The sequence below is a fragment of the Notamacropus eugenii genome, chromosome 4, assembly GCF_028372415.1.
Source record: "Notamacropus eugenii isolate mMacEug1 chromosome 4, mMacEug1.pri_v2, whole genome shotgun sequence".
NCBI classification, from domain to species: domain Eukaryota; kingdom Metazoa; phylum Chordata; class Mammalia; order Diprotodontia; family Macropodidae; genus Notamacropus; species Notamacropus eugenii.
The window spans coordinates 21,770,559-21,914,737 of record NC_092875.1 but is presented as its reverse complement, the minus strand read 5'-3'; the positions used below and the strand labels follow the sequence as shown (position 1 = coordinate 21,914,737).

Here is a 144,179-nt window from a genome sequence, read left to right as displayed (position 1 = left end):
CTGATAATGAAAAGATATCTGCCTTTCTGAGAATGGAGAGCCAATTTATGGGAGAACACAATGGGAATCATTTGGGATAAGCAGGTGTGGATGGGTTGTGATTTGCATCGTAGGGGGATACCCACACTGTTAAATTCATAGGAACATTGGAGTACTGTGTAAAGGAATTTCTTTGGGGGCATGTTGGTCGAGTATCTGTTGTGTTGAAAGAAAATGTACCAACAGATTTTTGAAATGAAAGGAAAAAATCAGGAAAAAAATACTTACAGCATTGATAACAAGGGTTATCCTGTCTCTTGAGGGCTTTGAGAGAAGGTGACCCACCCCCTTCCGCAGCAGTTCATGTAACTTGTGAAATGTTCTGATTGTGAGAAGGTTGTTTTCCAACATCAGGCCTAAATATGCTTATCACTTCTCCCCATGGCTCCTAGTTCTCCCCTCTGGGGCTGAGCAGAACACATGTAATTCCTTTTTTACTTGATAACTCATTAGATAGTTGAAAATCTCTAGTGAGGGGGTGCTTACTACCTTCAGAGTCAACTTATTCCACTTTGGAATAGTTTTAATTGCCTGGAAGTTCTTCCTGACATCTGACCTAAACATAGTTCTCTGTAACTTTTGAGAGTTGGAAGGAACCCCAGATGCCCTCTAATCCAAACCATACACAAAAGGAATGCCAGTTATAATACACTCATGTGACCACCCGGTCTCTGCTTGAAGACCTCCAAAGATGGGGGCCTATTTAGAATCTATTCAATGGCAGCCCCCAAATCCACTGGGGAGTTTAGAGAGGAAGACCTTTCAGGAATCTTGGGTTCTCCCTCTCCAACCTGGTTTTCCCTCAGCCCCTCCACACCCCATTGCCTGATCTGGGATGACTCCCAGACACACTCACATGTAAAACTCCTCAGCAGGTGAGTGAGAGAAATTGCTCCAGGTGACATTGCTGTAGTCAAAGTAGTTGGTACAGTTTGGGGTGTTCCAGGGATTGTGGCAGTGGGTCCAGGGCAGTGAGCTGCCCATCGAGGAGTAGAAGTAGTAGAGGGCCCAGGCGATGATGGTGTTGTAATAAAAGGCGACATAGAGATCGATGATGCAGACAGCATACTCTATCCCTACCCCAGGGAAGAGACCTCGGAGGAGTTAGTATAGTAGGGGTCTGCCTTCAAGGACCCTCAGGAATAGGGATAGAACAACAAAATTAAGAAGGGACTTATAGCTGAGGAAAAGTAAATCTCAGAGAGGGTACATGATTTGTTCAAGGTCACATAGCTAGTAGATGTTTGAAGCAGGAATAAAACTCAGGTTTTTTTTTTATTCCAATTCCAATGCCTTATGCACTACACCACCTTAGACCAGCCCCTCAGTAAAATTGGGCATTAAAATTTTCTTTGGGTGCCCTTCCATGTTTCCTTTTTAGGTACCTTTTCTTCCTCTTTCCTCCCTCTCTCTCACCTTTGAAGATAGGACAGATGTGCTTCCAGATGGGGATGACTCCCATATGATGGTATTGTCCCAGGGCCAACTCCATGTAGAAGAGGGGAATTCCCCCAAACACAGCCATCAGTGCATAGGGGATGAGGAAGGCTCCTGTTAGAGATGGGGTAAGGACAAGCATTGGGTGTTTGGAGCTGTAGCTTTTTAGCCCCACGCCCCACCAACCCATTGTCCCTTCTTTTAGATCAATCAGGCCTGACTTTCTTGATCAAATCAGCTCTGGCATGAAGATTCTTGACAATCATTGTTGACCAGATCTTTGACAATAAAGCAACATCAATCAAGGCCTTCCAGTGAATGGTCAAATGCTGTAGTCATTGTCCCACAAAAGTAGACTCAGTAATTGTAAAAGTATCTCAGTAAAGGAGCAGGCATTGAGAAAGGCAGCCCCAAATCCCTAGGATCAAGGACCTAGAGCTGAAAGCAACTTCAGAGGACATCTAATCCAATTTTCCTTTTATAGAGATAAGAAGACTGAGACCTGGGGAAGTCACTTGCTCAAGGTCATTTAGGTAGTAAATGTCAGAGGTTACATGACCTAGTAATTTCTCTTTTTTTAAATTTCACTTTTAACATTCATTTTCACAGAATTTTTGGGCTCCAAATTTTCTCCCCCCTTGTCCCCTCCCCCCACCCCAAAACACCAAGCATTCTAATTGCCCCCATCTCTACTCTGCTCTCTTCTCCATCATTCCTCTCTGCCCTTGTCTCCATCCTCTCCTCTGTCCTGTTGGGCCAATTAACTTTCTATACCCCTTTACCTGTATTTCTTATTTCCTAGTGGCAAGAACAGTACTTGACAGTTATTCCTAAAACTTTGAGTTGCAACTTCTTTTCCTCCCTCCCTCCCCTCCCCCTCCCTTTGGAAGGCAAGCAATTCAATATCGGCCAAATCTGTGTAGTTTTGCAAATGACTTTCATAATAGTCGTGTTATATAAGACTAACTATATTTCCCTCCATCCTATCCTGCTTCCAATTACTTCTATTCTCTCTTTTGATCCTGTCCCTCCCTGTGAGTGTCGACCTCAAATTGTACCCTCCTCCCTATGCCCTCCCTTCCATCGTCCCCCCCACCCTGTTTATCCCCTTGTCCCCCACCTTCCTGTATTGTAAGATAGGTTTTCATACCAAAATGAGTGTGCATTTTATTCCTTCCTTTAGTGGAATGTGATGAAAGTAAGCTTCATGTTTTTCTCTCACCTCCCCTCTTTTTCCCCAAACTAAAAAAAAATCTTTTGCTTGCTTCTTTTATGAGAGATAATTTGCCCCATTCCATTTCTCCCTTTCTCCTCCCATATATTTCTTTCTCACTGCTTGATTTCATTTTTTAAGATATGATCCCATCCTATTCAATTCACTCTGCGCACTCTGTCTCTATGAGTGTGTGCGTGTGCGTGTGTGTGTGTAATCCCACCAAGTACCCAGATACTGAATAGTTTCAAGAGTTACTAATATTGTCTTTCCATGTAGGGATGTAAACAGTTCAACTTTTATAAGTCCCTTATGACTTCTCTTTGCTGTTCACCTTTTCATGCTTCTCTTCATTCTTGTGTTTGAAAGTCAAATTTTCTTTTCAGCTCTGGTCTTTTCATCAAGAATGCTTGAAAGTCCTCTATTTCATTGAAAGACCAATTTTTTCCCCTGAAGTATTATACTCAGTTTTGCTGGGTAGGTGATTCTTGGTTTTAGTCCTAATTCCTTTGACTTCTGGAATATCCTATTCCATGCCCTTCGATCCCTTAATGTAGAAGCTGCTAGGTCTTGTATTATCCTGACTGTATTTCCACAGTACTTGAATTGTTTCTTTCTAGCTGCTTGCAATATTTTCTCCTTGACCTGGGAATTCTGGAATTTGGCCACAATATTCCTAGGAGTTTCTCTTTTTGGATCTTTTTCAGGTGGTGATCGGTGGATTCTTTCAATATTTATTTTGCCCTCTGGTTGTAGAATATCAGGGCAGTTTTCCTTGATAATTTCATGAAAAATGATGTCTAGGCTCTTTTTTTGGTCATGGCTTTCAGGTAGTCCCATAATTTTTAAATTGTCTCTCCTGGATCTATTTTCCAGGTCAGTTGTTTTTCCAATGAGATATTTCACATTATCTTCCATTTTTTCATTCTTTTGGTTTTGTTTTGTGATTTCTTGGTTTCTCATAAAGTCATTAGCCTCCATCTGTTCCATTCTAATTTTGAAATAACTATTTTCTTCAGTGAGCTTTTGAATCTCCTTTTCCATTTGGCTAATTCTGCTTTTGAAAGCATTCTTCTCCTCATTGGCTTCTTGAACCTCCTTTGCCAACTGAGTTAGCCTATTTTTCAGGGTGTTATTTTCTTCCACATTTTTTTGGGTCTCCTTTAGTAGGGTGCTGATTTGTTGTTCATACTTTGCTTGCAAGTCTTTTATTACTCTTCCCAGTTTTTCCTCCACCTCTCTATCATGATTTTGAAAATTGTTTGGGCTCTTTAAGACCTTTTCCCAGAACTGATCCCATTGAGTGGGCTGGGATGTAGAAGCACTGACTTCTGTGTCTTCCCCTGATGGTGAGCACTGCTCTTCCTCATCAGAAGGGAGGGGAGGAGAAACCTGATCACCAAGAAAGTAACCCTCAATAGTCTTGGTTTTTTTCCCTTTTCTGGGCATTTTCCCAGCCAGTGACTTGTACTCTGAATATTCTCCTCACACCCACCTCGCCTCTGGATCCTCCCAGCCCACGCTTGGGGTCTGAGAATCAAATGCTGCTTCCCAGCCTCAGTGCCTTGGGCGGGGGCAGGGCTGCTATTCAGTGTGAGATTAAGTTCAGGTGCTCAGGTTGGGGCAGGGCTGCCTTACGGGCTCAGTTCCCTCAGGGGGTTTATGCAGAGACCTTCAACAATGGATCCAGGCTCCTGCCTGCTTGGGGAGCCCCGGTCTGCTCCTGCCTCCGCTGTTGCCTGCCGAGGGGGCCTGAGTATGGGGGCACCCCACTCCCCTCTCGACCCACCAAAGAGACCTTCTCACCGACCCCCGTCACCTGTGGGTGGAGGGACCCACGTGGCCTCTGGAGATCCCGTCCCTGAAGTCGGCTTGGATCTGTTCCTCTCGGTGCTGGGGCCGGTGCAGGGCTGGGCTGGGCTTCGCGTCCACAGCATGACGGACCTTTTGCAAGAGGTTTGCAGGTCCCTCTGGAACAGAAATCTTATCCACTCCACTATTATGTGGCTTCTCCTGCTCCCAAATTTATTGGCGGGTCTTTACTATGGATATTTCATGGGCTGTGGGTTCGGAGCTAGCGTATTTGTGTGTTTCTACTCCGCCATCTTGGCTCCGCCCCCGACCTAGTAATTTCTTACAAACCCAGAGGAAATAAAAGTTTCTATCAGCAACACCTGGGGCATGTTGCATCTTCTTAAGCAATAATTGGTACTAATCTGTGAATTCTCAATGGGGAAACTCCCTAGACTGATGCTTATTGGTACCTCCTCTGAAACCTAGAGAGTTGCCTGGGGGCACTGAGAGGTCAAGGTACCAGCCCAGAGTTACCCTGAAGTATGGATCCCAGGTGGAACTTAAAACCAGGATTTCCTGATTTCAAAGCCAGCTGTCCAAATAGTTCACATTTCTGTTGGCCATTAAGTTTTGCAAAGCACTTTATATATACTAATATGCATAAATATGGTAATATATACAACTGTATTTAAAAATTGATGAACTGTGATTTCATCATTTTCCCAACCCTAAGTTCAGCACTCCTCCCTGATGAGTTGATGCTTTCTTAATCTTCCTTGGCCAGAATTTTTTGAGTGAATTTCCTCCAAATTCTCTAAATAATTAATTACTTAATATGCATTATGTATAACAATTTGATCATAACTCACATTTATATAGTTTGTTAAACTTCATGAAGTGCATTACCCATATTATTTCATCTGATCCTTTACTCTCTTTATTTTTCAGTGTCCTTCCTTGTAAAACAAGGGGTTGAACCTGGTGGAGTCAGTTTCCTCCTCTGTAAAATGAGGAGGCTTAGACTAGATGACCTATGTAATCCTTTCTCACTTCAAATCTGATGTGATCTTCAAAACAACTGTGTGAGGTGGATGCTGTTCTCACGCTAATTTTACAGATGAGGAAACTGAGACTCAGAGATGCAAATAGACTTGCCAAGGGTCACACAGAGAATGTCTGATAGGAGATTTGAATCCTGACTCCCAATCCAATGCTATTCAGTGTTAACTAATTTTTGTACTAGGGTGGTCGTTGTTCCTTATAATTGGTATAACTTGTTGCTTTCTTTGTGATTGTTCTCTCAGCAGTATGGGGGGAGGATGGCTAGTCAGGAGGTCTAGGCTTGTAGCTAGGTAGCTAAATCCAGGATGAGGTTTTAGCGGTTGGGAGAACTCATAGATGACAGAAATAATGATCTGTAGGGAATGTCAAGGTCTCTCTAGGTGAGGTATGTCCTCTACAACATCAACAAATTATCATCTGGGTTTGCTTGAAGACATTCAGGAAAGGGAACTAAATTCTTCCCAAGGCATCTCATTCCAGCTTAGAGTATGAGCTCCTTGAAGTTGGGACTGGTTTTTGCCTCTTTTTGTATTCTCAGTGTTTAGCATGTGCCTGGCACATAGTAGGCACTTAAAAATGTTTATTGTTTGATTAACTTCCCAAGTCACAAAGGTTTTGCCAATATCCAGACTAAATTAACTTTTTTTGCATCTGCCTCCTGTTGTCCTATGGAGCCAAAGAGAGTAAATTGAATCCTTCTTTCACTGGACAAACCTTCAAATATGTGAAGACAGTTCTTACAACCCTTAGCTTTTTCTTCTCCAGGATAAATGTGACCAGTCCATTTGACTTCAGTATTATATAGTTTTCAGTCCTTTCATTGTCTTGGTTGCAAAATGATTGAATTTCAGGATTTGAAGGTCTTTTGGGTGCCAACCACCCACCTGAACTCCTCTGGAGTTCTCCATTATGCACCTGGAAACTCATCTTGTTAGATCACATAAGCTCTGGAACTCACATTCCTCAGGACTCTCTGTCCCTGCGTCCCATCCCTCCCTTTCTCTGATTGGAGAATATCCCTGGCAGCCCTCCTCTGGGCTCCTCCATCATGCCCCTGCTGTGGGTACCTTCTCTCACTCCTGCTTTTCAGTTTCCTTTTGTATGTTGACTTCCCTCCATTAGACTAAGTTCCTTGAGGGAGGACTGTCTTTTCCTCTTTCTTTATATCTTAAACATTTACCATAGAGTCTGGCATATATAGCAAGAGTTTAATAGATGTTTATTGACTGAGTAGCCAATCCAATCTAGCCCAATCCACACTTATTAAGCTCCTTCTGTATGCTAGGCATACGGCTAGGTGCTAAGGGATAAAACACAAAACACAAAACAGCTCCAGTCTTCAAAGAGCTTATGTCCTACTTAGGGGATGGGGAAGGGATACAATATAGGAGCAGATGAGTATACATACGATAGTTTGAGCAGGGAGAGAGCAGTAAAAATTAGGGGGAGTCAGTAAAGGTGTCCTGTAAGAAGTGGTGCGTGAATTAAACTTTGAAGAAAGTTAGTGATTCTAAGAGACAGTATGCCTATGTATGTACTAGACATGAGGAATGGTCCATGCAAAAATGATATGGGAGATGGAATGCCAAGTTTAGTGAACATCAATTAAGCTAGTTTGACTGAAATATCAGGTTCATGAAAAGGAGTCATAAACAGTAAGCCTGAAAAGGTAGACTAGAGCTAAAAAGGGGTATAAATACCAGTTTATATTTTATATTAGAGGCAGGAGGGAGCCACTGACATTTCTAGAGCAAGGCAATGACATGGTCTGATTAGTATTTGTAGACCAACCTATACCCAAACCAGAGACCCCTCCATGGTGTTCCTTATAAGGTAACTTGTATCTTCTTGTTTATTAAAACTTAAAATTCATTTTAAGGAACAGGACCTTTCACTCCACTGTTAGAAACAAGAGTTTGGCAAAATAATACCCCTTAAAGAAGGAACACAGAGATCATAGTTTACAGTGGAAGGGGCCTTAGAGTCATGTAGCCAACTTCCTTATTCCAAATAGAAGAAAACCAGGTGTTAGAGAGAAGTGATTTGCCCAAGACCACACAGGGAAAAACAGGAGAGTTAACAGATTCAGATCTAGGGCTTTGAATTCTAAATTCAGTGCTCATTCCTCTACTCCTTGTTACCTTCTATGATCATGAATTTAGAGCCAGATGGGACCTTTTCAGGTCATGTGAGCCTGAGAAGGAACTCCATTGCCCAAGGTCACACAGCAATTAGGCTCCATTTAAACTCATCCACACCAGTGTAGATCAGGGAATGGTATCTATTTTTTTTTTTACTGGAGTCTAGATTTTGATGGAGGAGGAAAAGAAAGGAAGATGAAATTAAAAAAAAAAATAATGTCTAACATTCAACAACAACACTGGGAGATGAGAATTTACAGGGATTGCCACTTTCACTTTATAGATGAGAGCACTGACTTGCCCATAGTCACTCAGAGGGTAAGTGCTAGAAAAGGGGTTTTCAGGTCTTCCTGACTCCAGGTGTATCATACTAACCTATCTAGGACACTACCCATCTAAGTAACCCACTTCTGAGCCCACATCTAGCAGTCTTTGTAATACATCACACTAGATTGTAACCTCTTGGTGGTTAGCTCAAGAAGACAGCGTCGTCAGAGAGCAAAGTCAATGTCCATGGAAGGAGATAAAAGAAAACCTAAGGTCACACCCCCCTCCACATACTGAGTCAGGTATTACTTTTTACAGCCAGACAAGGTTTCTCTTTGTTCTCTTTCCCAGGACTCTCCCTCTCTAGTCACAAAAGCTCATTGTCAAAAATAAGGAACAGTAGACTCTGTGACTCTCTCACATGGCAACTAAAAACCAGATTCATTCATCTGGGCTTCTTAGACTCAATTTGCTATTACAAGTAAATAGGTTGGAAAAAAATGAGATGTGATATTAATACAGTTAACTATGAAGACATGTTCCTTAGAAGGCAACAAGGAAAGGCATGAATGATGTGAAATGAGCATAATCAGGGCTATAGGTGCATTGACTATGACTGTAGAAAAAAAGGAAAGAAGTAAGGAAGAGAAAGAGAGAGAAGGAAGGAAGAAGAGAAAGGAAGGAAGGAGAGAAGGAAGTGGGGGAGGAAGCAAGAAAGATGGAGGGAAAGAGAAAAAGAGAGAGAAAGAAAGGGAGAAAAAGAGGAAAGAAAAAGAGAAAAGAAGGAAGGAGAGAGAGGAAAGAAGGAAAGGAAAGAGAAAGGAAGGAAGGAAGAAAAAAGGGAAGGAAGGAAAGAAAAAGAGATAGGAAGAAATAAAGAAAGATAAGGGAGAAAGAGAAAGGAAGGAAAGAGAGAGCACAGAAGGAAAGAAGGAAAAGGAAAGGAAGGAAAAAGGGAAGCAAGTGGGAAAGGAAAAAAGAAAAAGAGGAAGAAAGAAATAAAGTAGTGGAGAAAGAAAGGGGAAAGGAAGAGAGAAAAGAAGGAAAGAAGGAGAGAAAACAGATAGACAAGGGGAAGACAAAGGACCTGGAAAAGGAAAAGAACAAGATGTTCTTTTTTGCTCATTTCTTTATCCTTAATTCATTTGGTTCTACCTTGTTAAAGGCTAAGGCTTCCATATAAGATTTGGTTCTTATTTTGTAGTACATTCAATTACTTGTTCCTGTGGATGATTATTATCTGTAATTTTCTTCAAAAGGAAAATACTCTTCCCCCTAAGCTGCATTTGTTATTGAAGAATGCAAATCTTCTGACTCTTGTGGAGTTTAAGGAGAAGAGATGCTAACATTTTCATATTTTCTTAAGAAATAAAATAACAACCAACTGACAGCAAAGATGGCATGGGGTTCTCTTTTCACTGAACATTTGATTCATTTACTCTATTTGAAAAATGGAATTTTCCTAGGTTGAGCTAAGTAAGGGACTTTAGAGATCATACAGTTAAGCTTCATTTTGAAGATAAAGAGTCAGGAGAAGTTGTATAATTTATCTAAAGTCATGGGGTGGGAATGAAGGAACTAGGATTTGAACACAGGATCTCTGACTACAAGTTCAGTGCTCTTTCTGCTCTGTCACACAGCATGAAAAAACCTTTCATAGGAGTAAGGGTGAAAAGTACAGGGGGAGAGAGACTAAAACAATGATTCAGTGTGCACAGTGAATTATCTTGTGCTGGTTTTATCATGGCCAGGAGCCAGGGGGAAAAAAAAGAATTCTCAAAAACAGATATGTGACCAGAAAGGGACTGCCTTCCTTGTTCAAGTGACTGTGCTGTCTGAGATAAAACAGATCCCAGAGAGACATTGTTCTTGGATATTTTATGCTAACTTAGAGCAAAAGTTATATGTGTTCATGTTATGTCTATCTTTCTCCTTTCCATTAAGTAATAAGAATAACCTGAGGGTTTATGAATTTGATCTACAAGTCACAGTACTCTCTAGGTAAAGGACAGAACTCCCCAGGGGAAACCGGCACTGATCCAAATGACAGCACCAAAACGGAAGAAGCATAAGAACTGCCTGCAGCCTCCCTGCAGTTGTAGCAAATGGTACAGAGAGATTACTAACTTTGCTATAAAAGAAGCCAAGGCACGCAATTCCAGCTAGGAAGAGCATTTTTTGTTACCTGTATTTCAAAAAGAAAGAATTGATGAGGAAGTGTGGGTCAGTGAAGAGAGTCCTGGCGTGGGAGTTTGAATTCCAGCTATATTTTTGTGACTTTGGGGAAGTCATCACACCTCTATGAAAAAATTAGCTTTTTCTTCTAAAATAAGGGAATCAGTCAGCCAATCAATAAACATTTATTAGACACCTATTATACATGAGAGTTGGAAGAGATGATCTTTCAGAGTCCTTCCAGTTCTAAATCTATTGATCTTACTTGTGCAACAGTGGGTAAATCACTTCTCTTTCTTTAGACCTATTTCCTCCTCTGTCAAGTGAAAGGTTGGACTAGATAATTTCTAATGTTTCTAAATCTTAGGATGCTCCTTCTGTGACTGAGAAAGTCAGTCTTTTTGGTTCCTCAGGTTCCTCCTTTGTCAAAAATAAATGCTGAATCTATCAACCTCTAAGATCCTAATTTTTAGAGATAGTCTGCTAGATGGTAGAACTTCCAGGTCTCTAGCATTCTTTCCAGCTCTTAACCTCTTATCCAAATATCTTATGAGATACTGAAGTAGTATTATACAATTCTGCAACTTCTAAAGTTCCCTTAAGTTTTGAAGCTATGATTCTACTAGTTTGTGATTAAAAAGAAAACAAACTCAGCATATGTCAATTCTCAGCATTTTGGCATTCAGTTGATAGGTTGTTAGAAACCTCTCTCCTTCACTATTTCCCTTTCCCCTCCCTCCTCTCCTCCCTTTCTTTTTCTCTCGGCTATCTAACTTTTTTCTAAACTTACTTTGTAGTGTCCAGTCAGAGGCATCAGGAATTTTGCTACCATGGACAGCTCTCAAAGAAGAGGCTATACTCTTGTAAGGCTAAAAAGGGCATATTTCAAGTGAAGACCCATACTTTGTTAAAATGACTCTCTGACAAGCATTTGCCAAATATTTAACTTAGGAGAGAAGCTGATAACCACAGCAGGAATTCATTTGTAGCTTGAGGTTCAAATTTTTGTAGAAAACAAACAAAAAACATCTTTAACTTGTTTTGAAGTCAAATCAGATGAAATGACAAATTATCAAATGAAATAGTGTTTGTAAAGCATTTAGCATAGTGCCTGGCACATAGTGTTGTTCCCTTTACCCTTGCTTTGGTTTTTACTCTATTGTACCTTGAAAAATTCACAGATGATCTTATAGTGTTTAGATCTGGGAAGGAGTTCAGGAATAATCTAATCCGATCTCATTTTACAGAAGAGGCAACAGTGGCGCAAAGCTATTAAATGACTTACTCAAAGTCACACAGCTAGATCCAAAGGGATTTTCCCAAAGGTCACATAGCTAATAGACAGAAGAGCTGGAATCTGAATTCAGATTTCTTAACCTCCCACCTCAGTCTACTATACTTGCCACAATACCATTCATCATATTTGTCTGTTTCAAAGGAAGAGAGATGGGTGAGTTTTTAAACTGGAAACCAAAGAAATCCCCAGGAGGTTGATCCCCAGGAGAATGATTCTTTCTGCCTGTGCTAGGAAGAATAACCAAGTTTTTAAACTGTGAAAGGGCAAAGGTAGGGGTGGTGATGGGGGAAAACAACTTCAGCATCTACAAAACTAATACAAACACTCAAGTTCCTTCAGAAGAAATAAAGAAGAAAAAAAGAAAGTCTTTCTCCTTACCGCCCCCATTCTGGTAACAGATATAAGGAAATCTCCAGACATTGCCCAAGTCAACAGCAAATCCAATGACTGAGAGGAGAAAATCCATTTTCTTGTTCCACTTGTCCCTAGAGTCTGTGGGGGGCTCCAATCTGGGACAGAAGCTGCTGTTGCCCATCAGCACATCTCTCTGGGGAAGCCTGTCCACACCAGGTGGGGAGTCTGCCTCTGCCATGCTGACTTGGATTTAAAAGCAGACCACCACCATCCAGGAAACTCATAAGTATCTGACTCTGCAGGAGCTAATCTAAAGAAGTTAAAGATTGGGGAAAGCGTTTTTCCTTGGTTCCTGTAGAGGTTCCAGGAGGGAGAGGGATTCATGGAGTGGACTCTCCTCTACCTCTTCATTTGAGTAATGAGAGATGAGTCCCTGGAAAAGGGGAGGCAGTGCTTGTTAGAAGGCAGGGGGAAGTGGGGGAGGGAGAAGAAGAGGGGAGGAGAGATGTTGAAGCACATTGATGGAGCCATTACTCCAATGCTCTCTTTTCTGTTCTTGCTGAGACATAAAGGCAGAATGGTAGGATCCCATCACCACAGAGCTTGCTTATTTCTGCTTAACTGAGTATTGTCCTGAGTGAATTGGAGATCCTCTTTGGGCCTCAGTCCCATCCTCTGTAAAATAACGGAGTTTGTCTGCGTGGCTTCTGTTTAACTCTGGATGCATGATTCTTGGAGACACAGAGTGCTGTGAAGTTGATTCTTAGGAGTGATGAGAGGTTTTAGGATCTTCGAGTGGTGCTTGTATTTGAGGGGAAGGTGGGACAGGAGGAGGCATGGAGGCAGGGGAGTGCATTGGAAATAGCACTGGCTAACAGCCATTTTGTGAGGATGATCAACTGTGAAGGACTAAGTTACTCTGATCAAGACTGTCATGTGAGACAATTCCAAAATGCTAACCATCTCTAGAGAGAGAACTGATGAACCCTGAATGCAGGTTGAAGCATACTTTTTAAACTTTACTTTTCTCCCTTTTTTGTCCGTGTTTTCTTTTGCAACATGGCTAATATGGAAATAGATTTTGAATGACTTCACATGTATAACTGATATCAAATTGCTAGCCTTCTCAAGGTGGGGGGAGGAGCAGGAAAGAGGGAATGAATTTGGAACTCAAAATTTAAAAAAAATGAATGCTTAATTCTTTACATGTAATTAGAAAATATTTAATGAAATAAGTAAAAATATATCACAAAATAAATAGCACCAGTTCTGGAGCCAGAGGATTTGTGTTCAAATCTGGCTTCTGATGCTTATTCCTTTGTGTGACTTTGGGTGAGTCATTTCACCTCCAAGAGTTTCCCTTTTCCCTTCTGTAATATAAGTGGATTGGATTCAGTGGCCTCAAAGGTCCATTTCAGTTTTAGACTTATAAGATACAGAAGATTTCATTTGAATCAAGGACACAGGATTCTCTCTGTACTAAGACTGACTCTACCCTAAGTGGGGAGAATAGCAGATCCTACTCATCTCTGGTTGGGAGTTTAGAAGCTATAACTTTTAAATCCTATGAAGTCAAGCATAGTCTACTTTCAGTGGGGCCATTTGAAGGTGGGTAATTCTGTGGATCATGAAGGAGATGACCTCTGAGTGACCTGAAAAGGATTAACAGGTATGAGGAGGGCTGTGTTCCTAAGTCCATACTCAGGAAAAGGAGCCTTAAGTTCTTTAGTCCTTGAGAGTTGTGTGGCATCAGGGCTGTCATTTCAATTCCCTGGACTTTACTGTCCTTTCTTGCAAGATGGAGGCAGCCAAAGACAACTACTTTGAAAGGCAGCAAGATATTATAACAGTAACAACCACTACTACCACTATTTCAACAACAACAACTACTACTATGACTGCTGCTACTACTACTTTTCTTCACCTGTTCAGTCATTTCCAACTCTTCTGGACCCCATTTGGAATTTTCTTGGCAAAGATACTGGAGTCCTTTGCCGTTTCCTTCTTGAGCTCATTCTGCTCATACAGGTGAGGAAAATGAGACACAGGGTTAAGTAACTTGACCAGGATCACACAGCTAGGAAGTGTCTGAGGTCAGATTTGAACTTGGGAAGATGAGTCTTTCTGATTTTAAGTCCAATACTCTATCCACCCAGGTGTTCTGGTAACTAGCATTTATCTAACACTTTATAATTTGCAAAGTGTTGTACATATATTATCTCACTGGATCCTCACAACAACCCTGGGAGATAGTTGATATTATTATTATGATGTCACACTTGATTTGGAATCATTTGGATTTGGTTTCAAATACCATCTCAGACACTTAGCGGTCATTGTATCAGAGTTTTCTTGTCTTCAAAAAAGAGGAATTAGTCTCTGAATTTCCTGGCCCTAGACTGATGACTCTTTCCTCGTTTAAAATAAGAAGGCTATTCCTAGGATCATAGGATCTAGAATTGGAAAGAACCTTAGAGGTCATCTAATCCAACCCTTTATTTTTAGAGATAAGGTTGTTGTTCGTCCTTCATTCTCAAGGATGACCATGATATCAGGAAGGTTATGCCATGGTTTGGAAGTGAATTGGATTTAAGTGAGGCAGGGCTGTGCAAGGTCACCAGCCTCACTTTCTCCTCTAGAGTCATGTGGGTCCAGTGGAAAGATATAGATCAGGATGACGGGAGATGGTCCCTCAGAGATAAGGAAACTGAAATACAAAGAGAGGGAGAGTTACTTGTTGAAAGATACTTAGGACAGCTAGGTGGTGCCATGAGTAGAGCATGGTGTCTGGAGGACCTGAGTTCATATCCAGCCTCCGACACTTACTAGGTGTGTAAACCTGGGCAAGTGACTTAATCCTAATTGTGTGTGTTTGCGTGTGTGTGTGTGTGTGTGTGTGTGTGTGTGTGTGTGTGAGAGAGAGAGAGAGAGAGAGAGAGAGAGAGAGAGAGAGAGAGAGAGAGGGAGGGAGGGAGGGAGGGAGGGAGGGAGGGAGAGAGAGAGAGGGAGGGAGGGAGGGAGGGAAGGAAAGAGATTAGAATCTATGTGTCTTCAAATTCTGAGTTCTCTTTCATTAGACCAGAGTCTACCCTAGGCTTCAGCACAGGCTTTGTGTCCAGGAAGGCATATATTCTGGGAGCATTTGTGCTCTACCAATCCAATGGAGAGCTCTCAGGCTATTGGCTCCTGGTCACCTCCCAGACAATAGTAGGGTCCTTTTGAGGAAAAGCTCTGTCTCTGAATACCAGGCCCTTAGAGGGTTGCAGAGGGCAGAACAGGGAGTAGTAGGTAAAAACTATAAAGACAAATTTCAGCTCTAGTGAGGAAAGCCTTCCTAAGGATAACTATTAGAAAAATGAAATAATTGGCTTGGCGAGATCTTGGGTTCCTCCTCAATGCAGGCAAAGATGAAATGAGCCCTTGTCTGGGATATTGTAAGAAGGTTTCTTGTTCAGGTCCAAATTGTACTAGATTGTTCCTGAGGTTTCCTGCTCATGTGAAGTTTTTTTGATTCTGTGAGCTCACGGAAGTAGACTGACTATGAAGGATGCTTCCAGCCTCTTGACAGAGAAGTGGTGGCCTACAGGAGAAGAATAGGATGCACATTTTGCAGGCATAGCCAATATGTTGATTTATTTGGCTTAAATGTACTGATTTATTATTTAGGAGAATTCTACTGGAGGAAGAGCCATTGGAAAATGCCAATGATTTACAAAAAAGAAGAGCAATAATGTCTTTTTCAAAAGAAGGGGAAGTGGGTATGTATTTCACTAGGTACACAAGCCATTCTCCATGTCATGAATGAACTTCTTTCTAATCTTCATTTTTTAGAATCTAACTTTCTTCAAAGCTCAGCTCAAGTACTCTCTTCTACATGAAGCCCTCTCGGATCTCCCCAGCTGTTCCTTCTTTCCTTCCAATGACTCAATTTTAATTTGATATGTTTCCTATCTGCTTATGTGTGTACCTGTTGTCTCCTCGGGTCTGATTCTCCCTGTTCCTTATTTGGGCAGGGGCTGTCTGATTTTTGTCTTTGCATTCCCAGTGCCTAATATAGTGCCTGGTATATAGTAGGCAGTTAATAAATGCTTGTTTGGTGAGCTAGCGATTGGGTGAATGACTTGAGAGGAGTCAGAAGCATGGGTGATCAATGCCGGTATCTCACACAAAGTCACACCATTAAGGACTGAGACTGAAGCAATGGTGTCTTTATAGCTTCTTTGCTTATTCCTGCAGAGACACTGTCAGGGCCACAGGTCTTTGTTCTGTTCCTGAGTCAGGTTTGTCTTTTCCCATTCTCATCTGTAATTAAGAGAAGCTACTGAAAAGGTCAGAATGGGGAAACTTAGCTAGTGAGGGATCTGATTAGAGTTTCCATGGTGACACAGCATTAGCCATTTTCCGTCGTCCCTGTCCCCATGCTGTGAACACCCATGCAGTCGTATCATTTATTGCCAGGCCTAGACCTCCAGCTGTAGCTAGCGAGAGATTTCTGTCAACAGACAAGCTGCTCAACTGGACTGATTTGTTTCCTTTTACTCATTTAGTCAATTAAAAAAACATTCATCAAGCACCTACTATGTGCCACATACTGTGCCTAGTATTGTGGAAATAAGACATAAATGAAATAGTCTATATTTTGAAAGAGCTGTAGCTCTATCTGGGAGATGTATGTGTATGTGTGTGTATATGTATACGTATGTATATATATATATGTGTGTGTGTGTGTGTATATATATATGTGTGTGTGTATGTATATATATATGTGTGTGTGTGTATATACACACACACATACACACATTTATTTATTTATTAGTATATCCATAGGGCAGCTAGGTGGCACAGTGGATAGAGTGCCAGACTTGGAGTCAGAAAGACCTGAGTTCAAGTCTGGCCTTAGACACTTGCTAGTGTTTGACCCTGGGCAAGTCTTGACCCTGTTTGCCTCAGTTTTCTCATCTGTTAAATAAGCTAGAGGAGGAAATGGCAAACCACTCCAGTAATTTTGCTAAGAAAACCTCAAAAGGGATCATGAAGAGTTGGACATGACAGAAACAACTGAACAAAAATCTACAAAATATATACGTAGGCAGCTAGGGGATACAGCAGATAGAGTGCTGAATCTGGAGTCAGGAAGACCTGAGTTCAAATCTAACCTTAGGTAATTTGTTGCCTTCTGACTCTGGGTAAGCCACTTAACCTCTGCCTCCCTCAGTTTCCTTAATTGTAAAACAGGGATAATAATAGCACCTACCTCACAGGGTTGCTGGAAGGATCAAATGAAATACTATTTGTGAGGTGCTCGGCACATATTGGGCACTTAATAAATGTTTGCTTCCTTTCTTTCTACGATATATGCAAAATAAATACAGAATATTAGAGGCTGTCAACAGCTGGGGGTATATCTTGAAATGTCTTTGATAGGAGATAAGAGTTTGAGCTGAGTGCTAAAGGAAAAGAGGGATTCTAGATTTTCTAGAATCTAGGATTCTAGAGGCAGAGGTGAGGAGGGAGTGCATTCCAGGAACAGGGAATTGTGCAAAGTCAGGGAGATGAGAGATGAAATCTTATGTTTGAGGATCAGTAGAAAGTCTGGTTGGATTGAAGAGTGAGCCATGGAAACAAGGCATATTAATGCTGGAGGGGTAGATTGGAATCAGGTGAGAAAGGTCTTTAACCACCAAACAAAGGAATTTTATTTGATCCCAGAGGCAATAGGGAACTAATGGAGTTTTGTGAGTAGGGGGTGACAATTTTCACTTATATCACATTGACAAAAGACTCAAATCTTTTTACTTCAAGTGGGCTTGATGCCAGTTAACAGAACGACTTAAAGAGACCTAGGTAATTTGAGGACTTATTCAGTAGTCTTCTAAAATCTTGTGCCTGTCTGGAGCTGGCTATGGTTCTGCAACCTTCCCCACCCAAGACTGTGGAATAAGAGACCAAGGATGTTAAAGATGGGAAAACGCATTTTTAGAAGGGCCATGGAAAGATAGGCATGCTAACTCCCTATTGGTAAAGGTATTATTGGATGTAACTGTTCTGTATCACAGTGTGAAAATAACCAAGAAAAGTAAATGAAATTCCTCATGTTCTTTGTTCTCACTTGTTGAAGTAATTGACATAAAGGAAAGACTCAGAGATACAATAACATTCTTAGAATCATATAGATACAGAAGGGACATTAGAAACAATTTAGTCTAACTCCCTGATTTTATAATCAGTCATCAAGCCTTTATTAAGCACTTATTATATGGCTTTTCAAGAGGAGGGAACTGAGACCTAGAGACAGGAAATATGAGGCAAAAGGTAAGAGAATAGTTTGAGTGAAGAAAGAACAAGTTGAGAATAGCAGTCATTGAAGTTTTATTACTATTCACAGAATGATGAAGAACGCATGTCCATGGGGAATAGTATGGTTGTGAGTTCCCCACTGCCCACAGTCCCCATGGGTAGCACATGGATGACATCTGGGACATGCAGTGGGATGTACGCTCTGGTCAAAGGCTCAGTCCTACTTAATGTTCATGTTTTTGTAGAGTCTTTAGATAAAAAGCTGACATAATGCTAATAAGAGACTTCTAAGTCACCGGAGTGGTTGGACAGTATAGACCAATGAAATGAAGGTGGAGGGTCAGAAAGTCAGGAGATAAACTTTTAACTGTTGTACCACAAGCAAGTGGATGGGGCCAGTTCCTCATCTCCAGGCTGAGAAGCCTTCATGAATATACATCATGAGCTGTTCTGGGGTCTTGGATCAAACCTGATCAAACTTGTTTTCACTAGCCCAAAGGAAGGGATCCAAGAATATAAGCTGCTTCAGAGAAGAAATTGTTTCATTTTTGACACTGCATCCCCAATATTTAGTTGGCCCAGTGCCTGGCATAGGTAATGAGTCTCAGGAAGGTTGCTGATTGATGTCCCAAAGTCACAAAAGTTGGATGTGAGAAGGGTGGGACTTGTTTTTCAGAGTGCTGACTCCCTAACCAGAGCTTTCTCCGCTGTACCTGTGCTCTTCACACATCATTGGAGACAAAAAGTCTGGGAAACTTGTGGCATGGAACTGGAAAGCATGTGGCAAATAACTAGGGAGCAGCTTAACAAGTTGAAGTCTATATAATGGAATCTGGCTGTACAGTAAGGAAGAAGGAACATAAATTCAGAGAAACATGGGAAGACTTGTATGCACCTATGAAAAGAGAAGAAAACAGCAGATACAATGACTACAAATATTAACATAGAAAATGCGCAAAACTGGTTCCTGACAATGGTCGATATCAGTCCTATATTGTCAAAATTAACTCTCTGACTACAGTGCCTTTCCTTTCCTTTTCATCTTGTATGTAGCTTGTTTTGTATGTGTGTTTGCATTTTGTCCTGCCCCCCATTAGATTATAAGCTCCTTGAGGACAGAACTGTCTTTTGCCTCTTTGTATTCCCAGTGCTTAGCACAGTGCCTGTCATACAGTAGGCACTTAATAAATGTTTATTTGTTGATTCATCATATGTTTCCTCTGTTAACTATTTCCTTTTTATTTTGGATATAGCTTGCTTTGTATGTATTCATTCGCATGTTCTCTCCCAGTGAGGGAGAGAATCTAATGAAGATTACAGGCAGGGACTCTTTTGCCTTTTTTTGTTCTGCGCAGCATACTGCAGGTGCTTAGTAAATGTTCATTGAATTGCAAAGTTAAAGGACATATGCCCCTTTTCAACTAACAATTGATAAACCAATTATTTTGAGGGAAAAGAATGGGAAAAGGCATTTATTAAGCACGTATTATTTGCCTAGCACTGGGCTAAGTACTGGGATACAAATAGGAAAGAAGGAAGCCAGCATTTATTAAACACCTACTGTGTGCCAGTCATTGTGCTAAATGCTTCACAAATATCTCATTTAGTTCTTACAGCAACCTTAGGAGGTAGGTGCTATTATTAGTCCCATTTTATGGTTGAAAAAATTGAGGCAGAGAGAGGTCAAAGGTCCCATGGTTAGACGATATCTAAGACTAAATTGGAACTCAGGTCTTCCTGACTTCTAACACTCTTCTCACTGTGCCACCTAGCTGCCTCAAATACAAATGAGAGACAATCCCTGTCCTCTTGAGACGATAGGATGATGGTAGCCAATGAGGAGAGTTTGGGCTTGGAAAATTATGGAAACTGTTAATGGAGGAATAGATTGGCACATGCTTTCTAGTAACAAGACTGATTTGATTATGGTTTCAGAAAGGGAAGGTTAAGGGAATGGGGGACAGAAGGGATGCACATGGTGGCAATAAGGCTGGTCAGATGAGTGGAGAAAAAAGTGAAAGAGACTAGAGGCAGTCTAGACATAGTGGCCACATGAGGCACTCACCAATCAGGAGAGCAGGAGCCCCAGGATGTTCCAGATCTGAAAGGCTTAAGTCCCACTGGTCCAGTCTTCAAGGCAGCTGGCAAGAACGACTATGGAATAAAGTAATGTTATTTGTGTGAGAGTTCATTTGGGTGTTCCTTGGGAAGTGTCTTTCATGTCAAAACAAGATATATCAATACTTTTTAAAGGAGTTTAAATGGCCCCAGAGGTTCATTTCATTTTCAGATTGGAAAGAAGAGAGGGAAAGGAAATCAAGGACCCCTGAGCCTGCTAATGGCTAATGGCTGTCCGAATGTGGAAATGAAATGAAAGGCCATGGCATGGCCACAGGAACTGGCTAATGTTTGGAACTCGTTGCCATAGCAATCTTTCCATTATCCCATGATTCACTGGTGTAACCGTGTCCTCCCCATCTCCTCCTTGCTCCTTCTGCTGACAAGCACAACTGGGTATGATCCAATGAGAAGAATTAAAGTTGAGAGATCCAGGCCTGATGTCCAGCTCTGGTGCTTAGGGGCTGTGTGATCCTACAGAAGACACTCAAATTCTCTGAGGCTCGGGTTCCCCAGCCATACAATAAGGATAATCATACCTGTAGCACCTACTTCAGAGTGTTGTTGGGAGGAAAGCACTTTGCAAACCTTAATGAGCTGCAGAAAAGGGAGCAGCTGAGGTTGATGTTGCAATCAATCCACTCAGAATGGCTAGATTTCTCCCAAAGGTGAAAAAAATGAACATTGAACATGGAGGTAGAGGTGATTATTGAGTTCAACTCTTCATGACTTTATCTGCGGTTTTCTTGGCAGAGATACTGAGGTGATTTGCCAATTCCTTCTTGAGCTTATTTTCCAGATGAGGAAACTGAGGCAAACAGGGTGAAGTGACTTTCTCAGAGTTAAACAGATATTAAATGTCTAAGATTAGATTTGAGGTCAGGAAGAAGAATCTTCCTGACTCCAAGCTCAGCGTTCTATCTGCTGTAGCCAACCTAGCTGCCCTGAATTCAAACGCAGAGGACCTGAGTTCAAATCTCAGCTCCGCTACTTACTTGCTATGTGGTGTTGGGCAAATCATTCAGCCTCTCTTGGCCTCAATTTCCTCCCCTGTAAAATAAGGGCATTGGACTAGATGGGCATTTAAGACACCTTTTACCTCTAACCCTACAAACATCTGTGTCTGTAATAATAATTGTTGGCATTTGTAGAGAGCTTTACAGTTTACAAACTGGTTTATATATAATAAATATCTGATTTAATCCTGGAAACAAGCCTATGAGGTAGGTAGACCTGTTCGGCTCTGGCAGAATAATAATTAGCATTTCTGTAGGGATTTAAACTTTGCAAAACGGCTTATCCCTCATCTTTACACCCCTGTAAGCACTCACTGGTGCTATTATTTTTCTCTTCTTATAGACAGGAACCTGAGGCTGAGGTATGACGACTTACCCAGCCTCACAGCTGCTGTCAGATGTAGGATTCACACTCAGGACTTCCTGACTCCAAGTTCTTCCTCATGACCACAACACCCTCTACTGTGATGTCAGGAAAAGCTTCCTAAGCAATGAAAGCTATTCCAAAGTGTCCCAAAAGGGCTGCTTGGGGAGGCAGTAGGTTCCCCATCATTAGAGGTCTTTGAGCATAATCCATACACCACTCATTGGGCATGATATGGTAGAAAGTCATTTCAGGTTTAGGATGCTGAGGGAGACCCCTTCTAACTCTCAGACTCTGTGATTCTGTGATACTGGAGGCCACAAGCAAATATCCCCATTTTACAGTCAAAGAAACTGAGATTCAGAGATGTTTGTTATCATGCGTCTAATAAGTGTCAGAGGAAATACTTGAACTCAAGTCTTCCTGATTCCAAGTTTGACTCTGTCCACTATGCCACACTGTCTATCCATGTACAATGCTGATGCCCTATGTCCTATAGTAGAAAGTGCTCTGAATTTGGAGACAGAGAAACCTGGCACTGGTTCTGCCACTTAACATCCTTGTGACCTTGAGGAGCTCACTGCTTCCATCAATTTCAGTGTTCTCTGTAAAATGAGGATAATAATAGCCGATGTTTATACAAAGTTTGAAAGTACTTTACAAATATTATCTCATTTGATCCTCACAACACCCCTGGGAGGTAAGTGCTACTATTATTCCCATTTTATAAGAGGAGGAAACTAAGGCAAGTAGAGATTAAATGACTAGACAAGGGTCATACAGCTAAGAAGGATCTGGGGCGGGATTTGAACTCGTCTTCCTGAATTTAGTCCAGTGCTCTATCTTATCTCCTCTGCATCATTCATACCATTCATACCTCCAATATCATGGGGATCAGTCATCAGGAAAATGTTGTGTACATTGAGAATGTCAGCTAGAAGTAACTATTGTAGCCAGGGGAAGCTATGGATCCTTCTTTCCCTTCCCAGGTGCCCAGACTCCCAGAGATGACCATAGAACCAGTTTGTACTGTTAACTATTAGACCAATTTGGTTCAAGTTCTTGGAATAAGACAGGGTTTGGGAAGACAGTGTGATTGCTGTCTTCAAGGATCTGAAGGGTTGAATTATGGAAGACAGAGAAGGTGTATCATAAGACCACAAATTTAGGGTTGGCCTGACAGGTGAGAGGCCTGCCTCAATTGCTGCAAGGGTCTGCAGAGACCCTCTAGTGCAATACCTTCATTTTAGAGATGAGGGAAGTGAAGCCCAGGTACTTGTCCAAGACTTGTCAAAAGTTCTACATGCATCAGATCTGGGATTTAGGGTCAGACCCTCCCAACTCCAAATCTCCCCTTCTTTCTAGGACACCACACATTTCTGCTTGACCCAAGGAGACAATTCAGGCTGGATCTTGGGGAAAAGACTTTCTAATCATGAGAGCTATCCTAAAGTGGACCAAATCACCTTAGGAGGTAGTGAGTTCTCTGTCACCAGAGGTTTTCAAGCAAAGGCTCCAGAACCTTGAAGAGGGGACATTCTTTCAGGCTGGGATTGGACTGAGAGCTGTTGAGGTCTCTTCCCACTCTGGAATTCTGTGATTCTGTTGTGAAATGGACTTCTAGCAATCCAAGGAGCTAGAACCTAATTCCACCAATGAGCAGGACAGGGGAGGACAGCCAACTCAGCTTTCTTGCAGCAGCCCCTCTCTTCACTAGAATCCCAGGCAGACAGGAAGGCAGTGACTAGACAGTCTCCACAGCCTCTGGAGCAGCGATAAGGCAGAGAAGTCCCATGCTTTGCCAAGAGTAACAGAATTTCTTTTTCCAATTTATGTTGACTTTTAGCAGGCAAACACTGTCTCCAGGAGGCTGGCAGTGGGGATAAAAACTACTTTTATAAAGACTCTCTTGGGGCAGGGAAAATCTAAATGAAGAAGACAGGGAAGGCAGAGGGGCCCTTAGAGTGAATCCCAAGGGGAACTTGTCAGCAGGCACTCAGGGTGGGAAAGGGGCTGCTTCTGTTTGTGAGGAGGCACATGGGGATGATTGCATCCACAGGTCTCTTTACCTGAGGGAGTCTGGGCAAGTGTGTCCTTAGCGGAGGAGCAGAAGAGTACAGAGGAAGGACATTGGAGCATCACTGGTGCCATCCTTGGTTCTCATACTCGTGAACTGTGTGGCCTTGGATAACTAGCTTCACTGTTCTTGTGAATAAAATGAGGGGATGGTACCAGATGCTCTTTAAGGCCCTTTCTAGTCCTATCATTGTATGCTGTATGATGCAAGTCCCCTCCCAGCCCTGCCATTCCCGCCATCCCCTGTTCTAAGGCCCCTTCCATCCCTCCCATCCCCTGTTCTAAGGCCCCTCCTAGCCCTGACATTATGATTCTATGTCATCGCTTCTTTGCTCTGAACCTGTTTTCTTCTCTATAAAATTATGGGCTTGGACTAGGTCACATACATGGTCTCTTTGAGCTCCAAATCTATTATCCTGTGACTTTTACCATCTTAGAAAGATGCTGAAAATCTTGCAGCCTTTAAGGTCTTCTGTTGACTTGGGAAAGCATCAGATACAACAGCACCTCCTTCTGTCCACAGTGGATACTGCAATTTCAATGAGGCAGATTTGGTTCTTCTGGAGGCAACTGAGTGACCTTAGAGGTCATTAAGCAGAATCCTCTTTCCCTTTACAAATGACCAAAATCAGACTTAGAGAAGTTAAGTAACTCCTCAAGGTCCCAAAAGGACTTAGTGGAAGGGGACAGATTAGAACTCAGGTCCTGTGACTCCAAGTTCAAGTTGCTCTATTCCACCAAACCTGTGCTGCCGACTCACAGAAAGACCCAATCAGTGGCTCCAAGCAAATGACAACCTTTCTACGTTGTTTTCCTAGGGAGGCAATTATACAATGTCAACATATGCCATTATAAATATATATTATACACACATGCTTGCACATATATATGCATTAATTAAAGAAAGAAGAAAGTGAGGTTGGTGACCTTGCACAGCCCTCCCTCACTCAAATCAAAGTCAACTGCAAGTCACGTCATCATCTTGATGTCATGGTTCTCTTCGAAAACAAAGGACAAACACAACAGCTAAATGAGCTAGAGAAGGAAATGGCAAACCACTACGGTGTCTCTGCCAAGAAAACCCCAAATGGAATCACCAAGAGTCAGACATGATTGAAACTGAATAACAAAAATAGTCAGCTGACAGTACTTAGTATCTCCAGTGTTTATCACAGTGATATATCACATGGTGAGTGTTTAATAAATGCTTAATGATTAAATTGGTCTCTAAGGAAGAGAGGGATTCTCTGAGGTGGAGGTGAAGAAGGAAGAATTCTGAACATGGGGCACAGTCAGTGCAAAGGCATGGGGATGGGAGATGGGTATTGATTATCTCTGAGAAACAGAGAAAAAGCCAGGTCATCTGAATGGCAAAGTGCACGAAGTTGGAAAGGTAGGTTCAAAGGAGGTTATGATGGGTTTGAAAAACCCCAAAGGGAGTTTGTATGATATTGTAGAGATAATAAGAAATCACTGGAATTAACTGAGCATAGGAGTGACATGGTCAAATCCGCTCTTAAGAAAGATCACTTGTTCACCTGTGAGGGGGATGGACTGAAAGAGGGAGAGGGAGAGTGGAGGCATAGAAAACAACGAGGAGGCTGTTGTAAGAGTCTAGGCAAGAAGGGGTGAGAGTCTGAACTAATGTGGTGTGTGTGTGTGTGTGTGTGTGTGTGAGTGTGAGTGTGAGTGTGTGTCTGAGTGTGTGAGTGTGTGTGTGTGTATCAGAGAGAAGGGGCCAAATTCAAGAGATACTATGGAGATAAAAATGAAGATTTAGTAACTGATTAGATTGGTGGTAGAGGTGGTGGTGGTGGTGGTGGTGGTGAGCATAAGGAGTCAAGGATAACACTAAGTTATGACTGGAAATATGATGGAGCCCATGACAATTATATGGAAATTTGGAAGAGGAGAGGAGTTGGGAAGAGGCAGATAATGAGTTATGTTTTAGACATGTTGAGTTTAATATGCTCTTCACAGGTCAAGATGATTTCCCCCTTCTTTGAACTCCCAGGACTAGGAGAAATAACACCAGTTTATCTGACTCTTAGCATGCACTGATCATGGACTGGTTGGGCCAACCTCTGTTGAATTGCTATGGATCTTAAGAAGCAGCCCTGCAGTATTCTGGGGCTTGATGAAGTTACCATAGTGTCATCTCCGAGTAGGAGCATCTGGAGAACCTTCTCCTTTAGAATAAACTTTCTCTCCACTGGAACTCTGTGCTTTCCCTCTGCCATGAGTCTCCCTTTTATATTTCGTTGCATGCTGATAATTAGAGGGTCATCAAACCAATCTATCCCTAGTTTTAAGCAAGGAACTTGGAAAATCAGTAGCTTCATCATCCATAAGGATATTTTATATTTATAGGCTTATAGGAAGTAGGGACTTTAGGGGCCATCTAGTCCACTCTCCCCCCCCCCATTTTACAGATGAGGAGACTGAGGCCCAGAGAGGTTGAGTTGTTCTAGATCACACAAAAAAATGAATGATTGGACTTTGATTCTAAACTGAATGTACTACTCTGCCTAGTCCTGGTTCTGGTCTTAGAATCATTGGCTTTAATCGGACAAGACCTTAGAGATGACCTTAAAGTGACTTGCTTCATGTCAAAGAGCTAGTAAGTGTCAGAGGTAAGATTTGAACCCAGGTCTTCTTGACTGCAAGTCTAGCACCCCTAGAATGAGAGATCTAGAACTATAAGGGACCTTGGTAGTCATCCAACTCAACCCCCTCATTTTGCAGATGAGGAAACTGAGCCTCAGAGACTTACCTAGGATCACACGGTGTATGTTCAAAGGCAAGATTTGAACCGAGATCTCCCTCACTTAATATCCACTATTGTATCTATTATAATACAATGACTCTCATTTGCTTAATCCTGGTGTCAGAAATGGTTCAGGGTATGAATAATGTTTTCTATGAGGTTGTCAATCAGCCCAGGAGGCTGACACCATTTCCTCACTTGTAAGCATGCTGGCCATAATGTGTAACAACAACAGCCACAACTACAGTTCAAAATGCCAGAACCTCAGGGTTGGAAGAACTGTCAGTGGCCATCAAGTCTAGCCCCAACCTGAACAAGAATCCCTTTTCCCACATCTGAAACAAGACACCCTGTCAGTGGCAGGGGGGAAACTGAGGTTCCACATGTTGTCATCTGCCCAAAGTCACCAAGTTAGCACTTTCTGGCTCCAAGGCTTTCCATTGAACTTCGCTGGATTCAGACAAAGAAACAAAAAAGAATGAGTCAAGAGAAAGAAAAGAAATTGTTTTATCACCTCAGTGTTATTTGGAAATAGTTTAAATTCCTAGGGCCTTGACTAGTGCATGTCTCTTTCTAATTAATCATAGGTTTTAGAGCTAGAAGTGTGAACTGGTCAAGTCTAAATCTCATGTTTGTTAGCTAATTGGTGGCTTGTTCTCAGAATAGTCCTCTGGCATAAGCAAGAACTGTAGCCACATCCCCTCATCACAAAAGAGGAAGGAACCATCTTAAAAGGCAGCTGAACTTGGTCAATTGCAGTGAATAATCTTAGTTGGGAAGAACAAAGGCTGACCTTACATTCCTCCTCTTGATAGAGCAGTGGGGGCTTGTGGGAGCAGAATGCAGCATACGCTATCAGACATAAATGTTTTGTTTCACTTTTTCTTGGGTACAAAGGAAGGTCAGAATTGGGGGAAGGAGAATTAGAGACGTGCACATCAAGGAATGACTGATATAAAAACCATAGTATAAGTCCAATACAAAAAGGTGAATGAGAGATGAATGAGAGATGGCCAAATTTGTCTATGGGCACAGAACAGACTCTGGTCTCCTGTTTTCCAGTGCAGTGTTTCCTCCTCTTGAGCTAAATGATTCACTTTCCCAAGTGACTTCCTGGGCTCTCCATGCTTTTCCCTTTTCTAATTTTTCAGTTTTTTCAACTATAGCATGGGGAGGAAACAGGTTCCCATTTCTATAGTGCTTAAAGTTCACAATACACTCATAAGGTTCCCTCCCCTGTATTATCACCTCGGTCAGCATTTATTAATCACTTACTACTTAATGGAGCTTTCCCTCAAGAAGGCAGAGATTGGAGCGGTTTCTGTCACCAGCCCCCAGATTCCCAAATGGTTTCCCTTCTTCCCAGCTTCCTTTTAGGTGCTATCTTCCCCCAAATGAATATAAGCTCCTTGAGGACAGGGACTGTTATTTGTCCTGCCAGTGCCTGGTATACAGTAAGCACTTAATAAATGCGTGTTATTGTTCCAAAAGGGGAAAATCTCCTTTGTTCCCAACCTTTCTCGTCCTCTGGGGCAGGAGTTCTTAACCTGGGGTCTGTGGATTCCCATGAAGTTTGTGAATAGATTTCAGTAGTTCTATGAAATTGGATGGGGAAAAATACATCTTTATTTTAATAGATTTGATTTCCTTCCTAATCCTGCATATTTTATTTTATGCATTTAGAAACACAATTCTGAGAAGAAGCCCCTAGGCTTCCTCAGGCTGCCAAGGGAATCAGAGATACAAGGTTACTGATTCTTGATCCAGGGATCTAGGGTGATGGCTAGGCCCTTCTCAGGGGCCAAGTCAACAGTGAACCTTTGAATCATATGGAAAAGTGATGGGGATGAAGGCAGACAACCTGAGGACTGAATTTCCTGCCACCCCTGTCTTCTGTGTTACTTTAGACAAACCAGTACCTCTCTCTTGGCCTCAGTACCTCCATCTGTAAGATGAAAAACCTGAACTAGATCATAGATTTAGAACCAGAAGACATGGCACCCAACCCATTCAATTTACAGAGGGAGAACTGGACCAGCAAAATGATGATGATTATAGCTGGTATATAGAGATTTAAAACTTGCAAAGTCCTTTACAAATATCAATCCACTGAGGCATCACAACAACCCTGGGAGGTAGGTGCTATTAGTATTCCCATTTTACAGATGAGGAAACTGAGGCAAACAGAGGTGAAGTGACTGCCCAAGATCACACAGCTAGTAAGTGTCTGAGGTTGGATTCGAATTCAGATCTTCCCGTGGGTTCTGTCTACGGTGTGCATCCCCTGAGGTTGAGAAAGATTACACAACTTGTCCAAGGTCACGCAGCTAATAAATACCAGAGCAGACCTGGGTTCAAACTGCCCATCAGTGTGACCCAGGGAACATCACATCAATTTCTCGGGGGATGGTTTTTCACCCTGAAATGAAGTAAAAGTATGGGATGGGCTCTAAGATCTATTTCAACTCTAAATCTATGAGTCCAGGACTCTTCTGGGCCTCAGTTTCTCCATCTGTAAAATGGGTTGGTCTCCATGGTTGCTAAGGTCCCTCCCACCTCTAAATCTGAGATTTTACTGTGCTTACACTAGATGTTCTCAAAGGACCACTGAAACCTAGAACCCTGCATCAGCTCTCTAGTCCACCCCCTTTTCCAGGACCGGGAGCCCCTTTAAGAAAGGGGCTGGGTAGCGGGGCCCCAGCGGCTGCCCAGGGCCTGACGTCGCGCGGACGCCGACCAGCGGTCATTTTGCACCCTCCCTCCGAGCTCCAGGCTCCGCCCGCGCCGCCGCCACTGCTGCCGGAGGTGCTGCTGCAGAAAGGATCGTGGGAGCTGGAGGAGAGACAGAGACAGAAACAGAGACCGAGACCGAGACGGAGAGACGGAGACGGAGACGGAGACGCCATGGCCACGGCTCCGGCAGGTACGGACTGCAGGCAGGAGAGAAGGGCTCGATCGAGGGAGCGCAGCCTCCCACCCCCCGCGCCCCAGGCCCCCAAAATCCCACCTAACCGAGACCCCTCCCTCCTTTCTCCCTACAGAGGCTGAGACCCGTCAGAGGCTGCTACGCACCGTCAAGAAAGAGGTAGCTACGGAGGGACCCCTGGCGAGGGGCGGGGGGGGGTGGTGGTGGTGTGTATGCTGCCAGACGTGTGGGGATGGGAGGGGGCCGTAGCTGGATGGTGATTTTTTTGGGGTAGGGGGAGAAGATGAGGGCCTAAGAGTGCTGCTACAGCTGCTGAGGCACATCTGGATGCCGGTTTGCTTATTTGGCGGTGGGAGGTAAGGGAAAGAGAGGAGGGGCCGGTGCTCCAGGTAACAGCACCTCGGGGTGCTGCGATCGAGCGTCTGCTTCTCTGTTTGCAGGGGCAAGGGGCTTGAGCTGGGGTTGCCTATCTGGACGAGCACCTGCTTGGGGATGGGGGGGGGCGGTCCCTTACTGTGTGTGGGTAGGGCTACTGTCATCAGACGGGGAATGGAGGGGTATGCGTGCTGGGGCTTGGCTCAGCTCACTGACCCAGGGTGCTTTTGGGTTGTGGGTGCTGGCCTTCTGCAGCTGGAGATTTTAGAGAGGGCTAGGTCCAGATCGCAGGCTTTCCCCAGCCCTCCCCGAACTCTTGGTTCCACCTCTGAGGGCCTTCTACTCCAGCTGCCGGGATTGCTGGGTGAAGAGGATGGTTTCCCAGCTTTTTCTCTTTCTGGACTGGAGAACCACTGAACAGCTAACCAGCTGTTTCTCCAATTTCCCCCCAGGCCATGGGGAAGGAGGTGGGCTGTGGCCTCTGACTGTGTCCTCACCTTCCCCAGCTATATAACTTGGGGGAGATGGGCAATTCATCATCTCCTGGGTTAAGGAGACTGGATTCCCCCCAGAAGAATGTGGGCTTTGGTCCACACCAACTCCCCCCACCAGTGGATGAAACCGATCCATGCTCTTTTTTTTTTTGCCTGGTGAATGCAAATGAAGAGCTTGGCCAGTCTGAGGACCCTCCTGCATAGGATGTCTCTGCATGGGCTCTCAGTCTGAGTGCTAGGTGTGGTCCTAAGGGGAGTTGGGGCGGGGGAGTAGCAGGCCAGGGGTGATAGAAAGCTGGAGACATTGGTACCTCCCCTCCGCCCCACAGCATGGCAATGGAGGCCAGTGCTGCCAGACTGGCGGAGAGATTGAGATCTGGAGAACAGGACCTGTTGCTGGATTTCTTTTCTTCTGCCATCACTCCTCCCTTCTCTTGCTGGAGAGCAGATCGAATGGTGTCTGAAACAGGGAGCCTTATTATCTTGGTAATTAGAAAACTAGCTCTTAGATCTATTGGTTACACAGAGAAAGAATATTGCATCTGGCGTCAGAAAATCTGGGTTCGAACCCTTGCCACCCCTGTAATGTTGGATGAGTCCCTTCTCTCAGCATCTTAGCTTTCTCATTTGTCAAATTGAAGGGAATGGACTGGACCGTCCCTGAAGTCCCTTACAGCTCTAGATTGGACTGATCTGGTGAGGCAAGAGAGTGATTTAAAGTCAAGGGCTTTGGGTTTGAATCCTGGCTTTGTCATTATCGATATGCAAATCAATTAGCATTTACTAAGTGCCCACTTTGTGCCAGGCACTGGTCTAGGCGCTGGGCATCCAAAGACAAAAGTGGAACGGTGACCCTAGATAAGTCACTTAACTTTGTAGTACTCTTGTCAATTCTTTTAGACTGTATTGCAGAGAAGGTCTTTCCATTGGTAAGCATGTCGTCATCCTTACTGGATAGGATGTGTGTGTGTATGTGTGCACATGTGTGTCTGTATACACACATGCATGTGAGCATGCACACACACATATACATGTATATGTACACATATTCATGTGTGCATGTATGTAGATGTGTACCTTATATCCATCACAGATCCAGTCCCCATTTCCTACTACCTTCTAGGGAGCAGACATTACTCTAAACATTGGGGATATGGAGACAAAACCAAACTCTGCCTTTGAGGAGTTTACATCCTAATAACAATAATAAATCATGTAATATAATAAATCAACAGGCATTTCTCAAGAGCCTAATATGTATGAGGCACTGTCCTCATCTGGCACTTTTACTTCATCTAGAAAACAAGAGGATTGGACTAGATGAATGAATGAATGAAAGAATGTAAGAAAAAGTACCTCCCAAATGCTTGCTGTGTTCCAGGCGCTGTGCTAAGTGCTGGAGATGCAAATGCAAGCAAGCAGAACAAAGTCCCTGCCCTGTGAGAGCTTCCAGGCCAATAGGGGAAGACACTTCAAAGGGAGCTTTGGGGAGGGGAGGGCATGTGTTCAGTGGAAGACTGTGGAGACTGCCTGGGAATGGGTTCTACTGGGAATTGATTCCAGGTGAGCCATGAGAAAGCTCAGTTCTTGGAGTACCAGGGGTAGAGTCCGGGATAAAGTGGGAAGGGGAAGAGACTGGGATACTCTCTAAGGTCCCTTCCACCAGTTTCTGTATATGATCCTTGGCACCGGAGAGACAGAAGCAGAAATGAAAACATCTCTGACTCCAAGAGGGCTTACATGTTGACATGAGGGAGATAACATGTACATATAATACATATCATGCATGTAATACTCAGATTATACACTCTATTATATATAACATACATTATACAGTATGTATGTATGTCATAGATTATATGTAATACATGTATATATACATACACATGCACACACACACAAATAAGATAATTTGGGGAGAAAGGGCACTAGAAGCTGGGGGCACCAGAAAAGACTTTCTTGGAGAAGGTGGCATTGGAGCTGAGCTTTGAAGGAAACTGGAATTCTCATAGACAGAGGTGGGAAGGAAGTGCATTTCAGGCATGAGGGACAGCCTGGGCAAAGGTGTGGTGATGAGAGATGGAGCCAGTTTGGACCAAAGATTGCATGAAGAGGGATAATGTAGGATGAGCCTGGAGAGGTAGCTTGGAACCAGAGCAGTGACCCTGGAGGCAAGAGGACCAGAGTTCAAATCTAGCTTTTGTATAATCTGCCTAGCTTTTGACTTACTAGCTGTGTGACCCTGGGCAAGTCACTTAACCTCAACTGCCCCCAAAAACAAAATGCCAAATACCCTCCCTGGGATTCAGTTTCCTCATTAGTCAGTGAAGGAGAATGGAACTTGGTGAACCCTAAGGAGGATGGAATTTAGAATTAGAGTTTTTGAGTTCTGCCACCAACTGTCTGTGTGCCCTTGGGCAAGTCATAGCTTCTCTGGACCTCAGTTTCCTTATTTTTAAAATCGGAGGTTAGACTAGATCACCTCTTTACATCCCTTGCAGGTCTAAATCTATGATCTTTTGTCCCCAAAAGAAAAACTTAACCTAATGCAGAATACAAGTTAGAAAGAGCCAAATGTTGCCTTTGAAAGCTAAAATTATGAGGTAAGAATAAGAGCTAGCATTTAGATAGGGCTATAAGGTTCACAGAATACTTTACAAATATTATCTCATTTTATGCTGACAACATCCCTGGGAGGGAGGTGCTATTATTATCCCCATTTTCCAGATGAGAAAACTGAGGTGAAGTGACTTGCCAGGGGTCAAGTTGCTCTTAAATATTTTAGGTAGGATTTGAACTCATGTTTTCCTGGCTACAAGCCTAGTGTTTTATCTACCACGTTGGCAAGAGCGTAATAATAGCAATAATGTTAGCTAAGATTTATATACTGCTTACTATGTGCCAGGTGCTGTGCAGGCACTTTAAAATGATTTAAATAAATTATTTTAAATAAATAAATTTGTAAATAAATAAATCATTAAAAACAAAATTTTAAATAAATAATATTTAAAATTAAAATTATTATCTCATTAAAATAATTTAAAATTATTATCTCATTTGATTCTCACAATAACCCTGGGAGGGAGGTGCTGCCCCCATTTTATAGTTGGGAAATTGGAAGCAGATAGTGCAGTGACTTGCCCAAGGTCACACAGGCAGTAAGTGTCTGAGGCTGGATTTGAACTCGGGTCTTCCCTACTTTAGGTCCTGTGCTGAGGACCTGAGTTCTGCTGCCTACTACCTGTGACACCTTAAGCAAGGCACTCCCCTTCCCCTTCCAATTCTCAGTCTCCTTATTTTTAAATTGAGGAAATTGAACTGAATGTTCTGGAAGGTGCCTTTGAGCTTAAAATCCTATGACTAAGAATTAACCTTTTCCAAATCCACCAGTGTTTGACACTGGGGGGTATAATTAAGGCAGTGATTGGCTGCTAAGCCTGGATGCTCTTTCCAGCCCTGCCTGTACTGACAGCTTGGATGTGCTCTGTTTGCTTGGTCTCTCTCTGTTTTTTCCTTTGTGCTGAAGGAAGCTTCAAAGGACGGAGGCAGAGTCCAGAGCTCCAAGTCTGAACCCGTGTCTGGATCCAGGAAACAGAGGCTGCAGATGTAGCTGGTTCCAGTTTCTTAGCATCAGCTAGCTTGCTGTAACTTGAAAGCCTCGCCTGTATCCCTGGGATACTGACTCCTGTATTCAGTGCTAAAGGTCTCTGCCCAAAAACAAGGGGCTGTTAGGATCCTTATTTTAAAGCTGGGTGAGGTCTCGGGGAGCAGTTGCTTCAACCTCCTTATTTCTGTTGTTGTTCAGTCATGTCTGACTCAGTGACCCCCTTTGGGGTTTTCTTGGCAAAGACATTGAAGTGGTTTGCATTTCCTTCTTCAGCCCATTTTACAGATGAGGAAACTGAGGCAGACAGGGTGAAGTGACTTGCCCAGGGTCACATAGCTACTAAGTGTCTGAGGCCAGATCTGAACTTAGGAAGATGAGTCTTCCTGATTCCAAACGTGGTGCTCTATCCATTACACCATCTTATTTTACAGAGGAGGAAACTGAGGCACAGAGAGACAAAAGTGAATTGCCCAAGGTCATACAAGTGGTAGATGTCAGAGACAGGATTTGAACCCAGGACCTCTAACTTCACAGTCACCTGCCTCACTATAATCCAATTTATACACAAGTTGAAACATCACCCTACGATGTCATTCCAATGAAGATAAAAATTGCTATTTCCATTGTGTCAAGTCCTAGGCTAAGGGTTCTTAGCCTGGGGTCCACAGGCCTCTTAATTTCAGGGAATCCTTGAACTCAGATAGGGAAAAATTACATTTTCATTTTTATTAGCTTTCAACTGAAAGTTGGCATTTCCTTTAATTATTTTAAAACATGATTCTGAGAAGAGGTCCATAAATTTCACCAGTGACTGCCAAAGCAGTGGCAGGGAGGTGGAGGGGTCCTGTGACACCAAAAAGGTTAAGAACTCTTGGACGAGATGGAATTCAGATCATATTCTTAGAGTTGAAAGAGACCTAAGGGATCATGTAACTCAACTCCCACATTTTTACAGATGAAGATACTGAGGCAAATAGAGGTGAAATGACTTGTTCAGGGGTCACCCAGCTAGTGACTGAGGCAGGATCTGAACCCAGATCTTCCTAACCCCAAAACAATCCTTTCCCCTCTGCATTGTTCCATGCTGCTTTGGATGAGTCCATGTCCAAAGTGGAACGATGTCAGAATTCTTTTCGCTCTAAGCTTCTTAGAGCAGGGTTTGAGGTCTGATATTTTCCCCCCTATTCTTTGGAAGATGCCAAGGAAGGACACTGATCTGGCCCAGATTTTCTGGGGGCAACCCTCTGATCTTTGCTGAGTAGATTATAGCCTTACCAGGCTTTTGCCTGCAGAAATCAGATAATCAAGAGAAAAGTAGAAGCCAAGGCCTGATTTGTTTAGATGAGGTGGGAAGTAGACTCTTTCCTTTCAAAATCACTTCCTCTAGACCTCGGTTTCCTCATTTGAAAATGGGGATAACATGTCTCTCCCTGCCATACATGCATTTAGGGGCAGTGCTTGGTAAACCTTAAAATACTCTAATCAGCTAGTCAACAAGCATTGATTAAGCACCTACTGTGTGCTAGGCACAGTGTTGAGCCCTGGGGATACAAAGAAAATGTGCTTGCTTTCAGGGAGTTTATATTCTAACAGGGAGACAACCTATATCTATAAATAGGCATAATAATAGTAGTAACGGCATTTATAGAGCGCTTTTTAGTTTGCAAAGTGTTTAACCAATCTTATCTCATTTGACCCTCGCAACAATCCTGGGAGGTCATCGTCATCATCGTTACCCCCATTTTACAGATGAGGCAATCAGAAGTTAAAATAACTTGCCCAAGGCCACACAGCTAGTAAGGGTGTGAGGCAGGATTTGAACTCAGGTCTTCCAGACTCCAGGTCCACTTCAGTCTCTAGCTGTATGTATGTATGGCACGTAGAAGATGTACACAAGAGTATATGGAAGGTCACCAATACTGAGTGTCCTTAGTTCCTTCTCATCAGTAACAATAATGTCCCCCATTTGTTTAGTCCTTTATAGCTTAAAAACTGTGAAGAGCTCTTGCTTTTACATCTCCTTCACTTTTAGCCATGCCTCTCTCTCCCCCATCCAGAGATCCACTGCTTGTAATAGAAAGTTGTGGGGGAGAGTTGGAGGAGGATAAATTCAGTAAAACTAACCAATGCATGAGGTAAGTCTGATAGCACGTGCAGTATTCTGCACCCGTAGGCCCCCACTTCTGTAAAGAGGGGAGGAAAGGGCACGCTCATATCTCTTCTTCCAGGATAGGCTTTGGTCATCATGATTATTATTTATAATCTGTGTAGCCCTTTACATATGTTGCCACATCTGAGCCTTACAACAGCCCTGTGAGAGAAGTTGGAGGGTACGATATCTTTATCCTGCTCCACCCCCATCTTATAGATGGAAAGATTGAGGCCTAGGAGATTAGAGGACATGTTCAAGGTCCTGTAACCAGCAAGAGGTGGAACCAGGACTTGAGCCCTTGTCTTCTGACAGGCTTCCTTGTCCTTTCCACCGGTAGTTTCTGGTAAGTCATTGTTACAACATTTTTTAGGAGTTCAGTTACGACTTGAGTTAATTCAATTAGTTGAATGACTTATTAGTTAATTAGTTCAATTACTTTTTGAGAGGATTTGCATTTTAAAAGAAGAGCTATGGGGAGAACCTCCAAAAGGTACATACAGATCATTGAATTCCACCCCTCTAGCACTGGAGGTGAAGAAAAAAATATGGGGGCATGGGGTAGGAAGTAGATAGCTGTGAGAGGTTATTATAGAATAAACACTACCACCTTATGATGACTGGTGAGGGGCCTTAGAACTGGGGATGTCAGAGCTGGGAGGGGCCTTAGAACAGGGGATGTCAGAGCTGGGAGGGGCCTTAGAACACGCAATGTCAGAGCTGGGAGGGGTCTTAGAACAGGGAATGTCAGGGTTGAGAGGGGCCTTAGAACAGGGAATGTCAGAGCTGGGAGGGACCTTAGAACAGGGAATGTCAGAGCTGGGAGGGGTCTTAGAACAGGGAATGTCAGGGTTGAGAGGGGCCTTAGAACAGGGGATGTCATGGTTGGGAGGGACCTTAGAACAGGGAATGTCAGAGCTGGGAGGGACCTTAGAACAGGGAATGTCAGAGCTGGGAGGGGTCTTAGAACAGGGAATGTCAGGGTTGAGAGGGGCCTTAGAACAGGGGATGTCATGGTTGGGAGGGGACTTAGAACTGGGGATATCAGGGTTGAGAGGGACCTTAGAACAGGGGATGCCAGGGCTGGGAGGGACCTTAGAACAGGGAATGCCAGGGTTGAGAGGGGTCTTAGAACAGGGAATGTCAGAGCTGGGAGGGACCTTAGAACAGGGAATGTCAGAGCTGGGAGGGACCTTAGAACAGGGAATGTCAGGGTTGAGAGGGGCCTTAGAACAGGGAATGTCAGAGCTGGGAGGGACCTTAGAACAGGGAATGTCAGGGTTGAGAGGGGTCTTAGAACAGGGAATGTCAGAGCTGGGAGGGACCTTAGAACAGGGAATGTCAGAGCTGGGAGGGACCTTAGAACAGGGAATGTCAGGGTTGAGAGGGGTCTTAGAACTCAGAATGTAAGAGAGGGGAGGGAACTCAGAGAGGACTGGAAGTGACTTTGCCAGAGTCACACAGCCCTGTTTGTGTGCAGACATGGACTTGGTAGCACTCAGACATGCCAGAGGAGGATGCCATTCAGGCCAGTTTTATTCCCATAATCCCACTCCCCTCTGCATGGCCTCCTTGCTTCATTTTGTTTGGGTGATGCTGAGCGAAGGACTATTTTTTGTTGCTGTGGCAACTATCCTTAAGCCTTGGGTCACATGCTGCGGATTTGATAAAAGAACCATCATGTCCCTCTGGTGCTTCTGTTGGCCTTGGAGCTGGGAGGTGGGGGAGGGGCGGGGCCTCCATGAGGTTGAGATGGGGATGGCCTGTGCTGGGCAGACTGGGAGCAGGTGGGAAAATGCAGCTTCAAGGGAGAAGAGGAAATAGTGTAGCTCAGAATCAGAGCTGTAGCTGCCAAGTAATGGGAGCAGCAGCTGTCCGTCGGGTTGTTTTAGCGCACAGTTACTGGGCAGAGCCTTTGAAGGGGAAGGGAGAACAGATGTGTGTGTGTCTGTGTGTATGTGTCTGTGTGTCTGTGTGGTGGGGGTGGGTGGGTACGACAAAGTCTGGCCAAGCTAAGTAGGTCACAGAAAATCTGGTGGCCATCGCTAGAAAAGCCTCACCAGAGGGACATGACGCAGGGACCAAATGTACCTGGACAGGTGTTGTTCTTACCCACATCCCTTACATTTTAACTGCTACAGGTTCTAAAGCCAGAACACTACTAAAGATTCCACCAGGACAGGAGTTCTTAACTTGGGTCAGTGAATGTGAATGGGAAAAAAGATATCTTTATCACAAACTTCCAACTGAAATTTCATATTTTTTTGATTATGAACATAGGCACCATCAGTTTATTCTGAGAACAGATCCATGAATTCCAGCAGCCTGCCAAAGGGGTCCATGGCACACAAAGGAACCCCTCATTAGGACAAGGGCATTTCCATCTGATGGAAGGAGGGCAGAATGTGGAGTTGGGAGCACCAAAAGAGAAACCTTGCTCTATTCTTTACTGCTGCTGGGTCTTTGGGCTGGTAATTTCGCTTCTCCAGACCTGAGTTTCCTTATCTGTAAAGATGTCTAATATAAGCTTCTTGAGGCCAGGGTCTGGTTTGCTTTTGTCTTTGGATTCCTGACTTATGGCACTGTGCCTCATAGAGTTGCTGCTGTCACGTCCAATTGGCAAAGATACTGGAGTGGTTTGTCATTTCCTTTTCCAGCTCATTTTGCAGATGAGGAAACTGAGGCAAACAAGGTGAAATGATTTGCCTAGGATCACACAGCTAGTAAGTGTCTGAGGCCAGATTTGAACTCTGGAAGATGAGTCTTCCTGACTTCAACCCTGGTGCTCTAGAACAGAAATTTAATGGATGCCTGACAGATTAAGTTGGATCAAAATTAGAGGCTGGGTGCTCTCCAAGGTTCTTCCAGGGATGACATTCTCTGAGTCTGTGGTAATGGAAGGTGGATGGGTGCCTTGGGGGAAATTGACCCTTGAGAAGGTCATTGGGGAGCCTGGAGCCTTGGTATCACTTCAGTCTTGGCAGATTAACCGAGCAACAGCTTTCCCAAGATGCTTTCCTTAAGGCATCAGGTTCCCTAAATAGGACTAATAGAGCCTGGTGGATTGCTAAACTGGCTCACACTTTCCTCCCCAGTGGCTCTTAGGTATTCCCAGAAGGAGCATGACCAACTGCTGTTGACTTGGTGGTTTTCACTGAGAATCTCCCTCATCTCCAATCCTGCCCTCCATGCCTGCCCCAGTATGACAGAAACTCTGTAATACATTCTAGCTTATCAGAGTAGATTGCTGAGACATCACAGAATCATAGATTTATGGCTAGGAGGAGGAACCTTAAAAGTAATCAAATCCATTTCTCGAGGAGGAAACTCACCCAGGCAGAAACTCAAGCCTTGAAGGAATGGGAATTTCACTTTTGAAAGAGACAGTGGGGTGTCAAGGAAGATTCAGACATTAGGTGGTACAGTGCTCGGATTTCTAGTGTTATAATCAGGAAGACCTGAATTCGACTCCATCCTGGACACTTACTGTGTGACCCTGGGCAAGTCACCTAACCTCTGCTTGTCAACTTTAAAATGGGGATAATGGTAGCACCCATTGCACAGGATCAAATGAGATAACATATGTAAAATGCTTTGTAAATCGTAAAAGTGCTATTTAAATGCTAGCTACCCTTAACCTGGATTTCTGGGGGTCTGTGAATTTGGATGGAAAAAAATTACAATTTTCCTCAAACTTTGGTTCCACTTTTAATCTTGTGTATTTTATTTTGTACATCTGAAAACATTCTTCTGATAAGGGATTTGTAGGCTTCATCAGGACTACTGATGGGTCCACAACACAATAAAAGGTTAAGGACCCCTAGTCTAAAGCATGTTGGGGATTCATTCATAAGATCATGGATTTAGAGAGCTGGAAAGGTCTTGTCTAATTCAACCTCCAATTTTTAAAAGAGGAGGAAACTGAGGCCCAGAGATATTATCTGATCCACAGTCACATTAAAAATGGTGGCACTGCTGGGATTCCTTCCTAGGTCTTACAACTTCAAACCTATTGTGCCTTACTGCCTTCCATTAGGATAATGGGCTTCCAGACGAAGGTTTCGAGAAGTATGGAAAGAATCAAAAGAGAGATAAAGGTGGGAGAATGAGAGGACCACCTATGTAAAGCTAGAAGAGATTTTTGAGCTCATCTACTCTCACTGTGTCATTTTGCAAATCATAGATCTAGAGCCAGCCATGCCATTGAGCCTTTCCATTTTACAGATGAGGAAACTGAGGTCAGAGTGCAGAAGGAACTTGGTTAAGTTCTCACAGATAGTAAATAACTGAACTAGAATGAGAATCCAGGGCTTTTGAATCTCAATATAGTATACTTTCTATCCTACCACATGGCAAAGAAGGAGATGAAGGTAGGGATGAGAGTAGGGGAGAGATGAGTTGGGTGGGTTGTAGGCATCCCTGCCTGGCTCTTGAAACCTGAAAGTCCAATGGAAGGTCTTGGGTCCAAATTCCACCTGTCACTGCCTGGGATACCTTAGGCAAATCACTTCCACTCACTGGGCTTCAGTTTCCTCATATGCAAAATGAAGGTTTGGATATAACATAAAAAAACCTGCCCACAGCTGGGGCTCAATAAATATTCCATGACTACTTGAAGGCTGGAAGAATCTGGTGAAATATTTCAGATTTTCCAATTTCTATGTCTTTTACTCCAATCAGTTTGTTTGCAACTATGCCTCCTGCCTGCAGACAGAAGCAGCCCTCCTCATGAATTATGCAAAAAGATGAGCATCTTGGCTTTTCATGGTTTGGGGCTCCAGAAATGTGCCTTCCAGGAGATATTGATCATTTTTGGTTTTTGCACTCAGTAGTATTTTTTTTCCAATTACTTGTAAAGGAGGTTTTCAATATTCGTTTTTATAAGATTTTGAATTTCAAATTTTTCTCCCCCCTTCCCTTTCCTCCCCGCTCCCCAAGACAGCAAGCAGTCTGATAAAGATTATAACGTGCAATCATGTTAAATATATTTTCACATTAGTCATGTTTTGAAAAAAAGAATCATAGCCAAAGAAAAAAAAACAAGAGAAAGAAAAAACCAAAAAAGGTGAAAAAAGCGAACTTCAATCAGCATTCAGACTCCATAGCTCTCTGGGTATGGATCAGTAGCTACTGATCTTGGTGATGGCCTGCGGTGGCCCTTGATGTCTCCTGATCAGATGTCCACAAGACAGTCCGGGTGCTTGAAAGAGTGTGGGCTGCCATCTTTAAACTGATGTCTCCCCGATTTAAAAAACCAAAACAAAACTGCAGCGTCCTCCTTGGCTTAAGCTCCCTGTCTGATGGTTTTATTTAGGCTGAGAAGATTTGGAGGCAGCTGGAGGACACAGTGGATAGAGCACTAGACCTGGAGTCAGGAATACCTGAGTTCAAATCCAGCCTCAGACACTGACTTGCTGTGTGACACTGAACAAGTCACTTTACCTTGTTTGCCTCAGTTTCCTCATCTGTACAATGAGCTGGAGTAGGAAATGGCAAACCATTCCAGTATCTCTGCCAAGAAAACCCCAAATGGGATCAGGAAGAGTTGGACACAACTGAAATGACTGAACAACATCACACACACATATATATTTCCTTCCTTCTCCCCAGCCAGCTCCACACTGTCAATAACCCAGTGTGTGATTTTGGGTCAAACACTCTTCCCCTTCTTGACCTTAGTTTGTTCATCTGTGGAATGGAGGTGGTGATGGTGGAGATCAAAGGTCGCTAAGAGTCTGTGGTATTTAATATGTACTAACTCCCTCTGGTCATTACTGATAAGAGATTTTAAGAACCTTGAGAATCTTATAGTCTCTCTACCCTCAGGGCTTCCATTTTAGATTTATTGAATCTTGCTAGAGAATGGAGTTTTTGGAGAACTGGGCTCTTGGCAGGCAAAACAAGGGTGAAATCAGACTCCTTCCAGGGCAATGAGATGAGATGGGTTATTTCCCAGTTTCTCCCGACCACCCTGATTTAAAGAGATGTTTTGTTTCTCTGTCTTTTCACATGCTTACTTTAGGCTGAAAGGAACAATACAGAAATCTAGTTCAACTGCTCCCCCTTGATTTTTCAGAAAGGGAAACTGAGGCCCAGAGAAGGCTTGTAGAATCATGGAGCTGGTGCTGGAAGGGCATCAGAGACCACCTAGTGTTACCCCCTTGTTTTAAAGAAGAGGGATCTGGGGCTTTATTGGGGATAGAATCTTAAGTTTAGAGTGAGAAGTTTATCTCAGAGCTTATCTCATCCCACCAGCTCTTGTCTCAGGGGACAGAACTGAGGCTCAGGGAGGAGATTTGCCCCAGGTCACCAAGGGAGTAAGTAATGAACTTGGGATTCAAATCTAGGTTTTCCTAGAGTTTTGACGAGAGCAACTTTTAAAAGCCCACTATGTGCCGGAGATATAAAAACAGCCTCTGCTCTCAAGGATTTTGCAGTCTGCTAGACAGAGTGAGGAAAGAATACTACTTGTACATAGAGAAGTAAATCCAAAGTATACTTAAAGTCATATGAAGTAATTTCTAGGAGAGAGGGCTAACAATCCAGGTGGAGGATGGTGGTCAAGAAAGGCCTTGTGGAGGAGGTGGCACTTATGAAAGAAGCTGGGGGCTGTATAAGGCTGAGGAGAGAGGGGCATGGGGAGGTGCCTGTGCAAAAGCTTGGAGGAGGGAGATGATGTTGTCCATGGTGAACAGCTGGGGGACCAGTTTGGAGTGAATAGGCAAGGAGAAGATTGATAGGAAATGAGAAAGACTGGACTTTTGCCCCAAATCCATTGTTTTTTACCTTTGTTTTTTCTCCTCTGGTCCAAAGCAGAGAGGAGTACTGCAGCTTCCCTAATATTCAGTCTCTGCGGGGAATTCTGGGCAAAGAGGATGGGTGCTCTGACTTTGCCTTAAGAGTTTGTTGGATTGAGAAAAGGCATATTTCCAGGGACTCATAGCTAAAGGAATGTCTAGGACAAGACTCTATTGTACAAAGTGACAAAGAACCTAGATGTGGGGAAGTGGGTTTGATAAGGGAGGGCATGACTAGATTGTGTTGAGCCCAGAATGTTTCACAGAGGAATTTGGGCACTGATAAGTTGCCTTCCCTCTCTCCAGCACTCCACATTCTCATCTGAGACAACATCTAACGTTCTGTTCCTCATTTGAGAAGGCAATAGGAAGCCATTGTAGATTCTTGAGCCAGGGAGGTGACATACTGAAGTCAATGAGTCTGGGGTTGGTGGATAGGCAAGGACTCTTGGAATATTCTCTTAAAATGGCTTCTGCTTCTAGTTTCTCCTACTTCCTTGATACTGCTGCCAGAAAAATCTTTTTGTTTAATGCATAAATTGGGTTATGTCAGTTCTGTGCTCAAAAATCATCAATGGCTCTTTGTTCCCAATGGCTCCCAAGTAAAATTCCAGTTCTTTTGCCTGGCATTCAAGGCTCCCCAAAGTCTGGCACCAAATGATCTCTCCAACTTTATTTTGTAATTATGTCTCTCCACATATTCTATTCTCTAGCTAAACTGGACAACTCTGCTTCCTAGGCAAGGAGGGAAGGGAAGGGAAGGGAAGGAAAGGGAAGGGAAAAAAGGGAAGGGAAAGGGAAGGAAAGGGATGGGAAGGGAAGGAAAGGAAAGGAAAGGAAAGGAAAGGAAAGGAAGGAGAGAGTGAAGGAGGGAGGAAGAGGACCTCCCTTGCTTTCTCCTTTCTTCTCCCCTTCCTCCCTCCTACCATCTCTCCCTCCTTCCCTCCTTCCTTCCTTCTTTCCTTCTCTCTCTCTCTCCCTTTCTCCCTTCCTCCTTCCTTCTCTCTCTTCCTCCCTCCTTTCTCCCCTTCCTTCCTTCCTTGACCTCTGGTTCAGAATCGAGTACTTTCTCCAGTGCAGCCCCTCACACCACAGAATCCTGGGTGGTTTCTGGCTGTTTCTTTCTTCTGTCCCTGAGGGGGCTGGGAGGTGACCCTCATTCCCAGCACAGCTTCTGTACACACCTGGCTCCTGATTTCTTTCTCTGCCTTGCCGTCCCCAGGGTACTTTCCCTCTGCCTCATCATTTTAAGTGGTATCTCCTCCTATTAGAATTTCCCTGAGGGCAGGCTCTGTCTTTTTTTACTTCTATTTATATCCTCAGCACACTGCCTGGAACATAATATGCACTTCTTGATTTGACATAGATCCTTAATAATGTTTATTGCCAATAGTTTGCACACAGTAGGTATTTAATAAATGTTTATTTAATCAATGAATGGATGACCATACTCTGCTGCCTGAGACTTTAAGACTTGAAAGTGAGCTCCAGAAAAAGGAGGGACAGGATCTTTTAATGAATCTGGGAGGGGAAGCTCCATCCCCTCCCTGACAGCATCCCTAGCTCCCAGCCCCGTCCCTAACCCGTCTCCTCTCCTCAGTCAGCAGCTGATACAAATAGTCTCTAGTCCTAGGGTGGACAAGTCAGAATTCATGCCTGCAAGGTGCCTTGGAAGAAACTGAGAAGTCAAATGTCTTGGGAAGGCTTGGGATTCTTTTATCTTTTCTTCCCTAGGAAAGGCCACTTTCTTCCTCTGCTGTTCTCCATCCCTCCACTTTCCCCCAGTGTGTCTTTTCTTACTCTTTCTGTTGCTTATGGGCCCCTGAGTGCTCCCTTGAACCAACCAGAAGGCATCAGGTCCTACTGAAAGAATTCCACAAACAAATTTATTTGAACAAGTATTTGGCAGTAATTGACTGGTGCTGGGAGAGCAAAGCCACTTGGGAGGGAGGGGTAAAACAGCAGTCTCTACCTTCAAGGAACATAGAGTCTACTGGAGATGGATGGTAACTGTCCCAACGGTATTCCTCAGTTGGAATCTTCCATCTGATACTTCCTATCTGCATGACCGTGAGCAAGTGGATTCCCTTCTCTGGGCCTCAGTTTCCCCATCATGGTGATCATAATAATGACTGTAGTCTCTAGCTCGCAGGGTTGTTGTATGGATCAGTGATGATGATGATGATAATGTAGCATTTTAAAGCTTGCAAAGCTTTTTACAAATGTTTTATTTTATCCTCACAACAACCCTGTGAGTCAGGTCATATTATTCTCTCCATTTAACAGATGAGGAAATTGAGGCAAGCAAAGATAAAGTGTCTTGTCCAAGATCACACAGCTAGAAAATGTCTGAGTCCAGATCTGGACGTGGGTCTTCTTGATTCCAGGTCCAGTGCTCTGTCCACTGAGTGACCTAATGGCTGAGCTAATTTATTAAGAGAAGTGTAAGGTGCTTTGTAAACCTTCATGCATTATATAAATTTAAACTATTTTTATTAGTAAATAACTCATAAAGATGTGGCTCACTTTTTCCCATCTTCTATCTCCCTTTCCCTCTTCCCTGATCCCTCTTCTCCATTTACTTCCAATCTTTTCCCTGAGGTTCTGTTATCAGCTCATACCCCGGAGATATCACTTCTAAGAACCGAATCTATAAGATCCTAGATTGAAGGCTGAAGAGGACCTCAACCTAACCCCTAATTTTACATAAGGGAGTTAGACCAGACTCTCTCATCAGCAGCTCCATTGTTCCCAGTAAAGTTCTTTTGCCTGGCATTCAAGGCTCCCCTCAGTATGGCAACAATATCCTCCCTTTCCCTCTCCTTCACCTTTCTCCCTGAACCTTTCCCCTCACTTGGGGAAACAGCCATGTCCTAGATTTGAATTCGAATCTCCTCTTTGCCATTCATTACCTCTGTGACCTTAGACATATCATATCCCCTCTCTGGGTCTCAATTTCCTCATATGTAAAATGAAGAAGGTTGGATTAGGTGACTATTGAGGACCCTTATAGCCCTAGATCAAGGATCCTGCATATGGAGTTTTTAGGTGAATGTGGTATCTTCAGGGTATGAGCTGGTCCATCTTGGAGAGACAGGACATGAGTACAATAGTCCCATAGCCCAGATTTATGCATCTCACAGGAAAAAGATTGGAAGTCATTTACCATTCTGGGACTAACTGACTTTAAGTAGAAGGGACTGCTTTGAGAGGTAAGCCTTGAAGAAAAGACTTGATGACCTTATTGTCTATCATAAAGGGCATTCTTTCTCAGGTGTGGGTTGGACTCTGAGAGCCCTCGGGGTTTGAGGTTCTGGGATTTATTATGTATGAAGCACGTGGGACATGATAAAGTTTATTACAAACATCGTAATAACAGCCCCAGGAAATCCCAGGGCCCCTTATGGCAAGCGTTTGGATAAAGCTCACTTTAGTCTTTTGAAACATAATGCATTGTGTCTATTTATAGTTTGTTAGTCAACGATTAACTGGATCGCTCTGTGGCTGGTGTTGAGTAGTAAATGGTGTGGTTAGAAGCATTTGCTTGTAATCTGAGTTGAGTGTGACTACCATACCTTTAAGGTTGTGTTTGATGAATTGAGAAGAGAATTGTATTAAGCCTGAGAAGGTTCAAATGTTGATCATTTTTTTCTTGGTGCCATTTTGGGAGGCAGAGATGGGGGCATGTCTCAAACATGTGTTAGTCCATCATGGATATCTCAGTGGTTGGGTTATCCACCATGGAACTCTGCCATCGTGTGAAGCTTCTACCTTGGAATTCTGGGATGAGGAATTCCGGGCGAGAACAGACTCCACTATGAAACTCGAGGGGAATTGGTTTCCACTATGGAGTTTACAGGTGGAAGCTAAGTCACTGAATTACATATAAGGGAAGATTTTACCACAAGAACTCAGTGAAAAGGGACCATGCATCCATACTGGTGTGGGAGGAAGTGTTCCTGCATGCTGGTTGTCCTTTGTTCTTAAAGAGGACCAAAATGTCATCGCTATGTTGGGGTCAAGGTACACTGTGTCCAGCTGTGACTGATCAAATCAAATTGACCTCGGAAGACTCTACCACAGGTTGGGAACAAATTCTCCATGGGTGAGTGGTGGTTCTATGTGTATGTATGGGAGAAGGATGCTTTTATCATGGAGTGTGCGTGTTTGGGCTTGGGATGCCATTGTGGAACTCTTCTTCGTATGAGAGGTCTCCCTTGAAACTCTCAGTGACTAGAGCTTTGGCCATAGAATTCTGGATAACAAAGTGATTTGTCTGTAGAACCGTGTACAAGAAGTGTGTCTGCCATGAGACTTCTCCTGTGTGCAGTAAGGTTCCACCACAGAACCTTGTGTAGGTGTATTTCCTGATCAGGATCCCAGTCCTCAGGGATAGTTTTCTTCAGAGCAGGTGCTTGGAGATAATTTCATGATAATAATTTTTGTTTATTATAATATAATTATATATCACATATATTATATATAACAATATGATATAATTAATATGATTTAATACAATATAATATAACATAATATAATATCCATTTAATCAATACATTTCAATAAAAAATTCATGATTTCAGATAATAAACTAAGGAGTGAGTAGGTAGGAGCCCATATGTGATACTTTTTCCCATTATGGATTCCATGAAAGGTCCAACCTCAGGGCTAAGCCCAGCACAGTTGCTAAGTTGCCGTAGGTTCCTTTTGAATCATTGGGAGAAGAATCTGCCTTGCATGGTGGTGCTGGCTAGAGATGATGCCTTTCTGATGATGGGAGTTACTCTGGTTGAGAAGGGGGACCCATCATGGAACTCTATGTGAATGGGGACTCCGCCATGGAATTCTGAAGAGACAAAACATGGCACATGGATAGAGATCTGGCCTTGGAGCCAGAAAAACCCAGGGTCAGATCTGATCTCTGCCACATCTTGGCTGCATGCCCTGGGGAAATGACTGAACTTTTTGGTGCCATAGACAATCCCTTTATTAAGGTTAGAAGTCACAGAGAAAGCGTGGACTTGCATTGGGAGAGGGTGACCTCTACTTGGGAGCATCCCATATCCATGATATCACAAATCTGGTTAAAAAAACAACTCCCCCTCAAGGACTCTAGGAGGGAGGTGAGGCCAGTCTTATTCCTATTTTATAGATGAGGAAGCAGAGGCTCAGGAAGGTTAATATGCCACCCAGCTGTGGTCCCAGGAATAGCCTTGACCTTGACCCCTAAGTCTTCTAGTGCTCAAGAGAAAATGACCAGAAAACTCCTTCAGGAGAACCTTAAATCACACTGTAAAAATACTCCAAATACATTTCCAAGAGTGGCAGAGAACAGAAGACAATCAGGCCAAAGGAAGTGTATGGAAATAGGTGTTGATTGTACTCCTTGCAGAAGATGGGGCCCTAGAAACTTATCTATCAAGTAGGCACAGACATTACTCACAGTTAATGATCCTCTTTAAACTGTCCAAGGTCCAGGAGGGCCTCTAGTAGAAGGGGAAGCAGAGGAGATTGTTTCCCTGAGGAGAACTGAGACAGGAGAGATGCTGGCCTGGACAAGGTCAGAACTGGCAGGAGACCCAAGCTTGGCTGAGGATACAAAGAAATGTTCTGGGATTCTCCGGTTAAGCTGTGGCAGGCAGGGTGAGCAGTGGCGATGCTGCTGCTGGAAGTCAAGAGTATTGTCATGATGATGTCCATCACTTTTTTTTTTTTTTAAGGAACTCTCCAGAACTGGAGGGGACAGGTCTAGGGTTTAGATGGGATCAGAGAGAACCATTGCAAGTCATGATTTAGCAGAATTGAGTCAGAGGATGCATCTTGGCTTTGCTGATTACCAGCTGACCCTGGGCTGACCATGTCTATGATCTCAGGACTTCCCTGGGCCTCAGTTTTCTCATCTGAAAGATGAAAGAGTCAGACTAGTTTGACCTCTGAAGTCCCTCATCTTTAGCTATATGATCCTGTGAATTGTGCAGTCATGGGTAAGTCATGAGGAATGAAGGGTTTTGAGATTAAATGACCATTGAGGTTCCTTCCAGCTTGAAATATATGATGATGATCATCCACCAGGGGCATCAAAGGAGAAATCGTAGGCAAGCTAATCCAACCAATTCATTTTCCAGGTGAAGAAATTGAGACCTATAGGAGGGTCCAGTGTGGCAGGAGCTGAATCCTCTGACTCGAAATTCACAGCATTTTTCATTGTACCCCTGCCTCTTATCCTGAGGAACTGTGCTGGAGTCAAATTGGTTCTGGGTTCCTTCTCTTCTGGACTTAATTAGCTCATCTTCCCCTCCCAGTGTGTTTACGTCTGTTCACTGGAATGCTCCCCAGATTTCCTTCCCCTCCTCTAGCCTTGCTCTGGCTCCTCTCCCTGTGCACCTCCCAATGATGCTCCCCTTCGTGCCTCACCCATAGCTTAAATAAGAAAGAGGTGAGCTATTTCCATAGAACTTTTGGCTTCCAAACCATCTCTGCTTCTCATCTGCTCTCCCTGTTTAACCTGACAAAGTCTGTGTAGATTGGAGGCATAAGCATTTTAGTTTTAAAACTTGAGTCCTGCTGAGTCCTGCTGTGACTGGCTGAAGGTCCTGATGGTGAATGGTGGGGCTCAGATCCTGGGTCTTGGCTCTGGAAGTATAGTACTATAGTAGAAAGTTCTTACGCTTTGAGTCCTGGCTTCATCTCCCCTGGTCTCAGTATGCTCATCTGTGAAATGGGAATAAGAACACGCATATTCTTGGCCTCTCAGGGTTGTTGTGAGATTTCAGGGAGATAATAAATGGAAAAGATGGTGTCAATGGCAGCTGCTATTATTTATTTTTGACTCTTAGCTGCTAGACCACACTTCCACAAATTTAGCAAGGAATGCGTTTCCATATACTCCTTCCTTCTGGTCCCTCTCAGGATTTCTACCTCCTTCACAGGCTTGTTGTGAGGAAAGTACTTTGTGTTCTGTTCATTTCACTGGGCATGTATTGAGCACTTATTACATGCGAGGCACTATGCTAAATGCTGGGGACACAAAGGCAGACCCTGCCTTTCAACAAAACGTAGACGTTCCCTGTCCTCAGGGAGTTTGCATACTTCTGGAGGCATATATTACAGATAACAGAATCCGAGTCAGAGCTTAAAGGAGCCTCAGAGTTCAGCAAATCTAGTGCTCTCAGTTTTACAGATAAAGAAGCAGGTCCAGAGGGGCTGAGATCCCACAGGTAGCAAACAGGATCAAACCCAGTCCCTCTGACTCCATCCATATCTGCCATTTAAAATTTTGACTTGTTTTCTCTCCCTTCCATCCCCTGCCCCTTTTAGAAAGAGAAATAGAAATAGAGAAAGAAAAATATGCATAATCATAAAAATGAGTTCTCACACTGGCAATGTCCAAAAATATATGTCTTGTTCTATATCTTGACTTTGTTCTTTTTTCATCAGGAGTAAGGGGGAATGCTTCCCCATGAGTCCTCTGGAATCATGGTGGGTCATTTCACTGATCAAAGTTAAGTTTTTAGGATGTTGTTCTTATTGTATAAATTGTTCTGGTTCTGCTCACTTCACCCTGCATCAGTTCACGAAAGTCTTCCTGGATTCTTTGAAACTCTCCCTTTCATCACTTCTTATGGTACTATTTCATTCCATTCAAATACTGTGTTTAGCCATTTCCCCAAATGATGGCCACTCTTTTACTTCTGAGTTGTTGCCATCACAAAAAAAGTGGCTATAAATGTTGATGCACATGTGTCCTTTTTAAATCTTTCTTTCATGTATAGGATTAATAGAGTTATCCTTGGGTCAGAGAGTATGCGACTTTGGGGCATCATTCCAATTGCTTTCTGGAATGTCTGCCCACCAGTTCAAAATTCCAGAAATGCATTTGTAGGCCTGCAAATCCAACATTCCTGTGCTCCAGATATAGAGAAAATAATAATATTCAATTACAAAAATTTTATGCACTCCTGCAAGAGTTCACAGAATATTAAATATGAAAGAATAAGGGTAGTGATTTGTTGTAGGGCTATTTCTATCTGAGCTCCATTGAAAAATATATTTGTGTAGCACTTTAATGTTTGCAAAGCATTCTTTACACATATTGCTTTATCTGATGAGTAAATATAAGATAATTCAAGAAAGCAGAGAGCTTTTTAAAAATCTCTAAACTCTGTGGAATTGTGTTGTTGTTTGTCTATATTAAAAGTGCCCTCTGTCATTTCCCCCATGAATTCTTTTTGTCTATCACCCCCTCCCCAACCCAAACCACCCTGTCTGGCTAATCTGATTCAATCTGGAGAATGCTGTCTCTTTGTGAAGTTGTGAATCATTTTATAATGAGATACCTCTTCTTCCACAGTTGATCTGATTGGAACCTCCCTTGGCATCTGTGTGATATGAAAATGATGCTTCTTGCCCTTCTGACTTTTCAGGATTGTTGTGAGACTCCAGTAAAACATTGTATGGATTTTTAAGGGCATGTAATGTCAAAGGATTTGGGATGATGGTCTTTGCCAAACACAGTCTAGTAAATTTACTGAGGTCAAGAAATATTGAAACTGGAATGAGGGGAGAATGTAAGAGTGGGGCTCCATTAATTGATCCAACTCCACTTAAAGGGCAATTACCTTTGTTATATAAGAACATTTCTTCATTGGTTTAATCAATCTGAATGAGCAGGGCCTGTAAACCTCCTTCAGTCAATCAAAGCCATTGTTTGAGGAACTATATAAAAAGAAGAATCCAAATCAGAATGAGAAGAGGATCAGGAAGCTAGTATCCTATAAATCCCAACTAACATCCTACCAGTCTTCCCAACCCCTTGTGATTCTAGAGCCTTCCCCCTTTTAATTATTTCCAATTTATCCTATATATGGCTTTCTTTGAATATATTTGTTTGTATGTCATCCCCCCCTCATTAAATTATAAACTCCTTGAGAGAAGGGACTATCTTTGGCTTCTTTTTGTATCCCACTTAGCACAGTTGCCTGGAACATAACAGATGTTTAATAAATATTTATCAGTTGATTGATTTTTTTTGAAGGGAAGGAGCAGGGACATCCAGAGCTGAGCCAGAAAGAACCAAAAGACAGAGTTGTGAAAGAGAATGCATATCCTGAGGAGGGCCATTGACCCTACTGGAATCTTGGCCAGGAGACCTTTGAGGATGCCACTATTGTACTCACTTACTCCAGGACTAAGAGAAATCTTGAGAAAAAGTCTGCTTTTTCCACAATTTCACCTTCTGGTATCCATCTCAAACCCTCTTAATATAATTTGTAGTATTATTATTCAAATATTTTCAGAAACCTGAATTTTGCCCTAATCACAAAGTGATACTTACCTAAATGTAATTAAGGCAGAGAGCCCAATCTTTGCCTAAGTGTTAGAAATTTTCCCACCTTGGGGTATGGAGCAATTGTGATGAAATGGATAACTTTTCATTTAAAATAATTTCCTTAAAGCAGCAGAGAAGAGAACCATGTGTTTCTCTTTGGGGCCATTATATTATCCCTAAGCTTAATTGAGCTAGTTACTATAATAGGATTTTGTAAATGGAAGTGGGAAAGAATGAATTCTTTTTTAAAGCAAGTACACAAGTCCTTTCTGCTTTGGGATTTGTATGAAGGCTCATTGATCAATTACTTAAAGACGTCATAAATCTACAGTCCAGTGGATAAACTTTTCTCTCAGGAGTGTATAGTAACCTCTTTTAGAAGTAGTTATTTATTTTGCTTTGACTTGCCTGGCCAGATCAAAAATGGAAGGGCCTTCAGAGTTCATCTTAGTCCACCTCCCTCATTTTACAGAGGAGTAAACTGAGGCTACTTGTCCAATGTTTCCTTGCCAGGAACCTAGAGGAGATTCGAATCAAGGTCCTCTGACTCCAGAGTGTACATCCTTCCTCCTATATCATGCCACTTTTCAAGAAGTTCAGAGCTAAACTAGGGGTTACTCAAAGTAAGAGCTATAGGAACAGCCTGTCTTTAGGGGGAGGAAATGATTTTGAGCGACATTGAGAAAGTTGCCTTATTTTGGATATCTTCTCTGCCCTCCCCACTGGACTTCTGAAAGGGCCTTTAGAATACAGAATATTAATGCTGGAAGAAGCCTTAGACTATGGCATGGCAGAGCTGGGAAGAGCCTTAGAACAGGGGATGTCAGAGCTGGGAGGGGCCTGAAAACAGGGGATGTCAGAGCTGGGAGGGGCCTTAGAACAGAGAATACAAGAATGTTTCTAAGAGGGAACTTGGGATATAGTTTTGAATTCTACCTTAGACACTTACTAGCTGTGTGGCCTTGAAAAATCTCTTTCATTCCCCACTTTCCCCTTCTATACACTTGGGTCCCATGACATTGGCCTCCTGGCAGTTCCATAGACTAGACTCTCTGTCTCTTGGTTCCAGGTATTTTTGATGACTGTCCCCCATGTCTGGAACACTCTCCCACCTCCAATCTGACTCCTGACCTTTCTGGCTTCTTTTAAGTCCCAACTCAGATCCCATCTTTGCCAAGAAGGCTTTCCTAATCCCTCCATGTTCTGATCCCTTTCTTTACTTTATTATTTCCTATTTATCCTGTATAGAGCTTGCTTTGTATATATTTGTTGTCTTTCCCATTAAATTGTAAGGTCCCTGAGGGCAGGGACTGTCTGATCTTTTTGTTTTTTAATTAATTTATTTGTTTTCAGTTTTCAACAATAAGTCTTAAATTTTCTCCACCTCCCTTCTCGAGATGGCATGCAATCTTATACGGGTTCTACACATACATTCTTATCAAACACATTTTCACATTGGTCATGTTGCATAGAAGAATTAAAATGAATGGGAAAAACTATGAGAAAAACCCAAACCAAACCAAACAACACAAGAGAAAATAGTCTGCTTCATTCTGCATTCCAATTTCATAGTTCTTTTCATGTAGATGGCATTTTGCCTCAAGAGTTCTTTGGGAATGTTTTAGGTGCTTGCATTGCTCTAAAGGGATATGTCTATTAGAAACAGTCCTCGCACACTGTGGCTGTTACTGTGTATAATGTTCTCTTGGTTCTGCTCATTTTACTCAGCATCAGTTCATAGAAGTCTTTCCAGGTCTCTCTGAAGTTCATCATTTCTTACAGCACAATAGTATTCCATTACATTCATATACCACTACATGTAGAGCCATTCTGCAATTGATGGGCATCCCCTTGATTTCCAGTTCTTGGCTACCACAAAGAGAGCTACTACAGATATTTTTGTACACGTGGGACCATTTCCCATTTTTATGATTTCTTTGGGATACAGTCCTAGAAGTGGTATTGCTGGGTCAAAGTGTATGCATATTTCTGTAGTCCTTTGAGCATAGTTCCAACTTGCTCTTCAGAATGGTTGGATCAGCTCCCAACTCCACCAACAATGAATTAGAAAACTGGGAAAGAATTTTTGCAACTAGTGTCTGTGATAAAGGCCTCATTTCTAAATATATTGAGAACTGAGTCAAATTCACAAGAATACAAGTCATTCCCCAATTGATACATGGTCAAAGGATATGAACAGGCAGTTTTCAGAGGAAGAAATTAAAGCTATCTATAGACATATGAAAAAGTGCTCTAAATCACTATTGATTAGAGAGATGCAAATCAAAACCACTCTGAGTTACCACATCACACCAATCAGATTGGCTAACATGACAAAACAGGAAGATGATAAAAGTTGGAGAAGATCTGTGACAGTTGTCTTGCCTTTTTTTATACCCTTAGTACTAAGCACAGGCACACAATTGGCACTTAATAAATTGATTGATTGACTGTAAAATGGAGATAATGATATAACTCAGGGGGTTGTCGTAAGGATTATGAATAGGTAAAACACTTTGCAAACCTTAATGGACAATAAGAATATTAATTAGCATCCTCTTCATGTCCAGGTGAGTAAACTGAGTCCCAAAGAGGTTTGCTGCCCTGCCCACTTGGAGCCACATGGCAGAGTGGAGGCTGCTGCCAGGCTGACTGTCTCCCTGCAGTCTCTCCACCCACAGGCTTCCCTGGGTTGCCTTGGCCCTGACAAGAATCCAGCCTTTGTGCTGTTAAAGTATTTGCAGGGGAATAAGGAGGCTTTGAGGAGGAAGGAGTCTTGTTCCCAGCCAATAAAAGTTGTTGCATCTGTGTGACAGGGTGAGGTCTGAGGATGTCCCAGGAATTCCCCAATTGGTGGAGAAGCTTTGGGGCCTTGGGAGCCACTGATGGGGACTGATACTTCAGAGTTGGGGCACAGATATGAATTCAGAAGGTTGTCTGGTCACTTAAGAAGTGACCTCAGAGGCCAGTGACTCTAACCACTCCATTATACAGATGAGGACACAGATCAGGGTCATGCAGGTAGTCAGTAGCAGCAGGATCCACACCCAGGTCAGAGGCCAGTATGGAAAGAGCCCTGGCTCTGCAGACAGAGGACTTAGGTTCCAATTTTGCCTTTGACACCTGCAATCCATGTAACCTTGGGCAGATCGCTTGTAAAAACTGCACTTGCCCAAGGTCACAGAGGTAGTACATGGCCCACCAGAATTTGAACCCAAGACACAAGGGCACAAATTGCCTGGAAACCAAGGCAACAAAGATTTACTAAGTGATTACTCCTATGTGCCAGGCATTGTGGGGCAGTTGGGATGACACCTCCCCCTCCAAAAATACCCCAACAAAATCAGGAGTGACTGTCCTCAAGGAGCTCCTAGTCTACTGGGGAGACCAGCAAACAAGCTGCACTAGGGAGACGCGACTGAGAGAAGGCACATGGCTTAAAGGGGAGCTGCTGAGAGGTCTGTAGGGGCTGTGGGGTCCAGAGTCCCAGAGAAAGTACAAGATGTGTTTAAGGTCACCCAGCTGGGCTAGTGAGAGACCGTCAGGTCAGTGGGGTATGGACAGGAGCCACCTCTCAGGGCGTTGTGTAGAGCAAATGAACTGTTATTTGTAAAGCACTTAGCGCAGTACAGAGCACATAGTAGGTGCTGTGTAAATACTATCATTATCATCATCCTCATAGTCGTAAGTGTTCTTGTCTTTGCCCTCATTGTTGTTTTCCAGGAAGAACTGTTGGAATCTTGCCTTAGACACTTTAATAGCTGTATGACCCTGGTCAAGTCACTTAACTACTCTCAGACTCAACTGATATTTGTCTGAGACTGGATTCGAACTCAGGTCTTCCTGACTCTAGACTCAATGCTCTGTCCATTGTATCACCTAATCTCCTATTAGGATTTAACCAAGATGACTGCCCCTCTCTGACACTTAGTTTCCTCAACTTTAAAATGAGGGAGGAGAGGTGGTGTGGCTTTATACGTGCCTCAGGCTAGATGACCACGTTATCAATGTTTACCTCAGTTTCCTCACCTATAAAATGGGGATAATATTAGCACCTAACTTTCAGGGTTGTTATGAGGATTGACTAATTTTAAAGTACTTAGTCCAGTTCCTGGCACATAGAGGGTTCTTAAATTCTTTCTTTCCTTTCTTTCTGTCTTTTTTTTTCTTCCTTCCTTCCTTTCTTTTTTCCCTCCTTCCCTCCCTTCCTTCCTACCCTCCCTCCTTTTCTCATTTCCTCCCTTCCTTCCTCCCTCCCTCCCTCCCTCCCTTTATCCCTCCCTCTCTCCCTTCCATGCTGTCTGTGTGACTCTGGTCTGTTCACTTACTCTCTCTGTGCCTCTGGCATCTTTCTTATAACTACACACTGGAGAGGAACAGGAAAGCTATTTTCTAATATTTGAAGGGCAGTCCTGTGGAGGAGGGATTATAATTCTCTTCTTTGGACCTGGGTCCAGAGACTAGAGCTTAGGGCAGAATCTACAAAGTTGTGAATCTGGACTTGTATCAGGAGAAAAGCTTTCAACCACACTGGAATGATTTGCTGGATTTAGAGTCACAGGACCTGGATTTAAATCCTAGCTCTACCATTTCCTACCTGTGTGACCTTGGGTAAGTCATTTAACCTTGATGATTTTTCAGTTTCCTCATCTGTTAAAGGAGGCCAGTGTGCTTAGCTTCCAAGGTCCCTTCCTGCTATGAATATGAGGCATTCCTCTTTATTGGAGGTCTGCCAGCAGAGATGGGTTGGATACTTGTCAAGCCTGTTGTAGAGGAGGAAAGTCTTGGTTGGACCAGATGGCTGCTCGGGTTCCTTCCACCTCCAAGTTCTGTGAGTCACTTTACCTCTCTCAAATGAGTCATCTCCAGAAGATGACTTCTTGAGGCTCCTTCTGAGGATGTTTCTCACTTTGTGTGAATGGTGAGTACAGGGAGCGATGAGTGTGGGCGTGTGTGTGTGTGTGTGTGTGTGTGTGTGTGTGTGTGTGTGTGTGTGAGAGAGAGAGAGAGAGAGAGAGAGAGAGAGAGAGAGAGGGAGGGAGGGAGAGGGAGAGATGGCTTGAGGGAGACAGGTAAGACTTTGAAGGAATTGGGGAAGGGATTTGCACCTCTAGGCATTCTGGGACAAGGTACCCAGGAGGGATGGTGTGGTTGGCACTTGGTGGCTAGAGAACCATCTTTGTCTGGCTTCCAGGGTGGGTGACTATCAAGAAGGCTATTTATTCAGTGGTGTTGAGTAGTGTGGAGGCTGGACATAGTCATCAACTCCGTGGCTGCCTCCCCTGCTTGGTGGCATGACAGGTCTCTGCTGGAGGGGGATCCAGAGAGGAAGCTGACTGCTGTGGCTTGCCCTTGGCAAAGAGACAAAGTGGGAACTTTCTTTAGCCCTTCCTCATTCTCTCCTTCTTTGCAGGACCCTTCATTCTCTCCCCTACCTCAACCTCAGAGGCCAAGGCTTGTGTTCTCTCAGCTGGCTGTCATAGAAAACCGAGAATTTAGAGCTAGAAGGAAGGGGAACCTCAGAGAGCACCCAAAGGGTTCTTAACCAGAGATCAATGAATTTATTTTAAAAATTTTTAATAACAATTTTTCTTTTTCTTTTAATTTTCAGTCTTAAGTTCTTTCCTTCCCTCTACCCTTCTTCACTCATTAAGAAGGTGAGAAATATAGTTCCCATTATACATATGAAGTCATGTAAAACCATATTAGCCATGGATAGCTATATTTCATTTTTTTGTTTTCTTTATGATCCTGTGTATTTTATTTTATGCATTTAACAACATTATTCTGAGAAGCCTTCACCAGACTACCAAAGGGGTCCATGACACAAAGAAGGTGAAGAACCAAATCTAATCTACCCCATCATTTTACAGATTATAGGATCGGAGGTCTAAAGCTGGAAGGGACCTCAGAGCTCATCTACTCTGATCCCTCCATTTTACAGAAGAGGAAACTGAAGGACCATAGTTCTAGGGCTAGAAGGGACCCCAGAGAATATCTGCTGTCCTTCATATCACAAATGAGGAAACTGAGGCCCATGGAGGAAAAACAGCTTGTTCAAGGTCACTTAAGTAGTAAGGAGCAGAGCTGAGATTTGAATCTGGATTTTTTTTCTCCAAATAAGTGGATTTATGACCCTCCCACTATGCCAAGTTTTCATCTCAACTAAGGGATAAACTGCACAGAGTACTTGCATTTCATGAGGAAAGCCTAGAAGACCAAGGTCTTCAAATCCCAGACAGTTGAGTCCATCATGGTAGAATTTTGGGCACTGTGATAGATTGGGGTAGAGGAGATGGTTTTTGGACAGAGGCCATGCTTGGTGCCTCTTAAATTCTATTATAATTCAGCTTGAAGCTGGGGCCACTAAAGTGTTCAGTAGAGGGTAGAAAAGAAGAAAAACTTCCCAAGTTGATTGGGAGGGTGACTCTTGTGTCCAACCCTCTCATCTCCTTATCCTTTCCCTTAGGGAGGTGAATTACCAGGAACTTTGTGCCCTTCTGAAACAGTCTGCCACACCCCACAATTTGTCATTGATAAACTCCACTCTGTGTTGACAAGGGAGGAAGGCATGCCTGGAATGCCATCCCTACCCATCTCTACTCTGGTTTCTCTAGGTTTCTTCAAGGGTCAGCAAAGGGTGAATACTTACATTTGACAGAGTCTTTTCTGATCTCCTCTCCCCTTTCCTACCAACTGTTAATGTTACCTCATTTTTACCTTGCGTATGCATTCAATTTATCTGCGTACATGTCTTCACCTCCCAATAAATAATCTGGAAGATCTGAAAGAATTGGACCTGTGTCTAGCTTCCTCGTCCTGCCCTAGGGATCATTTCCTTTTCTTCCCTGCCATCTATTCTCTATTGAGGAAGGACAGAATCATCTTTCAGACACATCCAAGGCATCGACCTATGCAGAACTGAGTTTTCTTTCCAAGCCTGAAGTTTTTCTGGTGCACATCTTCTCTGAGGTTTGATGCCAAAGGACTTCCCTTCAGCTCCTTCTGGGGGGAGGAAGTCAATTTTGTAAGCATATCCTGAAGTGGCTTACAGTTTCGCAGTAAGTAAAAGATAGAGCCAGTCAGTCAACAAGCCAAAAGCATTAAGTGCCTACTAAGTGCCAGGCTATTTACTACTTACAGTGATGCTGGGCAAGTTATTTAATCCTGTTTGCCTCAGTTTCCTCATCTCTAAAATGAGCTGGGGAAGGAAATGGCAAACTACTCCAATAACTACTCCAATACCTTTGCTAAGAACACCCCAAATGGGGTCACAAAGATTCGGACAGGAGTGGAAAAAAACGAGTGAATAACAAGAACGTGCCAGGCTACACTATATTAATTAAGTGTTGGAGTTACAAAGAAAGGTATGACAGTTCTTGCCCTCAGAGAGGTCACTGTAATGGGGACCAATGAGATACAGATGGGCTAGATCAGAGTTAATCAATAGGGAAAAGGCACTAGCATTGAATAACATGACGTAGAAGATAGGATGCCAGACTTAGAGTCAAGAGATCTGGATTTGAATCCTACCTAAGAAACTTTTTAGCTGTGTGACCTAAGCCCGGCTTCATGGCTATTAGCCTGGTAGAACCTTAGTTTCTTCATCAGCAAAATGGGAATAACATTGTTTGCACTTCCTACCATTATAATAGGGTTGTTTTGAGAAAAGGATTGCAAAGACCTTAAGGTCTTAAGTAAATATTGTTGAAAGCAAGACTTGACTGAACAGAAAAATAATAGCACAAATAGCTAGGATTTATAAAGTGTTTTAAGGCTTGTAAAAGACTTTACATCTCATCTGATTCTCACAATACCCTTGGGAGGTAGGTGGTATTATCATCCCCATTTTGCAGATAGGGAAACTGAGGCAGATAGGTAAGTGTCTGAGGCCAGATTTGAACTCGTCTTCCTGACTCCAGCTCTCTAAGTTCTATCTGCTGCACCACCCAGTTATATTTCCTGAATACATGAGAATGTGGATCCAGTGACTTCAAACCAGCAAACTGAACTGTTCTCACCCAGCATCTCTAAAATCTAAAGACTGAGAAGGGAAGTGGATAGCTAATCAAGACACCCAACAAGTCTCAGCGAAAATCCCATCTCTTCTGAGAAGGCCCTTAATGCTAACCCGAAATGTGCTCTTATCTCCATTTCATTCTATTTTTGGTACATCGTTGTTTGCATGTGGTCTCCCTCATTAAGTTCTTGAGGGACTGCTTCTTGCCTTTCTTTGTACCTCTAGGGATTAGCACAATTCCTGGCACAGTAGGCACTTAATAAACCTTTGTTGATAGAGTAGGCATTTAATAACTAACAAACACCCGTTGGATCATAAATACAGAGTTGGAAGGAACAGAAGTCCATCTAGCCCAACCACTGCATTGTACAGAGGAGGAAACTGAGGTCCAGGGTGATTATGTGACTTAACCAAGGTCACATGATATTAAGTGATAGAGCAGGAAATCAAACTCAGGTTCAGTGACTCCCAACTTAATGCTCTATCCACTGCAGCACAGAGAATGGGTGCTAGTCACTGGTGATACCAAAAAGAAAACCAAAGAAAGAGCTCTACCGACCAGGGGATTGAGTAAATCTTCACAAAGAAACGGCTGAAATCTGAAGTGAGAATAGTATTCTGAAGCGAGAAAGTATTTCAGGAATGAAGCAAATGCATGGAGTCGGGAGATGACATGTTGAGTTCAGAGACTGACTAGTTAGGCAGTTTATCTGGGGCTTAAAGAGTATGAGAGCAGTTGTATGAAATAAAGCTGGGAAGGCTGATGGGAAGTAGGTCGGGGAGGTCTTTAAATGCCATCCCCTGGGCTCCCTAGGGGAAGACATTGACATGGGAAGACTTGGTCCTAAGGAAGGCTATATTAGCAGCTATGTTGAAGGGTGATTTGGAAATAGGACAAAATGGGAGTTGAGATATCATGATCTGACCAAGTTATTATGGGACCAAGCTTGGCCCTGAAAGAGTTGATCAAATGGACCCTTTGCAGAGGGGGAGTTATTTATGGGTATGGAATACTGCATCCACTCTCAGACAGTTATTATGGTGATTGGTTTTGCTGAATTGATTTATTTTCTGATATAAGGAAGGGCTTTTTGAATGGGAGAGGAGGGAAGAAAATATTTTTTAATGTAATGATATTAAGATCAAATATATCAATTAAAAATATAAAAGGGAGACTGTTACCATAGTCCAGGCAAGAAGTGATGAGGAACGAGGGTGATGGCAGCGTGGAAAGAGAGAAGAGAGGGGTTCTATAGTTCCCACTGACGTAATACTTTGAGGCTTGCAACATGCTTCACGTATGTTATCTTATTACAATTTTGTGAGGTTAATCATACCAACAATAACATTTATATAATGTCTACTATGGGCCAGGCAGTGTGCTCAACCATTTTACTATTATTATCTCACTTAATCATCACAACCCTGGGAGGTCGGTGCTGTTATTATCCCCATTACAGATGACAAAACTGAGGCAGACAGGTTAAATGAGGCAAACAGAGGTGAAGTGGCTTAAGGTCATACAGCTAGGATGTATCTGAGGTTGGATTTGAACTCAGATCTTTCTGACTCCAGACCCAGCACTCTATCCACTGTCACCAGTTGCCTCATTATTATCCCCATTTTGCAGATGGAGAAAAAAAATTAAGTTATTCTTCTTGAGGAAGTATCTGGGTCAGAATATGAATGTATCTTTTTTTCTCTTTAAAGAAATTTATTCAGTATTTTATTTTTCCCCAGTTACTTTAAGTTTTAAAAACGAGTGTTAGAAATTGTTTTTACATGGAAATAACGTATACAAGCAATGGGGTAGAAATCTATCTTGCCCAAGAAAATAGAAGGGAAGGGGATAAGAGAAGGGGGAGTGATGGAAGGGAGGGCAGATTGGGGGAAGGGGTAATCAACATATGCCATCTTGGGATGGGGGGAGGGGAGAGATGGGGTAAAAATTTGGAGCTCAAAATCTTGTCAAAATGAATGTTGAAGACTAAAAATAAATTAATTAATTAAGGAAGGTAACACTGGCCCAAGTCAGAAATGAACCAGGTCAAAGCTTCTGTCCTAATCATTTATGGAATTAGACTTATGAGAAGCCCTCACATTTCAAGATTGGGAGACCAAGTTTTTTTTTTTTTTTAATTTTCAAAAAAATCTGATGGACAATTCTCAGCAGCACTGTCTCATGAAGCAGTAAGCAGTGGTGGAGGGTAAAACCAGTTAGAGAGAAAAGCAGCAAAATAACAGTTAAAAAAAAACCACTTTGAGTTCTAAATTCTCTCCCTCCCCCTCATTGAGAAGTCAAGCAAATTCATATGGGTTATATATGTGGAGTTATGCAAACACATTTTCATATTAGTCATGTTGTGAAAGAAAATATAGACTCCCCCCCCCAAAAAAAAAACTTTAAGAAAAGTAAAGTTAAAAAGAGTATGCTTCAATCTGTATTATCACCATCAGTCCCTTCTCTGGGAATGGATAGCATTTTTCGTCAATTAGTCCTTCAGAGTTGTCTTGTATCATTGTATTGCTGAGAATAGCTAAGTCATTCACAGCTGATCATCTTCCAGTATTACTACTGCTTTGTACACAGTACATTTCACTTTGCATCAGCTCATGTAAGTCTTTCCAGGTTTTTCTGAGAGGATCCTGGTCATCATTTCTTATAGCACAATAGTATTCCATCATAATCACATACCACAATTTGTTCAGCCATTCTCCAGTTGATGGGCATCTCCTCAATTTCCAATTCTCTGCCATGGTAATAGAACCGCTATAAATATTTTTGTGCAGATAGGTCCTTTTCCTTTTTGTTTTTCATCTCTTTTGGGATATAGACCTAGTAGTGGTATTGCTAGGTCCGAGGGTATATGTGGTTTTACAGCCCTTTGGGCATAGTTCTAAATTGTTCTGCAGAATGATTGAATCAGTTCAAAAGACCAACAGTGCATTAATGTCTTATTTTCCCCACAACCCCTCCATCATTTGTCACTTTCCTTTTCTGTCCTATTAACCAATCTAAAACGTATGAGGAAGTGCCTCAGAATTGCTTTAATTCACATTTCTCTTATCAATAATGAATTAGAGCATTTTTTCCCCATACAGCTACAGATAACTTTAATTACTTCATCTGAAAACTGTTCATATCTTTTGATCATTTATCATTTGGGGAATGACTCTTTTACAGATTTGACTTTCTGACTTAAAATCTTTTTACCATGAAAGGCCCCTAGAGAAAAATGATGAAGAAGCATTGAGATTGTTTTATGACATTTCTGCCGGTTGAATTTCTCCCTTACATGTGCGTATTCTGTTTCTTTCATTTTTCAAGGAAGCTCCTATTATAGGAAAAATTTCACAGGCTCATATAACTGAGGGACCTTAAAGATCCTTTGATCCTATCCCTTCATTTTACAGTGGAGGGAACTGAGACTCAGAAAGGGAAGGTTACTTACCCAGGTCACATAGCTAGTAAGTGGCGCAGACAGGATTTGAGCCCAAATCCCCTGCCTCCTGATCCAGGACCTGTTCAGGCAGCATGCACAGAGGTAATCTCATATCCTTACTAACCCACCCACATCCCAGTGTTTTGAAGAGGCCTCTCTGCTGCATCAGACTCACCTGTTCCCTATATTAATCATCCTGTTTTAATTTCCTCTCCTGACATGGGGGTGGCCAGCCTTTCATTAACTTCAGGAGAGCTATGCTCGAAGACTGGGAGAGAAGAGAGTGGCCTGGTTTGCTCTCCACCTTCCACCTACCCCACTCCTCCACATGGTGAGGATGCAAGTAAATACTGTTGGGCAGAAGATATACTGAGTCAAGTCAGTTCAATTTATTGAATATTCACTGAGTAATAGTGATGATCATAATAATAATAGCTGACATTTATGTAACACTCTAAGATTTACAGCCAGTGTTTTGTTTTAAGTCATTGCATTTGACTCTCATAGCAACCAGAGAGGGGAATTCTAGGGGTGTTATTATTCCCACTTTACATCTAACACTACTAAAACCCTTAGAGAGACAGAGACAGAGAGATAAAGACAGAGACAGAAAGGAGACAAAGACACAAAACAGAGAGACATAAAAGAGAGACAGAGACAAAGACTGAGCAGAGAGAGAGAGATAAAGACAAAGACAGAGATACAGACAGAACAGAGAGACAAAGATAGAGAAGAGAGACAGAGACAGGACACAGACAGAGCAGAGGGAAAGCCAGGAAAGTCAGCAGATGGAAATGAGGGAGAGAGTTCTAAGCATGGAGGACAGCCAGAGAAAATGGCCAGAGCCAAGTAATAGAGTTTTGTTTGTAGAACAGTCAGGAGACCAGTGTCACTGGGTTGAGGAATCTGTGTCAGGGGGAGTAATATGTAAGAAAACTGGAAAGGTAGGAGAGATCTAGATTATGAGGGGGGCTTTGAATGATAGAGGGTTTTGTACTTGTTCCTGAAATCAATAGGGAACTATTGGAGTTTATTGAGTAGGGGAGTGTGACAAGACCAGATCTGAGCTTTAGGAAAATCATTTTGGTGACTGAATGAAAGGTGGACTGGAGTGGGGAGAGACCAGAGGCTGTTCTGGTTCCCTTGCACCTCTTGCCTTGGCTTGGATGAGCATCTTTCTTTCTTCTCCGTAGTCCCCTTACCCTCTCTGACCAGCAGCAGCACAGATCTTAAGGTGTTGGCCTCCCAGGAAGGTCATTCTGACAATAATGGAGATGGGGGCAAGGTTTGGTGAGAGTCGATCAGCTGGCTCTCTGTCTCTGTCTTTCTCTGCTCTGACTGTCTCTCTGACTTTCTCCTCTCCAGCTCTGTTGTTCTATCTTTGTCTCTTATTTTCTTATCCTCCATCTCCCCATCCCCCCATCCCCTCCACCCCTGTCAGCTGGATGCTTTGTTGAACTAGAAGGAGGTGATTCATTTATCCCTATGGGGAGGGAGGCGAGAGAGGGAAAGAAGGGGAAGCAGTTTGAAGCAGGTAGAGAGAACCTTCTCTGGAGAGCTTCCCTGTGAGAAGATTAGGGCTGAGTCTGGGAGGAAGCAGTGGTAACCCCTGGCTGATGGCCCTAGAGTCTTGAAAGAACAGACACGTTAGTGTTCCAGGCAGCAACCTGTCTCCTGAACTGGAGAGATGAGGTTCTCTCAGGAAGCCACTACAGAAGAGTGGGGGAGGTGGCTGGTTCCCTGGGAAAGTCATTAATCACGAAGCTCTTCTTGATCTCCCTAATTCTAAGGACAATCACAGCTTGGGGGAAAGAAATGGAAAGATAGCAAAGATGAGTGAGCCAAAGGAGACCAGGGCTCCAAAGATCTGCCTCAAGACAGTTCTAAAAACATGTATTAAGGGACTGGGTTTCAGTCCTGCCTCTGACACTTAGGATCAGAGTTCCCACCATCTAACCCACTCCTTTTGGTTTATGACACACAGAAAAGCAAAATTACTTGCTCAGAGTGCTAGAACCATAGATATAGATCTGGGAAGGATCTCAGAGGCTATGTAGTCCAACTCTCTTATTTTACAGAGAGAGAAACTGAGAACCAAAGAGCTGAAGTGACTTGACCAAAGCCATTGGACTATAGATTTTGACCTGAAAGAGACCCCAGAGACAAGTCAGTTCAACCTCATTTTACATAGGAGACTCAATGAGGTTAAGTGACTTGCCCAAGGTCACAGAGACAGAAAATATCAGAGTCAGAATTTGAACCAAGATTTTTTGATTCTAGAACCAGTGCCCAACTCAGTGCATAACTCATTTTTGGTATGATTCTTGGAATCACAGAATCAGAGCTAGAGTTAGAAGGAACCTTAGAGGACTTGTATTCTACAGGAAAGTACAACATGTTTGCCAGTAAGTATAATTAATGAAGCAAAGTGGCAAAGGAGAGATTGGACAGAGTGTCTTAGGACTGTCAGAAGAGGGAGAGAATATTAACAGTGGGGGAGGAGAGGGGGAGATGTGTGGAAAGGTAATAAGAAGTCAGATTTCCATAGGCCTGCAAGGTTTGCCTGGTATCTTCCTTGTAGTGATGCAGTGGGGTGGGACAAGGATTGTTTCTACCATTTTACTCATGAGGAAACGCAGAAGGTTCTGAGAGGCTTCCCAGGATCACACAGTAGAAATGATGGGATTAGGACCCCAGACTCCAACTCCAAGTTCAGATCTGTATCCACCATATCATGTTGCCTACTGAGATGAGCTTTGCAGCAAGATAAAGAATTTGTGGAGTGAAGATGAAGAGGTCTTATATTTCAGGCATGGGGTACAGCTTGTGCAAATGCATGGAGGTGGGAGATGACTGGCACATAGAGGCAATAGTTGACCCCTGTCAGCCATGATAAATACCTAGGTTTTATTTGTGGAGCAACTCCAGTATGGTACCATGTGGTACCAACTGACTGGAGTAAGGGGACCTGGACTTAAATATTACCACTGATACTTCTTAGATGTCCTTAAGTAAGTGACTTAACTTCCTAGACCTTAGTTTCCATGTCTTTAAGAATGACTAGATGACCTTTGAGGTCCCCTCCTAACTCTAAAATAGATAGTTTTTAAAATCCCTACTCTGTTCAACTTGGCCATTTGGCTCCCTGGGAATTCAAGGTGTTTAACCTGGATAACAGAAGACTCCAAGAGGATGTGGTAGCCATCTTTAAGATTTTGGTGGGCTGTCCCATTCAAGAGGGTTTAGCCTTGTTCTGCTTGGTTCTTGAATGCAGAACTGGGATCTGCAGAGGGAAGAAGCAGGTTTAGACTTGATGTTGGGAAAGACTTTTTAACAATCCAAAGCTGTCTACAAGTGGAATGTACTGCCTCTGTGGGTGGTTAATTTGACTTGGTGGGAGGTGTGCAAGTAAATCATGAATGATCATTTGCCTGAGTTGGAATACTGCCTTAGACACTCCCTATTTGCATGATCCTGAGCAAGCCATATGACCTCTCTGTGCCTCAGTTTCCTCATCTGTGAAATGAGGAAGTTGAAGTCAGCAGCTTCAAGCTTTAAATCTCTGAACCAATGATGGTGTTTCCTATTCAGGAATAATGGATTAGATGACTGTTGATGTCCCTGCCAACTCTGAGCTGGTCCTATCTTACCTATTTAATGTCAACTCCCTCTGCTCTCCGATATTGGCCAATTGGTCCAGTCAGACTCATTCCATCTCTTTCCCCTTGATCCTCATTATCATCTTGTTTCTGATCATGTAGTTTCTTATCCTTTCACCACCTGGCTCTTCTTCCCTCCATTTATCACTTTATGATGCTCTTACTTTCATGGACCCATAAGCCAGAGATATGGGAGCAGGAACCTTCTCAGTCTGCTCCTTAGCAACACAAGGTAACTTTGGTCTGATTGGGGCCTTGATCATGGGGACAACTCTGAGTCTCTGAGCCATCAAGGAGTAGGAGAAACCCTGTCACTAGGTTTGTGATGCCCAGCCATTCTTTGCTTCTTTTGATTAGCCTTAGCTGCAAGCCATGGGCTGGATAAAAATGTATATTTTGGGAGCTTGTTACCTGGTATGGTTTGGCTGCGGAGACTCTTCTCTCCATCATCATCAAGAATCACAGAGCTAAAGCTGGAAGGGACCTTGGAGGCCATTGAGTTGGAGCTTTCTTACAGAAAAGGAAACTGAGGTCCCTGAGGGCACATGCTTTACCCAGGATCACAAAAGTGGCAGGTAGAGATTCGAACTCAAGTCCTCTTAATCCAGTTCCAATGTACTTTCTACCAATCCTGACTGCCACCTCCCATCACCTCCTCTTCCTTGATGACATTTATATAATGCATTAGGTTTACAAAGTACACAATATACATTATGTCATTTGAGGCCCAGAAGGGCCCTGAGATGTAGTGGTGCAGCAGGTGCTCTTGTCTCGTTTTTATAGATGAGGAAACTGAGGCTTAGCTAATAAGCGTCAGAGGTGGAATGCTAACTCAGGTCTCTCCTGTCCCAGAATCAAAGAATGTCAGGGTTGGAAGAGACCTCAGGGGCTCATATAGTCTAAACTGGAACTAAAGTAAAATCCCCTCTACAACATACATCACAAGGGGTCATTCAGGCTTTGTTTAGAACCATTCACCAAGGGGGAAAAGTACTATCTTTCTGGGCCACCCAAATCCAGGCACCATACTTCCTCTTCCCCTCTTCTGGGTTTGTCCCCCTGTGAATCAACTGGGACTTCTGGCCTTAGCCACCCTTCCGACTGGGCCAGGGAGCAGGTAAGTGCTGATCGGACAGCTCCCACAGCAAGCAACCCAGTTCCTCCTTCCTTCTCCTTCCTGCCTGGGAAATTTCCTGATTTCTCTGGCCATTGCAGCCCTCAGCTGACATGGAGACTTCTTAGGGATCAGGCTCAGCATTTTTCTGTGGAGCAGTGCTAGGGCAAATGATGAAACAGGTCATGTTTTTTATCTGTACTATCTTCCCTTTTCTTGGTCTTTCACTAACTGCTGGGAGGGAGGCAAAATCTGTTGTCTCAATGCCTTTATCCTGTCCTCTCTCAAACACTCAAGATACTTGAAATGTATCTTCTCTTGAGCCCTGTCTCCTGGAAGGGACCTTAGGACAGAGAATGCCAGAGCTCAGAGGGGCTTAAAACACAGAGTGCCAGAGCTCAAAGGGGCTTGGAACACAGAATGTTGGAGCTCAGAGAAACTTAGAACAGAGAATGTCAGCTGGGCTGAGGTGGAGCTTATAACCTAGATGATCATGCCGGATAGGCCTTAACATAATGTCAAAGCTTGAAATAAGCTTGGGACAGAGAATGCTAAATCTGGCAGGGACCTTAGACAGAGGATTTTGGAGCCTGAAGGAACCTTAACGATTATTCAGTTGATTTTTATGTTTATGACCTTAGGGAAATCATATCACCTCTCTGGGTTTTAGTTTTCTAATGTCAGATGAGACACTTGGACTAATATCAAGGAATCCTAGAAGGCTCTCGAGTCCAGCTCTGTCCTTTGATACTAGGCGACTGAAATCTAAAGTAACATGGTTCTTTCAGGCAGCTCTGTGGTACAGTGGAAAGCTTTCTGGACCTGGAGTCAGGAATCCTTGAGTTCAATGTGCCCTCGGACAATGACTGCTATGTGACCCTAGGCAGTCCCCTAATTGCTATCTGCCTCAGTTTCCTTATCTATAAAATGTGGATAATAACAACACTTCCCTGCTAGAGCTTTGAGTATCAAATGACATATTTGTAAGGCATTTTGCAAACCTTAAAGTGATTATATAAATGTTAACTATTCTGTGGGGTCACCCAGTGAGTTGAGTTTAGGCATCAGAACCCGTATGACATGGTGTTGTTAACCATTGCCAGGCAAGGCTGATCCCAAATTCAATAACTTCTGGGGAGAATCAGGGTCTGGCTGATTGAGGGTCTTTACCATGGGACAGGATAAAGAGACAGTCCTGTATGTGCCTACAAGTGCTCTTTAAAAGAAGGTAATTCTGCTCTCCCACAATTGACCTGGAGAGCAGTTGAATTAGGGTTCTCCTCACCCTGCTCTTGGGCTTTGTAGAAACCTTACTCTCCTGTGAATTTTTATCCCAAGTTTGATTTCTGCCCAGAAACCTGTTTCCTCTCTCTCTTCCTCCCTCCTCTTTCCCCCTCCTGACTCCCTTCTGTCTGCCATCTAACCCCTCAGTGACTCCCATTGAATTACATTCGAAACAAAGGGAGGGACTGAAGCTGTGGGGGGTGGCAGTGGAACTTTGCCATGGAGACAGACTTGCACTGGTAGAGCTTCCCAAAAGAGGCTTGTGAGTCATTCCTGTCTGGGTTCAAGTCAGAGAAATACTTTTCAGAAGCAGGTGTCCTTGAACCTGATGAGGCCTTGGCACTTTACTGGCCTGACAGAGGGATGGGGTCAGGCCAGGCATGCAAGGACATGGGTTCATTTTTTTTGGTAATGATCCTAATGTTTTGGTTGTCCTTATGAAAGTTGTTTGACCCCTCTGTGCCTCAGTTCTACATAAGAGGTTAGCAAAATCCATCTAACCTGGGCAGGCTATTTATTATAAGGAATACAGTACAATTTTAATAATACAATATCTCAGGCAGTCTCAGTAGCCTCTTCACTGTCTTAGGAGAAGAGGAATGGGAAAGTTTGTCGTTTTACAGATGGTTCAGGGGTGGTGAGGGGGTGGAGGTTCAGAGTGAATCATTCAAGGTTATACAGCAAGTCAGCAGATGAACAATGAGCAGAACATGAGTCCAGAAATTCATCATATGTTCTGGCCATGACAATCTAGAATCTAGAATTCTTTGAGCAAAGAATAATAGGGAGTTTAGAACACAGACTATCAGAACTGGGAGGAAGCCTAGAACATGAAATGGCAGAGATGGATGGAACCTTAGAAGACAGAATATCAAAGCTGGGTGAGAATTTCACATTCATTTAGCTCAAACCCATCTTTTTGCAGGTGGAGAAACTGAGTCCCAGAGCTGAGAATTAACTTTTTCAGATTCACTTTGTATGTCACTGAGGGACAGAGTTGGGACTCCCCCCAGGTCTCCTGATTCCTCATAAATCTCTCCTTTGGAGAAATACTAGGATGCGTCTCCTTGAAGGTCACCATTTTCCTTTGTGGGAACAACAGATGGAGTCCATTTCCCAGTGTGGAGGAGGTGGCCAGATGGCCTGTGGAGTGACCTACTTCAGATCTCCTCCTGAGGGGGGAGGGCAGATGGCTGCCTCTCTGGGTGGGGGGGGGGGTCAAGGGCTTGAGGGGGGCTGATTTGGTCAAGTCTTGAGTGCCACTGCTCATCTGAGGGCAGGAGGGAGACAGGAAGTAGTTAGCAGCTTGTATGTAGACTGAGTCTAGCCTGTGGTGGAGCTGATTTGATGTTGGCCTCTAAGCCTACCTAACAGTATTGTGGGATCAGCATGGACCTCCTCCACCCTCCCCTCCCCACACACTGGGTTTTAGGTAGAAGGGAAGAGAACTTATCATTGGCGACTGGACAGTGAATGAAGGGGGCGTTTATCAGCTGATTGGCTCCAAAGTTGGTGTTAAAAAATTCTTGGCTCCAACACTATGTTCTAATTTCCTTACCGGTTCTAATATCCATTGTTCTGAGGCCCCTCCCAGCTCCGACATCCCCTCTTCTAAGGCCCCACCCCCAGCCCTGAGCCTGGCATTCTTTGCTCTAAAGTCTTGCTCCTCTAGACCCTTCTGTGGAAGCCCAAGCCTACCCCCATCCTCTCCCCAGGGACCTGCTGTCTGACATGACTCCTTCTGTTTCTCTCCTCTCAGGGCTCCCTACTCCCTCTCCCCCCTTACACTCTCCAGCTTCATTCAGGAAGGAACATCTAGGGCCTCTGACAAACCACTTCCTGCTAGATTCCTGGTTAATTGGATTACCCGTAAACACCCGGCTCCTCTCACACGCTCTCGGGAAGGAGAGGAGAGGGTGCCTGGGAAAGGGCAAGGCTAGTGAGGTCCTGGGCCTCTGGGAGCTTGGCCCGAAGGGCAGCTTGGGCTGGCTGGGTGCCCGGGCTAGAGTCAGCTGGCTTCCCTGGGGCCACTCCCATGTGTGCACATCTCCAGCTGTCCAGAGGTAGCCACCTGCTCTTACCAGCGAAGTTGGTGGCCCTTCTGACACTCTAGCTCAACCTCCTGAAAGGAATACCTCAGAAATATTGACTGATGGGCTATAAATTTACAGAGAGGCTCAGGCAGGGCATCTTGTCCATAGTGGAGGCTGAAGAAATGCCCGTTGGTCTGGTTTAAATTGCTTTTCAAAGGATCTTAGGAGCCTGGATCTGCATCTGGAAGGAACCTGAGAAGTGCTCTAGTTCAGCCCAGATGTGGAAACTAAAGCCCAGAGAAGATTCACTTCATCACTGTCTGCCTCAGTTTCCTCACCTATAAAATGGAGACATTAGTAGCACCTGACCCCAGGATCGTTGTGAAGGTTAAATGAGATCATATTTGCTATTCTTCTTATCTTGTGGACAGTAGCTTAGGCCACGTTGTATAGATGGTGCCTCTTTGAGCATAGGTGGAGCCATAGTGCACAGAGCCGTGAGCCTGAGGTCAGGAAGACTCATCTTCCTGAGTTCAAATGTGGCCTCAGACATGTACTAGCTGTGTGACCCTGGGCAAATCACTTATCCCTGTTTACTTCAGTTTACTTCTCCATAAAATAAGCTGAAGAAGGAAATGGCAAACCACTCCAGTATCTTTGCCAAAAAAATTCCAAATGGGGTCATGGAGAGTCAGACGTGACTGAAATGACCAAATGACAGCAACACTGAGAACAGGGAGGGAGTTCTGGGGTTCCCTGGCTCTAGTTTGGAAAGGAGCCTATATGGTGTAGGGAGAACTGTGTTGTTGGAAATGGAGCAGCCCCATTGGGAGTCTCAGTGGCAAACAAAATACTGTTGGCTGAAAATCACATGCTTTTGTGTCTTTCCATCCCTGCCACTACTCACCCTAAATACTACCTCCCTTCCCTTTCTCTCTCTCTGTCTGTTTCTCTCTCTGTCTCTCTCTCTGTCTGTCTCTCTCTGTCTCTGTCTCTCTCTCCTTTCTCTGTATATGATTCTGTCTCTCTGTATATGTCTTTATCTCTGTCTCCACCTCTCTCTCATCTACTGTGTGGTAAACTGTCAAGAACACTAGTCTTAAAATCAGAAGATCTGACTCCAAGTGCCAGATTTGACAGGGTCACACAGGTATTAAGTGTCTAAGGACAGATTTGAACTCATCTTTCTGTCTCCAGACTCAAGGGGCTATCCATTGTGGTACTTTGCTTCCATAATAATCCATGTCCCATACCCTATGCATGAGTGCTCCCTATGACTTTGTCCTGGGACCTGTCCTCTCTGTATCCTTTTCATTGGGCTTGGAATCAGTAAGAACTGAGCTCAAATTCAACCTCAGACACTTACCTGTGTGACCCTGGACAAGTTATGTCATTGCTGTTTGCTTCAGTTTACTAATCTATAAAAGGAGGATAATAATAGCACCTACATTCCAGGGTTGTTGTGAGGATCAAATGAGATAATTAGCCAGTAGCAATGGTAGTAGAAGTAGAAGCAGCAGCAGCAGCAGCAGCAACAGTAATAGTAGTAGAAGTAGTAGTAGTAGAAGAAGTAGAAGCAGCAGCAGTAATAGTAGTAGAAGTAGTATCAGCAGTAGAAGTAGTAGTAGTAGAAGAAGTAGAAACAGCAGCAGTAATAGTGGTAGAAGTAGAATCAGCAGTAGCAATAGTAGTAGTAGTAGTAGAAGCAGCAAGAGAAGTAGTAGAAGTACTGTAGCTTCTGCAACATCAGCAGCAGTAATAGTAGTAGAAGCAGTAGTAGTAGTAGAACAAAGAGGAGGAGAAGAAGAAAGAGGAGGAAGAGAAGAAGAGGAAGAGGAAAAGAAGAAGAAGAAAAAGAAGAGGAAGAGGAAAAGATTATGAAGAAGAAGGGGAAGAAGATGAAGAAGAAAAAGAGGAGGAGGAGGACAAAAAGGAGAAAGAGAAGAAGGAGGTGGAGAAGGAGAAAAGAAGATGAAGAGGAAGAAAAGGAAGATGAAGAGGAAGAAGATGAAGATGAAAAAGAACATGATGAACAAGAGGAAGAAGATGAAGAAGAGGAAGAGGAGAAGAAGAGGAAGAAGATGATGAAGAAGAGTAAGAAGATGAAGAAGAAGAGGAGGAGGAGGAGGAGGAGAAGAAAACAAAGAAGATGAAAAAGTAGAAGAGATAGTAGTGGTGGTGGTGCTGGTGGTAGTAGTAGTAGTAGTAGTAGTAGTAGCAATAGTAGTAGTAGTAGCAACAGTAGTAGTAGTAGTAGCAGTAGCAATCGTAGTAGTAGTAGTAACAATCTCATCAGGTCTCATGGATGCTGTCATAGACTCTATACAGATAACTCCCAGATCTGAATGTCCAGCCCCAGTCTCTCCCTGATTTCTTCTCTTGCAACACCAGCTGCCTGTTGGAAACTCCAAGTGCATATCCCATAGATGCCTCAAACTCAGCATGTCCAAAACACAACTCATCATCTTTCCCTCAACCCCCCCCCCCCCAAACTTCCCTTAATCTGACAAGGGCAGTTCCATTCTTCCAGTCATTCACAACCTTGAAATCAACCTCATGACTCCCTTTGCCCTTGTCCATCATGCATAAACAGTTGACTTGCTTTCATAGTATGTCACATCTGTCCCCTTCTCTTGCCTCAGACAGCTACCCTCACCCCTTGGTCAGACCTGATCACCTGTCACCTGGTCCATTGCAATCCCCTCTTTATTTTTTTTATCTGCATCCATTCTCTCTCCCTATCCAGTCTATGTTCCACATGGCCACCAAAATGATATTCCTAGAACCCAGGTTGGATTGTCATTTTTCTGCTCAGTAAACTCTAACACCTCTTTCTTGCCACTAGAATAAAGTGCACATCTCTCATTTGGCTTTGAGGCCCCTAAGTAGAACAGTGGATAGAGTGCTGGACCTAGAGACAAGAAGACCCGAGTTCAAATTTGACCTCAGACACTTAGTAGCTGTGTGACCTTGTTTGCCTCTGTTTCCTCAACTGTAAAATGAAGATAATAATAGCACCTACCTCACAGAGTTGTGAGGATCAAATGAGATAATGTTTGTAAAGTGCTTAGCCAGATGCCTGGCATATAGTAGGTACTAAATAAATGCTATTATTATTGTTATTATTCTGAAGCCTTTATAATCTTGCTCCAGCTGATCCCTCCAGGCTTATTTCCCATTATTTCCTTTACACATAATAGAAGTCCCAGCTAAATTGACCTACTTGCAATTCTTTATACATGCCATGACATCTCCCATCTCCAAGCCTTTGCATCAACAATACCCCACACCTGAAGTGTTCTCCCTCTCCACCTCTGCCTCTTAGAATCCTTCGCTTCTTTCAAAGCTCAGCTCAGATGTCATCTACTACATGAAACATATTGTGATACCCCAGTTGCTAATGCTTCCCCCACTGGAAATTACTTTTTATCTATTTTGAATTTCATTTCAGGATACATGTTTCCTCCCACCCCAACCTCAATAGAATATAAGCTTCCTGAGGGCAGGATCTGTTTTGTTTTTATCTTTCTATCTGCATTGCCTAGCATAGAGCCTGAAATATCACAGAAACTTAGTAGATGCTTGTCAAATGAATAAGTGAATCGTTGAATGAATGAATCTTAGTTCATATGAAATGACCTCCCTGAGCCTCATTTTCTTAGCTGTAAAACAAAATGAAGTTAGTAAATTTTTACTGCCTACTTCTCAAAGAGTTGCTATGAAAAAAATGCATGGTTAGCTTTAAAGAGTTATAGAAATGTAGTGGTTATTACTGTTATTCTGGGGAAGGGATGTGGAAAACATTTTCTGAATCCTTTAGGTTTCTGATCAGTTCTATAACTGGGTATGGTACAATAAGTGTGTGTGTGTGTGTGTGTGTGTGTGTGTGTGTGTGTGTGTTTACAGGCTCACTGGCCATTCCTAGATGACTGAAGCTTGGGAGAACATTTTTTATGTGAGGTCTTGGGATTTGAGATCCAAGTTAAGACCCAATGTTCTGTCCCCCAGGCTCCTATGGAAACATAGCATCATGAGATCTATGATACATTTCACAGCCCATCCCATCCATGTATCTACATTTTGTATGACTCACTCTATCCCACCAAAAATGAAAAGGGAGGAGGTGGGCTCTTACTCACCAGAGCTCTGAGCCCACAGATCCTCCTCACTGAAAGGAGGATGGGGGTGGGGGGTGGGGTAGAGGGGAAAACCTGCCTTCTGCAGCCCTGAGATGATCCAGAAGCAGGTACAGGAGGAGGGGAGTTTTACTTGGGTAGCTACTGGCACAAGTGCCCAGGTTGTAGTTGGGTTATAATCACGTCAAGGGGCAAATGCCCATGAAGAAGAGGAAAGGTTGGAAGTTTAACTGATGTAACCTTGGACAAGTCAAATTAGAGACTTGGGGAAGGAACAGAATGTTGTGTTGTGTGGTGTTGTGTTGTGTTGTATTGAAGTCCAGCCCCCAAATGCTTATCATAGAGACAGAGGGATGAATTCCATCTTCCAACCCATCCAGATGGTTGGTCATGGTCCCACCATTAGTCCAAGTCCCTAAGACTCTGGTCTTTCCTTCTCAGAATCCCATGGTGAAGGGGTCTTGGAAAACAATGGTATGGTGCAGACAGTCCTTGAAGCCAGGAGGCCAGGGCTGAAATCCCACCTGACACTCCTGTGTGACTCTGAATACAGGATCTTAGAGTTAAAAGAAGACATAGAGGTCAATGTAGCCAATCTCCTCTTTTCAGATAAGAAAACTGAGGCCCAGAGAAGTAAACGGACTTGCCCAATAACACATAGTAAAGTCTTAAGTCTAGGGGGGGAAGAGAGCATTTGGCTCTAACCTCCCCATTTTACAGATGAGGAAACTGAGGCCAAGAGAAGTAAAGGGGCTTGCCCAGCAACACATAGTGGAGTCTCAGTTCTAGGGGGGAAAGGGACATCAGAGGGCATTTAGCTCCAACCTCTCCATTTTACAGATGAGGAAACTGAGGCCCAGAGAGGAGAAGGAAGTGCCCAGTCATACCGAATGTCTGAGGTAGAATTTGGACCCAGGTCTTCTAAGTTTATCCCCTGCTCCCCATCATATCTCCCCATCTGAACTTCAGCTTTTTCATCTTTAAAATGGGGAGAATATGACTCTCCTCTCTTGCCTCACAATGGTGGCTGTGAGGAGACTGTTCTGCAAGTCTTCAAGAGCTGGAAAAATGGCAGTTGTTTGAATTCTCATTCATTTTAGTCTTCAGGGTCAACATGACCCTGATCACTACCTTGTCCAAATCTTGTATTTCGATTGTATGTTCTGGAAAGCCTGGCTCAGGTGCTTCCTAACGAGTGATCATAGGTCAGAAGCTTGGAAGGGACCTCAGAGGCCATGGAAACCAATCCTGTCATTTTTCAGATAAGGATACTGAGGCCTGGAGAGATAAAGTGAACCCGCCAAACAAACACATGGTCTTTAACCTGAGATCTCACTGATACTAAGGGACAGCAGGAGGATTTGAACCCTGGTCTTTTGACTCTAAATCTCTCCTCCCACGACTGGATTCATAGAGTATTGGACTTGGAACCAGGAATCTTACCTCTGGCATTTATTAGCTGTATTACCCTGGACAAGTCTTTTACCTCTGTCTGCCTCAATTTCCTCATTTGTAGAATGAAGTTAATAACTGTCATCCCTACCTCATAGATTTGCTGTGAGGATCAAATGGGATAATGGATTTAACTTTAAATCCCAGATAATTGTCAGTGGTGAGACTTTCCTGGGAGTCCAGGGTAACCCATAGGGGACCATCCTATTCCCTTTCCTGGCCCACTTTCCACAAGACTATTGGGAGAAGTGAAGCATTTTTATTCTCAGCAGAATGTTAGAAGCTTAATTCTGATTTTCAGGAAGGACATCTCCCTGTGGATGAGTTTTTTGACTTCCTACTCAGTATTCCTTTGAAGGAGTCAGGTGGTACAGTGATCAGAGCACTGGGCTTGGAGTCAGGAAGACCTGAGTTCAAATCCAGACTCAGACCCTTATTGGCTGTGTGATTCTAGACAAGTGACCCTGTCTACCTTAGTTTCCTCAACTGTAAAATGGGATCATAATAGTATCTCCCTCTCAGGACTATTCTGAGGGTGAAATGAGATATTTGTAAAGCACTTAGCATGCTACCTGACACACAGTAGGCAATTAATAAATTCTTGTTTTTCCCTCTTTTTCCTTTGTCCTACAGGTAAAACAGATCATGGAAGAGGCTGTTACCCGGAAGTTTGTTCATGAAGACAGCAGCCATATCATCTCATTCTGTGGTGAGTCTAGTGTCTGCCCTTTAGCAAAAAAGGGGGGGGCTTCCTGTTTGGGGTTCATCTTGGCCACTGGAAAATGCTTTATCTCTAGTCACTCAAGGCCTTGAGATAACAACTTTGAATTTGGAGTTGGATGAATCTTAGCTCTTGCACTGTGGCTGCATGTCTGAGCCTTGGTTTCCTTCTTTGTTAAAATGGAATGAAATTACTTAACCATAGGGATATTGTGAGAAAAATAAACTTCCATGTGCTGTTTCACATGTTTACCAGTGGTTTAGATGAAAGCAGAGATGGCATATGCTATCAAGTGTAGCCAAGATGGCAATGCCACCAAGTGGTAGCCAAAGTGGCATGTGCCACCAAATGTAGCCAATTTGCAGGTGACACAAAGCTAAAAGGGGTGGTTAACATGATGAATAACAATCAAGGTTCAGAAAAATCTCGACAGACCAGAACATTGGCATAGGTTGAAGAAGATGAAATAGGACAGAAATCAATGCAAAGTCTTACACTTAGGTTCAAAAAATCAATTTGACAAAAAATCAAGAGAGTAAGACTATCGTGGTACAAGGATCCACTGTGCGTGACTTAGCTATTCTGATAATACAAATGAGTCAAGACAATTCCCAACTCATGATGGAAAATGCTATCCACTTCCAGAGAAAGGACTGATGGAGTCTGAATGTAGATTGATGCAGACTATTTTTCACTTAAAAAATTTTTTTTGATCTGCGTTTTCGTTCACAGCATGACTAAAATGGAAATATATTTTGCACTACTGCCCATGTAGAACCTTTATCAAAAGGGGTGAAGGAAAGGAGAGAGGAGAGAATTTAGAATCCAAATTTAAAACAAAAACCAAATGTTAAAAATTGTTTTTACATGCAATTAGGAAAAATAGTATTAAAAAAACTTTAACAAGTGCAGGATGGGAGAGGAATGGTAAGAAAATACATCTAAAAAAAGAACTTGGTCTTTTAATGGAAATGTTGCAAAAGAGGCAGCTAGTAGCACAGTGACTACAGCATTGGACCTGGAATCAAGAAAACCTGAATTCAAATCTGGCCACAGGTGCTTGCTACCTGTGTGACCTTGGGCAAGTCAGTTCACTTCAGTTTCCTCATCTGTAAAATGGAAATAATAGCAGTGCTTACCTCCCAGGGTTCATGTAAGGATTAAATGAAATAATATTAGAAAAGTGCTTTGCAAACCTTCAAATGCTATAGAAATGCTAGGTGGTAGTAGTAGTAGTAGTAATAGCAGTAGCAGTAGTAGTAGTAGTAGTAGTAGTAATAGCAGTAGTAGCAGTAGTAGTAGTAGTAGTAGTAGTAGTAGTAGTAGTAGTAGTAGTAGTAGTAGTGGTAGTAGTAGTATGGACTGGGAAGTCACTTCCAATTCTGAGAGTCTATGATTCTACAAGACCAATGTGATTTGCTGTCACTTAAGAACCAGAGGTGTTGTGAAGCCCCCTTTGTCCATTAGAATACTGGGACAGGACTGGCTTGCTCCCCCTCATCCCACAAATCTCACCTAGTACAGGTTCTCAGTGAGGCACTGTTTAGAATGAGACACCAGGGTCTCACCCTATCCTTATTAAATGTCACCAGTGAATTAGGAATTTGTGTTAGAACACACACTGAGGTGGCCATGTTATTTGCATTATTAGTACAAGAGAGGGGACTGGGGGCGTCCTGCAGGGGTGCTGAGAGATTCTCGGTTGAGCGGTTTGGGAGGGGACAGGGAAACCAGAGGAGGTCTTGAGAATGTGCTCTCTGCTCTTCCTTTCTAGAGGAATAGAGCTGGTGAAACTGGTGCCCCTCAAGTTCAAAATCAGCAGAGCAAATGATGGGACAGTGTTAGCCCTGGGATGGGAGTGAGAAGAGTGCTGCAGGTGTGCTCTCTTCCTCTCTCCCTCCCTCCCTCCCTCTCTCTCTCTGTCTCTGTCTCTCTGTCTCTGTTTCTCTCTCTCTCTCTCTCTCTCTCTCTCTCTCTCTCTCTCTCTCTCTCTCTCTCTCTCTCTCGGTGTCTCTCTCTCTGTCTCTGTCTCTCTCTCTCTCTTCTCTCTCCTATCCTTTCTCCCTCCTCTTTTTCTTCTCTCTCTCTCTCCTCTCTCCTCTCTTCTCTTTCTCCTCTCTTCTGTCTCTCCTCTCTTTCTTTTCCATCTCTTTCCTTTTCTTTCCCCTTTTCTTTCTCTCCATTTCTCTTCTCTCTCCATCTTGCCTCTTTTTCTCTATCTCCATCTCCTCTCTTTCTCTCCCTCCTCATCTCTCTTTTTTTCTTCCTCTCTCCCTCATAGATAGAGATATGTATATATACTCTAATATAAAACATGTACATATTATATATCACATATGGTGACAATCTGAAAGCCCCAGTGTCTGATTTTGTAAGAACTCAGCCACTACTCTATCTGTGTGGTCTCACCCCGAGAAAAGCAGAAAGGCAGAAGGGAATCTGTCATGGGCTGCTGTCCCTGGGGCCTGGCTATTACTCCCCAGGCCCTCCTCTGTCACTGGCAGCCTTTTACAGGTCAGTGCCAAGCAGTGGCTTATAATGTTTGGTTAGAGGAATAACACAGGCGCTCTCTGCCCTTGAATTCCCATCAGTGACCAGCCAGAGGCACAGGGGCACCAGACAATTTATTAATAGAAAGAGCCAAGTGGATGGGCTGTTTCCAGTTAACCTGGACATTGGTCAGTCCTGTACCTTTGTGGCATTTGGGTTTTATAGGGCAGCGGGGTGGGTGTTGGGGGCAGTGAGAGGAAGGAAGGATTTTCTCAGTTACTAAGAAGGGGAGGAGGGGATGCTGGGAGTAAGTTCCCCCCTCATCCCCCCCTTCAGGTCCCAGAGGGGTTGGAGGCTTTCCCTGTCATCTGGATTTAGTAGATCTATTAGTGATGTCTCCCAACCTTTGTGCAGGCTTTCACTTCTGTCAGAAATATTTTTTCTCCTCTTTTCTACCTCTTTGAATCCCTGGATTCCTTCAGCTTAGGTGATGCCTTTCCTGACCTCCTCACCCCACTCTGAGAAATTACCTGGGCTTGTCTTGGAATCGATTTTATATGCACTGCTCTTAGGACACATTGTTCCTCCTCAGTGGAGTGTAAGCTCCTTGAGGAGGGGCTATTTTTATTTTTGGCTTTTTATTGTCATCACCTAGCACGGTGCCTTTCGCCTAGTAGGTACCTAAAACATATTTGGTGACTTAGAACTAGAAATGACACAGAATGTGAGAATTGACAGGGACCTTAGAACAGGGCATGTCGGCTGGGAGGGGCCTTAGAACAAGAAATGTCAGAGCTGGAAAGGGTATTAGAACAGGGGATGTCAGGTCTGGGAGGGGCCTCAGAACAGGACTGTCAGGGCTAGAAGAGGCCTTAGAACAGGGGGGCCCATAGTATGTTGGTGGATTGGAGAGGGGGCTAGTGTAGGATCATATGATTAGAGCTGAAGGAGCCTTCAGAAGCATCTTCATCTGAAGAGATAAAGTTGGCTGAGGCATTGAGGAGTTCAGTGACCTACCCAAGGTCACAGAGGTAATCCCAGGCCTGAAAAAAGTCTCAAAGTCCCTGATGTCCAACCTCCTGTTTTCCAGACGAGGAAGCAGAGGCCTGCAGAGGTGACTGGTTGTCCTTTAGGCCACAAGGAGGAGAATGATTGTCTCAGGCCATCTGGTCCCATACTAACCTCCCTCCAGATTCCCTCTATCACCTGGCAGTCGTCCCATGAAGCTTTGCTATTCTGTTCTGCTTCCCTGTCTCTAATATCCATTTGTTACATGACTTTGGACTCTGTCTCTTAGACCTCAATTTTCCCATCTGTCAAATGGAGGTGATAATCCCTGCCCCAACTATCCTGGCTAAGTTGATTGTGAAGGTTGGAGGAGCCGAGCCTCAGCCCATCCTCTGCAAAGTGAGTTTTGTGCATATGCTTGAGGGAGCCTGGTTTGTGTCCCTGTGCATAGGACCCTGGGCATGCAGTGGGCTTCAGAGTGGAAGCTGGCACTGCTCCTGTCGACTCTTTGCCAAGGCATCAGAAAATAGTGTGGCCTGTATGTTAATAATTCACTCTCTCATAATCCCCAGCCTGGCAGGGAATGTTAACCCATTCATCCACCTGCTCCAGCAGGCCTGCGGGGCACCATGTGCCAGGCAGAATAGCACAGGAAAGGTAGACAACCTTGAGTGGCAGCATTGAATAACAAACAATGAGAGAACATTGGATTGTGGCTATTGTGGCGATGGGCTTTGGCCACTGTTCTGGATTAGGGGGATTTGAATTTCAGAGCATATAAGGGCATTTTTGGATCCCAATTCTGGAGAGATCTAGTCCAATCTTCTCATTTTACAGATGAGGAAACTGAGGTCCAAAGGAGGGGAAATGACTTCCCTAGGGTCACTCTGCAGCTAGATGGCAGGATTGGTATTCAAACCTAGGTTCTCTGACTCCCAATTGAGGGCTTTTCCCTGAATACCTATGAGCTCTCTTCCTTATCAGAATGAACATGACTGAATAACCCAAGGATAGCTTAGAATCTGCCTCTGTGAAGAAATATTCTATAAAGTGGCCTGTCCTATGGTGGAAGAGGAGAGAAGGGGAAGAGGGTTTTTTGGGTGACAGAAGCCACCAGAATGACCGAGATCCTTAAAGCAAAATTAGGCATAATTTGTGAATGGGACACGAAGTCTTGAATTCTTAACATGGAACGAGTTTCTTTGAGAGGTGGGAAGTTTGTCCTCAATAGAAATGTTTAAGCTTTTACCAACAGACATATACCAAGAGTTGTTTGACAGCACTGTTGTTTGTCCTTTGTTGTTGAAGAGGTTGATGACATCAGCGAGGTGATACCATGATATGCAAGTGTGAGGGAGGGCTGGGCAATCACCAGCCTCACTTTCACCTCTGGAACCTTCTGGGTCCAGTGGCCAGATACACATCAGGATGGCTGGAGATAGCCCCAGATACAGTGGAAGGCATTGACTTTTTAAAGCTAAGGTCTTTAGCAGGTCTCACTTTGACCGAGGTGAAGCTCATTTGATGATTAAGGCTAGGTAAGAAATGAGGCAAAGAGCAGGAGTTGTTTGGACAGTGCAAAGCCCAAGTGAAATGTAAAATACCTTACTAGCATGCTGCATGCTGCTTTATCTTTTGATGAAGCTTAATTATCCACCTCCCAGCAGACTGGAACTTCAATTATGGGTAACATTAATAAAACATGTTTTAACTTTGAAAAAAAAGTGTTTAAGCCAAGGCTGGATGAGCTATATCCAAGCCAGACTCTTTCCTGTGGGCTGGACTAGATAGCTTTTGAGGAACTGGCTTTCTGTTAATGTCCTATCACCCACTGACCATCTCTCTTTCAATGCTGGATCTCTGATCCTCTGACCCATTTTATAGGTGAGGAAACTGAGACCCCAAATGGGGAACCGTCTTTCTCAGGGTCACTTTTATCAACTCACAGAATTTGAGAGCTAGAAAGGACCCCAGCAGCCATCTAGTCAAACTCATAACATGATGGACAAGTGATCTGCAGCCTCAGCCAGTGACACCTCCAGGGGACCCAACTCCCTTTGGGATACTTGTCATTGGGAGGAAAATTTTCCTGATTTCCATCTTCACTCTATCTCTTTGAAACTTCCTTTCACCCACTGCTCCTGGTTGTGCTCCCTGAATCCAAACAGAACAAGCCCATTCCCTCCTCCACATGACAGCCCTCAGATATCTGAAGACAGCTCCCCTCTATCCTAAATCTTCTCTTTTCCAGGTTAAATATCTTCAAGGGATGTTCATATGCTCATATAACTTGGACTAAAGACCCTTAACCTTTCTGAGCCTCGGTATCCTTCTCTGTAAAGTGAGAGGATTGGGCTAAGGGGCTTCTAAGGTCCCTTCTGGCTCTGAATCTGTCCCCCTGACTGTCTCCTCCACAGCCGCTGTGGAGGCCTGTGTGCTACATGGCCTAAAGCGACGGGCGGCTGGCTTCCTTCGGAGTAATAAGATTGCGGCGCTGTTCATGAAGGTGGGGAAGAGCTTTGCTCCCGCAGAGGAGCTGTCCCGGAAGGTCCAGGACCTGGAGCAGCTGATCGAGAACGCGTGAGTGAGAGAGGGCAGGCTTGGTGCTGCCATGGGTCATGATCGGTACTCTCCCATCCCAACCATTTCCCAAGGTCAAAGTCAAATGGAAATGAACACGGGCACCTTCCCAAGGAAGCTGGCTTTTCTCCCTCTCCTATGCTTTTCACGTTACTGGGGCAAGTCGGGGGCAGGAAGGACAACAGTGTAGATGGCTTTTTCATTCATTTAACAGACATTATTAATAACAGACATCATTAATTAATCATCCACTGGTTCCATGCAGTGGAAGTTAGAAAAGTCATGTAAGGCAGGATCCTTGACACAGTCAATGTAAGAATTTGTTTTGCTTGACTGTACTCATTTATTTCAGGCTTGGTTTTGGCTTTTCATCCTGTCTTCCCTCCCCTACTTCTTGGTGACAGGGGAAGGGGAAAGAGAGAAAATTAATACTTATTGATTAAAGGTCAAATAAAATAAAAAAATTAAATGACAAAGTCCCTGTGTTTATAGAGCTCAGATTCTAACATAACAATCCTCCTCCACGTTACTCTTATTAGAATCTGATGTCATTCACACCTTAGTCTGAAAGAGTTCCTGTTTTCTCTTTCCCAGGGATACTTGCATTTAAAGCTTGTTGCTCTCTGTTTTCATTTAGGGAGGGTTCTCTTTCTCTGCTAGGAAGGGATTTCAGTCTTCACTTTGCCTTTTTTGTATCTGGGTGTTCTTCCCAAGTCCCCCAAACCTTTTTATGACCTGGTCACTTTCTTGAGAGGCAACATGGAAAAAGGAAGGCAATAAGCATTTATATAGCACCTACTGTGTGCCAAAAACTGTGCTAAGGGCTTTGCAACCCTGCAAGGTAAATGCTGTTAGTGCCTCCATTTTGCAGGGTTAAAGGACTTTCCCAGAGTCACACAGTGTCTAAGGCCAGATTTGAACTCAGGTCTTCCTGACTCCAGGCTCAACACTCTCTGCGTTGCACAGAATGCCTTATGACACAGAAGATAGGGCAACAGACTTTGAGTCAAGAAGACCTGTGTTCAGATGCTGCCACAGATACTTATTAGATGTGTGATCCAGGCCAATTAACCTACATCTGTAAAATGTAGAGTTGGGCATGATGGATTTCTAAGGTCCCTTCCAATTTTAAATTTATGATGTTCGGATGGCCTTGAGTTGGCAGGAAGCCTGGGAGTGTAGGGAGGGCTGTCTCAATATAGGCCGGGGCCCTCGTTTGGGGAAATTTCCCAGATCAGCCCTGACACCTTTCTGCTCCTGTCACCAAAGGCGGAACCAGCTCCAGGGTCTCCAGGAGAACGTTCGGAAGCTTCCCAAGCTGCCAAACCTGTCCCCCCAGGCCCTCAAGCACCTGTGGATTCGAACGGCTCTGTTTGAAAAGGTCTTGGATAAAATTGTGCATTATCTGGTGGAGAACAGCAGGTAAGCCTGGGGAATGGACTGGGAGAGGGAAGGGGTAGAGGTCCATTTCTCATGATGGCTATTCCCCAAACAGGGCCCCACGTTGTACTCAACAAATGTTCATAATCAACATTATGAGTTACCTACAATATATACCAAGTACAAAGCTAGGCATTGGGAGCACAGACCCTGCCCTCAAGAAGCTTATACAAGGATACAGAAGAGAATGAAGGATGATAGGAAGTGATAGACACCAGGGAGAGTTCCTGATCAAGTGTTTTAGGGAAATTCAGAACCGGGAATCATAGGAGGGTTCCTAGATGAGGCAGCCTTGTATGGTCAGTGAAGAGATCACTGACTTTGGAATTGGAGGCCTTGGTTCAAAAGTCCACCTTTGTCTTTGGTATCTTTGACTTTAGGCAAGTTAGTTCTATCTTTGTAGAATGAAGACCGATGGTCCCCAAGGTCCCTTTCAGCTCCAAAAGTGTGATCTTTCCATCCCAAAGATTCTGATAGGTAGAGGTGAGAAAGGAGTATGTGCTAAGCATGAGGGACAGTCACCGGGAAGGTACCGAGGTGGGATGACGTTTGACTGGGGCAGAGAATGGGTGGCATGAAATACACTTGAAAGGGGACCTTGCAGTCAGATTGTAAGAAAGCCTTGAATGCCATATCAAAGATTCCTTCCCCTCTGATATTCTTCTAAAGTTTAGCTCATCCCCTCAAAATAATAGGAAGTCAATTCAATGACTTATTGAATACTGACATTCCAGTTATTACTTCTACAGTTTCTGCTTCCCCATGCAGGGCACAGGTAGGGAATAAGCTATTTGGATTCTTCAGAGCTGTATTTCAGGATTTGTAAGCTATTTGAGGGTAAAGACTGTTAAAATTGTGAGGCTTAGATGAGATGATATATCTAAGAAAAAAATGATTATTTTTGCAAACTGTAAAGTGCCTTGAAATGTGTGCTTCCATGACAATGGTATTGCTTTGGGATGAGTGGATTTGTTCCTTCTGCTGTGAGCCATTTAAACTCATACCTCCTTTACCTTCCTGCTAGTAAGTACTACGAGAAGGAAGCACTCTTGATGGACCCCGTTGATGGCCCCATTCTGGCTTCTTTGCTAGGTGAGTCCCCCCTCTCTCCCTACCCCCTTAGAATCTCCAGCTTGCTTCAAAGCCCAGCTGAGGAATTAGCCTACTACTTAAAGCTTTTCCTGAAGTCTCTCTCCTTACCCCCACCCCATTTATTAGTAAGTATTTTATTTTGTATTTATGTACCTGCTAAATATTGTATTCTTCAGTAGAAGGTAAGCCTTTGGGGACAGAGACTTTATTTGGGTCTCTGGCTCTTATGAGGCGCATAGTAAATGCTTATTAAGCCCCAGCTCTGTGCCAGTACTCTGTGCTAAGCGCTGGGGATATAGAGACAAAACTGAAATGATGCCTGCCCTCAGGGAGTGTCAGTTCTCTCAAATCTCAGGATCCTGTGCTGGGCAGAAAGGATGGGAGAGCTGGGCCCTGGCCTGGTCTTTGGGCTCTCACGTTTCCCTGTACCCCTAGTTGGCCCCTGTGCACTGGAATACACTAAGATGAAGACAGCGGACCACTTCTGGACGGACCCCTCTGCTGATGAGCTGGTTCAACGGCATCGGATCCATAGCTCCCACCTCCGCCAGGACTCTCCCACCAAACGCCCAGCACTTTGTGTGAGTGGAACTTGGGGATCAGGCTAGGGACAATGGGAGGAGGAAAGATAAGGTCAAGGGAGATGGGGCTTGGGCCTCAGAACATCGCCTGAGACCATTTGTATGCCATCCCTCTCTACCCCACCCCCCTAGATCCAGAAGCGCCATTCAAGTGGCAGCATGGATGACCGGCCCTCTCTCTCTGCCCGGGACTACGTGGAGTCCTTGCATCAGAACTCCCGGGCCACTCTACTCTATGGCAAGAACAATGTTCTGGTCCAGCCGGTGAGTCCCGGCTGAGCTCTGAGCCTGGTGGGGACGCATTTGTCTGGTCTTCCCAATTAAAGAGGAGAGCCACCCCACTTTGACCTCCTGTAGATCTGGCCTCTGCTCGCCTGCTCTTGTTTCTGTAGTAGGCCCTGGAATCTGGGTACCACTTGGGGTTCCATGAAACAGAATCTATGGAATATAAAAAACTTACATTTTATTTATCTTAAAAATGTTTTTAAACTTTAAATAATTTATTTCATTAAATATTTCCCAATTTCTTTTTCCTTTGATTTGTTGTTCAGTCATGTCTGACTCTCTGCGACCCTATGTAGGATTTTCTTGGCAGAGATACTGGAGTGGTTTGCCATTTCCTTCTCCAGCTCATTTTATAGATGCAGAAACTGAGGGAAACAGGGCTACGTGACTTGCCCAGGGTCACACAGCTAGTAAGTGTCTGACACCATATCTGAACTCCGGAAGGTGAGTCTTCCTGCCTCCAGGCCTTTTCCTTGGTGCTCTGTGAGGCCACCTAACTGCCCTCCTCAGTAAAATTATCTATCTTCTAGGCCCTATGTATCTTATGTGTATTGAGATGCATTGTCTCCCTAATTAGAATGGGAGCTCTCCGAGAGCAGGGACCATTTTTCCTTCCTTCCTTCCTTCCTTCCTTCCTTCCTTCCTTCCTTCCTTCCTTCCTTCCTTCCTTCCTTCCTTCCTTCTTTCCTCTCTCTCCCCCTCCCTCCCCTCTTTCTTTCTTTCTTTCTTTCTTTCTTTCTTTCTTTCTTTCTTTCTTTCTTTCTCTCTTTCTTTCCTTTTTTCCTTCTTCTTCTTCCTTCCTTCCTTCTCTTCTTTCTTTCTTTCTTTCTTTCTTTCTTTCTTTCTTTCTTTCTTTCTTTCTTTCTTTCTTTCTTTCTTTCTTTCTTTCTTTCTTTCTTTCTTTCTTTCTTTCTTTCTTTTCTTTGTAACCCCATTGGCATTGCTTCTTGAACCAGATATTTCTATGTCCTTTTCAACCTGGCACTCTGTAATCTCAGGCCATCTGACCCCAAATCCAGTGTCTCTTCCATTATTCTACACTGTCAGCACCACTTGTGTCCTCCCTGTCCCTGCCTCCTCCCAGCTATTGTCCGACATCCTCCTCATCTGTATCCACTGAAAGGCTTCCTGGGGCTCAGCTCCTTAGCTGAGCTTGGCAGGGATCTGCCCAAGGAGATCGTGTGATTATGTCTAGCTCCAGGGAGCAGTGGGGTCTTAGAATGTGCCTCCTGATGAACCAGATTCACATCTTGTTGCCTGGCCTTTGTTGTCAAGAGCTACTATAACCATGGAAACCCTGAGGGCTGCTTCTCACTAAAATTGGCGATGATGGAGAGGGCTATAGTCAGGACCATCAGTTCTGGTTTCTGCTGGTACAGCCAGGCAGGGGATGAGAGAGACCACAATGGTGAAGGGGAAGGGGCAATGAATTTGGAAACCAATCCTCCCTCTGGCATCATGTCCAGTCTGCACAATCTCAGACAAGTCACTCACCTCCGTGGGTTTCAGTGGTCTTTGCCAGTTCTATATCTGTACTCCTGTGAGCTTAGCTGTGTGACTTTGGACAAATCACTTAACCCTTTTTGGCTTGTTTCCTCATTTGTAGAAGGAGGGTGTTGGAGTAGACTGTATGTAAGGCCCTTTCCAACTCAATGATCCTATGATCATAATGGGATCTTATGGAGACTGGAGGCTTCTTCTTTTCCCGTTACAAATCAAAACATTCACAGAAGGATTTTTTTCTGGTATCAAAGAATTGGAAACAAAGTAGATGTCCATCATTTGGGAATGGCTAAACCAAATTCACATGAATATAGGGAAATACTACTCCTCAAGGCTTCTTAAAGCAAGGGAACTGTCTACAGCTATTATTATTCATCAGAATCTGAATTTTCATAAGTATAGAAAATTCTGAGTGGAAATTCATTCTACTGATTAGGATTAGTGACTCATTTATGGTAAATAGTCAGAGAGAGCCACCTGAGGCACGGCGGCATGATTTGTTCAGGGCTACTCAGCCAGTATGTGTCAGAATTAAATCCATGTCTTTTTGGCTCCAAGGCTGGATCTCTCCCTTATTCCTATCTCTCCCTTATCCTTTAAGAATGCAATATGAGATGGATTATACATGTGAAGTCATGCAAAGCATATTTCCATATTTGCCATGTTATGAAACACACCAAAAAACCCAAGAAAAATCAAGAAAGTTTTAAAAATTCTCTTCAATCTGTACTCAGAGCTCATCAGTTCTCTTTCTGGATGTAGAGAGCATTTTTTATCATGAGTCCTTTGGAATTGTCTTGGATCATTGTATACTACATAACATCTTTCTTGAGCCTTCTCAAACCTCTCAGTTACTTTGTATTTACTTGGTCTATATTTTGTATTTGACATAGTGGATAGAGAACCAGCCTCTTAAGTCAGAAAGATCTGAGTTCAAGTCTCCTCTTTGACCCATGCTGGCTATGTTAACCTGGGCAAATCTCTTAACCTCTCTCTCCCAGGCAACTCTCTAAGACAAAGAGGTGCTGTTCTGCATTGGTAGAGAATTTCCTCACTGGGAGTTCCCAACATTAGTGAAATCACAGGTTTAAAAATAACCGATTTTAGTATATTACATGTTTCTACTAATAGAAGTAAGCTCCTTGAGGATAAGATCTACTTTATTCTTTGTCTTTGTATCTCTAGCACCTCAGACAGTTCCTCATATATAAGTTACTTTAAAAATGTGTGTTGATTGATTAATTAGTATTGATCCAGGCAACATGGTGATTTAATGAATAGATTCAGGAATTCCTGAATTGGAATCCTGTCTCAGACACTATCTGTGTGACCCCTGAGCAAATTACTTAACTTTTCTCAGCCTCAGTTTCCCCATCTGAAAAATGGGGACAATAATGGCATCTGCTTCACTGGGTTGTTGCTAGCATCCAATGAAGTAGCTTATGTAAAGGTCTTTGAAAACTCTGAAATAAATGCTATCATCATCTTCATCACCATCATCATCATTTTCTGCCAATATATTCCTTGCTCAGTATTCCTTTCTTCCCACCTCTCCTAGAGGGATGACATGGAGGCTGTTCCTGGGTACCTGTCTCTGCACCAAACTGCTGATGTCATGACCCTAAAGTGGACCCCCAACCAGCTGATGAATGGCTCTGTGGGAGACCTGGACTATGAGAAAAGGTAACTGATCCAATGTGGTCATTCTCTTGGTCTTCCTGAGAACTAATGGGGTGAGGAGAGGGGGGACTTTGGCCTTGATGATAGATAGAGGGGATAGACCTAGCTGCTAAAGCAGTTAGGTGGCTCAGTGGGTAGAACTCTAGACTGGAATCAGGAAGACCTGAATTCTAAACCTATCTTAGCCACTTGTTAGCTGTATGACCCTAGACAAATTACTTAACCAGTCTCAGGCTCAGTTTCCTCTTCTGTAAAATGCACAGGCCTATAGTCTCTTCTCATTATAAATATATGAGCCTATTTTAGTCTACCTAGCACCTAGAAATTTCCTCTTCATTTGGGTCTTTGATTCTGGAAAAGGTACCAAACTTTGTAGCTCTCTAACTGACGAGGAAATTGAGACTGCCCTCAGAGAGGGTATAACAAGGGCCTCATTATACTGAGATGGTAGATTGATCCTTGCCCTCTAGAAACCCATGTCTGAGAACTGGACTCATGTGAGCCTGCCTGCTGCACACCTCCAATGAACTGACCTAGATCTTCACCATTAGGGCCTATGACTTCTAGGAGTATGTCTTGGCTTCTGTTGGGTAGGGCTGCTGGGGCCTAGACATGAGAAAGGCTGGACTTTTTGTCCCTGCTTTGCCACTAACTGACAGGACTTCACCTGGTCCAATCCCGTTGCTTTATACAAATGAGGAGGGATGGTCTGCATGTAGGATTTCATTGATCCAGTGAAGAAATGTCCTCTTCCAATGCAGATTAGTGATCTTGGGCAAGTCATTTGATCTGTCTGCCTCAGTTTCCTCCTCTGTAAAATGGTTATAATAATAGCACTTACCTTCCAGGGTTGTTGCAAGCATCAAGTGTCATCATAATTGTAAAGTGCTTAGCATAATGCCCAGCACAAAGTTGTTATTTACGAGTAGCACTATTGTATTCGCTGAAACTTACGAGTCACTAGAAACTTGCCTAGAGTTTCAAGTGACTTTCCCAGAGTCACACAGACAGTATGTGTCAGAGGGAGGATTTGAGCCCTTGTCTTCCTGACTCAGCTCTCTATCCATAATTCCATGCTGCCTTGCATTTTAAAGCTTGCCAAGCAGTTTACATGCATTATCTCATTTGATTTTTACACAAGCTCTGGGAGGTCTCCTCCATTAAAATATAATCTCCTTGAAGCCAGATAGCAGTTTCACTTTTTCTTTGTATTCTAATCCCTTAGCACAGAAACCCCATAACAAATGCTTGTTGATTTATGGATGGGTATTATTATCCCCATTTTACAGAAGAGCAAACTGAGACTCAGAGACATGAAATGACTGGTCCATGGCTGCTATGATCTTGGAGATCATAAATGACCAGTATTTACACAGTACATTAAGTTTTGCAAAGTGCTTTGCAAATATTATTCTATCTTCACAACAACTTTGGAAGGTATAATTATCCTAAAATTATCATTTTACAGATGAAGAAACTGAGGCATACAGAGGTTAAGTGATTTGCCCAGGGTCACATGGTTAGGAAGTATCTGAGGCCAGATGTGAACTCACATCTTTCTGGCTTCAGGTTTGGCTTTCAATCAGTTGTACCATCTGTCTGCCTCAGTAGGTGTCCAACTTAGAGAAGGAAGCAGACTCACAATAATTGTGTTCTTTTGATTGTCATTCTTTTGGGGCATCCACAATGTGTACCAGAAGAAAGATGGAAAGGGTCAGAGTCACCTTTAAAGTCCATTCATCCATTTGTCCCCACCTCTTATGGATCAGTGGACAGAACTGGATTCAGGAACACCTCAGTTCAAATCGCATCTCAGTCACTTAATAGCTGTGTGTCCCTGGGCAAGTCACTTAACCACTCTATTATGCAGCTTACTTAATGAGGCGGTTGGCTTCAAGGGACTTCTATGGCCACTCCACAGCTCTAAATCTATGATCTTCCCCCAGATCATTCATAAGAGGATAGAAGATCTTCCACTTGGACTGATGGGGATGTGGAGTGGGGAAGTTTGATCTGGGATCTAACCTACTTTTCTCTTTTCCTTGCTCTGTTGCTTAACTCCCTTCTTTGGCCCTAATGCAGGTGGACTGGTGGGGAAGCATTGATTCAATTCAGCACCTACCCTCCACTGCTCCCCTGCTCCCCTTTCTTCTGTTCCAACTCTCCTAGAGAAGTGATTTTATGTGAAGTGTCTCCCATGTGCCTGGCGCTGTCCTAGGTGCTAGACTGGGCACTATCTGCACTACTTTGCTTGATCATAGGAGAGGTTCCTAGGCTCCTAGATCTAGGGCTGAAAGGGACTTCAGAGAATGAGTAAAGAAACTAATCTTTTCATTTCACAAGTAAAGAAATAGAACTAGAGAGGTGACTCTCTCAAGGTAGTGTCAGAGGGAGGATTTGAACCCAAGTCCTCTGACTTCAGAGCTCTCCACCATACTACACTGCCCTTTGGGTGTCCATTCTCCCATTGACTCCCTCTCAAACACTTTTCAGCTCTATTTCTCATATTCCTCAGTGCCTGGATAGGAGAAGATGAGGGTGAGTTTCCACTGGCAAGTACATATCCTTGTCCTCCAGTTATCACCAGCTCTGGCTTCAGGACAGAACCCTAGTTATCACTTTCCATTTGCCAACCTTGATCCTAGAAATGGCCTGGAGAATGTTCTTCAGCAAGACTTCCCTTGCCCACAGATTTCATCAGGAAAATTACTGACTTACAGAATCTCGGAGCTTGAAGGCATCTCAGTGGCCATCTAGCCCAAGCCACACCCTAACAGGACTCCTCTCTAAAATACCCCTGATATGTGGTCTTCTTGCCTTTGCTTATAGATCTCCATGAGAGAAATCATCACTTTCTGAGGCAGCCCAGTCCACTTTAAGAGAACTCAAATTATTAGGCAGGTTTTTTTCTACCTTTAACCTAAATCTGTTTCTTGGAAGTTTCTAATCATTGCTTCTCCTTAGGGTGGTAAATTTGAAGCAGGAGGGGACTTTAGAGGTCATCTAGTCCAACACTCTTGTTTTATGGATGAAGAAACTGAGGCCCAGAGAGGTTAAGTGATTTTCCCAATGTCACACAACTAGTAAGTGGCAGAGACTGAGTTTAAAACCAGCTTCTCTGTCCCTAAATCAAGTCCAACATAAGGTAGCTTATCCCCATTATTGTCTGCTATCTCCCTCTGCTGGTGATCTGGGGACAAGCAGTTCTCTAACCAGCGAGAGCATATCCTCCAAGTTAGCTGGGCAAGTCCCCAAGATGCCTGCAGGGCAGCCTCCACCAGAGGTTACCTGCCTCTTCCCTGCCCTGGAGATGTTCTGTTCCCCTGGAAGAGTCTTCCCTGTGCCTTCTTGCCCTATTCTTTCCCTCCCGGAAACCACAGGGCATGAAGAGCTCATGAAAGGCAGCTCCCCCCGAGTAGATTTTTGGGAGCTCTATTTTGAGAAGGTAAGCTAGAAAGTGGCCAAAGGAGGGTGTCTGGCCAGGATCAGGAAGCCAGTCAACATTCCCTTGGAGGAGAAACCATCGTCATCAATCATGCCATTTTAAAAGGCAAACCAGGGTCCAGGAATTCCTTGGGCTACACCAAAACCACCAAACTCCAGCATCTCCAGTCAGAACAGACTCCAGCAGACCTCTGGCCCAACCCCTATCTTTAGACTTGAAGGAACCTCAGAGGCAGTCCAGTATGGCCGTCTCAAGTGCTTAGCACATAGGAAATGTTTATTGACTGTGTAAAGAAACTGAGGCCAGTGATTCAAGAGCAGTGACCCCGAATCAGGGAATAGCCACAAGATCAGAGATTTAGAGCTGGGAGGGACCTCAAGGGCCATCTGGTCCAACTCCCTTATTTTATAGCAGAAGAAACAGAAGGCCAGGGAGGAAAAATGACTAGTTTGTCTATCTACCTACCTACTTACCTACCTGCCTACCTATATCTGTCTATCTATCTATTAAAAGAACATGATAGAGGGCATAGAGCCTTGAACTCAGACAGGAAGAAATACATTCAAATTCTACCTCTTACAAATACTTGGGTAAATAACCTTATGATTGAACCCTTGTTTTCTTATCTGTAAAATGGAGAATCACAGGATTATACTCTTAGAAGGAACATTAAAGGTTGTCTAGTCTAACCTACACATTTTATAAATAAGGAAGCTGAGACCTAGAAAAGTGAAATGACCTCCTTAAGGTCACACAGCTAATAAGACTATAGTTCCTCAATCACAGAACTGTTGTGAGGATCGAATAACACATGAACATCTCTGAGAAAATTAAAGCTCTCTATAAATCTCATAGATTAAATTTTGTTAATTATCATTATCCAAGTCTTCTTATATCATGATTCCCATTATTGTGCAGTGAGCTGGAGCTGCAGACAGAGCTCTGGAGCTTGAGTCATGAAGAACTAAGTTCAAATCCAGCCTCAGAATTTGCTAACGGTGTAACCCTGGGTAAGGCAGGTCACCGTTGTCTGCCTCAGTTTCCTCATCTGTAAAATGGAGATCATAATAGCACCTCCTTCCCAGGGTTCTTGTGAGAACCATGTGAGAATATTTGTACAGTATTTTACAAACCTTAAAGCGCTATAGAAATTCTAGCTGTCACCGTCATCACTATCGTTATCATCATTCCTAGCGATGGTGGTGGAAAAATCAAAAGAATGCTGTCTCTCGAATCAAACCGGAGTTCCAATTCTGCCTCCACTACGTAGTGCCTGCATGACTTTGGATGAGCTATTTAACCTTTCTTGGTTCAGGGTCCTCATCTGTAAAATGAAGAGATTTGACCAAGATTCCCTCTGACCTATCTTCCAGCTCTACATCTATGATACCACAACCTTAGGATTATAACTCCAGTTTTGCCTCTCAGTATAAGAGACTGTGGGGCAGCTAGGTGGCGCGGTGGATAGAGTAGAGCCCTGGAGTCAAGAAGACCTGACTTCAAATCCAGCCTTAGACACTTGACACTTATTAGTGGTGTGATCCTGGGCAAGTCACTTAACTCCATTGCCGAGAGAGAGAGAGAGAGAGAGAGAGAGAGAGAGAGAGAGAGAGAGAGAGAGAGAGAGAGAGAGAGAGAGAGAGAGAGATTGCCCTTGCCATCAAGTGGCTTATAATCCAATCAGAAAGATAAGACACGTAATCATATCAATAACAATAGTACTAGCTGACCATCATATAACAGAATATTATCTCACTGGATCCTCACAATGACCCTAGGAGGTAGGTACATATCCCATCTAGTTGCAGAGAAGATGTGTATGCATACATGTGGTCACTGTGGTGCCACCTATTTTTTGGCTGCCAGGAGAAGTCTTGGAATCAAGGTGGGTGCCATTCAGAGAAAGCCTGTGCTCCAAGGTGGCCAAGGAAGCCTTTCAGGAACCCGTCACCCATCATCAATGTGGACAGTCAGTGACAGGTCATGAAAGGATGGGAGAAATGGTGAATTCCTTGCAAGCAAGAGGCTGAGTCCTTGGGAAGACTTTGGAAGCCTTGTCTCCCAGGGTCAGGCCGGATAAGTGGCTGTCTTAATAAATCTGGAGAGGAAGTTTGCCTCCAAATGGCTTTCAAAAAAAGAAAACCTGGGGTTGCTGGGCTTCTCTTAGGAAGAGGCTGTTGGTTTTTATTTTGTATGTAGCTTATCTAAGGGGGAGAGAAGGGAAGTAAGGGTCAGGAACACATGAGCAAGGGAGGATGCATTGATGGATGATGGATACATATATGTGTATATAGAGATATAGAGACACATATGTGCATGTTTATATATATATAAAGAGATACATATGTGTATATGTATATACAGGCATATATGCATGTGTATATAGAAAAACACATATATTCATGTATATATAAAGACGTATGTATATATGTACATGTTTATACATATAAAGATTCATATATATATATATGTACACATATATACATGGGGAGGAGAGAGATAGATACATACAGAGTACTTATTGGGGATGCAAATACAAGGAAGACAGTCTCTATCCTTGAAGGCCTTACAGTTTAGTGGGGAAAGACCCTGGGCAAGTCACTTCACCCTGTTTGCCTCAGTTTCCCCACCTGTAAAATGAGCTGGAAAAGGAAACGGCAAACCACTCCAGTATCTCTGCCAAGAAAACCCCAAATGGCATCATAGAGAGTCAGACATGACTGAAATGATTAAATAATGAGACACACCGCAAGGGATGATGCAAGGGGGAGGAGATATTAGTGCACATAGAACACTATGGTGAGGAGGTAACCAGGACAGGGCCCGGAGCCCTGATTTTTGGCAAAATAAGCCTCCCCTATCAGAGGTCTGAGGTCCCAGGGGCAGGCTCCAAGGTTCTAGTGGGACAGAGATTAGGATGATGGATGATGGCTTGAGAACAGATGCTTCTCCCCAAGGATGGCTTCCTCAAGTTCCTGCCTGTTTGTGGGGAGGGAGGGGCCTTGGGGAAATCCATGATGGGTTGACCCCTCTGACCTAGGCCCTCCCTGTCTTTCAGTGTGTACTGGGACTATGCCATGACCATCCGCCTGGAGGAGATTGTTTATCTACACTGCCATCAGCAGGGTAAGGACTGCCTGGAGAGGGTGGCACTGGGGGCTGGGGGTCAGATCTCTCAGGCTGTGTCTATTTTCTGTCCAGGGACCCCCAGGCTACCTAGCTAAGTACAGGGGCCAGGCTCTTTCCTAGGATGATAAAATCTTAGATCTGAGCTTGAAGGTTCCCCAAGACCCATTATTTTGTAGAGGAAGAAATTGAGGCCCAAAGAAGTTAAACGATTTGTTCAAGATCTCCCCGGTAGTAAGTAGCAAAGCTAAAATTTTAACCCAGACCCTCCATATCACTGTGCCACACTGCCTCAGCACATCCTAATAATAATAACAGCTAGTGCTTAGATTGGACTTTGAAATTTACTAAGTACTTTATGTATATGATCCCAGTGGATCCTCCCAACCTGGAGGGAGGTACTATGATTAACTCCATTTTACAGATGAGAAAACTGAAGGTGAGAGCTGAAGAGACTCATCCAGGGTGACAGAGCTAATCAGTGTCTGAGGAAGAATTTGAACTCAGGTTCAACCAACACAGTCCCGTCTCTTCAGAGTCACACAGCTCTGAGTGATGGATGCCTATGAACGGATCTTCACTTGAGTGTATTCATTTAGTCAGCATTTATTAAACACTTTCTGGATGTGATTATGTCATCTTTCCTGTTTGTGACCCTGGGGAGTCACCTGAATTCCTTGGGTCTCAGTTTCCTCATCTGTAAAATGAAGGTCTTGGTCTTCATGGCCTCTGAGGTCCTTACCAGCTCCAGATCTGTGATCCGGTAAATCTCCAAGCCTCCTCCCTGTAACACTCCCTCTCCCAAATCACATGATTCTGGAACCATTGCTTCAAGCTTTGGTCTTGGTCCACTGGGTGTTTTCCGGGACTGCCAAGCTAGGCCTTCCCTTAGTCCATGATCCCAGGTGAGATGAGACATTGAAACTCACAACCAAGATTTAAGTGATACCATAAGCAATTATTAAGCACCTACTGGATGCCAGGCCCTGTGCTGGGTTCTGGTGATGCTAAGACAGGGATGATACAGTTCCTGCTCTCAAAAAGCTGACATTTTATTGAGGTAGACAATATAGGAATGTATTTTTTTAAACCCATAAACTAAACACAAGAGACTGAATAGGCTGGAAATGTAAAAAGACAAGAATAAATCCATGGGTAATGGGTTCATCAGTGGCCCCATTAAAGAAACACAGAACGGTTGGGGACATCTCTGACTTTTTAAGATTGATATCCAGGAGAAGCTAAGCTCTTTGCATGAATGAATTCTTTGTGTTGTATACACTCTAAAAATATCTCACTTGATCCTCAGAACAACCCTGAGGATGGGGCATCATTTTATTCCCATTTTACAGTTGAAAAGTGATTTGCCCAGGGTCACACAACTAATAAGTGTCTGAGACCAGATTTGAACTTGGGTCTTCCTGACTCTAGGCCACCAGCACTCCATCCATTGTGCTCCTAGCTGCTCAATCTCAGGAAGACCTGAGTTCAAATCCTGCCTCAGATACTTACTAGATGTATGACCCTGGGCAAGTCACTCTACCTCGAGGCCTTCATTTCTTCGTTGTCCAAATGAGAAGGTTAACTTGAAGGCCTCTAAAAGTCTGTGATCCTCAATCCATTCTAGATATCTGCTGATTTGTTGTTGTGTTTGTCCTTGGTTCTTGAAGAGGACATGACATCAAGATGATGACATGACTTGCAGTTGACTTGGATTTGAGTGAGAGAGGGCTGTGCAAGGTCACCAGTCTCACTTTCTCTTCCTGAGCCATCTGGATCCAGTGGCCAGATATTCATCAGGAGGACTAGAGATGGCCCAGGATGCAATGGGAGACCTTGGCCTTTTAGGCTAGGGTCTTCTTAGATTCTCACTTTGAGTGAGATATACCCATTCAATGAATAGGCTTCTTTAAGTAGTTAGTTACTCAAGGAATGGCCCCTTTAATTAAAAAAAAAAATCAAACTGGGAAGGGAAGACCCTCAGGGTTCCTGGGTAATAGAGAAGCAGTTACTATTTAGTATTTGCTCCTTTCTACCTCGATATGCACATGCTGTATCACCTCTTGAATGTAAGCTACCTAAGAGTCAGGATGCTTTGACTTTCTCTCTTGGTGTTCCTGCTTCCTGGCAGAGTACTGTGTACTTAATTAATGTTTGTTGACTGACACATTGATTGGGTGAGGGAGCCAAGCTTGGGATTTGATATGAAGAAGGCTCTTCGGATAGACTGGCCCAGGAGGCATTGGTTCTTATAAGGGCAGGGTTGGGGGGAGAGGTAGGGGAAGCCTCCTCATGACCAGCCCAGTGGATGATTTCTGCCCCATGTCTTGTCTGGCTTTGTGTCGTCAATAGTAGACAGTGGTGGGACGGTGGTGTTAGTGAGCCAGGATGGGATTCAGAGGCCTCCGTTCCGGTTTCCCAAGGGAGGTCATCTGCTACAGTTTCTCTCATGCCTGGAGAATGGGCTGCTGCCCCATGGCCAACTGGACCCGCCACTCTGGTCCCAGAGAGGAAAGGTAATATGCTGCTAGCATCTGGGGAGGAGCTTTGGCCCTAGTCACCACAGCAGGGAAGGGAGAGAGGAGGGGAGGAGATTGGGAGTCCAGGGTGTTCCCTCCCTCCCCAGAAAGTCCCTGGGTGTGTTGAGGCCCTTGGGGCATGTCAGTCTGGCCCATGGGCGTGCCCCGGAGTGGTGTGGACAAGGAATAAGGAGTCAGGGGTTCAGTATATCAGGTTGGGAATCTCTTTTAGGGCAAAGTGTTTCCAAAGCTCCGAAAGAGAAGCCCTCAAGGTTCCTCAGAGTCTACATCTGACAAGGAAGACGATGAAGCTACAGATTATGTCTTTAGGATCATCTACCCTGGCATGCAGTCAGAGTTTGGTAAGTCTGTTTGTGTCCCCCTGGGCTCCACCCACTTATGGGATGGCATCGGGGCACCTGCCTAGGAGATGATCTTCAGAGGCACCCAGTGCTCTGGAGGGAGGAAAAATGAGCTGGAAGTCCTGGCTTTTAGTCCTGGCTCAGCCACCAGCTCGGCAACCTTGGCACATCAGTGATCCTCTCTGGTTTTCATCCCCATAAGATCCCAGGGTCAAAAAGTCACATTTAGCACTTCAAGGGACCCTCGAGGCCACCTGGTTTAACTTCATGTTACAGAGTAAGAAACTCAGTCCCAGAGAGATGAAATACCTTACAAGATCAGACAGTTATGGAAATGCAAACCCAGGTCCCATGATTCCAAGAAAGAGGTGACTTCTCATGTAAAATACAGCTATCATCCAAGTACATTGTGGTATACCACTGAGATGAAAATTCCGTCTGTGATCGATGTTATCTTTAAATATTTCATTGCTTAAGCCCTAGCCTGTTAGAACAATGGACTGTTCTTGCTAATGGCTCAGATTTCTTTCGAATTTTGTTATTTCCAAAGTGCCAACGCTTAAGGAATCTCATGAGCCAAGGACGTTTTTATGGTCTCTCAGTGGCACAAAAATCTCCGAGTTGTATGTCCTGTAACTAAAGTTCCCTTCAGATGCCTCGTTGTGGTATGACTGACCCAGACACCATTGCTCTCCAAGGGGACATGAGGGAAGCACCATTTCTTCCATGTCCTACAAAGCTCAGAGTCTTCTGGGATGAGCTCAGTGATGGACTGGTGCATGTGCCTGACATCTGGGCAATCACTGCGGTCATAATCTCCTACTCCCTTGGCAGTGGCCATCTCCCTGCTACTGTTGAGCCAGGGGGAGGATCTAAAGGGATCAAGGAGATGAATGATCAATATTTCCCTATGAATGAGGCTCTCTATGGGCAGCTAGATGGCTCGGTGGATAGAGCACTAGACTTGGAATTAGGAAGGCTCATCTTCCTGAGTTCAAATCTGGCTTCAGATACTTACTATCAGTGTGACCCTGGGTAAGTTACTTTACCCTGTTTGCCTCAGTTTCCTCATCTGTAAAATGAGCTGGAGAAGGAAATGGCTGACATACCTCTGCCAAGAAAACCCCAAATGGGGTCATGAAGAGTTGAACACTACTAAAATAATTGTACAACAAGGCTGTCTATAGAGAAAAAACCAGTTTTACCTGCTTGTCTTAAAGTTCTCAGGTTCAATAGCTTTCTCTCTGTTAACTTCAATTCTAAACTTATTCATCTTGAGTTTAGAAAACAGAATATCCTAAATAATAATTCTAGTTCCTCATGGTAAATAGCTGAAGCTAGGTTGGAAGTATGGGGTAGAGGAAATAATGCTGAATTTGGAGGGAGAGGAAAGACCTGGGTTCAGATCCTGGCTTGACCTTGGTCAAGTCACTTTCCTCTCCTGTAAAATAAGGGGCTTGGACTTTGACTCTAGACCTAGGTTCCCATCATAATTCATTTAATTAAGTTACCATTGTGGACAGACCAAGTTTGTCATGGTAACCTCTCCCTTGCCTGTTGGAGTGGTGTCAGACATATAATATTAGGTGAGTAATGTGGTGTACAATAGAAGAAGCCCTGGATTTGGACTTGGATGAACTGGGTTTGAATCCAAACTCTACCACCAGTCAGACTTTGAATAAGTCCCTCCCCTCTCTGGACCTCAGTTTCGTCATCTACAAAGTGAACGTGTCGATCTAGATTACCTCTAAGGGACTAAATTTCTGATCTTATGAAACCGTCACCCACTATGATACAGACAGACAGAGGATCATTGATTGAGTGCCAGAAGGAAGGGACCTTAGAGGCTGTCCTGTCCAGCTTCCCCCAGCTGATCAAGGTAGAGAAGAGTTAAATTTTAGTAGAATCTAGACTTGGGACTGTTTTGTTGCCTTTCCTTCCCCAGAGTCTTCACCTCACCCATTTGTTTCTTTTTCCTTTTAAAATCATGACTCAAGTTCTCCCAGAGTGCTCACCTCCGTCTCCTCCTGCCTCTTGGAGATCAGCATGGATGGTGTTCCCGGTGGGCCGGACCATGGTTGTGATGGCCGTGGGGCAGTTGTCCACTCATGCTGGAGGGGCTGCTATTCCTACCCTGCCGGACACAGACTCATTCCCCACCAGTAATGTCCTGGTCTCCCCCTTGGCTACCATCTTGATGCTTATCAACCTCAGCTATGTTGTCATTTGAATTCCATTCCTGAGCAAGATGAATTATGGGATGGTGATGTCATGTAGCCAGCTAGCCCTTATCAGGGTCATAGGGTCATAGATTTAGAACCAAATTTCCTTTAAGTCTCAACTAAAATCTCACCTCCTACTGGAATCCTTCCCCAACCCCTCTTAATTCCAGTGCCTTCCTTCTATTAATTATTTCCTATTTACCCTATATAGAATTTGCTTTCTATACCATTTTTATAGAGGAGGAAATCAAGGCCTAGAAAGTCAACTGACTTACCCACGGATACTTGCATGGTAGAATGGAGGGTACACCTAACTGTGGACCAGAACCACCAGGGTTCTAGTCCCTACTTTACCATTCACTCACTGTGTGAGTTTAGTCAAGTCCCTTCCTCTCCCTGGGCCTATTTCCTTGTCTGGAAAATGAAAGAGTTGAATTGGATGAACATCCATGACCCTCCCAGTTCTAATATCCTGTGATCTCTGATTGTTTAGACTTTTTATGGTTCCTATGATCTGGACTTATCTGACCCTACAAACAATGGGGTAGAATCCTACGCAAGGACTGATTTTACTTTTGGAATCTTTGGGTCAGGTGTCCTTTTTTAAATCTTTTTCATCTGGGACCCTACAGAAGACTCCATGATCAGAGATTGTGGTGTGCATGCCAAGAGTATCCATTCAAATGAGATCAAAGTGTAGTAAGTGGTACAAAATGCTTGCTTCCCCTTTCCCCTTCCATGTCAATGGAGCACCTCTGTGAGATGCAAAGACCATTTCCCCCTTCTGTTTCCTGCTCTAGTGTCTAAAGAACTCAGTGTCATACAGTCTCCAAGATGGAAAGAGCTCATTGGCCATTGAGTCCAACCTGAACAAAAATCCCCTCTGGCATAGTCCAGGAGTGATCATCCAGATGTTGCTTCATGACATTCAGTGTTGAAGAGCTCTAGTACTTAAGAAGTTTGTCAGTCAGTCAGTAAACATTTGTTAAGCACCTACTATGTTCTAGACACTGTGCCTAGAACTGGGAATAAGAAGAAAGCTAAAAGACAGTCCCTATTCTCAAGGAACTCTGGGAAGGGAAGATGCAGATGACTATGGAGAGATAAGCTATAGATAAGATAAATGAGAGGTAATTAACAGAGGGAAGACACTAGCAGCAAAGAAGAATGCAACAGTCTTCTTGATGAAGGCGAGACTTGAAGGAAGAAGCCTGGAGGTGGAGATTAAGAGAAAGAGAGCATTCCAGGCATGGGGGAAAGTTGGGGAAAATGCCTGGAGTTAGGGCAGCTAAGTGATACAGTAGACCAAGTGGAGTCAGGAGGACCTGAGTTCAAATCTGGCCTCAGGTACTTACTGCCTGTGTGACTCTGGGCAAGTCACTTACTATTAATTACCTCTAGAAAAGGGGAAGAAAAAAAGAAAATGTGTGGAGCTGAGAGACACAGGGGCTTGTTCAAGGAACAGCAAAGAGACCAGTATCACTGGGTTGAAGAGTACAGTATTGTGATGAATGATGTAAAGTAGAAGAGACTGGAAAGGTAGGGAGGGCCCAGGTTGTGAAGGGCTTTGAACCCCAGAGGATTTTATATTTTGTCCTGAAGTCGATAGAGAACCACTGGGTTTTATTAAGTATTGAGGGGTAGGGAGTGACATGGTCAGAACTTTGCTTTAGGAAGATCACTTTGGTAGCTTGCTACAACTGTAACCAATCATTCAATAGGCATTTATTAATGCCTCCTGTGCCAGGTACTAAGGGCACAAGTCTGAAGAATAAAACAATCCCCAATCTTGGTGAGCTTACATTCTAATGGGGGATGATAAGAACACCATAAAGCTCCACCCGATGGGGCCAAGCAGAATCAGTCCATTCCCTCTTCTAGAAGATAGCTCCAAAAATACTTGAAGCCCAGCCTATCCCCTCCCACCCCCAAATCTCCTCTTGCCTGGGCTAAGCCTCCATAGTTCCATGATGACAAAGACCCAAGGCCCTTCTTTGCCTTGTTGCTTTCCTCTGGATGTGCTAGGATTCTTTTTCTCAAAGTCCTTCATAGGTGATGGCATCCAGAAGAGAACACAACAGTCCCTTGACTGGTCTCAGGGTTGGACACCTCCTTCCCTCCCATCATAGGTAGCATGACCACTGGGATGGACAAATGACAACATGGCGCTCTTGCTTGATGCTCTGTCCCTTTTCCTCCTCTTTCTCTTTTCCTGTTGGCTTGGTCTTGGTTTCTTGGTTCTCTGGTTTTTGTCTCTCACCCTTTCCCCAACTATCTCTGTGGTAGCCATTGCCACTGACCCCTCTGGGGCTACACTTTCAGCTGGTCTTCCAGGGAATACTTCCCCTCCTCTGAATCTCTTGGGTACCTTTCATCAGATCACGCGTGCTCCAGGGTCCTGGGCTCATTCTTATTTATGGGCGCCCTGATGCTTTAACTCAAGATTCTGGTTCCTCCTTACCTCTGCTACTGGGGAGCTGCTGGCTTTGGATCAAAGACTCTGTTCCTGCCTTAATGTCTTCCTTTCCTCAGTGCCCCCAGACCTGATTGATGCCTCTGTGAGTAGCCTGCCTTCCATGTGGCAACCCAGCCCTCGAAAGTCATCCTGCTCATCCTGCTCCCAGAGAGGCTCCACAGAGAGCGGAGCATCCAATGGATGTAATCATGAGAGGTATGGAGTGTCATAAGGTGGGATGGGTGGAGGATGGGGGTTGGGGACTGGGGTGGGGGAGATAGACTGCAATGAGCTAGGATTGATTGGCGCCTTCTATGTACCTCTGGCTGGATTAGGCAGAATGAGCTCTAGAAGGCAGGCTGTCTGCCCCTAACAATTACAGTGACAAAAACAGTGGTAATAATGACAGTTAGCTTTAATCCATATTTATACTTAATATTTAATATAGTGCTTTGATGTTTTCAGAGTGTTTTACATGTGCTATCTCATTTGCTGCTCACAGCAACCCTGGAAGGTAGGTGATATTCTTATCCCTATTTTACAGATAAGGAAACTGAGTCTGAGAGACATTAAGTGACTTGCCCAGGGTCATATAGCTCAGAAAGGTCTAAGGCAGGATTTGAACTCTGGACTCCAAGTCCAGATCTCTGAACACTGTATCTCCTCACCCCCTTCTAAACCATAAGTTCCATGAGGGCAAGAAATACTTAGATACTTCCTAACTATGTAACGCTGGGTAAGTCACTTTATCTCTGTCCACCTCAGTTCCCATATCTATAAAATGGGGATAATAATGTCACTTATCTTCCAGGGTGAGAAGTTGTGAGCAGCGAGTGAGATTGTATTCGTAAAGTGTTTCCAAGCCTCAACGCACTAGATAATGCCAGTTATTGATTGGCGTTTTTGCTGATAATAAATTGTTTACAGCCCCTGGTGAGGAGCACAGGTCTTCACACATAGCAGGTGCTTAATAAATGTTGAATGCTATCACTAAAATATCTTAGAACATACCAGGGCTGGGCGATGTCATCTTTCCTTCTGAACAGGTGGGCTCTGCCGATGACTTTCTAGATGTGTCCAGAATGAGACACATTCCACCCAGAAGGTTGATTAAGTCACAGTTTCTAGGAGGCTCAAGACATTACCAAGCTCACATCCCATGGAACTTCTGGGAATTCCCAGGAACTACCCAACTGTAGCCGTTCTGCCCACTAGACTGACATCGTAGTGGTCCATCTAACTATTTAGGGGACCTCTCCAAGACAGATTCCTCCAAGAGGAATCTACAAGGCCAAAATGCAAGGTCTTACAGCTGATCTCAAGAAATGGACCACACAGGTGTAGGGTAGAGATGGTAGGTTTGGACAGTAGTTTGTCCAAAAGATCCCTGGTGCATTTAGAGACTTCACATTCAATATGACTCACTGGTATATCATTCAATCGATAAACATTTATTAAGTACCTAATGTATGCCAGGCACAACGCTAAGTGGTGGAGGTACAAAAAGAGTAAGAAGACGGCCCCTGCCCTCAAGCACCTTACAACATAATGGGAAAGACAAAATGTAATCAAATGTAAGGAAAGAAAACTATGTACAGGGTATATAGGAAGTAGTTAATGGAGGGGAGGCACCAGAATTAAGAGGGGTTGGGGGAGACTTCCTGTAGAAGGCGGGATTTTAGTTGAGATTTAAAGGAAACCTGGGAAGTCAGTGGGTGGAACTAAGGATGGAGAGCATTGCAGGCCTGGTAGGACAGACAGAGAGAATGCCCAGAGTCAGGAGGTGGCGAGACAGCTGCCAAGAAAGCTCTGCCGATCTTGGGCTGCACTGAGCAGCACGTCTTATAGGGATGGGGACAGAAGAGTCCTACTGCGTGCTCTGCCCTGGTCAGACCAAAGGTATAGTGTTCAGCTCTGGGCTCCTCAGGTCAGGAAGGACATCAAGAGGCTGGAGAGCTTCCTGCGAGGACAGTCAGGATGGTGAAGGACTTGAATCCAGTCTATAGAAGCTGGAGGAAGTGGGGGTGACTAGCCTGGAGCAGAGAAGGCTCAGGTCAGATGTGACTGCTCTGTTTAAAGTACTTGAAAGGCTGTGCTTTTGAAGAGCAAATAGTTTTGTTTAGTCTGCCCCTTTTCTTTCTTTCTGGGCACAGTGAGTGAAATGAAGGGAGGGAAGGAAGGGAGAGAGGGAGGGAGGAAGGGAGGGAGAGAAGGAAGGAAAGGAAAGACAAGGAAGGAAGGAAAAGAGGAAGGAAAAAAGAGAGGGAGGAAAGGAAGGGAAGGAGGGAAGGAAGAAAGGAAAGAAAGAAGGAAGAAAGGGAGGGAAGAAAGAAAGGAAAGAAGGGAAGGAAGAAAAGGAAGAAGGAAGGGGAAAGGGAAGGGAGGGAGGAAAGAAAGGAAAGAGAAGGAATGGAGGGGGGAAGAAAGAAAGAAAGGGGCAAGAATTTATTATGCATTTGTTCCTTCTTAGAAATATCAAAGAAGCAAATTTAAGTTTGTTATAAGGAAAAATTTCCTAGAATTGAAGGTCCCTCCTCCCTGGAGGCCTTGGAGCAAAGGCTGGTGGTGACCCATGCATTGGGGACACTGTAGAAATTATTTTGGGTTTCTCTGAAGTCACCTCCAGCTCTGAGACCCTGTGATTCTGGGAGCCCAGCCTTGCCATCAGCTAATGCCATGTCCCAGTCTACCCTGACAGAGACACATGGGTGGAGTAGAAGAGCTCACCCAGTTCCTTCTGTCTCTGACTCAGTCAGGAGGTAGAGACAAGTCTGGGAGCTCCAGACCAGCATCCTCACAAGATGGCTACTGGGATGCTGGGACACAAAAGCCTATCTTGGAGGGGTCCCCTAAGTAGTTAGGATGGACCGCTAGGATGTCAGTCTAGTGGGCAGAATGGCTACAGTTGGGTAGTTCCTGGGAATTCCCAGAATCCCACACTGTCAGAGATGGAAGGGACCTTGTTGACTAACCCAGAGCAGACCTCTGAACCACATCTCAGACCAATCTGAAATAATTTTATAATTTCATATTTATAGATTATAGTGCACATTATAACATACTAGATGCAATATAGTGATATATATCAATGTATTATATGGCATAATGTGATATTAATATATCATTATATTATATATCATATAATTTCCTAATTTTATAGATTCTCAGACTCCAATCCCATTGTTCTTTTCCACTGTCTGCTTCTCTGCTTAAAGACCATCCACAAGGGGTCTGAGGACTATTATCCATCCTGGGACCAAGTTAGAGTAGAGTGTCGGTCAGTGTGCCCATCACATTCCTTCCCTAGCCACAAAAGAACTATTTGGTCCTTTGGGAAGTCCTGGTTGGATGTTGCCTCCTCCCTGAATATCCTGAGCCTTCAGCCTCTGGGAAGGTGGGAGAGGGGGTGCTCTGCAGTCACACCCCAGATGTCCAACCCTCTGTGCCTGCCCTAATCTCAACTCTTTTGTCTTCCTTCTCTTTCAGGGCTCCTCTGAAACTCCTCTGTGACAACATGAAGCACCAGATCCTCTCCAGAGCCTTCTATGGCTGTACGTCCCCTTCTCAGACCCAGCCTGGGGCCCAGGGGAGGGGGAGGGGGTCTTGGCAGATGGGCATTCAATGCCCACTCGGCACCAACAGCTGGTAATAGATGCTGTGGGATGTGGCAAATGCAAGGTGACATGGTGTAGTGGCTAGACTTCTGGGATTAGAGTCAGGAAGACCTGGGTTCATATCCTAGCTCTGACACTTATTAGCTGTGTGACCCTGGACAAGGCCCTCTATGGGCCTTCATATCCTCATCTGTAAAGTGAGGGGACTAGATGAGATGGCCTGTGAGATCCTTTCCAGCTGTAATAGCAACAATAGTAACAATTCCAGCTGTAACAGCAACAATGACAATTTCAGCTGTAATGGCAGCAACAGTAACAATACCAGCTGTAACAGTAACAATGACAATTTCAGCTGTAATGGCAGCAACAGTAACAATTCCAGCTGTCATGGTAACAACAATCACAGTAACATTAACAGAATACTTTAAGGTTTGCAAAGCACTTTATGTGTTATATCATTTGATCTATGAAGCGAGGCCCATGGTCCTGATGGCCCATAATGTCCCTTCTAGCTCTAGGACTATAATTCTATGAATCTTGGTTATTTTTTTCCTTTTTGAGCCTCAGTTTCTTCATCTGTAAAATGGGGGAGTTAGACCAGAGAGCCTGGGAGATTCCTTCTAGCTCCCAATCTAGTATCCCAGGAGACACAATCCTCTACCTGGAGGTATTGACAGCCTAGTCATAGACTTGGGGATTTTGACACTCATGGCCCTCTGCTGATCTTTCCCTTGTATGGAGGTAAGCCTGGGTTTTGAAGTCTGGACCAGTGCAAGGACCTAGCAAGCTTCAGAGGTGTCAGGAAAGGGCTGCAATAAACCTCGAGGTAATAATGTAAGAAATAATATGAGAAAACAGATTTCAGTAGGTAAGTACTGACAGGAAGCTGGGAGTCAGGAGGACTGGGTCCCGATGTGAGTTCAGCCATTATGACCCTATCTAAGACCTGTGCTGGGATGGACTCGTCCAATAGCAAATATGTAGCTGTCATCATCATTATTTATGTGGAATTCTAATGACTTGAAAGTTTAAATAGCCTAGTTTGGGGAAGTTGGGGTCTTTTGTTTCACTCTGTTTTTATGAGAAATAAATGATAATGATGTTGAGGATGATTATTAACATTTTTATAACACTGGCTATGTGTCAACACTGTGCTAAGCACTTAACAATTGTTATTTTGTTAGATCCTTACAGCAACCCTGGGATGTAGATACTATTATTATCCCCATTTTACAGTGAAGGAGACTGAGGCAAACAGGTTAAGTGACTTGCCCAGAGTCATACAGACATATTAAGTGTCAGAAGCAGGATTTGAACTCAGGTCTTCCTGACTTCAGGTCCAGCACACTCTGTCTAGTCAAACCCTTTTCCCCATTTTTCAGAGTAAGAAACTGAGGCCCAGAGAGCTGAAGAGTAACAAAATCACAAAGGTTTGGAGCTGGGGAAGGCCCTTAGAGATCATCTGGTCCAGCCTCCTTCCCACTTTCATGTGAGGAAACTGAGGTCCATAACAGTTAAGGGTCTTGCAAGGCTATTTTATTCACATGAATGCTCAGACGTCTTTGCCCACGTCTGGAAGAGTAGAAATTCCAGCAAGATGGTGGTCTGAGGAAGGTGGGAAAGGAAGCTGGGGACATGGTTCATACCAAGTCATGGGATGATGCACTTTCAGCTCCCAGGGTGGTTCGTCAAGGGCCCTCCTTCCATCTGGCAGCCATGGGCAGAGATCAATGGCCCCATCCGGCCTCCCTGCATCAGAGATTTGGCATTGTGTCAGCCTGGTGCAAGCATGTAAACACACACACACACACACACACACACACACACACACACACACACACACACATACTTACCCAGCTCATCTCAGAATGAAGAGATGTTTTTCAGAAGCTATGTCGGCCAAATAATTTATCATCCTGGGATCAGTAGGAGGAGGGGAAGATCCACTCAGAGCTTAGCTAGATGGGCAGAACCCTTGCCACGTGGGGGACTGCACATGGGAAACAGCCTTGCCTCTGGGCCAGAGGACCTGGGTTCAAATCTCTTCTCTGGGGCTTGTTCCCTGTGTGACCTTAGACAAGTCTCATATACATACTCACCCACTTGACATATACAAATATACACCAGGGCCCAGCAACCCCTGTGGCTTTGAAAGTCTCCAGCGGTGACAGGTCCTTGAATGACAGTCAAGTCTTCTGTCACTGGGCTCCTACTCAGCTTGTGCTCTTGCCCTCCCCCTACATGAACACAGACACATACACACACACACACATACATGCACACACATAAGCCTATCAGTACAGAGCACAGAGAGTTCATTAATAAGATAGAGCCAGGCCTCTGCACTCAGAGCAAATGCCAGCCACATACATTCACAAACCTGAGTTGGGAACAGCCCTCACTGTGTTGCTGGGGTGCTGACTATTTTTTTCAGCATCTGTTCCATTCTTTACCCACCCCCCAGGGCTTGCCTATTGTAGGCATTTGTCCACTGTGAGGACCCACCTGTCAGCCTTGGTCAACCACCTGATCGTGTCCCCTGACCTGCCCTGTGATGCCGGTCCTGGTCTGACCATGGGCATCTGGGAGCAGTACCTGAAGGACAGCACGGTATGGCCAGACACCTGTCTGATTCTCCTGTTCTCTTTTTTCTGACTTGGTTATATCTCAGATCAGCCACTGGACCCCAGGGCCATGACTTGACCACACTGTAACCTAGAGCTGCAAAGACTGGTGAGCCCAGGCTGAGGAAGACTTCAGGGGGGCAGTAAAAGGCCAGAGGCCCCAGTGGTGACTCTCTCCTCCTCTGCTTGGCCTGATTGAGAGCCACACTGTGTTTAGGGACTTTGAACCATAGAGTCATAGAGTTAGAACTGGCAGGGACCTTAGAGGCCAGTGAGTACAACTTTTGCATTTTGCAGTGAAGGAAACTGAGGCACAGAGAGGATAAATGACTTGCTCAAGGTTATATCACTAGTGACAGTTGTTCTAAGATGGGGATTCTATCTTTGCCCTCCTTTATTTGATTTACAGAACTAGACTATAGATTTGGGGGAGGGGATGGGGAGCACATTCCTCAGGGTGAGACCTTAGAGACATTGTAAACAGATTGCTTAACTGAAAAGAATGAGCTTTGGGTTTAAATTTTTTAAAATTTCTTTTATTTTTCATTTAACAAGTATTTATTTTTTAATTTGTGAGACATTTTTAAAAATTTGAGAGACATAGTTTTCTAGGTAATTAGTCATTTTATTAACGATGCTAGCATTTTATTAATAAAAGAATCAGTGACACTCTAAAATGCCAAAGACCCCTCGTGGTGGATGGGCTCACAGCTTGGAAGAGCAGGTGTTCCTGAGAGAGGTAATCAACTCCAATTGGTTAACAAATTAATGAGAAAATGAATATTTTAATGAGAGGTGGACTTATTCCAATGAGGGTCTTGAAGTATGTGACTTGGTTTACCCAAGTCTTAGTCTAAGAGACTTATCAATTTCCATATCACCAGTCTGACAAAAGGAAGACTCCACATTTTCCTAGACACAATGCTGGAATCCATCCATTAGCCCAAACTTAGAATTTCTTTACTGTCTTTGATTAGATCTTAGCCATCCTGGCTGGGTAAGTCTCTGCCCAAGATTTCCCACACTGGTTGATTTCTGGACAAGGAAGCAGAAAAGGGGAAAAACCTTGGTCCTAATTTATTAATTAGTAATTAACGTATGAAAGAAATAATTTCTCTCAATTATTTTTTATTCCTCTCACTTTGCCCCTAATTCAAAAAGAGAAAAAACAAAATGCTTGCAACAAATATGTATAATCCAGAAAATATTCCTGCATTGACTATGTCTAAAACATGTGTGTCTCATTCTGAAGCCTGAGTCTACCGCTTCTCTGTCAGGAGTTAGGCCATATGCTTCTGAGAGGGCCTCTGGAATCATGGGTGGTCATTGTGTTGATCAGAACCATTAACTCTTTTAATTTGTCTTTACAATGTTGTTGTATAGAAGTTGTTCTCCTGGTTCTGCTTATTTCAGTCTGCATCAGTTCATGAAAGCCTTCTCAGGTTTCTCTGGAACAGTTCGTTTCATCAATTCTGATAGCACAGTAGAATTTATCACGTCTATATCCCATCCAATAGTCATGTGGACTATTTGTACCTGACCTGTGTTCCAAGCTCGTATTGGGCTGATCAGCCAGTGAGACACTCTGTACCTTGACTCAGCTTAGTGATGTCATTTTGATTTTCAAGACTGAAGGACAAGAGCCATCCCATTACTTCTTCAGCCATTCCCCAATGAAAGGCACCCCTTTACTTTCCAGTACTTGCCACCTCACAAAAAGCTGCTATAAATATTCTCCTACATATAAATTCTTTTTTTCATTTTTTGATCTCTTTGTAATATTGGAGTTGCAAAAAAGGATCAAAGGGCTTACACACACAATTAGTGACTTTTTGTTCACAAGTTGAAAGGTTTGAGAGAGTATTCTTTGACTTAAAAACTCTAATCATCAGAATGATCAACCATGGTTCCTAAGGACTGATGAGGAAGCTTGCTTTCTATTTCCTAACAGAGAGGTGATGAGCCTGGGATGCCAACTGAAGCTGATGTTTTTGGCTGAGGCAAATGTGTGGAAAATTTTGCTAGGCTATACTTACTTATGACAAGGCTTGTGTTTTTACATTTTTATTGGAGGGGGTAGAATTTAGAGGGGAGGAAGAAGATAAATTTTTTTAAGCATTTACATCACTGCAATGCTTTTTAGTCCTGGACTGGCAGCTGGGGCATCTTGGGGCCTCCTGGCATTGAAGTGAAAAGTCATGGATGCTCAGAGATGATCTGTATTCTTCAGTGGCATGCTCCAGCAGCTGAGCCCTGGGACAGGCTCCTTCTTCCATAGGCTAGGGACTGTTTTCTCCATGGTTCCCAATGGCTCCCTCTCCTCCTACAGAGTTATGAAGAAAAGGAGCTGCTACGTCTGATCTACTTTGGGGGGATTCAGCACGAGATCCGCAAGGATGTGTGGCCCTTCCTGCTTGGCCATTACCAATTTGGGATGACAGAAGCTGAGAGGAAGGAGGTGAGTCTGACTTGGCCTGATGAGCTGCTTTGGGATTTTTCTTTTGCACATTAATAGGGTCTGATGGGCCCTCCCAGGCAGAGAAAGCTGGGGCACAGTTTGGGCCTAAACAGTAATACCAACAACAGTTCCCATTTCTGTAATGATTTAAGGTTTGCAAACTGCTTTCCTCCCAATAACCCTGTCAGGTAGGCTGCACAAATGTTAACGCGTTTTTAATGCTGGGTAGACTGAAGCTTTAAGAAATGCAGTGATTTTTCTGTGGTTGAACAGCTTGTTAGGTCACAGGATCATGAAAGAGACCTTAGAGGTCATCAAATGTAATCCCCTTATTTTAAAGATGGCGAGATCAAGGCACAGAAAAATTAAGTGACTAGCAGGTGTCTGGAATGGTATTTGAATCAGAACTTCTGTCCACTGTATCATCTAGCCTTCTTCCCCAGGTTTCCTGTCTCCAGTTTTCTATCCACTGTAATAACCTATATCTCTCTCTATGTTCATCAGTTCCCTAGGTTTAAGATGGGCTAGCACCCCAACCAAAGTGATAAGACTTGATGTTTATATATGATTGATAGATTGACAGGGGATTTGAATCAAGTCTCAAAGAAAGCCAGAGAAGCTAGAAATCTAGAGGAAAGTGCTCCTGACATGGGGTACAGCCACTACAAAGACATGGCAGTGGGAGATGATTATAGAGCAGCAGAGCTAAGGATCAAATCCAGATCCTCAAGGTTCAAATCCATTATAGTCTTCATTTCTCCAGTGTATCTCCTCTCAAAGTCCTCCTGGGATGAAGTGAGATTGGGGCCCATGCTGTGCTCTGGGGAGGTTTGAAGGCCCTAGGTTTGAATCCTGGCTCTGTGTATGTGACCTTAGGCAAGTCACTTAACTTTTCTGGGTCTCAGTTTCTTCCTCTGTAAAATTAAAGGTTTAGACTAGTTCATTTCTGATGTCTTTTCCAGTCCTGAAGCTATGGTTCTATGACTTGCTGACACTTTACAAGCAAAATAGCTAAAGATTGTACCCTCACCCTCTCCTCCAAATGCTGAAAAGAATTTGGGGAAAATAGACGTGAAATTATTGGATGTGTTAAAAAGCAACCATTGTACCAACTTGGACATGGGGAGGAAGAGATAGGAAACTGGTATTACCCAGAGTCAGCTGGGAAGCTAGAAGTGATCAGGAGATTCCGTGTCCAGGCTGAAACTGTCCCTTCGAGGGGTTGAGCTCCTGGGAGGGGGCCACATGGACTCAGGCTCCCTGGACCCAACTGTGTCTGTCTTGGCCACAGGTGGATGATCAGGTTCATGCCTGCTATGAGCAGACGATGGCAGAGTGGTTGGGCTGTGAAGCCATTGTCCGGCAGAGGGAGAAGGAGTCCCATGCGGCTGCCCTTGCCAAGTGCTCCTCGGGTGCGAGCCTGGACAGCCACCTCCAGAGGATGATGCATCGAGATTCCACTATCAGCAATGAGGTGACTGACTGCTCTTGGGATGATCCCTCTGTCCCCAACCCTGGGAAAAGGTTAGGTGTGAGGGGAGGGGCAGATGCCAACAGTCACCAATCACAGACTCTCATTGTCGCATGGGACCTCAGGACCTCAGAGGCCATTGCCCAGACAGCATCCCCAGTGAGTGGTCATTCCGCCACTATGTAAAGCCTTTAGGACAGCTCTTGTGGTCAGGAATTTCTTTACATTGATCCAGTATTTGCCTGTTTGTACCTTCCCTCCCATTGCTCCTAGGACAATGGAAAAGCCTTCAAATACCACGAGTCAGCTCTCATGTGCCCTTAGGTCTTCCCCAGACTAAATGGCCCCAGTTCCTTCAAGAGATCCTTGTTCTTCATTCCCATCACCATCCTAGGCATCCTTCTTTGAATGCTCTCAGCTTCGCCATGACTATCCTGTACTATGAAGGCCAGAAAGCAATCCAGATGTAGTCTAACCAGGACAGCAGGATTATCCACTCCTGTATTCTGGTACCACACCACTGGGGGAAGTGGTTTGAGCTCCTATTAATGTAGTCTTAGGTCTTTCTTCATATTGAGATTGAAATACTCTCAAATCTCTGTCTTTCATACAAACTGTTCTAGACATTGATTTTTTGGACCCATGTGGAGGATTTTACATTGATCTCTGAGGTACCTCTGGCCTTAGTCCTGCTCATCATGCCAAGAACCATCGATCCCTTGAAACCCCAACCCTTCAGACTCAAGTTCTTTCTACCAGTGGCCTTGTTATAGGCTTTGGAATTTGCCTGATCTTTGGGAGGGAGGGTGTCCAACCCAGATGAAGGGCATGGGGCTGCAGAAGATAAAGAGAATCCTACTTAACCCCCTCCCCCCATTTTCCCTTCCTTTGAAGTCTTCTCAGAGCTGCAGTTCAGGCAGACAAAATCACATCCGTCTGCCGAGCGACTCCAGTAACAGCACCCAGGTAGGCAGTGATCACAGGATGGGAGGGGCTTGGAGGGACCTTGCAGATTACATAATCTCACCCCCCTGCTCATTAGAGAGGAAAGAAATGAGAACCTAAGAGGGGAGTCCCTAGTTCAAAGTCACCAAGGTAGCCATTTATCAATCAATAAGTACTTATTTATTTATGGAATAAAACAAGCATTTCCATAAAATAGTATAATAAAAAAAATGATTGCACATGAAATTACAGATCTATTAGGCACAACTTGTTATTCCTTTTAAATGTACGATGAGGTTATCATGTAAATTTTCCCCTCCTTTTTTTCTTCCTTCCCCTCAATAAGCATTTATTAAGTGCTTGAGAATCAAATCCAGCACATAGGATTGTGGAGTTGTGGAGCTAGATCAGAAAACCTAGACTCAGAGATGTGACTTGTCTAGGGTCACATAGTAAGACCCAAGTTTTCTTATTCAAAGTCTAAAATGCACTTTCCCCTGGGTTCTGACTCAAAGTCCAATGCACTTCCCGCTGGGTTCCGACTCATAGTATAAAACACTTTCCACTGGGCCACACTTAGTTTCAGAGGCTCACAAGCTGACCCACCATCTTTGTCTGTCCTGGACCTAAACAATGTACCTGTTTCTTTTTCCTCAGGTATTTGAATCTGTGGATGAAACAGAACAGGTGGAGGTAGACAGCAGGCAGGATGACATGAAGCAGCCCAAGGTCCCTAATGGGACAGTGGTCAATGGCACCTGCTCTCCCGACTCTGGCCATCCCTCTTCTCACAACTTCTCCTCAGGCCAGTCTGAGCACAGTCTCAGCACAGAAGACAGCGTCATGGAACCACTCAAAAACATGCCATTGGTGAGGCCAGATGAACCCAGTGCCCGGGATGGCCATGAGCTGGACACTGCCACCCAGCCCAGGGACAAGACCCTGAGAGAGGAGCTGGCCATCCAAGACAGTCTGGAAGGGGACTTTCTCGCCAATGAAAGCCTGGATGAGTTTATGTCTGTGCCCGGGAGCCTGGACATGGCCCTCCCAGAGAAGGACTCTTCGGTGATGGAAAGCTGGGTGGGCAATGAGGTGGAGAAGCAGAGCCTGGTGGAGAGTGAGGACACCCTGTCTGAGGAGCCAGAAATGGAAAGTCTCTACCCCCAGCTGGAATCTCTGACTGTGGTGGACTCCACAAACACCGAGGCCTCCCCAGTATCTTCCAGTGGGGTGACATACTCTGTAAGTGGACAGTAGGAGGTGTGGTTGTTCCTCGGATAGCCTGGTATGGGATTAAGGTTGTTGCTTCTTTTTCCTTCTCAAAAAGGACCATGACATCAGGGAGGTGATGCCATGACATGCAAGTGAATTGGATTGAAGTGAGGCAGAACTGTGCAAAGTCAGCAGCTTCACTTTCTCCTCGGGAGCCATCTGGGTCCAGTGACCAGATATAGATCAGGGCAACTGGAGATGGCCCAGGATACAGTAAGAGATGTTGACCTTTTCAAGTTAAGGTCTTTCCTAGGTCTTAGTTTGACCAAGGCAAGACCCATTTAAATGATTAAGGCTTAATAAAAAATGATGCAGAGAATGGCCTTTTTACCTGATCAAAGAAAAAAAATCAACCTGGGAGGGGAAGACCCTTAAGGTTTCTGGTCAAAACAGAAGTAGTTGCTATTTACTTTCATTCTGAGCCAGTGACCCAACAATGACCAAGTAGGGTTTGGCCAGGGACCTACTGTTGGTCAATCATGAAGAGCCAGAATGATTTGGGGTTAAAAAATAATTTCAGAGATTAAAATAAAATTTGCATTTTCTTTTGGCAGAGCACCTGTAGGTAAGGATGGGATAGCCTATGTAGAGAGAGAGAAAGGAAGGGGGAAAGAGAGAAGGGAGAGGAAGGAAAGAAGGAAGGAAGGAAGGAAAGAGGGAAGGAAGGAAGGAAGGAAGGAAGGAAGGAAGGAAGGAAGGAAGGAAGGAAGGAAGGAAGGAAGGAAGGAAGGAAAGAAGGAAGGAAGGAAGGAAGGAAGGAAAGAGGGAAGGAAGGAAGGAGTAATTTAAATATTAAGTATGTTGGCAAATACTTAATGAGAACAGAAAAGAGTTCTTTATTTTTCAGATGTGCATGGCACTTTTACAAAAACAGGTCATCTCTTAGGGTGTAGGAACCTCATAAATACAGAAAATCAAAATTAAATGCAGTCTTTACTGACCATAAGGCAAGAAAACTTATATTCAGTAAAAAGCAGTTAAAGAAAGAAAAAAAAGCCAGCCAGAAAACCAAAACAGAAATTCTGAAAATCAAAGAATAGATGGACAAAACTGAAAGCTTAAAAAATACATTAATAGATAAGTCTTTCCATGTTTTTCTAAAATCAACCAGCTCATCATTTCTAACAGCTCAGTAATATTCCATCATGATCATGTACCACAACTTGTTCCTCTATTCCCCAAATGATGGGCATCCCTTCAATTTCTAGTTCTCCACCACCATAGTAAGAGCTGCTGGAAATATTTTAAATAGGTCTTTTCCCCCGAACACCTTGGAAAGCAGACCCACTATTAGTATTGCTGGGTCAAAGGGTATATGCAGTTTTATAACTCTGGACATAATTCCAGATTGCTCTCCAAAATGGCTGGATTAGTTTACAGTTCCACTAATAGTATATTAATATTCCAATTTTTCTATATTCCCTCCAACATTTGTCATTTTTTCCCTTCTATTATTCTAGCCAGTCTAACAGGTATGAAAAAAAATTTCAAAGTTGTTTTAATTTGCATTTCTCTAATCAATAATGATTTAGAACATTTTTTTCATCTATGTATTTTTTTTATTTCTTCACTGAAAACTGCCTGTTTATATACTTTTGCCATTTTCCAATTGGGGAATGGTTATATTCTTAAAAATCTGACCAAGTTCTCCATATATTTGAGATATGAGAACATTATTCGAGAAACTGTGAAATTTACCCCCAGTTTTCTGCTTCCCTTCTGATCCTGGCTACATTGATTTAATTTGTACAAAACTTTTTAAATTTAATCAGAATTATCCACTTTCCATCTCACAGTGGTCTCCATCTTGTTTATTCAGAAATTCTTTTCCTGTCCATAAGTGTGATACGTTAGGTGCTCCATGTTCTTTTAGCTTTCTTATAACGTCTTCCTCTCTTATGACACCTAGGTCATGCATCTATTTTGACCTTATCTTGGTAAATGGAGTCAATATGGTTGTCAGTTTTATTGGCATATAATTCAGCAAAGTTATAGACTTATAATTTCCTTCTTCACTTTTGGATATTGATAGTTTAATTTTCCTCTTTCATTTTTAAAAAGTGAAAGTAGTTTATCTTTTGTCTGTTCATTTTTTTCCTCCACTATGGGATCGTATGTAACCAAGGGCTGTCTTCAGAGGCTGTCTGGCCCAATGCCCTCATTTATACAGAGGAAGAAACTGAGGCCCAGAGGGGTTCATTGACTTTATTGGATTATATATTTAGAGTTCTAAGAGACCTCAGAAGCTGTCTGGTTCAAAACCAGATTTTTACAGATGAGGAAACAGAAGCCTAGAAAGGTGAAGGCATTTGACTGAGGTCATACTGGTAGTAAATGGATTTTAACCCAGGTCTTCTGACTCCAAAGTGCTCTTTCAAGTCTTGCACCATACTGCCTCTAGAGCAGGATTTATTTTTTTTTTTTTGAGGCCATTGGGGTTAAGTGACTTGTTCAGGGTTCCACAGCTAATAAATGTCAAGTGCCTGAGGTAAGATTTAAACTCAGGTCCTCCTGACTCTAGGACTGGTGCTCTATCCACTGCTCCACGTAGCTACCCCTAGAGCAAGGGTTCTTAACCTGGGGTCTGTGAACTTGACTTTAAAAAAATATTTCAATAATTGTATTTCACTACACTTGGTTTCTTTTATAATCCTATGTATTTTATTTTAAGCATTTAAAATATGATTCTGAGAAGGGGCACCAGCGTACCAGAGGGCTCCATGATACAAAATAAGTTAAGAACCCCTGTTTAAGACCAAAAAGGGGCCTTGTAGGGCCTCTCTTCTAACTTCCTCATTTTACAGATAGGGAAACAGAGGCCCAGATGAGTTAAGTGACATCGAGAGTCACAATCATAGTATCTAAGCAGGATGAGATTTGACACTAGGTCTTACCGACCCAAGCCTAACTCCCTATCCACTATACCACTCTTTCTCAATGTTCCTTTGATGCTTTGATGTTTCCATGGTCATGGCAGTATGGACCCTGTCTCCACCAATGCAAATTGAAACCCATCTACCCAGTTTCACACAGGAATTCTGGTCCATGTCCTAGGACACAGGACCTCTACAACTAGGATCCTACATAGGATCATGAGATCCAAGTTTTGCAGCTGGAAGGGATCTCTTACATGCCATCTAGTTCGCCCCTCCCCCTCATTTTACATATGGGGAAACCAAGGCCCAGGCAGGTAAGGCCCAGAGGTTGGCCTAGGTCACCCAGGTAATACATGGCAGAGTGGGGGAATCTGAACTCAGGCCCTCCCAAGTTAGTGTTTCCAGGCCTCCTGAGAGTACCCACCCATTATCCTGGAGGCCTCCCTTCAAGCTATCTAGTCCTTAGATAGCACCAGAGCAGTGCTCAAGCTGTCTAGACTCTCCAGACATGGCCAGCCCACTTCCTTTTTCTTTCACATAAGGTCTTTGAAGCTGTTTTTGTTTGTTTGAATAAATTAGCCTTGGTAACTTGCTAGTGTGCCTTTCCTCACTGTATGTCTTCTTTAAGTCATCTGTATTTGTGTTTCTGAGGGTGGAAGGCAGACCTAAAGAGAGAAATTGAGGCTGGATGTACAGAAAAACAATTGGAACTATCCCAGAGTGGTACAAAAGCTGCCTTAGGAACTATGAATTATCAGCTTTCTCCCTCCATAAATTTCAATGGCTCCCTATTACGTCTGGGATCAAATATGAGATCCCCTGTTTGGCATGCAAAACCCTTCCCATCCTGGCCCCTTCTAACACATTCATCCCCTTCAAATTCTGACCTGCAGACATTTCCCTCCATTTCCTGCTTATCTCTGACCCCTGGGCTTATCCTAGCCAGCCCCCGTATCTGGAAGGCTCTTTACCTCACCTCTGTCTCTTAGATTCCTGTCTTCCTTCAAGACTCAGCCTAATCCCTACCTTATAGAGGAGGTGCCCAGTGTGTCTAGAGGCACCTTTCAAGTTACTTGAATCTACTCTCTATGTAAAAAGCAAAAGTCGCCACTGGAAGGAGCTTCCATTGATTCATTCATTCATGCAAATGAACAATGACAATATGTATACAGATATCTGAATACAAACTATCTACTAACCATATATTAACTAGAGGAAGCTAGGTAGCTCAGTGGAAAGAGAGCTGACTCTGGAGTCAGGAAGACCTGAGTTCAAATCCAGCCTCAGACACTTACTAGCGGTGTGACCCTGGGCAAGTCACTTCGTTTCTATGTGCCTCAGTTTTCTCATCTGTAAAATAGGAATAATAATAGCTTCTATCTTCCAGAGTGGATAAAATGAGATGATATTTGTAAAGGGTTTTGCAGACACTGAAATGGTGATGATGATGGTGTTAGAAGTAATGTTTCAGGGGACAGAAGGCAAATAATTGGGGGGCTTCCAGTAGGAGGTGGAACATGAATCTCTGTAAAAACATCTGCTAAGCTCCATCCCTCACATCAGAGGGGATCTGGAAAGACAGTTGAGTCAAGAAGTTGTCACAACTGATGCACGATGCTTGGCTTGTGGAGCCATGTCCACAATTTCATGCAATTTCAGAGATGGGAGGGAACTGAGAGACCCCCTGGTGCAACCTGTACTTGAACTAGAATCCTCTGTAGACTTTGTCCCCCAAAGTGGCCATCCAGCCCTTCAAAACCTCTGGCCATGGAAGTGACCTCCCAAGAATCTCCATCCACATTTGCATCTCTCTAATTCTTAGGGAGTTTTTCCTGACCTCCAGACAAAATTCTAGCTTAGGCAATATTCACCCATTGCCCCCCGGTCTGCTCTATGGGACTAAAGCACTCAGTCAGTCAGGAAACATTTATTAAGTACCTACTATGTGCCTGTCACTGGGCTGAACACTGGGGATACAAAGAAAGGCAGAAGGCAATCCCTGCCTTCAAGGATCTTACATTGCAACCTGCAGAACAAATTTCATTCCTTTACGACAGCAATTCAAGTATTTGAAGGATTTGATGACTACTGTCATGTCCATTAGATTGTAAGCTCCTTGTAAGCAAGGACTGTCTTTTGCCTCTTTTTTATCCCCAGCGCTTAGCACAGTCTGGCACATAGAAGGTACTTAATAAATGTTGATTGATTGATATCCCTCCTTAGTCTCTCTTTTCCAGCCTAATCTCACCCAATTTCTTCAATCAATCCTTATGCGACATGGGACTGAAGACCCTTCCTCATCCTACTTGCCCTCTTTGGGGCACTATCCAGCTTGTCAATGTCCTTCCTAAACTGTGTTACTTAAAAATGAACTCCATGCTCCCAATGTGGAGTCAGCAGTAGGACTTGAATTCAACTTCCTCAGCTTACTAGCTGTGTGACTCTGAGCAAGTTAATTAACCAACAAATATTAATTGCTTATTTATTATGTTATGGGCTAGGCACTGGGCCAGGTACTAGCGGGGTACAAGGGCAAAGAATGAAACCATCCCTAATTGCAGTAAGCTCACATTCTAAGTAATGGGGGAGGTTATCAGGACATACATAAGCATATACTGTTAATAAACACAAATACATAAAAAATACCTAAATATAAGAGTCTGAGAGGGAAAGCATTAGTAGTTGGGGGCATCAGGAAAGGGTTCATGCCAAAAATGGGCTAGATGGCTACCACCTCCCTTCTAGTTCTAGAGTTATGATCCTTGTGGGCTGACCAGGACACAGAATGTTAGGACAGTTGCTTCCCTGTTCCTGGACTCCATACGCTTCCTCATGCTACCTAAGATCACATTTGCCTTTTTGGCTGCTGTGACACACTGTTGACTTATATTAAGTTTGACATCTACTCAAACCTCCAAATCTTCTTCAGACAAGCTTGTCTAATCTTGCTTCCTCTCTTATACATGTGAAATTGATTGTTTGAGCATAAGTGTAAGATTGTTCATTGATCCCCTATGGAATTTCATCTTATTCAGTTGATCAATACACATTTATTAAACACCTAATATGTGCTAAGCACTGGTGATACAAAAAGAGGCAAAAGCTAGTCTCAGCCTTCAAGGAGCTTACAATCTAATGGGAGGAGACAACATGGAAACAAATATGTACAAAGCAAGCTCTGCACAGGGTAAACAGGGAATAGTTAACAAAGTAAAGGCACCAGAATTGAGAGAGGCTGGGGAAGACTTCTTTACAAGGTGGGGTTTTAATTGGGCTTAAAGGAAGCCAAGGAGGACAGTAGTCAGGGTTGAGGAAGGAGAGTGTTCCAAGCATGAAAATGCCTACAGATGGTGAGATCTTTTTGAATCCCAGCTTGCTTTTCCAGGGTATGAGCTGAGCCCCAAGGAAACTAAGGATTCTAAGGGGTGAGTGTGTGGAGCAGGGCCTTCTAGGCCTGGGGGGCAAACCTATGCAAAGGTGTGCAGATGGGAAAGGGAATGTCATGGTGGGGGGACAGCCCTTTGAGTAGGTAGTATAATAAGCCTCTTGTAGTATAATAAACCTCTGGTAGAGGGAAGAGCTTTGAGTTTGGAGGTAGGGTCCTGGGACCCTTGTGCCCAGGCCACCCTTTGTGCCTCCCTGCAAAACAATGAGAGATGAGCAGAAGATCCTTTGTTTTTGATTTTGTATCTCTCATGCCTAGCACAATGACTAGTAGTCAGTCAATGAGCATTATTAATAATAGCTAGCATTTATATAAGGCTTCCAGATTTGCAAAGCGCTTTCCATGCATTAGCTTATTTGACCCTCACATCAGCCCTGAGAGGTAAGGGCTACTATTATCCCCATTGTACAGATGAGGAAACTGAGACACAAAAAGGTCCAGTGACTTGCCCTGGGTCACACAACCAGTAAGGCTTTAAGGTAGGACTTGAACCTAGGTCCCCATTTTACAGAGAGAACTGAGGTCCTGAGATGACCATGTACGTGGTCACACAGGTAGTTGGCCTCAGAGTCAGAATTCAAACCCAGGCGCTCTTTTCTCGAGCCCACTCTGAGAGGTTGCTGATGACCTAGTATTGAGCCTGCCCTTTCTTCCTCCCCTCCCCCTTTGCTTCCTTTAGCCAGAGCTGCTGGATATGTATACTGTGAACCTGCACCGCATTGAGAAGGATGTCCAGAGGTGTGACCGGAATTACTGGTACTTCACCCCTGCCAACCTGGAGAAACTTCGAAACATCATGTGCAGGTGGGCCTCTGCCTCCCAAGTTGGGGACAGGTCCGGGGAGGCCCAGGTTAGAAATGCCTGCTCACTTGGGAGTGCTCTGATTTCAGTGAGTAGCTCTGGGGCTGGCCAGGTGGGAATCTCATTTTTTTCCAAGTCATTTTAATAAACATTTATTAAGTGCCTACTATGTGCTGGGCACTGTGCTAAACCCTGTGGATACAAAAAGGGACAAAAGACAGTCCCTACCCTCGGGGGGCTTACAGTATAATGGAGAAGATAGCAGGCAAATAAATATATACAAAGCAAGCTACGTTTAGGATAGAAATAGTAAATAATTGCTGTTGTTTGTGCTTCATTCTTGAAGAGGACCATGGCATCAGGAGGGTGATGCTGTGACTTGCAAGTGAATTGGATTACAGTGAGGCAGGGCTGTGCAGAGTCACCAGTCTCACTTGATCCTTCAGAGCCATCTGGGGCCAGTGGCCACAGATAGATCAGGACGACGGGAGATGGCCCCTGAAGAAGAAATAATTAATAGAGGGAAAGCACTGGAATTGAGCAAGGCTTCCTGTAGAAGATGGGATTTTAACTGGGTCTTAAAGGAAGAAAGGGAGGTCAGTCATAAGAGAGGAGGAAGGAGAGCATTCCAGGCACGGACGACAGCCAGAGAGATGGCCCGGAGCAGAGTTAGCCTGACTTTTAGGTATTTCCCAAGGCTGTTGTGGAGGCTCAGAACCAGGAGGTGGTTTCCCATCTCACTTCTGCACTTACTTGCTATCTTGTTGTTCAGTCGTTTTCAGACCTGTCCAACTCTTTGTGACCCCATTTGGGGTTTTCTTGGCAGAGATACTGGAGTGGTTTGCCATTTCCTTCACCAGCTCATTTTACAGATGAGGAAACTGAGGCAAACAGGGTGAAGTGACTTTCCCAGGGTCATACACCTAGTAAGTGTCTGAGGCTAGATCTGTATTCAGGTCTTCCTGACTCCAGGCCCAGCGCTGTATCCACTGTGCCATCTAGCTGCCCATCTGACCATAAGCAAGACATCTAATTTCCCTGAACCTCATTTTCCCCATGTGTGAAAGTGCTCTGATATTAGCTTTACTAACACCTGAGCCACTAGGTGGCACAATGGATAGAGCGCCAGACCTGGATCCACCTGCCTCAGATACTTACTAGCTATGTGACCATGGGCAAATCACCTAACTGCTTTCTGCCTCATTTTCCTCATCTGTAAAATGGGGTTAATAATACTACCTCCCTATTATGAGGATAGAATGAGATCATATTTATAAAGTGTTTTGCAAATCTGAAAGCATTGTATAAATGCTATTGTGGTGGTGATTATCTTAAATGTTGCCTGTGTCTCAGACATCATATTGCAATGGAGAGAATTTTGTATTTGAAATCACAGGACCTCAGTTCAAATCCCAGCCCTGCTGTTTAGTACCTAGTCATCTTCGGTAAGTTCTTGGATGTTGTTTTTCTCATCTGTAAAATGAGAGCTGTAATATATTTGGCTACAATAATTAAATGCTAACCTCATCAAGAGGTCAGCCTCTGATGGATCATCATGAACCATATCAGCCCTGGGAACCGGAGAAAGAAGCTTGACTTCCAGCTCTCAGAAGAGAGGTGGGGGGCCACAAGTACAGAAAGTGGTATACACTGTCTGAGCACAGTTAATGTACGGATCTATTGCTGAAGTGTTTTTCTTTGTTACTGGGGTTTGGGGAGGGAGCTAAGAGACAATGAGTGTGTCATGAAAAGAGAAGGCAACTGTAAAACTAAAAAAAAAACCAACAAAAAACAAAGGAGGAAGTGTGATTTGATGGCATTCCAAAGCCCTTATAGCTCTAAGCCCCTGATGCTGTCATCTTATGACTGTCTAGGCTCTCCCCTCTCTGATCCCTCACCTAGAAAGCTTCAAAATACTATCTTTCAATGGTTTGATTGATACTGATGTATCATTTTTACATCAAATCCAACCCTTCCCAGTGAATCATCTCTTGTAGCCAATCAACTACCATTTATTAAGCGCCTATTATGTGCCAGGTACTAGGCTAAGCTTACAACAAAGGATAAAGAAAAGAAAGAAAAAAAGACAAAGAACACTAAGAAATAAAGATATTAATTTTTCAAAATTTACACATTGATTTAAAATTTTTAAATAAATAAAATTTATTCATTTGTTTAAAATATTTTATTTTTTATTTTATTTTAAAATTCTTTGTTTATATTTAATTTAAAAATTTCAAATAAATTAATTAAGAATTTAATTAATTTAATGGAAATAAAATTACATAATTTTTCATAAAACTTTATTCAGTACCTAAAATTTTTAGAATCCTGTAGTTGTTAATTCATCATCAGAACAGTGAAATAAAGGTCCCCTGTATTCCCTTGAAAAGCTTCTTGTCCCCTTGGGCATACCCACCTCTATGTTGGGATGCCCTGAACTAGGTAAGGTACCTTCTCCATCTGCATCCTGTGACCATTAGGGATTCATGATTCCTGAACTTAGTGAAACCTCCCTGAACCCTCTGATAGAATGTCAGCTCCTTTCTCTTCCTGGCACTGTGTTCTCCCTTGTTTTCTTCTCAGTTACATCTGGCAGCACATCGAGATTGGCTACGTGCAGGGCATGTGTGACCTTCTGGCCCCGTTGCTGGTCATCCTGGATGATGGTGAGTGGCCACCAGACTTCTGTGACTTTCTCTGCTCTTCCATCTGGGTAGCAAGATGAGTCTGACAATTTCATTCTTACCTCCCCCTGTCCCAACCTGTGGCCAGTGAACTGCTCTGCGAGGAGCCATGTGAAGCCTGTCAGGCTTCATCCTAAACAGGTTGTACCACAGTAAACTTCATTTCCTTTCTGCTTTCTTTTAGTTTTGGACTGAATTACTAGACCAATCTACTATAGTAGTGGATAAAATGTACCTTGGAGTTAGCAAGATATTTGCAAAGACTTTCATACTGTTGTTATGGATATGATGGACAGATGGGAGCTAGAAGTAGGACGGGTAATTGGATTCTACATTGGGTGAATGGCTGGATCCAAAGAGTCATCATTAAATGTCTTGATGCTGACTTGGAAAGAGGTCTCTAGTGGAGTGCCCCAGGGAACTGTACTTTTGTTATTGCCCAATTATTTATCCCTAGGCAGTTCAGCACTTTTCATTAATATCTTGGATAAAACTGGCTTGGATAAAATGTGGATAAAAAGTCCCCTACAGGGGATTGCTAATATGTCCCATGATAATCAGTATCAAAAAAAGATGTTGACAGGTTAGAACACTGGGTCAAATATATGAAGGTAAAATTTAATAGGTATAAATGTTAAATCTTACACTTGGATTTCAAAAATTACCTTGATAATTATAAAATATAAGGGACATGTTTAGTTTAAAAAAAGATCTGGGGGTATTAATAGTCTCCATGCTCAAGGTGAGACCACACAATGGTTAATGGGGGAAAAAAGCTAATCCAGCTTTAGGTTGCCTTGAGAAAAGCCAGGCATCTGTGACCAGGAAGATGACCATCCCACCGTCCTCTGCTCTGGTCAGACATTGTCTGCAGTATTGTGTCTAGTTCTGGGCACCATCATTTAGGAGGGACATCTATAAACTGATAATTGTATCCTGAGAGAGAAGAGACTTTAGATCTTGTCCTAGGAGGGTTGAAAGACTAATAGTCTGGAGAAGATGAAAGGAGGGGAACGTGAGAACCATCTTCAAATATGTTGGAAGGAATTTGCCTTGTTTTGCCTGCCTCCAGATGGCAGAACAAGAAGTAACTAATGGAAGTTACAGAAAGTCCATTTTAGGCTTGATATAATGGAAAACTTCCTAACAATGAGCGCTATGCCCAAGGGGAATGGGCTGCCCCAGAAGGTAGTGAGAGAATTGGAGACCTCTGTCATTGGAAGTCTCCAAGAAAAGGTAGGAGGACTGCCTATCAGGCAAGTCACAGAGCGGATTCTTGTTTATGTCTCAGTTGGACAACTCCAGCCTCTGAGGTCCCTTCCAGCCTGGAGATTCTGAGATTTTAGCTTTATCTGATCCAAGGGTTATAGGAAAATGAGCCCCATCCATAGAAGGAGAGCTGGTAGGGATTTGATGTCAAAAGGCCTGGATTCCAGACAACTCTCTGCATCCCAGCTTTGTGATCTTGGGCAAATCCCTTCCTCTTTCCTGGCCTCAGTTTCTTCCTCCATAAAATGTGAGGGTTCAGAGGATCAGATCTTTAGGCCTGGAAAAAACTTTCAAGATCATAAAGCCTGAGTCCCTCATTTGATGATAAGAGGAAACTGAGGCATAGAGGGCAAATCATCCGTCCAAGGTCACGGAACTAACAAGTGATAGAGCTGGGATGTAAAGACCAGCTTCAGACTCCACTGTACTTGATGGATGGATGGGATAAGCACTTATTATGCACCTACTTCCAGACCCTATACCAAGAACTTTACAAATATCTCATTTGATCCTCACAACAACCCTGAGAGGTAGGTGCTATTTTTATAGTTAAGGAAATTGAGACAGACACAAGTGAAGTGATTTGCCCAGGGTCACACAGCTAGTAAATGACTGAATCTTCCTGACTAGGGGTTCAGTGCACTGTGAACTGTGGTGCACTGACGCTGCTGTGCTGGATGAGATCTCTCCCAGCTCCCTGGGGTCTTCAGGAGTCCTGGTATGTTATCTGACCCGTTCTTTTCTCTGCTGCATCTCCAGAAGCCCTCGCTTTCAGCTGCTTCACGGAACTCATGAAAAGGATGAACCAAAACTTCCCCCATGGAGGTGCCATGGATACCCACTTTGCCAACATGAGGTCCCTCATCCAGGTAAGGCATGGAGATGCTAGAAGATGTGGAGGAGACAAAACAGAGCACCCAGGATGCTCACCGGCAAGGGCCAGTCCCTTTCACTTCATCAAATGTTTGTTGACTGACTAATTGATGACCACTTAATAATTGATAGAATCGGGATTTGAACTTGGGTCTTCTGACTCCCAACCCAGTCTTCTTTTTTACAGTACCAGGCCACTGCTTTCTTTTTGGCTTTTGGGACCCCAGTGCTTAGCACTAGGACAAGTACAGACTAGGTGCCCAGTAAATGCCTCTGAAAACTGAATTCTTGCCTCTGGGGCCAGCTCTTTAAGCTGTCTCTCAACCACATTGTTAAAATAATAAAATCTCATGTTTCTACAGCACTTTAAGGTGTTCAAGATCCCTTTCCCCCATAATCCTCTTTGAGACTGGCAATCCAGAAGTTATTATACCCACTTTACTGATGTGGAAAACAAGTCTTAGAGAAAGGAAATAATTTGCTCATAGAATCGTACTATTCATTAACATTTATTTCTGGAGAAGACTCAAGGCAAAGATGTGAGTGATCATCATCTATTTCAAAGGCTGTCGTGTGGAAGAGGCATTGGCCTTGATCTGGGTTGTTGTTGAGTCTTGTCCGTGACCCCATTTAGGTTTTCTTAGCAAAAATACCAGAGGGGTTCACCATTTCCTTCTCCAGCTCATTTTACAGATGAGAAAACTGAGACAGACAGGGTAAAGTGACTTGCCCAGGGTCACATAACTAGTGTTTGAACTCAAGTCTTCCTGACTCCAGACAATTTTGACTGAATAACGTATGTGGTAGGTTTTTTTGTGCAGATACATTTTTTCTTCTTTTTCTTAATGATCCAAGTCTTGGGGAACAACTGGCCAATAATAGGCTCCCGGGGTCAGTGGGAGACCCTCCTTTCACGTGCTCTCAGGTGCATTGGCATGACTCTTTCTTCTCTTGGGCAGATTTTGGACTCGGAGCTTTTTGAGCTCATGCACCAGAACGGCGATTACACACATTTCTACTTCTGCTACCGCTGGTTCCTCCTGGATTTCAAGAGAGGTACGAGCCTTGGCAGGGGTTGGCTGCCATGTTGTACCATCCAGTGGGAGGGTCGCAGCTCAAGAGCAACTGGGGATAATAAAACTTAAAGGTCTTTGGAAGTCACATAATCCAACCTCTTCATTTTGCACAAGAGGAAACAGTCTTATTGGAGTTAAGTGACTGACCCAAGGTCACACAGCTTGTAGTAGCAGAATTGGAATTCAAGCCCGGGACCTCTGACTCCAATTTCCAGTCCTCTTTCTCCTACACAATAGTACCCTTAGAAGTAACCAAAGCATGTGTCATGAATTATATAAGACATTTCTAGAATATTTTAACATTTCTATAATAACACCATTGGAGCCTCACAAGAACCCATTAAAGTAGGTTTTATTATTTTCATTTTTATAGCTGGAGAAACTGAGGTATGAGTGACTTGATGTTGGGGAGTCTGGATATCCCATGAACTTGATGTTTTTGATGCTAGGCCATTGGCCGTCAATGCTGTTGGGTATCCATCCATTGAATGGGATGAATAATTAGCCATGGATTGAGCTGAGTTGTTCTTGAAGGTGGTTGGGTGAGGGGCAGCGGGGCAGTTTGGAACAGACGGCCTGCAGTCTCCGACACTCTCCGAAGCTGTGCTTTGGTGTTTGCATAGAACTCATCTACGACGATGTCTTCTCTGTTTGGGAAACCATTTGGGCTGCAAAGCACGTCTCTTCCTCCCACTACGTCCTGTTCATCGCCCTGGCCTTGGTGGAGGTGTACCGAGACATCATCCTGGAAAACAACATGGACTTCACAGACATCATCAAGTTCTTTAACGGTACCACAGCGGCCGGGTCCTGCTAGGGGAGGGAGAAGAGGAGGGGCAGCTATGGGGGTCCAGAAGGAAAATAGTACTTTGGAATAAACCAGCTCTTGTTTAGGGCTGACTTGGTGGTGAAATAAGGAGGAAGGTTTGGCAGAGTGAAATCTGTGCACTTGAAGTTCCATTATTTCAAAAAACAGAGTGACAAGATGACAGCTTTCCATTGAATCTCTTTTAAGAGAGGGCCTGTCTTCAAGACCCCTCCCAGCCATGACATCCCCTCTTCTAAGGCCCCTCCCAGCCCTGACACCCTCTGTTCTCAGGTCCCTCCCAGCCCTGACATCCCCTCTTCTAAGGCCCCTCCCAGCCCTGACACCCTCTGTTCTCAGGTCCCTCCCAGCCCTGACATCCCCTCTGCTAAGGTCCCTCCCAGCCCTGACATCCTCTGTTCTCAGGTCCCTCCCAGCCCTGACATCCCCTCTTCTAAGGCCCCTCCCAGCCCTGACACCCTCTGTTCTCAGGTCCCTCCCAGCCCTGACATCCCCTCTTCTAAGGCCCCTCCCAGCCCTGACACCCTCTGTTCTCAGGTCCCTCCCAGCCCTGACATCCCCTCTTCTAAGGTCCCTCCCAGCCCTGACACCCTCTGTTCTCAGGTCCCTCCCAGCCCTGACATCCCCTCTTCTAAGGCCCCTCCCAGCCCTGACACCCTCTGTTCTCAGGTCCCTCCCAGCCCTGACATCCCCTCTTCTAAGGCCCCTCCCAGCCCTGACACCCTCTGTTCTCAGGTCCCTCCCAGCCCTGACATCCCCTCTTCTCAGGCCCCTCCCAGCCCTGACATCCCTTCTTCTAAGGCCCCTTCCAGCCCTGACACCCTCTGTTCTCAGGTCCCTCCTAGCCCTGACATTCCCTGTTCTAAGTTTCCCTCCTGGTAGAACATTCCATAATTCTGTTGAGGGATGGGATGTTATTAAGCACCTACTATGTGCCAAGCCCCATTGATACAAAGAAAGAAACAGTAAAAATGAAACAAGCAAAGAGATGGCTAAATCCAAAGGATAAGAGGAATATAATGAATGGGATGGGCTGCAGGGTGATTTTATTGGTAGAAGAAGCTTCTAGTGCCAAGGGCACCTACTTGGAGAATTGCCCAGGACATTCAGTGACTTGTCCAGAGTCATTTGGCTGGTATTTGCCAAGGTAAGATTTGAACCCTGAGGAAGAAGGAACACCATGTTGAAAAAAATAAAGTAGGAGCCTTTTGCTAAAATAAAAAATACCACACAACCCACATTTATTAATCACCTATTGTATGCAAAACTCTATGCTAGGGGCTAGGACAAAGTTAAACTGAGACAGATTCTGCTCTTGTGTAACTTATAAAGACTCATGGGTGTCAGCGGAGCTAAGTGTGACTAAGAGATACAGCCATAAGGAGCAAGATAATTGGACTGGATGATTTCTGACATCCCCTGTTCTAAGGCCCCTCCCAGCCCTGACATCCCCTCTTCTAAGGCCCCTTTCAGCCCTGACATCCTCTGTTCTCAGGTCCCTCCCAGCCCTGACATCCCCTCTTCTAAGACCCCTCCAGGCCCTGACATCCCCTCTTCTAAGGCCCCTTCCAGCCCTGACATCCTCTGTTCTCAGGTCCCTCCCAGCCCTGACATCCCCTCTTCTAAGGCCCCTTCCAGCCCTGACATCCTCTGTTCTCAGGTCCCTCCTAGCCCTGATATTCCCTGTTCTAAGTTTCCCTCCTGGTAGAACATTCCATAATTCTGTTGAGGGATGGGATGTAGAGACCCCAAAATACTGACAGCACGGGTCCTGCGTGAATGAATTTGACACAAGCCTTCTTAAAGCCAAAGAAAAACAGTTTATTAAAGATTTGCCATATGGGTTGACTCTTAAGGAGGCTAAACATTTGTAACACTGTATTCACAAGTGGGCCAGATAGAATCTCAGCTAGACAGTCTGAGCTGGATCGAATCTGAGTGCCTTCATGGAGGTGAGATGGAACTTAAATACAGAAAAAGACTGAGGGAAGAATCCAGGTGTCACCAAGTAGTCTGGGGTGCCAGGGATAGTCTTGATAGATCAAACCCAGGGAGAATCCTGATATCCTGATGGGAGTGGCCAGTAGTCCAGACTATCCACAATCCAGTCTGGGCAAGTTGGACTTCAAAATATGCTAAGTAGTCAAGAATGTCAAAAGGATGCTAAGATCAAAGAAACAGAATGCTAAATGGTGATCAGACAGGGAGTATCTGGGCTGGGAGAAATGGAAGGGGAATCCAAGGGCCCCCCTCCCCCCAGGGGCAGACTTTCCAGGACCCTTTAGACAAATGTGACAAAAGCCCTCCTGATCCAAGAGGAAAAGATCTTGGCTTGGACTTGTACCCCATCAATTCTATGAGGATTTCTATAAAATGAGTACCACTTTCTGAGCAGTCCTGGTTCTCCTCCTGCCCTCCTGCCTCCTCTGATTCCTTGCTTGGAGCTGGTGGCTTCACAGGGTCCAGGGCTGTTTGGGACATTTTGCTCACTTCCATTTTCTCCCCTGTCTCTTCTCAGAGATGGCAGAGAGACACAATACTAAACAGATCCTGAAACTAGCCCGAGACCTCGTCTACAAGGTGCAGACTCTGATCGAGAATAAGTAGAGGGCCAGTGGTGGTACCAGCGTCCCCTGGAAGTTCCTGCCTGAGGCTTTGGTTGCATCTTCTTTCGTCTGGTGGTATCCACGCTCTCCTGAAAGACTTTGGGACCTGGCCCAGGACCCAGGTTGTGCTGCCAGCATCTGGAAGGGTCTCCTGTTCGGATCTGCAGCTGGCAGGAGAGGGGTTTGTTCCTTCGCTACAACTTCATTCCTATGTGTTCAACCAAAGATCTCCAAGTCAGAATCGTCTCTTTTAGGGGGAGGAAGGGGCTGACTGGAAAAGAAAGGAAGTGTTTCTCCTTTGCCTCACTGCTCTTCCTGTCTTCCCTCAAGTTCCACCTCCCCTGGTCCAAGCAGTTCCCCTATCTTCTGAAGAGCAGGGGTAATGGGGCCTTCCAGGAAGCAGACCTGGGAGAGTCAGCCCTAGCTGCCCCAGGCTCCCTCGTCCCTTGTGTGAACAGTGGGCAGGGTGGAGAGCCACAGATGACCATAATGAAGGAATCTAAGTCTCTTTCACCTCCTTCTACCCACTGCCAAGATCTACTGGCCCCAGTCTAGCCCAGAAACCCCAGAAATATACAGAATAGCCCAGCTTCCTTTCTGATGTTTGGGTATCTGTTCGATGCTGCTCCTTCTTCCCTTCTCCCAGGAGGACACCCTATTTTTTCCTCAAAGGGGAACCTTCTTTTTTCACACCTCAGTGCCAGCCAAAGGTCTGGATCCCAGCAGACAAGGATTTCTTCCTGACAGCTCTCACTGGGGCTAGGTAGGGCTGTCTCGTGGTGAACTCCTAAAGGATGGACAAGATCAGAGAGCCCTTCCTCAGTGTCCCCTTCCTGGCTTTTTTTTTTTTTAATTTAGGCAGAAGAAAGATGCGGATTAGTCCTGTTGGATGACCCAACAGGGAACACTGGAGGTCTGGCTGGGTGGAGCCTTGATGTGCCCAGAGTGGGGCTCGGGTGGGGTATCTCCCTAAGGTCCCGCTGAGAAGTCGGTCTATGTTAGGATAAATCTACACCCAAGGCTCCTTCCTCTTCTGTTGTCCAGTTGGGACAGCCTCCAGCCACAGACTCACCCTAAATGAGTTTTCTCTCCCCCACCTTCCCTTCTATGAGCTTGGTTTCCTCAGTGCCCTAATTGTGATTCAAGGTCACAAATCAGAGAAAGGCAGCCCCAGGTGGGAGAGTGAAGCTCTTTCCCACATCCCCTCTTTCCAGAAAATCATTCAGTGCCCTGGCCATCAACCTGCCTAAAATCTCACCACATAAACAGCATTGGATTGGTTCCAGGGAAACAACAATAACTACGTAAAACATGACCAGTAGCAGGGTGTAGAGGATAGGGCTTAGCATCAGGAAGAACCTGTGTTCAAATTCTGCCTCAGACACTTATTACCTGTGTTATCTTGGGCACGTGGGCCTCAGTTTCTTCCTCATCTCTAAAATGAAAGCATTGGATTGGATGGTCTCTGAGGTCCCTTCCAAACTCCAAAGCTATGATTCTGTATAGCATCAGCTACTCAGTATGTGTGTACAATCCTTGAGTTAGAGGTGAGAGACGCAGACACCGTCTGTGGGAGCTGTAACTCTCGTTTCCAGAGATAGAAAGTTATCTCCTCATAACTCTGGGAGACAGTTGCCTACGTTCTCTTATTCTCAGTTTACAGATGAGGAAGTGATTAATTCTGGGTCACACAGCTCCTGAGTGTGTGAGCTGGAATTTCAAGCCAAGTCTTCTGGCCCCAGGTTCAATTCAACAAACATTTCTGAAGCATCTGCTGTGTGCACAAGAAATGGAGCAACCGCTACTCCCAGTGAGCTTCCATTCTCTACCAAATGGCATCTAGCAGCAGTATTTGCGAGGCATCATCCATTTCCTCCAGGAGGAGAAGGCTCTCTTGTTATCTACCCTGCATTGTCCTCTCTCCCCTCTCTGTTGGATCTGGGTCTTTTCTCTTGACTTAATCTTAAGAAGAGCATACTTGGTGAGCCATGGGGAGTGTTGAGCTTCCCTACTCTGAGAAACCATCTGTATACGACTTTCAGAATCCATCTTATTCCATCTGAAGTCTGAGTACTTAACACTGATCACCAGATAGAAAGTGGCATCTTCTTCTATTCCACTTGCGGTCATCAGCCTGGTCTCCCATCACTTTCCAGGTGTGTAGGAACAAAACAATCAAATACATAAGAAGGCCCCTTAGAGAAATTTTTAAAGATCCAAATATTCCCAAGTTGTCATGCTTCGGACAAAGTGCCTGAGAAATCCTGGAAGCCTCTTCTCTCTGTTGCGATGGTTTTCCAGAAAGCATCTCTTGGCCATTTGGAATCCCTGGGACTTACCCTATTTCTTGTGAATCTCATGTTTCCATACATAACCAAATTTAAGCAATTTGCGAGTTCTTTGGCAAATGGGACTGAAGCTTTTCATTGTTATATATGTATATTGCCAGTGTTTACCAGAGATTTGTCTCTCTTTTCACATATACACACATATGAGAGGCAGAGTGGTACAATTCAGTACAAATCAATGAGCATGTATTCAGCCCCTACTGTGTGCCAATCACTGGGCTAGGTACTAGGGATACAGAGACAAGACAAAGGAAAACAAAACACTGTCTGCCTTCGAGGCATTTATAGTTCACTGGAGGTGCTCACATTCTGTAGGACAGAAGGCATATATTTGCTAGATTTGGAGTCAGGAAGTCCTGCCTCTTCCTAGATGTATGACCCTGGGCAAGTCATTTGACCTCTTTCAAACTTCTCTACTAAGTTAGAGAAAAGCGTCAGTCTGCTTGGGTGTAGGAACCCTCCACTGAGAAAATCTCAGATCCTTGATGTATTGATATCTATCTATGGACAAATGTAGAGAAGTCTATGAAGGGGGTCAAGCTAATATTACCATATTTATTTATTTATTTATTTTGGGAAGAACCTTTTTGCTTCTGAAGACTGTATGGCTCATGCTTTCCCTCCCTTTCAGTGGTGTGTCCAGATGTCATCTTCTCATGTCAACTCTTCTGTTACTCCAACAAAAAATTTAAGGGCAGAGAAAAGACCTTTGATTCTCTTTTTCTTTTGTGTGGATACATGCCCACCTGTCTGAGTTGAGGATTGAACGAGGCTATGAAGCTGAACATAGCCCTGATGTGAAGTTTCAACATGTACATTAATATATATATATACACAAATGTATAGGTATATTGCATATAGAGATATATTAGGTAACTGTGACTGATTTATTGCCTAACCTACCTCATGGAGGGGGTAAGGATGGGCATTTTCAGTTTTGGAATGTTTAAAACAGCCTTGGAACTAGTTACTTGCCTGCTCTTTCAGGCAAGTGAAATAGAATGCCGGTGGGGTTTTTTGTGTGTTTGTTTCCTACTAGTATCCACTCTCGAGGTGGATGATTTATGTGAGCTGGTCAGTTTTCAAGTCCTTATTTATGAGACTGGTTTAAAATGTAGGAAGTGTCCTGTGTGTTGTCTGTGTAGCCCCCTCTTTGGCTCAACTCTGGTTTTAAAATTCCCAAGAGCAAAGGCAGTTTTCTCTAGAAAACACCTGTCTCCAAGAGGCTTTCAAAAATGAGCTTCTCATGAGCACCAGCCAACTGTGCTCTAGCACAGCAGCTTTGACCGCAGGTAGCAGCAGATTCTGCCTAGAGGAGAAAGAAGCGGTGAAATGCCATGCTGGAGATCAGAGTAGTTTTCACATCAGAGGGAAAATTTCCATCTCACTCTCTGACTTTTTCCATGTGAGCATTGTATAGATACTGACAAGCTTTTATATCAATGGTTTTCCATTTTTACCAGCCCTGCTATCTCCCACAGACCACGTACCTCACCCAAAACTCCCTGAATGTATCGGGAAATGGAGCCATGTTAAGTGAGCCACCAGTGGGGCCAGCCACAGTGAGTTATTAAGTTGGGCCAGAACCACAAATCCAGATGTTATCAGATTATATACACATGTTCAAATTCTAGAATACCAGCCTGTGAAACCATCCAGAGGTGACTTTAGAGAATTTCTGCTTATGGGAAAGAGTCACTTGGCTGATGGACCTTTTTGTGGAACAAGAAGAAAGGTCTATCATGGCAACCCAGAGAGAGCACCCAAAGGAGTTTTTCCAGGGGGGGCCATCCCTCTAGCTTCCCATATTTTTTGGTGTACATGTTGATCATTTAAAAGTAAAGAATCATCTTTCCCTGAAACTGGGGTTGACAGCTGAATCCCTGGCATTTGTAACTCCTGCCTGTCACTGGTGGTTAAGTAACTGATAAGAGGTAGACATTCCCTGCCCCACTAATTGCACAAAACCAACAATGGGACCGGGGTTGACCTTACATAGTGAGTTTCCATTGGAAACTATATATTTAAAAAAAAAATACAGATACTATGAGATATCTGTTTACATCCAAGTGGCATACTACTTGAGTATTGAGCTTTTAGATGGTGGGAAATATGTCCCACTCACTCCATCCTAGAAAATTGGTTATAGATCCAAAATACTAGAAAGTCATAAAGCAGAGGTGGATGGTATAAAGGGTTCTGTATTTTTGGTCTGGAGCAACTAGGAAGTGCAGTGGATAGAGCACCAAGGCTAGAATCAGGAAGACCTGAGTTCAAATGTGGCCTCAGTCACTTACTAGCTATGTGACCCTGGGCAAGTCACTTAACTTTGTTTGCCTCAGTTTCCTCATCTGTAAAATGAGGTGAAGAAGGAAATGGCAAGGAGTTTGCCAAGAAAACTCCAAATGGGGTCACAAAGAGTCAGGCATGACTGAAACCACATCAGCTGCATTTTTGGTCTTTGTGACAGTTTTTTGTTTGGTTCTTTTGATGGTTACTAAAGGAAATCTGTGGGATGGCAGATGTTCCTGAGGTACCCATGGCCTATGGCCCCTCCACCAGCCTTACTGTTTCATATTCCACCAGTCCCATTGTTCTGATTCTGTACTATATCTCAGTTCTCACATTATTCCTTGGTCTGCCAGTCTCATCGTTCCATGTTCCAACAGCCCCTTTTTCCCCAATATCATTCTTCCAGCATCCACATTCATATATTGCAATGGCCCCATCCTGTTATGGTCCCAGTACCCCAATGGTCCCATTGCTCTGTCATCATTCAGCCAGCTTCACACCCCCCCCCCCCCTCAGCCTTAGTTCGGTGTACACAGGCCTTTTGACATGCACCAGAACTTCCCTCTGAAGCTTGCAGACCCACATCTAGGCTTGCCCTCGTGGGGAGCAGGGCGCCCACATACCTGTTGAACTCGCACAAATGCCTAATCTAATGCACTATGGCTCTCCTTGTTCTCGATGTTATATTTTTACAGACAACAAAAAAGTCTAAGTTAATATTCTTGCTTTTTGTAAAGGACTTCTTACACAATTGCATTCATTTGAATTTTCTGTAGTCATGGATGAAGGACTGGCCACATCTTCTTTAAGCATTCCTGATGTGAGTTTTGGAAGTATGTGGTCTTTGTCCCCAAAATGTGTGTGTGTGTGTGTGTGTGTGTGTGTGTGTGTGTGTGTTTCAGGCATTTTTGCCTCTTGTAGTGTTGAAACTGAAAATAATGGTTCTGTGAAAGATTTCGTGTGGATTGGATTTATTCCACTTAAGACCAAGATGGCGGCACAAAGGTGTTTGAGTGATATCCTGGTATGATTTCCCTTCTCTTTCCTGGGCCTTTTCCTCTCCCAGCTGACCAAATGGAAGACCATGGGTTGTTTTTTAATTTGGTTATGAAGATGATCCCAGAAAGGTCGGAGCCATGCCTGCCTGGGTCGGGAAGAAAGAGAAAAGCCATGTTGTTTCCACCATGAACCACTCTACTTAATCCCTACATTTCGGAGTGAGTACAAAATATTTCACAGCTCTTTCCCTTTCCCTTCTCCCTTTCTTCTCCCTCTCCTTGGAGACTGATGTGGTGAGCAGGCAACATAGTAGAAAGAATTATCAAATGTGGTGCCAGAGAACTCTGAGTTTGAACTATAACTGCTATTACTGCCTGCAGTGTGAAACTTTCAGGAAGTCACTTAAATTTTCTGTGCCGCATTTCCTCCTCTGTAAAATAAGCTTGTTGGTCTAGGTGATTTCTAAGGTCCCTAATTTTTATAATTTTCTCCTTAGAGCTTCTCCTAGGGCAGGGGAGCTGAGCCCAAGATAATAGGAAGGAACTCACTCATTCTGGTTCAATGTCCCTCTTCCCTAACACCAACCCCATTTATTAAACACTTGCTGCCTTCCAAGTGAAAGGCCTTGGAGTCAGAAAGACTTGGATTCAAAGCCTGCTCTGACACACACCAACTGTGCGACCTTGGGCAAGTCACTTAAGCTCCTATCAACCTAGGCAACTTTCTGAGATTCTAGAGGGAATTTCCTTATTGAGAGTTCCCTATGCCAATGAAATCCCAGATCAACCTTCTCCTCCCCTCCAAAAAAGTGTTCTAGGCACTGTAGATGCTAGACATATAAAAACAAAAATGAAATGTTACTGCCCTCAAAAAGCTTACATGCTAGATGTACACAGGTAAGTAAATGCTAAATACAGAGAATCCCCAAAGTCGGTGCCCCTTAAACCTTATTAAGTTCTAATAAGCTTAACCTATACCAAGACCAAATATATGCAGTGGAATTTTGGGGAAGGAGCTCCTCCTGTAACCATCCCAAGGGATGGACCAGAATCTTTTCCACTCATGTTTCCTCCTCCTGCCCTCATAATTCCAGTCCTTTTCTTTCCTTGGGGTGTTTGCCTGGTTTTTACCGTCACCCAGACTTCACTGGCATTTCATTCTTAGCCCACCTTTTCTCCCTTGATTATTCATTTTATATTTTGCCTTGGGACTTTAAAGATGCGACAGGGGCCCAGGAGCACAAATCAAGCCCCATCATTGTTAGATATAGTACCACAAAGGTTAAAGGTCATCTAGGCCAATGGCCTCAATTAAAGGAGAGAAAAGTGGGGCCCAACAGGGGACTTTAAGTCCTGTGGCTATTGAGTAGCAGAAACAGAATTTGATCCCTAGTACTCTGAGTCAGATGATGCTTTTTCTTTGGATAAAGGCTCAGAATGGGGACTATCCCATCTGCACTCACAAAATCCCCAGGTATCACTTACTCAAAGCAGGAAGTCACTTGGAGGGCAAACCTCTCATTCATGGATTCTCCTGGAAATGAGACCAGTGTAGGAAGGAGAAAACAGGTGTGGGGTGGGTAGGCAAGACTCTGAACTGTTTACCTTAGAGGACCCCAGGCTGCAGCCTCTGGGATTTTAGGGCATTAGGGATGAGGAGACAGTTAACAGTCTGAAGGTATGTACCCAATAGCACAATTCAATTATCTTTGAAGTGCCGACTTTCAATCAGGAATATACCTGCTGCTCATCAACACCAGCAAAGAGAGGTGACTGAAATTGCTGAAACCGATCCTAAGACCTCCCTTCGTTGGAAGCCGATTTCAATAAATGGGTGGCCTCTCTGGCTGTTATGGTCACAGAGTTTGGAAAATCTGTAGCCATCGCCCTGTTCAGGAGTAAATTAGGCCCTTCCTACCTTACCCATCCCCTCAAGACAGGATGTTCCAACAGGGTGTTTCATTCACTTGGTAGGAAAGTCACCGACCCTCTCCTCCTCCTCCTCCAAATCCAAAGTGTCTCTGGTTAAATAGCCCCAGAGAAGGATGAGAAAAGACTCCAGGTCATGAAAGTCTGGGTCTTTTTTGTAGTAAATAATGCATATGCGACTTGGCATCTAGATTCAGTCTCCAGGGTGATGCTGGACTGTTGTGACTCTAGCTTGGACGCTGTCCTGGTCTGAGGGAAATCCTTCTGTATGAGATCAGTCGATGTTGTGGCTTTTATTGTATTATGTATCCGTGTCACCCAATTTATGAGCACATGTGATCTCCATGTGGTGGTATAATATATTTTATATGGGTTTTGGCCCTGCCTTTTTTTTTTTTTATTGTAAATTGATTGTTGTTTCAAAAAAAAACAACAGTTGCAAACTTTGGTCCCTATGGTCTGTGTGTTTTCAGAACAATAAAATCGTTACTGGTTGGTCTCTGTGGTTTTGTTATTGGGTGAGGGGATATTTGCAGGAAGTGAAGTAAAATGATGATGACGACGATGATGATGATGAGGATGAAAACATCTATGGTTTACAAACTCTTTCGAACAGCCTGGTGTAGTAGATAGAACTAACCTCTAAGTCAGGAACTCCCGGGTTCAAGTCATGTCGTGTCTCTAACACACACTGGCTGTGTGGCCCCGGGCAAGTAAGTCATTCTAGGCAGCCCTCCAGACCAAGTGGAAGGGAAGGTGTGGACCTGAATTGGTCAAGTTTCCTCACCCAGGAGTTCCCTTTGCCACTAAAATCACAAGCCAATCCCCATCCATATTCTTAAACATTCTGTAGATATTATCTTACTTGTTCCTCACAACAGCCCAATGTAGTAGGTGCTATTATTATCCCCGTTTCACAGATAAGAAAACTGAGGCTCAGAGAAGTAAGGTACTTGCCCAGAATCATACAGCTAGAAAGTTTCTGAGTGGTTATTTGAATTCCAGTTTTCTTGGCCCTATGTTCAATGTTATACTTGTGTAGAGAGGGGGTGGAATTAGTTGATAAGCACTAATTAGTCCCCTTCTGTATATATATACCAGACATTCTGCTGGGTGAAGCCATCTGTGTCCTGTTATACATATACATATGAGTGCAGTGATATATGCCAGGCTTCATTGGAAGTATTGGGAATACAGAACAAGGAAAAATAATAAGGTTCTGCCCTCAGGGAACTTAAATTCTAATACAGTCAAAGGAAGGTGAAAAGGCTGGGGAGAGAAGAGAAGGTGCTTGAGCCAGGCAAGATGAAGAAAGATTCCAGAGAGGCAAGAAAAGTGGGAGAAGGAACCTGACTGGTCTGGAGGCTCTCTCCTAAAATGGAGGTACAAGGAAAAACTGTCAAGAGGAAGGGGATTTGAGGAGAAAAGATCTCTGAGTGTGAGAAAAATGCTGGCGATGGGGAAGAAAGACTTGCCTGGAGAGGAGTGAAGGACCTATTCTAAGGCCCCTCCCAGCCCTGACATCCCCTATTCTAAGGGCCCTCCCAGCCCTGACATCCCCTGTTCAGAGGGTCCTCTCAGCCCTGACATTTTGTATTCTAAAGATGCTCTTTTAACATTTCCCATATCCCAATAGCCCCCTCACCCCCATGCTTCCATTGTGGAAGCCAGTGTCCCCTAGTGCAACCTCCTTGGGTCTACTCACATCATCCACACCTGGGAACTTTTCAGGCCAAGAGCAGAGGACCAGTCTGTGACCCAGAATCTTCCCAGTGCCCTCTGCACGAGATCCAGAGGCCCACTGAGCCAGAACATCTACCTCTGTTTCCCTTGTGCCCAGGACAGGGTGGGTGCCTTGCCTCTAATAGAAGATTGTGGAAGTGCAGATGTCTCGCAGAACTGGATGTTGTCTCCTGGATGGAAGAACTGAGGATCCCAGTGCTAGGACAGAAACAGCTCGGAGGTCAACCAGGCCACCCCCTTCATTTTGTAGAAAAGGAAACTGGGTACTTGCCCACATTCACTGGGTAATAACCCTTAGAGGCAGGATATGAACCCACATCTGAGACTTAAAAACCAGCGCTCTTATCCCTGTACCACATGGTCTTCTGGAGAGGTGGGGCAAAGAAGCCTTGTAGAGTAGCCACAACTGCTTAGAACTGACTACCTAGGCAGCCATAACTAAAATCTCCATTTCTCCATAAATCCTTCCATAGAGTCTGTGTGACCAACCCAACTATGAAGATACAACTTGTGTTCAAGGCTTGAGAACCCTTTGAACCAGGGGTTTAGACCTATATATTATGCCTTTTTTCATAGACCAATGGACTTTAGAAAGAGAAAAACGCTAATCTGACCCCACTGTCTTTCAGAAGGAACCTGTCCAAGGTCACAGATAAACCTGTAGAGATTTGAACCCAGGTCTTCTGACTTCCTCAGCTGATCTAAGTCTTTGGCCAAAAGTAGATCTGGATGACAAGAGGATATAAGGGGATGCACTTTGAGCCCCTTAGGAAAGAGATAAAATGTAATCTCAAAGGAAAATTTAAACTGGGTAGAGGAAAATCTTCCCAGCAATGATGAGATCTATTCCCAAGTGGGATGGGCTATCTTCAGAGCCCTTCAAAGAAAGGCTGGATGACCACTTGTTGGGGATGTTATAAAGAGGATACACATCCTTGGGTAAGACAAGATGCCCTCTAAGGTCCCTTTGAACTTAAAGATCCCGTAATTCTGTGGTGGTAACTCTATGCAAACAAAATCAGAGTTGGAAAGCTAAGCCATTCTGGGCAGGAAAGCCAGGTCTCAAAGCTCGCCCTCCAGGGAAGGAGATGCAACAAGAAGAATTTAACCATCTGAACACTTATCTCCTGTATCCAGGCTGTTGGGAGGATATTTTAAAAAATATTGCCAGTGTGATGGTGGGCATAGTAATGCACTGTTGGCAGAACTAATGAATCTCAACCATTCTGGGAAAGCAATTTTGAATTATGACTCACAACTTGGATTAGTGGTTCTAGTTTCCA

At 43.9% G+C, this 144,179-nt stretch overlaps 1 protein-coding gene across 3 annotated transcripts; it reads left to right on the top strand.

The window, feature by feature from the left end:
• Positions 1 to 29,200: 29,200 nt before the first annotated feature.
• On the top strand, positions 29,201 to 141,652 carry LOC140499120 (small G protein signaling modulator 1). Of its 3 annotated transcripts, XM_072600135.1 has the most exons (26): positions 29,201 to 29,340; positions 29,459 to 29,502; positions 77,868 to 77,943; positions 83,871 to 84,033; positions 85,303 to 85,455; positions 86,498 to 86,565; positions 87,001 to 87,146; positions 87,279 to 87,410; positions 90,493 to 90,617; positions 97,118 to 97,185; positions 99,538 to 99,701; positions 99,937 to 100,066; positions 102,064 to 102,228; positions 104,821 to 104,959; positions 108,230 to 108,294; positions 110,822 to 110,967; positions 113,311 to 113,439; positions 114,731 to 114,913; positions 115,805 to 115,876; positions 116,513 to 117,097; positions 124,128 to 124,252; positions 126,836 to 126,918; positions 128,965 to 129,074; positions 130,038 to 130,134; positions 130,778 to 130,945; positions 133,499 to 141,652. In XM_072600135.1, exons 1-26 carry the CDS (start codon positions 29,322 to 29,324, stop codon positions 133,585 to 133,587), a joined length of 3,444 nt encoding a protein of 1,147 aa, XP_072456236.1. In that variant the 5' UTR covers positions 29,201 to 29,321; the 3' UTR covers positions 133,588 to 141,652. The 3 variants fall into 3 exon arrangements, with proteins under 3 accessions (XP_072456236.1, XP_072456238.1, XP_072456237.1); XM_072600137.1 differs by lacking the exon at positions 102,064 to 102,228; XM_072600136.1 differs by lacking the exons at positions 29,201 to 29,340; positions 29,459 to 29,502 and adding an exon at positions 70,318 to 70,494.
• Positions 141,653 to 144,179: the final 2,527 nt, after the last annotated feature.

What these genes read in the sequence shown, in the direction of transcription:
- LOC140499120 (XM_072600135.1), top strand. An exon ending in CCAAACGCCCAGCACTTTGT is followed by an intron (nt 87,147 to 87,278) that starts GTGAGTGGAACT and finishes CCACCCCCCTAG; the next exon opens with ATCCAGAAGCGCCATTCAAG. An exon ending in CACAGACTCATTCCCCACCA is followed by an intron (nt 102,229 to 104,820) that starts GTAATGTCCTGG and finishes TCCTTTCCTCAG; the next exon opens with TGCCCCCAGACCTGATTGAT.